General features: G+C 38.0%; 4 protein-coding genes across 12 annotated transcripts; all 4 read left to right on the top strand.

Annotated features, from left to right (window-relative positions):
- The first annotated feature begins 6,523 nt into the window (after window positions 1-6,523).
- LOC146332656 (SKI family transcriptional corepressor 1 homolog-B-like) lies at window positions 6,524-19,119 on the top strand. Of its 6 annotated transcripts, none has more exons than XM_084744685.1 (9): window positions 6,524-6,839; window positions 8,209-9,997; window positions 11,048-11,123; window positions 11,225-11,290; window positions 11,482-11,544; window positions 13,433-13,507; window positions 14,706-14,780; window positions 15,386-15,451; window positions 17,886-19,119. In XM_084744685.1, exons 2-9 carry the CDS (start codon window positions 8,219-8,221, stop codon window positions 17,978-17,980), a joined length of 2,295 nt encoding a protein of 764 aa, XP_084600811.1. In that variant the 5' UTR covers window positions 6,524-6,839; window positions 8,209-8,218; the 3' UTR covers window positions 17,981-19,119. The 6 variants fall into 6 exon arrangements, with proteins under 6 accessions (XP_084600811.1, XP_084601132.1, XP_084601052.1 ...); XM_084744600.1 differs by having other exon boundaries at window positions 6,526-6,839; window positions 17,883-19,119; XM_084744851.1 differs by lacking the exon at window positions 15,386-15,451 and having other exon boundaries at window positions 6,530-6,839.
- An 11,018-nt stretch (window positions 19,120-30,137) lies between these two features.
- Window positions 30,138-102,049, top strand: LOC146332655 (E3 SUMO-protein ligase PIAS1-like). Of its 4 annotated transcripts, XR_014772451.1 has the most exons (14): window positions 30,138-30,169; window positions 63,185-63,680; window positions 86,392-86,476; window positions 86,589-86,727; window positions 86,911-87,045; window positions 88,774-88,879; window positions 90,639-90,712; window positions 90,996-91,156; window positions 92,817-92,953; window positions 93,341-93,575; window positions 95,674-95,813; window positions 97,774-97,831; window positions 98,081-98,121; window positions 100,272-100,370. XR_014772451.1 is itself a non-coding variant. In XM_084744297.1 (13 exons), the coding sequence occupies exons 1-13, from the start codon at window positions 30,146-30,148 to the stop codon at window positions 100,635-100,637; spliced, it is 2,139 nt and encodes a 712-aa protein (XP_084600423.1). In that variant the 5' UTR covers window positions 30,138-30,145; the 3' UTR covers window positions 100,638-102,049. The 4 variants fall into 4 exon arrangements, 3 of the variants coding, with proteins under 3 accessions (XP_084600423.1, XP_084600612.1, XP_084600502.1); XM_084744297.1 differs by lacking the exon at window positions 97,774-97,831 and having other exon boundaries at window positions 100,272-102,049; XM_084744376.1 differs by lacking the exons at window positions 30,138-30,169; window positions 97,774-97,831 and adding an exon at window positions 32,204-32,894 and having other exon boundaries at window positions 100,272-102,049.
- Window positions 102,050-109,259: 7,210 nt separating this feature from the next.
- Window positions 109,260-111,552, top strand: rxfp3.3a1 (relaxin family peptide receptor 3.3a1). Its single transcript, XM_084723740.1, has one exon. It carries the CDS (start codon window positions 110,106-110,108, stop codon window positions 111,087-111,089), a length of 984 nt encoding a protein of 327 aa, XP_084579866.1. The 5' UTR covers window positions 109,260-110,105; the 3' UTR covers window positions 111,090-111,552.
- Window positions 111,553-118,294: 6,742 nt separating this feature from the next.
- LOC146332653 (mortality factor 4-like protein 1) lies at window positions 118,295-130,953 on the top strand. The gene is made up of 12 exons (XM_084744196.1): window positions 118,295-118,483; window positions 118,965-119,011; window positions 119,137-119,204; window positions 119,434-119,520; window positions 120,379-120,459; window positions 121,350-121,375; window positions 122,024-122,112; window positions 123,746-123,847; window positions 124,524-124,612; window positions 125,458-125,630; window positions 127,796-127,880; window positions 130,429-130,953. Exons 1-12 carry the CDS (start codon window positions 118,444-118,446, stop codon window positions 130,511-130,513), a joined length of 972 nt encoding a protein of 323 aa, XP_084600322.1. The 5' UTR covers window positions 118,295-118,443; the 3' UTR covers window positions 130,514-130,953.
- Window positions 130,954-144,179: the final 13,226 nt, after the last annotated feature.

Genomic DNA, 144,179 nt, shown 5'->3' with positions numbered 1-144,179 from the left:
GGTATCTCTTGGTGACATGTACGTGCAGCAGCTCACCTCAGCTGTAAAAAGCTGAACAGAGTATTGTCATTATTTTGAGTTTGTTTGGTTCCTCTAGAAGTCAGAGAGGGTGACTTTGTCTCCACCAGAGCAGACATCTGGACAGATAACAACAAAAGTGAGTAACTTAACTAATTACTTTTGAAACCAACTAATAAATGAAGTAGTTGTATTGCTTTTTAAAGGAGCAATAAGTAAAAAATAACTTATTACACTTCCTGACTTGCCCAACACTGGTTACAACTCATTCTAGTAGTGGGGTAGGTTTTAACAATATAACTTTTTGTATTTGACATTAAGTCACGTAGTCTGTAATTATGTAGCAGACGTCCAGGTTAGTTTTATTTGCAGTAGACAAATATGGGTTCTGTGTATCAAAGTGTGAGATATTTGGCATGAACAACCACTGATTTACTGATGCTCAAACAAAAAGTGTTACCACTGTCCCCTGCCTCCCCTACAGATAATTGGTTGTGGTAATGCATGCATATTTGTAAGTGCTTTGCGTAAGTTGAAGAGTTGCACCAGAATAATATCAGATAAACAATAAAAATATTATTAAAAAATGTTAAAACAACTGTGGAGAAAAGTATAGCAATATATCACAAAATACTATAATATGATAATTAAAGTATTGCTGGGGAGTATCACACCTGTCATGTTTTGTAAATTTAAGGGTAAGTCATACTTTGAAATAACTTTCATCAAAAACAGGATTTTCCTAAAATTGTACAGGCCTCATGTAATCATACCTGTATTTTGTTATTTTTTCATATTTTGCTGTATTTTGGACGCTTTGCCAAACTAAAGCCTCAGTATTTGACGTCCTGGGAATGAGAGTCACAAATCGACTATCTTTCTGATGGTTTATGAACAGCAAAAACAGTCTACACACTAGACAATGCTCCCATGAACATTTATCCCTTTACTACAAGCATAATCTATTCTGTGGACTCTATTTTTCCTTCTTTTTGTCGTGTACTTTGGTGCGGCACTAGGTGTGTTTGTATTGTGTGCTTTTGTAAACTTTCTGCTGACAGATCCTGCATGTCCCACCTTTAAAGAAAAAACCGTTATGCAGAATGATTGCACGGACACTCTTCGGTCTCGCGACAAAACATGCAAAGCTACACTTTGTCAACTGCAAATCAAACGCTTATGAAATGTTTAATAAAGCAATCGTCGAATCCGCTGCCGTGTTAAATAATCCATCAGGTCTGGTTCACCTGGTGAGTTGGGACTCTTAATGACTTAAACCTGAAGCGCATTAATGTTTCAGGTTAAAGGTTTGTTTAAACAATTGAGCGCATATCAATGAGGCCCGGGTAATTTGTATCCAACAGTAATAATAAAGAGCTGCTCGCCTAAAATTACCGCTGAAATGTCTAATTAAAAACTCCTCGCTGCTGATCCAGCAGCCACGTCAGGCTCACGTTTCCCCGGAATAAGCAGCGACAATGGCTGCATTCAAGTCGGCGGTCTAAATAATTAAAAAGAGAGGAATAATTACAGTATAAAATTGTAATTATTGGCGGGGGCTGCAGGGGAAACCTCTCCACGCTGAAAGAGGAGAGGACGCGCTCAGGATCAGGTTCAGCATCAATATTGCAGGGAGGTAAAACTGGCGAGCTCAGCTGCACACTGCCTCGTCATACACACTCCTCATACACTCTTCATACACACAGCCTCATCATTCACACCTTCATACACTCTTCATACACACAGCCTCATCATACACACTCCTCATACACTCTTCATACACACAGCCTCATCATACACACCGTCATACACTCTTCATACACACAGCCTCATCATACACACCGTCATACACTCTTCATACACACAGCCTCATCATACACACTCCTCATACACTCTTCATACACACTGCCTCATCATACACACTCCTCATACACTCTTCATACACACTGCCTCGTCATACACACTCTTTATACACTCTTCATACACACAGCCTCGTCATACACACTCCTCATACACTCTTCATACACACAGCCTCATCATACACACCGTCATACACTCTTCATACACACAGCCTCATCATACACACCGTCATACACTCTTCATACACACAGCCTCATCATACACACTCCTCATACACTCTTCATACACACTGCCTCATCATACACACCTTCATACACTCTTCATACACACAGCCTCATCATACACACCGTCATACACTCTTCATACACACAGCCTCATCATACACACTCCTCATACACTCTTCATACACACTGCCTCATCATACACACTCCTCATACACTCTTCATACACACAGCCTCGTCATACACACTCCTCATACACTCTTCATACACACAGCCTCATCATACACACTCCTCATACACTCTTCATACACACAGCCTCATCATACACACCTTCATACACTCTTCATACACACAGCCTCATCATACACACTCCTCATACACTCTTCATACACACTGCCTCATCATACACACTCCTCATACACTCTTCATACACACAGCCTCATCATACACACCTTCATACACTCTTCATACACACAGCCTCATCATACACACTCCTCATACACTCTTCATACACACAGCCTCATCATACACACTCCTCATACACTCTTCATACACACAGCCTCATCATACACACCTTCATACACTCTTCATACACACAGCCTCATCATACACACTCCTCATACACTCTTCATACACACTGCCTCATCATACACACTTCATACACACTGCCTCATCATACACACTCCTCATACGCTCTTCATACACACATCCTCATCATACACACCTTCATACGCTCTTCATACACACAGCCTCATCATACACACCTTCATACACTCTTTTACACACTCTTCATCAGATAAGATAAACTTTATTAATCCCCAGAGGGAAACTTAGGTGGCAAAAGAATGAAACACACTTATGGAACAGTTAAAGAATAGAAGCACAGACAAAGATAGTAAGAATAATACAATAAATTAGAATAGAATGATAAAAAAAAAAATAATACTGTAAACTGTAATAAACTGTAATACACAGTTTATACACTATCCTCACACACTCTCACATCAGCCTGATTATATGAAGTGTATTCTGGTTGGTTTATCTGCTGTGGAGTCACTTTATTGTTGATAGTCCACAAAAAAGACATAACCATTTGTTTATATTTGTTTGTTTATGTATTTATTAGCAGCATCATCCCTTTATTGTTCTACAGATTATGTAAAGGTGAGGCACACCAGCTCTGTATCAGTCTGAGGACAGGGCTGGTCTGAGACTTTCTGGGGACCACTGGGAAATTCTTGCTCATTGGCCCCCTTAAACCCTCCCCGTCCCACGTCAAACGATTCAGGCTACTGTAACATCCAGTTACTCCTTCTTCAACAAACTGGTGTTTTTCTCTAAGTTTTCATCATTGTTAGCAAATCCCCCAACTTCAAATTCATCAGTGCTTTAGACGTAGTGCCATAGACGTATAATAAAACAGGACAATCCCACTTAGCTTTACTTCCGATTTTTCCATTCATGCAGCGAAAAAATCCCCCGGCTGCCCAAAAGGCATTTTCTCCATAAGCCACCATTATAAAAGAGACACAGTTCAAATATGAATTTTTAATCCATAGAGATTTTATATTTGTAAGACTTTCCTAGACGCGAGAAAAGTCTATGACATTATCAAAATGTAAAGTCTGTGCACCAAGAGGGAACTAGTGTGTAGGACTGGCAGGATAAACACGTCTGCACATATTCAGTGGGCCATATAGTCCAGAAATAAACCCTGAAGCTACAGAAGCAAGCAATTCTTATTGGACTGAATGGGTGCAGTTCTAAATACATCCATCCTGTGGTACTCACCTCCAAGCCTATTGGTTCCTTCCGAAGATGAAAATCTTTAGAACATGGGTTGTTTGTCAAGGGTCTGTTTGTTTTTGTCAAAAAAAATAAAATGTACCTGAATACACATCAATATGATTTCAACATATTACTAGCAAAAAAATATATCTGCATAGTTGTAAAAAATAAATAAATAAATAAATAAATTACATAGCATTATCAAAGGCTAGCTAACTGTGTGGCATTTAAAATAATATGTCAAAATAATGTGTTACTATGACTTTAGCGTCTCAGTCATTATTTTGAGAAAGTTTCTTGTTATAATGAGGATTTTGTTTTTTCACCAGACTGGCAGAAATGTCATTCAAAACATGGAGGCCTAACAGAATCAGTTACATCAGACTTTGGATACACAGACAATACTTTTTCAAACAAAGTTAGTCTTTCCATCAATTGTGACCAAGATATGTATTACTGTTAAAAATAAATCTGTCATTGCTCGCTGTTATCTTTTGCATCTTCTTATTATCTGACATACACTGACACGGATATATATCTGCAAAAAGCTGATATCAGGCTGGTTGATTTATCGCTCTAAGTTTAGTGAAGTCACAGGATGAGGAAGAAGATTTCTTTTTGGGTTTATTTCATGGAGAATATTGGCCGATTAAGAACTTGAATTTAAATTTTTTGACGTTTTCAGCTTTAATGCAACCTAATGAGATACAAAAGTCATCGGGGGAAAAACTGCAGGAAGAAGTGTGGGTGTCCTGTGTGAACGTGTGTCTGTTCATCACTCTATACTTACAGAAAAAATGCCTCACTGCTTTTGCCTTTTTCCTCCCTCCATTCATTATATCACCGGTTTCCTTTTCTTCATTTCCAAATGCTGACTTTGTCTCTGTCGACACTTTTTGGACAGAGAGACATCAGCTTGGTTAAGCGATCAGCCGTGGATCTGGTTATCAATAATTAATTGAGTTCTTCAAGGCAGCCAGTTGGCTTTACTGTGGCCATTTACATCACTGATATTTAAAATAAAATATATTTGTATCTGTTCAAACAACATCATCTGTCTCTGTATGTATGTATTCACTTCACGTCAAATCTGGTAAATCTGGTTTTCTAATTATTAATTGGCAATTCAATTGCTATGCGCACAAAACATAAAAATGATTTCATATTTGCATATAGTTAAATATGAAATATATTTCCACATCTTCATACTGTACTTCTCATCTCTCTCTCTCTTTATTTTTAACTAAACTAAGTTTTATGAACAGTCTGTAGCCTGACCCCACCTCCCCTTTAACTGGGGGGATTTTGAAAAATCAGAAAGCAAAAAAAAAAAACTGTTAATAAATCAAAAGATTCTGCTTTGTTTAGAAATAGAAACTCTACAGTAAAGAAATAAAAGTTATTCATCTTGGTCCATTAAATCAGTGTTTTATTAAGGTGGATGTGACTTTTTTTTTTTAACTCCGTCAAGATAATCATGGAGCTGACTTTTTCCAAATAATATTAAGCAACTTCAAACAGAGGCGATATCTGTTTCCATCGCATTATTTGTGATTCCAGGATTCCAGGATTCATGTACACTGTTAGGAGAGACTTAATGTTCTCTGCAATTAGGTGGGAAAAAATATGTGCATATATTGATATCGGCAATCAGTCAAAGTGAGTTGCTAATTATCGGCATATCGGCAAAAATCCAATATCGTGCCTCACTAATAGGAACTCTCTCCATATGTGTATGTGTGTGTTAGACAGTCTGGCCTGAGGCGTCATCCTCATCATCATCATCATCATCCTCATCATCATCAGCTCATTTCAGATTCACTCCATTTTCAGTCTGAACATTTAACGCCTCCAAACGCTTTTACGCCTACAAATCCACTCCAATCTTTTCTTTTCTTTCTTTCTTTCTTTTCTTTTTACTTTCTTGTCCTTCATTTCTTCCTTCCTTACTTCTCTTTCATCGCTCGGGCCTCGGATTGATTTGTGTGGCCGGTGTGGAAGCCTAACAGATGGTCGTGTAACTTGATAAATGAGCCCGGGCCTTTTGTCGGTCCTGCTGCCCTCCAAAGTGCCACTCCGCGCTGCCTCTGTTTGTCAGCTCGCTCCTGCTCCTGCTCCTACTGCTGCGGTGGAAATAATACAATGATGTGAAGGATTATAACTCAACCGATGCTTAAAACACAGTTAGGACAGTAGCGGTGTCCAATGTGTGGTCCCCAGGAGGGTTGCTGACGGGGTCCATGGGGGTCACAATTAAAATTAGTAAAAATCTGTCATAATTCCAGTCTGTTTTTGTAAAATTTTGCAGATATTTCTAAGTGTTATGTTGTTGTTTTTTTCTTAATTATATCTAATAATAACACATATTCATAAAGGTCAGGAATGTTTCTCCATTTGGGGTCAGCAGGGGCCTAATTGTGCGTGATATTTGTCTGTTTCTAATAATGTTTGTGCGTTAAAGCTGCAAAATTGTGAGAACTGTGAGTTATTGAAACTGGTGTGTGTCTGTGTGTGTCTGTGTGTGTGTGTGTGTGTGTGTGTGTGTGTGTGTGTGTGTGTGTGTGTGTAGTGATAGAGAGGGGGAGAGAGAGAGAGAGAGAGAGAGAGAGAGAGAGAGCTTTTACACACCAGCATGACAGGAGAGAGAGAGTGTGTGTGCGAGGGGGAGGAGGGGAGACAGAGAGAGAGGTGCCATGTGCTTCCTGTCTCCACGCCATTCACCTCCCCGGGATCCAGCGGGATGGAGGTCCTGTCTGCTGCTACTGCCTGCTGCACTGAAATAAACTGAAATAAAGACTCCAGCTCAGAGTTTCTACTTTCAGATCATCTTATCCGAGGCGTCGTCTCATCTCTGGACTCACAGGGCCTGAATTTTCATCCTTTTTTATTCATATTGATTATCATTTTCCAGCCCAAACCCTGTTGGAGTGAGTCGTCTTTTGGGGAGAGAAGGTATGTTTTTATTTATTATTACTGACAATCTATCAAAAAAAAAAAAAAAAAGTCGTGATAATTTGCTTCTTTCTTTCTTTTTTCTTTTTCTTTTTTTTCTTTTTTCTTTTTTCTTTTTTTTTTTTTTTTTGCATTTTATTTAAGCACGGGAATTTGTGTTTTATCTCACCAAGTTTTGGTTAATTAGTCACTTTAATAAAATAGTTAAATTATTTTCTTTTGCGCAAATATCACTAAAGCTGCTGTAGGTTGGTTTACGTGTATTTCAGGCCTCCGTAAAAAGTAAATATGCGCAGGTGAACGTGAGATAGGCCTCCTTCAACCTAATTTCTAGGCTAATCCGCGCAGAAGCTTTAATTATATATAGGGCTAGTCTTTTATTAACAATGCGAAGAAGAAGACGCACTCTTTGGATCTGTGTAATTACCAGGAAAGCAGCTTACTGTTGTTCTTTTCCTCTCTGCTAAGCGCATTGGCGCAGCTCAGGCTGTATCTTCCTTCTGTCCTTATCCGCGCATAAGGATCTTATGTGACTCTTAAGTAGTTGGCCCATAAGTGCTGAGCCGATTTCAAGATAAGAGCAGCAGCAGCAGTGAGATCCATCCACCTCCACCTCCGTGCAGGAGCCAGGATCACCTGAGGAGGAGAGGAAGAGGAGGAGGAGGAGGAGGAGGAGGAGGAGGAGGAGGAGTAGCAGGAGGAGGAGGAGAGGAGGCCGAATAAATGAGGAGGAATGAAAATAATTAACAAGACGCCTGACTGATTTCACTTTTATATATAAAAGTCTGATGCTAGGTATAATTTGCTATCTTTTATTATTATTATTATTATTATTATTATTATTATTATTATTATTATTATCATGTTTTTGTTACTCTAATGTACCATAAATATCAGCATTAATAGGCCTTCTGCTGCAGCAACTTAATAACAACAACACTGGTAACAGTCGATTAATAATAAAATATATAATAGTCATAATAATAATAGTTAATAGTAAACAAAAAATAATTATTTTATCATATTAGTAATAGTAATTAGTAATTAAATTTTACTTTTCTCACACTTTTTTTTAAATTAATTCATGCTGTCCTCAAACCAGTAGTCATATTGTTGGTATCTTTATCATTGTATTATCTACTTTTTCTCCCCATATTTACTATTCCTTTCCCCAATTACTTTTATATATCCGCTGCTGTCAAACTGAAATTTGTAAAATAAATAATTATGAATATATATTTTTTTCTCTTTCATGTCTTTAGGTTTTTGCTTGTTTGTCTTTTTATACCATTTTGTTTTTGACACAGGTTAAAGAATTTTAATATTGTGGTTCTGCAGACTGTTCACTCCAGTTTGTTCTGTTTTACAGGCTTCCAGGGATGGAGTCGATGCCCGGGCAGCTTCGAGACGCGGGACGGGACGCCAGCTCTTCCCCCAGCTCCAAGCAGGACGCACAGAGCTTCTCCAGCCCCTCCAGCTCGCTCAAACCGAACCAAGTGAGCGAGACCTCCCTGTACGGGGTGCCCATCGTATGTCTGGTCATCGACGGGAAGGAGAGGCTGTGCCTGGCGCAGATTTCTAACACGCTGCTTAAGAACTACAGCTACAACGAGATCCACAACCGCCGCGTCGCTCTGGGTATCACCTGCGTGCAGTGCACCCCCGTCCAGCTGGAGCTGCTGCGGCGCGCCGGGGCCATGCCCATCTCCTCCCGGCGCTGCGGTATGATCACCAAGCGGGAGGCCGAGAGGCTCTGCAAGTCGTTCCTGGGAGCGCACTCTCCTCCAAAACTCCCAGAAAACTTCGCGTTTGACGTGTTTCACGAGTGTGCGTGGGGCTGCAGGGGCAGCTTCATCCCCGCCAGGTACAACAGCTCCAGAGCGAAGTGCATCAAGTGCAGCTTCTGCAACATGTACTTCTCCCCCAACAAGTTCATCTTCCACTCGCACCGAACCACCGAGTCCAAGTACCTGCAGCCGGACGCAGCCAACTTCAACTCGTGGAGGCGCCACCTGAAACTGACGGACAAAAAGTCTGAGGACATTAACCACGCGTGGGAGGACGTGAAGGCCATGTTCAACGGCGGGAGCAGAAAGAGGACTCTGCCCATGAACGGGTCGGGGATGTCTTCCTCCGCCATGAAGTCGCAGGCTTCCTCCAGCCTGGCTCAGACCACCTCCCCGGAGATCCCGCACAAAACTTTACGCTGCGAGGAGGATCATGGGAGTAATAACGTGAGTCTGAGCGGGGCGCGGACCTACCCAGTCATCCCGGTTCCCAGCAAGAGCTTTGGCATGCTCCAGAAAATCCCCCCACCCCTGTTCCCGCATCACCCATACGGCTTCCCCAGCTACGGTCTGTGTCAGAAGAAGAGCGACGGGGTGCCCGATGGAAACAAAAATGTCTCCGGTGTCTTCTGGCCCGGCGCTAAGGACACCCTCTACCCCGCCTTCCCAATGTTCTGGCCCACAGCTGGAGGTCTCCCCATGCCCCCTTACCCTGGTTCTCCACCCAAACCTCCCCCTGAGCTGCCGGGAGTCCGGCAGGCCGAGCTGGACTTATCGGACCAAAGCGAGCGTGGCGCAAACACACCCAAAGACACCACCAACCTCCACCCGCACCATCACCACCAGCAGCAGCAGGATGCGGGAGAGCGCTGCTCCAGTTCCCTGTCCTCCTCCACCAGGAACGACGAGGACAAGTCCGGGGACGAGACCTCCTCCCAGAGGAAGATCAGCTACATCTCGGCCTTCAGACCTGTGGTCAAAGACGCAGAGACCATCGCCAAACTCTACGGCAGCCGTGACGGCTACGGTGCGCGTCCTACAGGCTACCTGTCCCCGGATTTTATCAGCGAGAGCTCCAGTTACAGATCCGTCTCACCAGACAGGGACAGCGTGGTGGACGACGACGACGACGACCCGGACGTGGACGTAGAGTCTAACCGAGGACAAGACGAGGAGGAGATCTCTCCGGGAGGAGACCACCGTGACTCCCCTGTAGTGGACCGGGTGTCCTCCGGTGCTGAGGAGAGCCAGGAGCAGCCGGACGCCTGCTCCAGCCCCGGAGCAGCTGCAGCATCACCGGAGGACTCTGTGCTCACTGCGGGGTCATCAGACGAGGACAGACGGATGCGTAATGGCTCTCCTCTTCATGAAGTAAGATTAGATTAAATGAAAGTTTAATGATCCCTGCGGGGGCAGCGGAATTGTCGCAGTAGTGGAGAAAAAGAGTTTATAGAAGAGAGGAGGCCGATAAAAATGTAATCAAGATCAATTGACCTGGTTATTTAAAAGAAAAACACAGAAATAGATATTTGATAAGCATGTTTTTAAAGAGTAAGAATAAGAATAAATCCAGTCCAAATGTACGCACATTTAAAAAACACAGCTGACCAAAGTCAAATATAGAAAAAACATTAAAACAACACAATTAAACAAGATAAACATTTAAAAAAGGTTAATATGGCAGCTTACGTGGTGTTTGGAGAAATTGTAATTCAGCTGCCCTGCCGAAGTACATTTTAGCAAGACAGACTCTAAAATTTATGAATTTATTTTTATTTATTTATTCTTTATTTAACCAGAGAGGACCCACTGAAATACAACGGCTCTTCTGTCACAGAGTCCTGCTCAAGATGGGCAGCAAAAAAAAAGTTTCATATAAAACTACAGACTTAGATATAAAAATCTACATCACAAAAAAACAAACCAAAGTACGAGGAACAGACATAAAACAAGCCAAAGAAGACGAAACACAATACATAACATGCATTAAACACATCATAGCACAATAAACAGGTGAAAATATACATAACACATACGAAAAAAAAAAAAACATGTACCAGGGACTAAAAAGAATCAAATAAAGGCAGAAGAATTTACTCCACAAAAAGATCAATAAGCAGCCATCTTAATTTCTACTTATGTACAATCCAGTCTGACGTTTTACTCAGGGTAATCAAAGTATAAAACCCTAATTTATCCTTTGATTTATTCTTATTAAAATGTTTCTGTGTTTGTGTTCAATTATGAGACATTAGTGCTTTTGAATGTGTTTTGGTTTCTTTGAGGAATCAGTTCAAAATCTCTACAACAAATCGCAGGGCTTTGAAGAAAAAAAAGGCCTCAATTATGTGGAAAAATTGCAGTAAATGACATTTAATTGGTCTGCGTTATTAAACACGAGTGTCTGCTTCTGTTTTACAGGTGTACGCGCATGAAAAGGATGGACACGTGATCCTGAACGAGTCGTTTGGATCGAAACAATCGAGCAGATCCAACGGTTTGTCATTACTTTAAAAATATCACATAGTTAATAAAGTAATGCCAATTTTTGTTGGGCGGTTTTAATTAAAAAAATGTGTGTCTGTTGTTTATGTTTAGGTGTCCATCACGTGTCAGAAATACAGCGTAACGCAACATCCCAGCAGGAGCAAAAGGACAGACAAGGTTTTTAATTATTCTGTTTTTTTTCCTGCATTTTATTATTTTTAAGTTAAAAGTCTACCATTCTTTTTACTTATAGCTGCTATACTGCATTTCCTCAAAAGCCTTTCTTAATAATATAGTTATATACTGCAGATAAGTGGTTTATTTGTTGTTTAAATAATTAAACAGTGTGTTTTATTGTTTTTGTGCAGCCGATGGAGCTTTACGCATCGATATCAGCGTGCATGAAAGAGATCTGGAGAACATGGCCAAAGGTAAGAGGCTGTTTTCACGATCAAAAGGGAACAAAAGAGAGAAAAAAAAAGGCGCAGCAGGTGAAATTAATTTAATTATCATCAGCAATTATTCCTGTAATTTGGATTGTCTACATGTAGCCTATGGACAACCAACAAATATTTACGGCTGACAGGCCTGGTCACCACATTTAATTAAGACGGATATTTATTCTTAGTTTTAAATGTAAAAAAAAAAAAAAAAGAAGAAGAAGAAGAAGAAGAAGATTTAATTAAATATAGGCAATAATTTACTAATCAGTTTTAATTTCTGAATTAATAAACCAAAATTTAACTCGCTCGTTTGTTCAGGGTTGTTTAATTATAAAAATAAAAGAAGTGTATCATATTAATATTAAATTCCAGCTCATTTTAAATGCAGCTAAATGCCCTCGGCCTGCTAAAGATGACGTGCCAAAATCTAAATGTGAATTTACATTTTTGTGGGGCCTAAAGTGTTTCCATAGTTGTTAAACCACTTAATCACGAGATGTGGGAGTTTTGACTTATTATTGTAAGAGGGAAATCGTTTAGAGGCTATTAATATTTTAACGAACAGAGCCATAACCCCGAGGCACGGCAGCTAATTATTTTACAACGCTTGGAAAAACCCTGGGACTCCATTATTATCGTCTCAGGCTCCAGGCAACGCATGGCAATTATTACTGTGGCAGCAGCAGCAGCAGCAGCAGCGAGAGCAGAGCAGAGCAGAGCAGAGCGCTCAGATGGGTCTTACCGAGGATGGAGACGCACCTGAAGTCGGTGTACTGAGCTGACATCAATCTTCATGCACAGAAAACCCAAATATATCATATTAAGTGGAGTCAAATTGAATAGGGTAGAGGAGAGAATTAATTTTCTCATGATTTTTTGAGGATATTTGCGTTGAGTTTGGTGGTTATTTGCATTTTGGTGCGTGATTTGTCATTGCACCACATCCCTGATTGTTATGCAGAAGAACTGTGGGTGTCAGATTGTGTGTTTTTCAGTGTTTTGGGGTAAATAATGGCTTTTCTTCTAGTATTTTATTTTAGAATTCTTTGAGCCACATTCATGTCTCTTTATATTTAATTCCTTTAATATTTAGACCCACTTATATGCTGCTAAGCTGAATGGTTTGCTGCCAAATCAAAGTTTGTTGTGTTTAACTTCCAATAGGGGTGTAACAATATATCAGATTTTACGATATCACAATTAAAAGCATGTCTCAATACTATAAAGGACAATGACAATGTCTACTGCAATGCCATTATTTTATTTAAAGGCAAAAGCAGTCAGACACTTTTCTTTAAAGCCATAATATGCAACATTTTCCTAAAAATAAAACATAACCCTTTTCAATAGTCACTTATGAGCCATGCATCAGAAGTGTGTGGTGATGGCTGCCCTCTGCCTGTATTTCTTATCATTTTGCTGTGCACGGGACATTTTTACCAACCCAGAACGTCCTGGGAATGAGACACAACAACAAACAATTTTTCTGGTGCATTTACCAACAGTTTGGTCAAATCCTGCTGATTCTAGCTTTAATTATTTTTATTCTATTGTATAAAAGGACAGCTACTGACTGCTGCATTGTTTTTGATTTGAAGCAGAAGCACTTTAAATTAAAAGGGAAAAAATACAAGCAAGAAATGCTATACACATCAGATTTATTATTTAATAAAGGTCTCTTTTCTTTGTTTTAATATAGCAATAAATATTGTATCAGACTTTTTTTTATCGTGGTGTAATTAGTGAACCTTGAGTTTTTGGGCTTTTTATATCCTTAACATGCAATGACAATAAAAGCATCTAGTCTAATGTCTTTGCTGAGAATGACAATAATTTGGTGTTAAAACTGACAGAGTTTTGGCTTTTGGCTTTGCAGAGGAGTTACAGAAGCAGCTTGTGGAGCAAGTTGAGCTGAGGAAAAAGCTGGAGAGAGAATTTCAGCATTTAAAAGGTAGGACAGAAGTGAGTTTGAATGTATTTTGTGAGTCAAAGAAAGCCACAGGGGGATGATGGCATGATGTGTTTGTTTGGATGAGGGCTGTAACTAAGATTATTTTCATTACTGATTTATCTAATTTTCTACAATTAATTGTTTGGTCTACAAAATGTCAAAAAATGTGACTAATGCTCAGATTCCAAGGTGACAGCATTAAATGTCTTGTTTTGTCAGTCCAAAACCAAAAGATGTTTGGTCTAATATGATATAAAACAGAGAAAAGCAGGAAACATATATTTGAGAGGGTGGAAACAGCATTTTCTGCCTTTTGTGTACAAAAAATTACTTTAAAAATTAATCTGTTACCAAAATGCCGATTCCCATCATATCGCTCGAATAATCAATTAGTCGACTAATGGTTGCAGCTCTAATCTCGGCTCTTCCAAGCCTCACTGAACACCAACAAGGGCTGCAACTAAAGATTCATTTGATGATTATTTTCATGATTAATCTGTTTATTATTTAATCTACAAAATGCCCAAAAGATGGAGAAAATGCTCTTCACAGTTTCCCAGAGTACAAAATGATGTTTTCAAATCAGTTCTTTTGTTCAACCAACAATCCAAAAACTCAAAGACTCTTCGTTTACGATCACAAATAAAAAAGAAAAGCACATTTAAAACCAGCAAATGTTTTACATTTTTGCTTGAAAAATGACTGAAATGATCGATCCATTATCAAAATAGTTGGCAGCTAATTTTCTTTTGGTCAACTAATTGATTAATTGACTAATCGTTGCAGATGCAGAGCATTTAACATTTAATTTTTTTCATTATATGATAATTTTAAAATGACATAACCTAAGCTGGATTTTTGGAAAGAAACCTTTTCTGGGGCAGATTTTATTTGCAGAGTTTCAAGACAAAGTAATTGTTTTTGTTGTGTAATGTAAGTGATTATATTCCTGTCTGGTGACTTATTTGGGCCTGACACTTGAAACATTCACAAACAAATTATTTCAATCAACTAATCGATTAATCGACATATTGTTGCAGCACTAGTTTGGGTTTTAACCCCTGTGCTTGCAGCCTGAAGATGTTAGAGGAGAACGGCGGGTAATTTTTGTCCTTTGAGCTCAGGAATGTGTCTTTAAATTTGCCTCCACAATGTCAGAGAGTTTCCATCTGATGATGTGGCCTTCGGTACTCTTCAGATAATTTTCAGGATCAAATGAAGCGTGAGCTGTCCTACAGAGAGGAAATGGTCCAGCAGCTGCAGATTGTTCGAGGTTGGTCTCTCTCTCTGTACTTCTCTGTGCCTCCATAGATTATGACTGTAAAGCGGATGTAGATCAATGCTCTTTAAGTTTATGGGAAAAAAATCTGAGCCACAGTAAAAGAAAACGTTTAAATAACATCAATCAATCTGAACCAAGTAGACTCTGAACCAAAAAAAGAAAGGAAAAGTGACACTTGCATATTGAAATATTGGCGATTTGTGTGCAGCCTTTTTCCTGTAAACTCCATCTTTTTTTCTCCTGCAGTTAAAGAGTAAATTATTAGATATCAAAAGGTGAAACTGAAACCACGTTGTTTTGTTTGCAAAGGTTATTTTCTCCTAAATCATGCTCTGGAAAATTGAATAGACAGACCATTATGTAGTGCTGTATCGGTTACATGCAGTAGACAGCAACTAATGCCACCCGTTAAAGGATTGGTTTAATGTTACAGTAGTTTAAATACAGGGTTCAAGTACACAGAGGGGTCACTCTAAATACCATAGGGGCAAATGGCATACATTACACTCATCCACTTCAGATGCTACACTCACATTTTCTTTTTTTTCCTTTTTTTTTTACCAATTTTTTTTTATTCATTTTATTTTTTTGGATAGACACTTTGTGCAGCGAGTTGGACCAAGAGAGAAAGGCTCGTTATGCAATACAGCAGAAGCTAAAAGGTAATTTTATCTGGTCCAAAAAAGGAACATGAATACATACATGTCATTTTTTTTGCCTACAAACATAAATATGCAAGTGCTACTTTTTTATTAAACACCTCGTGTGATCAGTGTGATCAGTTTTTACAGTAAGACACCATTAAAGGATAGGTTTGCACATTTTCAAGTCTTTCTTAAAACAAAATGCTTTTAGTCGCTTTAGTTTCTTTTCCTGTACGTCCTGGCGGTAAAGCGATAGTTTCCAAAGGCAATTTCAGTGTACGTGATGAGAAACTCCACAGCCGCTGCTGCAAAACATTATTTCAGTTCAGTCAATTTGAGGCTTCAGCAATCTGAATTAGTCAAATGAAGTGTTGGTTACAGTCTTTTTCACTTAAAATTTCCTCTTTTTGTTACAAACGCTCCACCAAGTCAAGTGGAGTGAAGTCAATTTTCTCTGGGCACTTTTCACACAGAGTGGGTCCAGACTGTTCTCTTGATAATATTATTTACAGAGATCCAACAATTCTCAGCAAGAGCAAGCGCTAAGGCAACAGAGGCGAGGAAAAACTCCCTTTAAACAGACGGAAACCTCGAGCAGAACCAGCCTCCATGGCAGGCAGACACAGACCACCACTCAGTGAGGAAAACACCCGAATGGAAACGTTGAAAATTCAAAAAGAAAACACTGAAATATCTCAAGAAAGTTTGGCCGAGGTGGAAACGTTGATTTATCGATGAATCAAGATGTGACAGAGCGCAATAGAAACAGACTCTTGAAAAGTTTTCCTCCGTTTGTTTGACTGGCGCTCTTTTAGATTACGTCATCTTGTTGCATCCTCCTCCTCTGCAGTGGTTTAATGGCACCTGACTGGATAATTAGCATCACCAGCTGTTTATCTCAGGGAACCGACTCCTGATAATTGGTAGTGGATTGAAATTTTCTTCCATGTGGGGGAGGTTGCTTTTGAAATGTAATAGGTTACGGATTGCTACTTGTGTCATCAAAGTAATGTAACTTATTAAATTTTATTACCTTTTGATTACTTTTCTAACAAATGTTTAGAGCAATGTGCATTGATTTGATGATGCAGATGAGAGGCGGTACAAATGCAAACAAGATTTATTTAAAAACAGCATCCACACTACAAATCCATGTCACTCACTGCTCCGACATGTGACCCAGTGAGTAAAGCCTGTCTCGATGTAGAGACAGAACCTTCATGATATTACACTCAAATCTGTCCTAACAGCTTTGATGACCCACAGTTTCCAGAAATAAGACAAAACATGTCGTTCCTGCGCAGCAAAAAGATGCAAAGCAAGAGAATGAATGTGATATTCAACATAAAGGCTTTTCACCTAAAAGAATTTATTTGCATGTAACTCCTTTGTAATTACCAACATTTCAATTAGTAACTGTCATTTAATTACACATTTTTTCTCAGTAACTGAGAAAGTTACTTTTATTTTAGAGCTCAATTATGTTAATGTCATTACATGTAACTAGTTACTCCCCAAAATTGAATTTCCTTCACCAATTTTCTGAAAACTGTTAAAATTTGCACAACATTTGGACGGAAACCTGGCTCATGAAAACACAAATGGCAAATTTGTTTGTGTATTGTATGTTTGTATTGTATAAGCTTCAGCTAAATTTAGAGCTAAAACTGTGTTAGCCGTGCATTGAATCTCTCAAGTCATTTTTCAATTTCCATGGCGTGTTATCGACAGGAGGAGACCAGAATGCCTCTTGATTCAAACTGGACACACATGTGACGCAGTGCTGAGTGGCACATGCAAGTTTGGATGATGCCGGCCTGGTCACAGATGTTCTCAAATTACAGCTAAACAGCACTTAAGTGTGTTTCTGAAATTATCTGAGGCAGGAGACTGGCACTGCAGAGACAGAATCTCGATTCATATTTGATCAGCACTGCCTGCTTTGACAGTTTGATCTGGTTTTCATGAGACTTGAAGCGCTGCACTCGAAACATGTGAAGACATGTGACTTTTCAAATCTAGACTGGTGATGCTCTCCTGTCAGTCATCATATCAAATCCACCCTGTACAAATAAACAGTTGTGATCGGCCTGCAGAGAGCGAGGATGTGTAAAAATCTCACTGAACAGGAGGGAGTCCAGAGCAGATGAAACATGAGCCAGATTTGTCTCATTCCCAGGCTCTGATGATGCATTTTGTCCCCCATCACTTACATTTAAATAAGACCAAATCTCTTTATTGACAGTAGGAACATTTACAACAACTACAAATGGCCTCAGTGTGCATATTTGCATGCGTGTAATATTTCAAGAAAGACTTGAAAAAACATGTGAACCCATCCTTTAACAACAACATTAGATAAATAACCTGTAACTCACACCTGAGCAATGATTTGTGAGTGTTTTCTGTTTGTCTGCATGTTCTCATTGTTGGACTCGTTCCTCCCCAGAAGCTCATGACGCCCTTCACCATTTCTCCTGTAAGATGCTCACCCCTCGTCAGTGCACCGGAGCCTGCACCTTCAAACCCCCGCTGCTGCCACCATAGTGCCCGGCACGCCTCTGCACCTGACCCACAGCACAGCCAAAAAACATACACACGCACACACACACATGCACACACACACACACACACACACAGGTCCGCCTGGAGAGCTCTCATGTGTTCACCTCCCACCTGTAACCCAAGGATTACCAACCAACCTGCTGTACAGACACATTTCTGATTTTAGCACTCGAGTGAGGACTCGGAGGAGGTTTTGGCAGCGACCTCCCCCCACAAAAACTGAACTCTGGAATGAAAGAGATCAGGATTTATTTCATTTTATGTTGAATCAAAGGATTGTCGATCTGAAGCTGCAAAGCTCAAACCAAGGAGGAATCAAAGTCGTCTGCTCTTTAGCTACTCTGAGAAGAAAAAAACAATATACATAAACATATATATATCACGTGACGATGTGCAATGGCTTGTATAATTGTGATATTATGTTCGAAATGTATCTCATTATTTAGCTTTTGTTGCTTGTTTGAATATCTTGAGTTTTTACATATATTTGTTATTTATTTATTTATCTGTCTTTGGTTTAATTTATTGTTTAGATGATTTGTAACACTGTATATGTTGTTATTAAGCACTTTAAATGGGCATAATTTCTGAATTTGACCATGCCGTCCTATACCAAATTCTTTTTATCAAAAAATATGAGGATCTTTATGTTTAAAATAGAGCACATTATTATTACGAGCACTTACTTCAACAGGTTTGACATCAAACGATAAAAGATTTTCTTTCACTTTTGAGTTTGAAGTGATTAAAAAAAAAAAAAAAACAGTCTTGAGCCATTTATAGATGTACAGTTTAGACTATTTTAACACAAATCTGATCCCATAATCCTCTCTGTTTCAGGGTTTTTTCTATCATCACATGTGAGTCACAACAGACAAAAACCAAAACTTTTTCCTATCATCTGATGATCTGATTTTATAAAAAAACAAAAGAATACTGTATGAAATATGTGTAATCTGCCATTCACACAGCTGCAGTTCATTTTCTCTCATTTGGTTTGTAAAAAAAAAAAAAAAAAACACAGCGAGAGCAGTTTTAAAAGAAACAAAATCCTTGTTTCTGACACAATCTACCCATTTATGTATGTACCCATGTCAATATGAATAAAATGTGAAAGCCGCTCTCTGCTTCATGTCCTGTTTCTCTGGTGCGAGCCTGACACCTGCTGGCCTCCACGCAGAACGACTCCTCCTCAGATGGATCATATTTCCTCTTATTGTATTTGAGTTCAACATGATCTCTTTCATTAGCCTGCTACATCAGTGCATGACATGTCCAGTCAACTTATAATGTTTGACGTTGAGTCAGGGGAGCAGGCTGATCTAATAGTGAAATCTAATTCTTCTGATGGGAGGCCTAATAGATATTGATTACGCGGCTCTCGCTCCCTGGATGCTTCATACTGAGACAGATACTCGCATAATGTCACCGACACACAATGAATGTTAATTCTCTGTGAACGTAATTGCCCTCCATGGCAAAGCCGGTTCCCTTTGAATACTAACAAGGCCTGAAAGGCTGAACACAGCCGAACTACTGAGGGAATGATTGGCTGCTTCACTGTAACTTTATTTAGCTGTTTAACAATAAGAAAATCCTGATAGAGGCTGATATTTGGTGACAGGCACGGATGGATCATGTGACAATGAGGCCCTGGACTCAGATATACATCAGACCCCCGTCACACACTCCTCATGGATGACACACAGATTCAAAGGGAAATGAGTTTTTGCATCTCATAGTTGTTGTTTTACATCCATGTGAGTGTTTTTGTCTCTATTTGATCATTTTGTTTCTCTCTTTGGTCATTGTGCGTCTCTCTGGTAATTTTGCTTCTCTTTTTAGTCTTTTATCATCTTTTCGCCTTTTCATAGTCGCCATCCTGTCGATGTTTAGTGTCTATATGGAGTAATTTTGTCTGTCTATGTGGTCCTCTTTTGCCTCTTTGTGATTGATTTGCATCTCTGAGGTCGGTTTAGTGTCTTTGGGGTTGTTTTGTGCCTCTGTAGTCATGTTAACTCTCTTTGTGGTCATTTTGTGTTTCTTTGTTGTTGTTTTGAGTGTCTTTGTGATCATTTTGCCTCTCTGAGATAGATTTTTATCTCTATTTGGTAATTTTACATCTCTTTGTTTTGTGTCTCTTTGTAGTTATTTTGACTCTCTTTGTTCCTGTGCTTGTGTTGCACCACTGTGGTTATTTTGTGCCTTATTTTAGTCACTTGCACTGCTCTGTAGATGGTTTGTGTCTCTTTGTTGTCATTTTGTCTCTCTTTGTGGTTGTTCTGTCTCTTTGTTGTTGTTTTGCATCTTTCTGTGAGCATTTTTGTGTGTATTTGTTCACTTTGCGCAACATTGTAGATGTTTTGCCTTTTTGCACTCGTTTTGCATCTCATTTTGGTCATTTTATATCTCTGTGTTAATTTTGCCTCTCTTCATAGTCTTCAAGCATCTTTTTGTGGTTATTTTGCGTCTCTTCATGGTTGTTTTCCTCGTCTTTTTCATCACTTTGCACTGCTCTGTATATGTTTTGCATCTTTTTCTTTTAGTTTCTCTTTGTGGTTGTTTTGTGCCTCATGTTAGTTGTTTTTCATGTCTTTGTTGGTCCAGATGCCCCACGACACCTCGGCCTCAGGCGTCTCTGTCCAGTAGGCCCTCTCATGTAATCCATCCATAGAAACTTGTAGGGAAAAAATCTCCTTAACAAGGTGATTTCAGGTTTTTCAGGTTATGCCAAAGCCCTCCAAAGTTTAACTAAACTGAGTCTGTTGAGCATTTGAGGACAGAAGGCCTGAAAGCTGCTGACTACTGGCATGATAAATTATTTCATGATAATTTCATAATTATGCAACTTTAAAAATTTAAAGTAGGACTTAAGGCACTAATTCAAAATGTGCCCTTTGTTCCAACAATGCTCTGTGGTGCATGTATATGATGCACTGGTAATAAACTACACGATTTACACATTACCACAACTTAATGATAGAACATTTAGGAAAAACAAACTGCAAACTAAAGAAATAATTGAAAATTAACAAGCAAAAAAATATGTATTAAAAAAAAAACGGTGACAAAGACAATGTCACAAAGGTTTACACTGGGGAAGATGCTGCAACTCAATAAGCAGGACAGCAGAGGATGCTTACAAGACTTTTGCGTCAGTGTGATAAAATACCTGTTTGCCGTACATTTATTTTGCCAGAATAAGCAGTAGTGGAGGAAGGAAATGTACATAGAAAAAAGTTTTTCTTTTAATTGAAAGGAGGGATGTACTGGAAACAAAATATACTTTTTATGCAGAATGATCCCTGTGTGATAGTGAATTATAATCTCTGGATCATTATTATTGATGCATTAACATGTAAGCAGCAGCCGGTCGTTGTAGCTGGTCGACGTGGAGTTATTTTTAACTGTTACAGTGTTTATGTAATTAAATCTACAACAATGCGTCTTATTTTATAAATTGATTGTTTTGAATGCAAATCCATAATCTGAAAAGTAACTCGTAATGTTATCTTCAGAAAAAATATACTTGAGTAAAATGTGCTATATTTTTGTATGAAATAGTGGCGTTGACGTGTAAAGTAGCAGAAAATGGAAACACACAAGTTAAGTACAAGTATATGTCGGATACAGCACTCTTGGTTAATTTCCACCACTGGGATCATTCACTTTTCATCCATATATTTTATCCATAAACAATTCTCTGTCTCATTTGTACCATGACACGCAACTGTATGTATTTTGATGAATATTATGGTAATATACTGATAGATTGCTTTCCCAATATAAAATTACATATACAGTAGTGTAACAGAGGATTTTATCCATATCACTCTCTCTTAGTATTGTTTTACATGTTCTGAGCAGCTCAGTTTCAGCTCTTAGTTCTCCTGCAGCTCTCAGAAAAAAAAATGCCACATTGTCCACATTAAGTGCATGTACACAAGCTGACATTAAATCCAGTAATATCAAACATTTAAAAAGAAGAATAATGTTTTATCTCCCCGTTGGACATATTGTCTCACAGTATTTGCAGTCTGGACTACTGATTCATTATTTGCTTGTATAAACATGTGTGGTCAGCGAACACCTGTCCCATCACTGGCCATCAACAATACAGCAGATGGCAGCGATACATAATGATATAATGAAACCTCTGTGATTCTCTCTGTACGAAACAAGCAGCAGAACTAGTTTGTCAATAGATTCTTTGTACGAAGCTCGAGGGAAGGAGCGTTTTTCTCATAATGGGTTTGGGCCTGAGGCCTAATGTGTTTGGTGTTATAGTGAATTTTTGTTCAATGTGGAAGCATAAAACCGTCATTACACTAAGCAAAGATGACATTGCTCAGGAACAAATAGGCTGTAGAGGCTGAGGGGGATCTGGACCTGAGAGTTAACTTCATGTTATTTTGGATTCAGCTTCATTTGAAATGATAGGGCGCCACCTACTGGTTCCACCACACTGAATCCTTTACCTGACTGAGTTTCTCCTGTTACAGTCAACTTTTACAAGTTTGTGTCTGATTTAGAGAATGTATTTCTGACTGCACATAAAACTGATTGTATAGAAAGGCAGTGGCATCAAATTACTATAAATATACTGCAAGAATATGCTATAAAATGACAAACATCTTCGCTTTTTCAAGGTTTATCGAATTTTAGAAATTTCCCCAAACTGTTCCACCTCTACTCAATCATCCAACAACGAATAGAAAGCCTTTATATTTTCATAACAAGATTTTATGAAGATTTTTTGTGTTCAGTTAAATGTTAATCAATATTTATTGTACATTTCACCTCCAAACATAAACACTTAAATAGTGTTTCAAAGCATTATAATGTTGGGACAAATATTCTGGTGAAAAAGTATTGAATCTGTCATTTTTTTGTTTGCAAGAAAGTTGTCAAATTGAAATATATTCAGTCTTAAAATGTTGGAATTGGCAAGTAATACCCACCATTTTAGTTTTCTAATTATAAATGTAATGCTCAAATTTCCAGAAATAATATACCAAGGACACAACCTTAGTGTCTTCAGTTTTAGTTACAGCCCTGATTTTGTTCTGCAATGAAAAAAGAGAATTGTAGGACAAACTTAAAAAAAATTTCAATTGGTAACTCAAAGTTTGCAATGACAGAAAAGTTTTTTCAAAATTACCAAGTTAGATGAAAGAAATTGCTTTAAATCATATGTACTTAATAATCTGATTGTTTTCAAATAAAATGTTTGCATTAATGCAACTTTAATTCAAGGTGAGTCAATTTAAAAATTTCCAATTCCCCAACTCACTTGTTTGCTTTAAAAGTTAAATTCTGCTAATAGTACAAGTTCAGGACAAAATGTCATTTTAGTTTGTTTAATATAATCAATATAACTGCTAACATTTGCCTGACTTAACAATAGTCTATTTGACTCAAAGAGCTCAGGAAAACTTAAAAATAAACACTATTCAGGTGGACCATAAATCTAAAATAATGCCTTATTTGATCAGAAAATATAGTTTTGTCTTGCATTAGACTTTCCGTCCCCCCGAGGTGAATATGCAAGTTAAGGGAACAGGGTGTAATTAATAAAATACATTTTTTTTTACAGCGTGCATTCTGCTGTATTTTTGGTTCATAAAAATGTCACAGTCTGTCTCCCTGTCCTTCCTCTCCAGCCATATTTCTGTTCCCCTACAGGCCGCTTCACTGCCTTTTTCCTTCCCTCCACCAGGTGCCCTTGGACTTTCCCTCCCACTCGTTGTCACACCTGCTCCCTCTTCCCTCATGTGCTCTGCAACTGCCTGGCCTTCCTCGCCCTCCTCCTCACCTGCATCTCATTTCCTAAACAGCTACTGTCTGCATATACCAGTTCACCTCATTTAGTTCTCTGTCTGTTTGCTGAAGTTGCGTTGCTGCTCATGGTCTGTGTTGAGGCCTGTATCCTGCTATTTGTACCTGAACCTGCCTACCTGTCTCTGTCTGTATGCTTGTTTGTCTTCACTTGCTATCTGTACATGCACACTAATTTCCCACTATCATTCAGAATTTGACACAGGTCATTTAAACAGCATATTTGTTGTTCGGTGGATATTCTGAATTAGGCCTGAGTGTATTCTGATTATGAGAGTGAGCTGCTCTGGTATTACTCTGTTTTTTGGGGGAGCATTCTTTGGACATGTAAACAGCAAATTCAGAATATGCATCTCAGTTTGGGTTTTTTACTGCACTTTGTGACACACTCTTGCCTCTTGTCCATTTACAGTCAGCTCCACACTGCACACAAAACCAACTCGCCAACAGTCTGCAACTCTGATATCAGCAGGTTGTAGTCTCAAGTTATGTCATACAGCGATATTAAACTGTCTTGACTCAATTATTGAGTGTCTGAGGGATTAAATAACATGATCATGATCCCATAGACATCCAGCAATTTAGAAAAACTAAGCAGGTAAACTAAGGGGGGTGTCTTTTTCCAAGCTTTGTCTGACAGGAGGCCCACAGTCTCCCTTTAGTTTCCCTGGATCCTACACTTCCCATGATGCATTATAGTCATAGCGTCTTTTTCAGATCCCATCAGTTTGGCGCACATGCTTCCTATTAAAAAATTATAGCCTACAATCTCAAACTCGGGGTTATTTTCTCAGATTTTGGCAGGCTATCTTCAGAGTCAAAAAAGCGACATTACACAACTGTTTCCACAGACTGAGCAGGCCTGACCTTGATGTGTAAAATATAAGTTACTCTATAGAAAGAAAGAAAAACCCCTATGGAGCCAATAAAATCAAGTCATTGCTCCTCAGGGCCATAATGTGTGAGCTGACGGGATGTTTTTGATCATCTTGTTTTCCAAGTTTTGATAAGAAGCGCTCATTTATCGAGTCAGAATCCCCACTGAACTCAGGTTTTCTTTAGTGTTCATTGTCAGATTCAAGACCAGTGTTGTATTACGTTTAATGTCATGTTTTAATATCATGTACAATATTACTTTAAGTTCTCCTGTGTGACAGTATTTTTCTATTATGACTAATACTTTTCATTATTATCATGTACAGATCTGTTCAGTTCTTGTGCTATCTTTACATTTATTATCTGGTGCAATATAACTTTTCATTACTACTTTTTTTATTTAGCTTATTTTTCTACTAAACTTATCACACTTCTATTATTATTCTATTAAGCACTGTTTGCTGTCTGTTCCTGTGCATTTGCTCCTTATACACTTTACATTTTATATTTATATTTCACTTATTTGATGCTGTATTGATGTTACTGTAATTCTGGAGCAATCTGGCACAAGAATTTCCTACAGGATTAATACAGTTCTAGCTCATCCTCTTATTTTATCTTACAACTTTCATGCACAAATGCCTCTGTTTTACAGCCAACTTATTTATGAAAATAGTGCAAAAAAAAAAAAAAAGAGAAAATGGCAAGGTTGTTATGATCAACTTCAAAATTTGAGTCATCATGATTTTATAAGCTGCTTTTCTCCTCTATTTGTAAGGTTGCGAAAAGATGAAACAATTATAATTCAAGTTAAGAGCAGAGTCAGCTGATATTAAATCACATGAAAATATTCAAGACAATAAAACATGGCTGCCGTTTCTGAGAAATTCTCCTTTGATCTCAAAGAAGGGTCAAAGGTCAGCAGTTATGAGGCTGGTGGTGATTCTCATCTTTAGGACTCTCAGACAGATCTGATAACACCTGACTTTGGAATTTGAAGCTTGTCATAAATGTCTAATACTCCTGTACGCCACCCTTCTGCTCAAATCATTACTTTTCAGAGAAAAAGCCTTCATGTGAGAGGCGCAATATTAATTATTACCTCCACAGCCCTGACAGGACCAGACGGGTATGCATGAGTGATACCAATAAAGACAGACCACGACAGGACAACATATTAGAGTTTGCCGAAGAAATGTGCCCAAAATTAGAATATTTCATACAAAATGTTTAAAATTGCATCCTTGAAATATTATTTCCAAAAATGCTTAAAGGGAAAATTCAGCAGTTTTACTGTGGATGTCCAGCCGGTGTTGAGGGTAAATGTAGTCAACTGAAGCAATAAATTCCTCAGTGCTGCTACACTGACCAACAAAACTGGGTTCTCCTGCTCACAGCTGTGCAACTGTTGCATGTACCAGGCTGCATTGCATGCAAGCTTGTGCTGCCCACGCCCAGGTAACCGCGTATCAACTCCCTAGCCTGTAGCTATTACTCTCTTAGCCAAAACATAGCATTAGGTGACAAAAATACCCATCTAGCACACCCCCTGGCTACTTAGAGGTGGAGACTAGAAATCCAAGCCTTCCTTGCATCCAGAACAACAGATTTTGCAGCAGGAGAACTCAGCTTTCCTGATCAATAAAGCACAGACAAAGGAATTTATTGCTTAAATTGACTACATTTACCATCAGCAGACACACATCCACATCAAAACAGGTGAATTTTCCCTTTAAGGTTCAGTGGAACACTTATTCTAAATACTTAATTGTATCATGAAAAAGTTTATCTATGATCTGTGAATACTCGTTCAGTTTTTAGACGACATACAGTGATTTTAAGACTCTATTGACAGGGAACATGCAGAATAGGAGGGACCTCAAATAAATGAGAGAAATGAACTAATAAACATCTGGATCCAATATTTGTTTTAGAGTCTTTGGCATATTTGTGAGGGTATGTCACTCAGTACAGCAATCAAATTCACAATAACATAACTGGTTCTGGTCTTCTATCATGGTTTATGAGACAAAGTGATAAATGTGATAAATGATTGTCTCATGGCAACATACTCGCTTAAGTAGATCACATCTTTTTCCCAGTGCTTAAAATCCAGCTTCGAGTGTTTTAGAATTCACTTTGGTCTTAAGATCTGGGAAGGTCTTACTGTTCCCTTAAAACGGGGTTGTTCACGTCTGTAATACAGAACACATAAAGGGATTTGGTGAAGCTGGTCTATTAAAGGGTCAGTTTACCCAAAATACTTTTTTATTTAAGGTCTAACGGGATTCAGCCATACAGATAGTTCTGGGTTTTTTTCCTCCAGCTTCTAAAATGTCGCCTAATGCAATGGAGATGATTAAAATTTTATTTGCTGAGATCACAGCAATAAAAAGATACAATGTAACAGCAATCTCTCTTTCTGGGAACATTCCTGTTTTATCTCCCTGTTGGACAAACTGTTACTCTGGATAAGAAGGCAGTGTCATCAGTTTTCATACAAACTGTTTTTCCAGGAGAAAATACCGTCAGAGTAACCTAACTTTTTCTGAAAAGAGATGTTGCTGCTGATATGTTAAGTTCTTTGTCCTAAATTAAAAATAGTAGGCTACTTAGTTGACCACAACTCTGTGACCCTCCCCAGCTCTGTGAGAATGAATCATTATTATTCTTTTGGTGAGGATGACTGCCGACGCCTACTCTGTTAGGTTGTAAAAGGAAAAATTGTGAAGAAGGGTAAAAGTTCTAGAATGGTAACAATGATGGACAGTAAAGTTTTGGAATGAATCACTGTTTTTGTGTGTTTGTGTACAGGCTGGGGCTGCTCAGATTTTCTCAGAGGCTCCAAGGAAAAATGTTGGTAACCACTGTTTCATATTACAGGTAGTTAGCTTACAGGCTGGATGGAAGAACAGATTAGTCTTCAGTCATTAGTTAGTCTTATTTAGTCTTTTAATATTTAACCCACACAGCAAACTAGATTTGTCCTCAACTTGGCACTTCTGGTCTTTTGTCACCGCTGGTACAGGAAATATGAGCTGAGCATGTTCAGATGTGTCACTAATGGCATCTTTTTTAAAATGGTGAACAAGATCTGCACGTTTATTTTATATATATATATATATATATATATATATATATATATATATATATATATATATATATATATATACATATATATATTTGAGATAGAATAGAGATTAGACTATTTTGTCCACTTTGTTACAGCCAGAGATGATTTACAATTTTTGACTAGCAGTGCTGACATTTTTATATTAAAAACCCGGTGAAACAGAATCACTTCGATACTAATGAACGAGCTTGAAATTTTCAACAGTTAATGTTTAAACAGCTTCAGTATTAGAAAGTCAGAAGCGTTACCCTCTGACTTTGTGTAGCTTCTAACTTATCCTCGACAATAAATTTTAGTGTAGAGTCTGAACAAATGTTCAGGATTGTCAAAAAGGCACGAAAAGTTTATATTCACTTCACACAAACACGCATCCCCTGTGAGAGTGACAAAATCTTTTAACATTAAGTCAACAAGTTTTGATTTTTGAGTTAATTTTCACTAAAATGTAGCCTGATTGGTTCAAGATCAATTAACAACACACACACACTGTGCATTTAGCATATTGATCTATTTTGATTGTTGAATGAACAAAAAAAATAATTGTAAGCACATGTACTCAATATTACGTTCATGTGACATGAATTTCTTTTTCAATAAAACAAATAATTTGTGCACACTTAACATAACAAAAACACATTATTACAACACAAGTTGTAGTGTTATGCTGAACACAAAAATGTTTTGCTTACCTAACATAAAACTGCAGCAATTTAATGAGTTTTTACAAAGAGTGCAGGTGCAGCAGATTTCCAAGCATGCATCATGAGAATTAAAAGCCTGAACCAACTCAAAATAATTTTCAGTACTCATTAAACGTTTTGTGTGCAAGCAGTTTACAATAACCTTTTAAGTTGTATGAATTGTGCTTTTGTAATGGATGCAAACATGTTTTAGACACTGAGCTTAGTTGTGTGGAGAACACTGGAGTTTAAGGAGCACATAAGGTTATGGTCAACAATTTATGGGATACTAAGTTAAGATGTAAGATATAAAAAACACCCTTGAATTTCAAAAGTCAGCTAATTGTTTAACAAAAAGGCCCACTTATTTTCTGGAGCTTTAAATTGCATCTCATAATCTTCATCAGGTGAATGAAGTTTACTCATCTGTCCAAGCAAACTCTGTTTCCATCTTATGTGACTTTATACTTCTACTTCTCTTCATCTGAGGCAAACATTGCAGTTTTACTTCATTACATTATTAATTTAGATTAATAATACAAAATATAATCAACTGATCAATTCTAATATACTATAATAGATTTGTTACCCAGCACTTTATAAATTTATTAAAATAGGCTCCACATTTACCAGCTGCAATATTAAAGTGATTAACACATGAATGCATCAGTAATTATGGTCCAGTAATATATAAATGATTCTGATAAGCTATAGCTATAAGCTGATAAGCTTGTGGTATAGTGAGCAATAGCAATCATCATATGTGACAATTTGCCCCAATATCCATTATCCAACTGCAGCACAGAAGACGGCAACTTTGCTCACTGCTAAAGTTAGTGGTTGCTGTGTAACATGTAAATAATGGGTATTGATATGCAGCTTAGAGGTGGTAAGTACATTCCTATAAATTATTTGACCACGAAGTGGTTAAAATATACAGGAGAGTACATAACAAGCCTTTAACTAGAAAAAAAATTATCACAATGATGATGATGCATATTTTTTTTTTTTTTTGTAGGAATATACAAGCAGAAGGAAGAAACATAACCCTGTGGAAATAGTTTAAAATAATTAAGAACAAAAGACCAACAATGGCAATACATCATTCAACATAATGCTAATAGTAGTAACGTGTGTCTAAATATATATCTGATTTACACCTGCAAAAATGAGTGTGAAAGCCTTTGCTTTTATACATGTTTTTTTTTTTTTTTTGGAAAAATATGATGTGACAGCTTGTCATAATACACATTCTGTATTTAACCATTTATAACTTCATATTATAGTGAGAGGTTAAATCTAAAGATTATACATTTGTGTATAAGAACTTATTATTTGATTTAAATTGTAAATGAGTGACTGTGATGTACAGACAAAGAAGTTAAATTGAAAGAAAAAAGTGTGACAAGATGCCCTGGTACCCTCAGAGTACTTCTTCCACCTCTGGTTATTATTTTCTATTCTATACTGAAACTTTCTACAACATTCCACAGCTGTTTTTCCTCTCATCATTTGTGTTCCTGAACGCACCCCGGTCCCTGTGTGCGCGCGTTCACGCAGCCCTTTGCGCGTCCCAGTCATGTGACAACCCCTTACCACGCCTGCGCAAACAAATACAAGATGGCGGAGAGTGCGGAACTGAAGGTAAGGCGCAGCCTGAAATCATTACAAATTTACTCGGTTACCGAGCGTTAGATGGTGAAGTGACACAGTGGGTCAGTGATTTAAGTCTGTGGGGACTGAGATGTTGTCAGATTTGGGGTTTATCGCTCAAACTCAACAGCAACTTTATTGAATCCGAGAGCGCCAAAGCTTGCGCGAGCATGTTTATGTTGATATTGAGCCGCGCTGGTTTGTCTGAACGGACCGTTTTCTTCAGCACACTGTCAGCTTCTGGCAGGGCGGTATTCACTTTATAACCAGCCTCCCTGTGTTGTTTTAACGTGAAGACAGCCGTCAACTTCGCGACATGATGACCGTGTCTGTGTGGTTTGTTGTAAGGTTTTTTTGTGGGGGAAAAAAAATAACGTTTGCTGGCGAATGTTTGCCGCGCCGACGGCAGCCTCCAGACTGTCAGCGGTCTGAATGTGACAGCGGCTTCATGCGTGTTGGTTCATGTTTTAAAACACGCCGCATGGACGGTTTGTTTTGCACATATTAATCATTACAAAGTTGATATCGACACCTCACGCCGTGTCCGAGCGGAGACCGAGTCTGTCTGCAGCTGAAGTAACGTTACCTGGCCTGTTCATTTATACCTGTGACTCACTTTACCTGTTGATACATGCGTAATAAACATGTAACGGTGCACTCTCTGGCAGCCCATTAACTGTTTTATCAGCAAACTCTCTGTCTGGCCAATTCTGAGATATTCATCGTTTATACACCTGGTCTTTACATTACAGTGTTTGCCTTGGCGGCCACGCCGAAACACTGTTTTAATTTAACTTTGTAAAGCACAGTTGGAGCATATCTCGCAGTTATTGATTGAGGAGTCGTGGTCTATTTTTAGTCTTTTCCCCAGTGTGTTTCCACTGCCTACCCGGGATCTGTGGATCTATATGTGCTCCTTTGTGCCAGCTGCTGCTCAACAGACTGTAATGAACAGGTTTTTACTGTAGCTAAAACCCCCTGCCTCCTCTGAAAAGCCAGATGTGGTCTCACTATATAGCCTCCTACTGCCCGTATATTACAGTCTCTCCCTGATTAATGATAGTCAGAGGCACTTACAGCTTCTCAAACTTCCCCCTTTGCTTGCTTTTTCTCATTTTCATAGCGCAAGTTGAACACCTGAGGCTGGAGCTGATGATTATTTTAATCATCAATTGATCAGGAAATTATTTTTCTACATACATAAATTGTCAGAAATTAGTGAGAAATGCAATGTACAAATCTACAAATATTTTGACATACAGTTTAAAAATAGCTGCAGCAAATAGTTGATTAATTGATTGATTTATTAACATTGCTTCAGTAATTTTTCATGCAAAAAATGTCAAACATTTATGCATTTGACTGTCTTAGATGTAAGGATTTGTTGTTTTACTTTGTCGTTTATGTCTTTGGGTTTTGGACTGTTGGTTGGACAAAAGATGCAAACTGGAGGCGTCACTTTGTACTCTGAAAAATTGTAAGAATTGTGATTCTTCGCCTTCTTTTTGACATTTTAAAGACTAAATGATTAATTATGAAATTATCAACAGATTAAAGGGTATAAAAATAGCCTAGTCATTAGTTATAGCCCTGATCAGAGTCCCAAATTGACAGTTGAGAAGCTGGAATCCTTTCATTCTCATTTTTGTGTCGCTTAAACAATTAATTGATTATCAAAGTGGTTTCTAATTGATTTTCTGTCAGTGGATTAATCACCTAATAGTTGCATCTGTAGTTGTGGGTTTTTGGACTGTAGGACAAATTCAAAATATGTAGTCTTTTGAGTTGTGGCTCTGTGATGAGCATGTTTTTATAGATTAATTGATTGAATAATGAATAATAATAATGATCAATAGCTTAAGTAACAGTCGATTGGGAATAGATGTGATTTTCTTGGGATGCTCCTCTTGTTGAAAAATGGATGTTGATTTCTTCTCTGCACAAACATTAAGCAAGTCATTAGGCTGGTCTGCTTTTAGTCTGTGTGCATGAAGTGTTCACCTCACACCCTGCTGTTGACTGTACAGTAATGATGAACCACTGATGATATTTACACAAACTCCCACTTTAAGGAAACCTTTTAGATGCATATGCCATTTATTGCAATATTATTCTCACAGCATCGTACAACCACTGTAGAAGTTACTTGGCCAGGATCTGACAAATAGCCTGAGGACTTTGTGTTGAATTCAGACAAGCGAGGTTTGGTCTATCAGTGATTTACTGGTGATTGATTTGGCTCTTGCTAACCTGCGTTAAGTGTTACTATAGGCATCAATCACTTGTGAATTCCTGTTGACAGAATTGTCTGAATTAAATTAATGAAGGTAGCACACAAACCAACAGAGACATTATCTGAACATTTTTTGACCCAGAAATACAATTTTCAAAATCTGTGAAAGCTATGAGTTTGTGACAAAAAAAACATGTAATGCTCAGCCTTGTTGCTAATTGAGTTGGTTTAATGATTTTTCTCTCTTATGAGTATCTGAAATGTTCTTTTGCTTTCTGTCTGCAAAATATTTATATATATATTTTTATTAAACCTCAGCTGTGAGTGCTACATGAAGGCAGACCTCTTTGAAATGCTGATTTGGACTATTCGTCTCACACAAATTTAATGAAATCAACAGCAACGTCTCTGAAATGACACTCCTCTTGGCTGTGGGTGGAAATATCTCCAAACTGAGCTCAACATAACTCAGATTTCAGATGAGTAAGTGACCTGTTAAACCTTTTCTGTTGAAACTCAGCATTTTACACCAAAATATTTCACCAGAATGTGCAGAGATGAGACCATTAAACAAATCTCCCAGCCTGAGTAATTCCCTGTAAACGAACACAACAAACCTATGGACTGAAAACATTTGTGTATGTTATTACCATTGTGTGAAGTTTTTCGGTCGGTCGTGACCAGACAGGATGTCATGGCCACTTCTGTGGGTGTCATTAGTTTGTTTACACCACTAGGATGGGCAGTTTTTGGCCATAGATGCCACTTTTTATTTGACAGTAAAGACTCTCTCTCTCCAGTGTTGGTATTTTCCGCTTGCTCAGAGCATCAATCAAATAATGCACTAATATTACCCCTAAAATAACTCACTGCTTCTCGCTTTCCACCCTGGCTTTGAGCACATTTAATGTTTTAAAGTTTTCTTGTTGCAGAACGTCTCACATATCCAGAGCCCTTTGTCTATCTTGCTGATGAAACATTGGACACACTTGAAGACATGACATAGACGTGGGACAACACATTAGAAAATAATGAATAAGGATTGTTCATGATATGTTTAACGCAGCTGACTTATTTTGTCTTTATTTATTTATCTTTATCTTTATAAAACACTTTTTTTTTACAAGCAGATCTTGTAAAAAGAGAATTTTGTCACTGAAAGAGCAAATGTCTGGACTTGGTTGAATTCAGGTTGCCACAAAACCCCAATTTAAACCTTCACACAAACTATTTTTAGATATCTAGAGTAGGACAAGGACATGTTTTAAGACTATGAGCCTGTCACCTTTTTCAGGCAGCAGTTGAGACCTCTGACAGTTGACAGTGTTGATGGATGCAAGCAAAAATGTTTAAAGTCATAACTGATCAGGTGTGGTTTACATCCATTCTTCAGCTCCACGATCCTCGCCGTCAGATTTTTGTACTGCGATACATTGTGCCACGATGGTTACAGCAGTAATACTGATGCAACAACAAGGGATTGACTGCTTATAAAACAGATATGTTCATGTTGCAATGTTACAGTAATCATAATGATCTATGCCCCCTCCTGTGTCTTTTGTTATGTGAATAAATCTACTCATTAGGCTGGGGGGGGGGGATAAATAAATAAAAATGAGCCACAGTAACAGTGGTACATCATGGCCTTTTACTGCTGTTTCACACCTGAGATAAACACGTGTGTTATTTTAATGACTACACCATGTGTCGTTATTGTCGGCCACCATAGGAGTAGAGAGCACTGAACTGACTGTGATGTTATGCACCGGCCCTGGCCTTTTGCTATCTTTGGCTGCAAACATACAGCTTTGAAAGTGTGTGGCGGGAGTCATCAGACCACCAGAAACAGAGAGCTCAGAATCTGTGGATACAGAGAATATTAATGACAAGAGAAGTTAAAAAAGAGTTTTACAAAAACATTAGTGCTCTGTACTGTATTTAAATGTAGCCTGTATTTGCTGTGTAAGATACACGGATGCCACAAATGATTATTTTCACTTTCTTCTTGATAGATAGTTGTATCTATTATTAACTGTCCAGAAATTGTGAAAAATGCCTATCGCATGTTTTCATATCCCAAGGTGATGCTTTCAAATTGTTTGTGCAACCAATATCAAAACCCAAAGATGTTTACAAATGGGTATGAAAATCAAACAAAAGCAGCAAATTCTCTCGCATGGGAAGCTGGAACCAGGAAATGATTGTTGTTTTGGTATGAAAGTTACAGTTGTAGTTGCTGTTTACTTATCTGTATCTGCTCTTGTAACGCAATAGTTTGGCCCTACCTTCTTTATTGTTTTGATTTCAGTAAAAGGCCAACTGATCTAATCTAGCACATATTCCATAAACATCTGCACTTCTTTTTAGTAGAGTTTCAGCTTTACAGAGTTCCTCTGGGCTGTACCTGACTCAGAATTTTGACAGTCAAATCAGATTTGGCTGTTGAATATGAATACTTAACCATTTTCTCCTTTTTTTCATATAGACTATCAATCAGTGCTTTATTGATGAATGAGGTTTGGCAGGATGATAAGAGTGACAGCGACTGTAATATACTCACATACTGTAATATAGTAAACAAGCCAAGTAAAAACCTGGTTTATATTTTCAAATGGACATGTTCTGAGCTAATGTGTGTTAACTATGCTAGTGATAGACTCGAAATATGCAACTTTTCTCGCAGACACTAGATCAAACAAAAGCCAGAGACTACAGCGTATTAAGCTGCTGTGAGCTGCAAATTTATCACTTCTAAGCAGAGGACAGAAGATAACGTTACCTCAGAGCCTCACCGGGCAATGCCTCTCTTCGTTCAGCAGCTGCCTGTGTCTCACTCACTGCTGTTTGTTCGTGGTGTCCACAAATTCAGGCCTTCAGACTCACCCTTGGTCAGACTGTGGAACTATCTGTACCAGCTGTAGACATCTTCACTGACAGGACAGGATGACCAAACATAGTGGACCCAGACAGAAAGCGAGGAGCGCTCGTTCTGCAGCTACTTCTTGGGAACAAAATGCCCCCTGCAGTACACTGCACCCCAGGGCTGGGTTTGTGGACGATATGATGGCTGACAGTCATTTATCACTGACCCCTCTACCATTGTAACGTCGTGATTTAAAATCCCTCTGTATTTGAGGTGTCTGCTCAGAGTTGCCGCAAGACAGGAGTTGTTGGCGAAGTTCTGTTTTTGACATGTGGGAGAGAAAATAAAAAGAAGCTGTCTCTGCTGGTAACTGCAATGTCTCCATGTCCTGTTTATTATTTTCTTACCAAACCTGCCCAAGATGCTCAATTATGTTCGTAGCAGCAGTGTTTCTCTTTTTTGTGTGCCGCTGTTAGTGTGTTTCCAACAGCAATGATATCATTATCCAGCGCATCTTATGGCAGTTAGGTAGGAATCGCCCAACCTTTCTGCACATTTACTGTGGGGTCTCTGATTGATCATGCAAATCTTAACTGTCAGGGGGGCCCCTAATTTTCATTATTAAATTATTAATCTGACGATTATTTGGTCTGTAAAATGTCAGAAAATTGTGAAAAATAGTCACAGTCACAGTTTAGTAAAATCTTCAAATTGCTTGTTTTATCCAACAGATAGTTCAAAACCCTAAGATATTTGGTTTACTAAAGAACCAAATACCAAATCTTCACAATTCAAAGGCTAGGGATTTTTTCTAGAAAAATTACATTAAGTGATTAACTGATTGTCAGAGTAGTAGCTGATTAAATTTCTGTCAGTAGACTAATCGATAATTCAACTAATAATTTCAGGATTGATAAATACTGGTTTGCACTGCTGCACCTTTTGTTCATGATTGCTTCAGGCTGTATATTATTCTAGCTCACACGGTGAGTTGGTGCATAAATCTGCGGTGCAGTCATCTTAGACAAAACCTGTGCTTGTGAAAGCCTCTGATGTTGCCAGGCCCCCAAATGCGTCCTGTTGCATCGCATTTTGTTTCACAGGAGTCCCGATCCGCCTCAGCTTCTTTGAACTGTCTTCTCTCTTCTGTGGAGCTGCTGCAGCAGCAACCTGGCAATACAAATAACTGTCTGTGCGCTGCCGGCTTATAGGTGGAGACAGTCTATTTGTAGAGCCTGTGGCTAGGTTAATCCCTAATGATACAGGTCCTCTTCTCTGCTCCCCGACATCCTTTCAACACCTGCCTATTTCTCTTATTGTCAGTGTCATTATCGCTGCAGTTAATTATCAGTTTAAAGAGAATTAGACGCTCACGTGGAAATCATCTGAGTGAATGATAATGGTTCTCATCGGCTGGTGTATTTAAAGCTTACATGCATGTGCAGATGTTGGTGTGTATTTCGAGCTTGTAGCAGGTGATTGAGGGTCAGATTTTGTGGTGTTTCACAGCATCATCTCAGACACAAAAGTATTTAAAATTCAGATTGGTGATATTTAAGATGTATAGCAGTGAACTGCAGAATGTATAAAGCTCACAGTGTGAAACCCGAAGCAGATGTTGCATGTCTCGTCTCTTACAGAGATGTCAGAGGTGTTTAGCGTTGAACCAACTGGAACAAACTGTTGTAGAGTTTATTGCCTTTTTCCTTGTTCTCAGCATTTAGTGAAGTTTATCAGTGAGGCTGCCAGATAAAGATAACAAACATGCTTTCTCACTTCAGACTGCACGGCACATGTTCTGTACATTCGGCCCACTCAGAGCAGCGTTTAAGCTCTGTTATTGTCCGATATTTTGCCCCTGAGAGCAGCCATCGACTTCTGTTAGGCTTCAACGAGATGGAGCGTTTCTTAACTCCTGTGGTGATTTTGTTACACAGTCCTGTTGCCGTGGAAACATGTCACATTTGAGATGGACATGGGTAGGTAGCAGTTTGGAGCTCAATTGTGTGTGTCCAACTGGAAAAGAAAGACAGGCATTTCACTGGCCACCCTCCTGGCAGATTTTATTCTAGGTTTTTAAATATTGGAATATCAGAGAGATTTTGGTGTGAATCAAGAGGGATAAATGAATAAAACATGTCTTTTGAAAAAGTCTGTCATCAATGAATATTTCTTTATTCTGCTGCAGGCTGCAGTCTGGTGTGTTTGTCAGACCCTCGCCTTGAAGTTCATAAATCTCTCCACCCGAGGCACGCAGCTTTGTGCAACTTGCGTGCCGAGTTTAGTTTTGCTGTCACTTTTGTAATTTGTGGCTCATAATTCACTTATGATTTGCAGCAGTGTGTCATAGGTTTTTGTGTCGGACATACATCAGGATTAGCTGCCGTTTTTCAATAAATCTTTAAGCCCAAGTTTTATGTCCCACTAACTTGGTGCAGCATGTTAGATGTCATGTTGCCTGTTACCCCTGACAGCACCTACACCACAGGTTACCCAAACAGAGACAAAAGTTCTAACTGAATTTGGGACGGCTTGCCTCATAAATTTGCAAGTTAATGAGGAAAAAAAGTTTCTCTTGAAATGTCTGCTGTCACACACAGACTTCATATTTATAGTTGCTGTATGAAGATAAGTATGTAAACATGGGAATATTTTCTGATTTACAAATGAAGCAACTAAAAAGCCCGACTTGCCTTGCTGCTTATAATTAATAATGTTATGGTTGGTGTGACTGGACATTCGTTTACTCAAGTGGATCTTGATAGAGTAAATATACAATGTGACAGTAACTTGAGTTTGTATGACGCATGTATTCTGGGGAATTTGCCTAAAATGCTGGTTTATGTATCGGCTGGAGCTGCAGCTATTCCATCGTTGGACTTTCAATCCACAAAAATCCACCAGCCCCCTTTATGGGAATGTGGGCCCTGTGGGTAACCTGAATCCTAATATGTGCCGAGACTAGAGGGTTAGGATAGAGGATAGCTTATCCTGATCGATTTTCAATTTAGAATTGAAATTGTGACGCCCCTACCTGATAACACATAGTTTGTTAACCCCTAAACAGGAAGCTGGAGTGTCCCATACACCATTTTTTGATCCAACGTATGATGCCTAAATTTGGAAAATTCCCTAACACCCAGGATGACAAAGTCTATGGTAGGTATTCTGTATTTGCTTATGCTTTACAAAGGGTTTAACCTGAGCCAGACCATTAAACAATGATAGCAATCATATGACATCATACACGGTTAGTATACAGCAATTAAAAAAATCATAATTTTTAACAGTACTGGCCAATATGCAAAAATTCTGGTATCAGAGTTGATACTGGGAAGGAAAAATGACATTGGAACACCTGTAAAGGAAACAACAAGCATCAAAGAGAAGTTCTGTATTATTTTTAGAAGCACACACAGCACTAATGTACCACCATCAGATATAGAAGTTTTTTTTTCTTGCATTAGAAGATAAATGAAAATTGCATTTCATATCAGGCTAAGAAAGCCACTCGTGCCATTGTGTTTGTCTTTCTTGGCAACGGTTTCCTCCGTTATGTGTGTTTGACATCATATCATGACACCTACAGCCCCACAGCTTTTGTCTCAGGTAATTAAGCGATTGTAATTCTCTGGGAGAATTAAGTCAGCTGATTTATATGTTTCTGTTTAGTCCTGAACAGTCAGCTTGAAGGGTTAATGGCTAATAATAGAAGTAAGCACATGTTGTAGCCTCTCCAGTGACCTGTAACCTGAGGGACGGCAGCTCAAGACACTGATTCTTCAAATACTCTTCATTCTTCAGGAAGTAGCCCACTGTGAGTGGAAAATCCCTCTGCATTAAAAAAAACAAAACATTTGTATGCTATGTTTGAAGGGTGACTTGAAATGAAAATGTTGTGATGATCCACTTACCTGTGGAATAATGGCTTCAGTGGTTGAGTCTATATTCGGTATATTTGAGTGTTTATTATGCAATAAACACATTTTTGGGTAGTAATCAGCTCTGTGTGATACCAGCCTGTTTCTGTAGGGAGCCAAACTAAAAATGTCCATTAAAATGAATCCAGTAACTTCTTCGAGACAGTACTTGTTTTTTTTTACACAATAATCCCTGAAATAATGATTAATTGATTTTCTCAGATTGTCATTTTCATTTTATGATCTTTGAATAATTGATTATATTAATAGTTACATAGATAATAGTTCATCTTGTGCGGTGAGAGTGAGGGATGGCTGCACATTTAAAGAAACTGTAGCAACACCCAACCCTAACTGACAGTGTTGCTACCAGTGTTACTTGTCATGCCATAATTAGGGCTGCAACTAACAATTATTTTCAGTGTCAATGAATCGACCAGTTATGTCAGAAATTAATGAAAAGTTTTGATCGGTGTTTCCCAAAGTCCAAGTTGACGTCCACAAATGTTTTGTTTGGCCCAAAACCCAAAGATATTCAACTTGCTGTTATAAAGGAGTAAAGAAAACAGAAAATATTAATTTTTAAGAAGCTGGAATCAGAGATATTATATTCCATTTCTCCCATTAGAGCCCCCTAAATCATTCACGCTTGTAGCGCTGTGTATTGGCAAGAATGTGGCAATACGATGTGAATCACTATACAGGGGTTATGATTCAATATATTGCAATACTGTAAGCAACATGATAAATTGCAATTTTTTAAATATAATGTTAGGAAAACTGTCATGGTAGCAGACCTCTATATGTATAGTTTAAAAAGTTTATTATTTTATACAGTCAGAACAGGGAAAGTAGGTAACAGCACTGTTTTCCCTCACAGCAAAAGTAACAATACTAGATCAAAACCTGGTATATGGCTGGACTGTGTACAGTATGAAGTGCTAGAGGGCTTTTAAGATACAGGAAGTTGCATCTATGGTCTGCACAGGAGGCAGGCAGACCTTACCTTACGCAGTGTCCCCATCATGAGGGTGCATACACCAAAAGTGCCTCTTGTGTCAAGTTTCATCTGCTTGGGACAAATTTCAGAACTGTTTGGGCCTTTTCATTTTCAAAGAGCAACGACCAGTGGGGAAACTCCGAGAATGGACTGACCAATGGAGTAACTTCATCACTCAGTCAGTCAGTCACAGACTTTGTCATCTCGCCCCCACATTTTCCGCAGGTTTCAAAAATGAGTCAGGAAAGGGTTAACGAATGTCACACTGGTCTCACCCCTGTGACCTCTGTCAGCACAGTAGAATCTATGTCATTTAGGCATGGTGGTTAATTATTTTGTGGTGTCAGTGTCGTAGTTATCGCGTACTTGGTCGCTAACTTTAACTGGAACTTTTTTGACGTTGTTAGAAGATGGACTGTGAACTTGAATCAACTACCTTCATTCCTTTGCAGTTCAAAGCATTATCCAAAATGTACCATCATGGAAAAAGACTATTAGTGTCAATCAGTGTTACCTCGGAGGCAAAGTATTTCCAGAAATGACTTTTTCAGTTTTCAATAGAGATGGCAAAGCTATTCCAGGCTGCAGCAGCAAGATGTCTTACTTAGGTATTGGGCTTTTAAATGTGAAAAAACTCAAGCAACAAAAAATGGATTGACTTGAATATTAAGTACAAATTCATATATGACAAACACATCAAGTTAACTTTATTTAGATATCCCAGAATCACTAATCACAATTTGCCTCCAGGAGCTATGAGGCAAATTAAGATGACAGTAACAACATGAATACACAATACAGTAAAGCTGCTATTTCAAGAATAGTATGTACAAATGAATGAACTGGGTTTTGATTATTTGTCTGACACAGTTAGACTGCAGTTCATAAGGGATTAAAACATCTTAAATTTATCTCAGAAGCAGACTTAGGCAAGTGATGTCTTTTTAGCCATCTTCATCTTACAATAGACAACAAAAAAAATGACAGGCTATAATTTTAAGTTAACATCACAGGCAAAGCTGCTTAACAAAGTACTGATGTGTGATTTATCATGAGCATATTTGTTCCCTCTTTTTATGTTTAGATTTAGAAAAAAATAAATTCATTTGATTTCAGTAAAAATAAATTGCTGTAGGTTTTTCTTCTCCGTTGTAGTAGTAGCTGCAAGGAGATGTGAGACAGAGTATAAATTGACAGGGTATAAATTGAATTGTGAGATTTCATTCAGCACAGACCAGCCTGGTGTCTCCACCTAGGCTGCCTTCTTTCTCTGAATGAAGCTCAGGATTAGACCACAATAACGCAATTGCCGTTCCCAGGTGGTCCTGAGCCCAACATCAGATAGGACACTAATGATAGAAACGCATCTGTGCTCTCAACTCTACCAGCAACATGTTTGCAGCACAGCCTGCAGTCTCAGGCTACTGTCTCTACAATTTCCCTTCATCTCGCTGTCTGCAGACCTCCGCCAACTCCGCAGGATTAAAAGGGTGCAGAGGGCGAGTGCAACTCATTGGTCTTCCTACTCTCCTTCATTTTCACGCCAAACCAGTGCAAAGGGATTTTTGTGTCTAATGTCTTTATTTTCAGCCTTTTAGCTTCCTTCCTCCCTTCTTTCTTAAACACAGAGGTGAGGTCAGTGATAATCTAACAGGTGTTTTCCTCTGCTAACTTTTCCATCACAGCTTTTCCTGTCAGCCATTTTTGTCCACATACATGACAGAAAATCTGTGCTGTTCAGTTGCTACCAGCAGCATGTACCTGCGCAGTTTTGGCTGCGGATTACAAACCCCCGCTGTCATCACAGCTTTGTGCCGTTCAGCAATGAAGAGTATGGTTTCAGATTCACTATCTGCCTGTAGCAAGCTGGGACTAGACCTCTGTAGCCTCAGGTGTGGTGGCACAGCATTTAACGCACTAATGATTAAAGGAGAAATCATTCTGAACTCAGTCCAGCTGGGTTGCATGAACTGATCCCGCTTGTGGAAGGAATGGCCCGATCCATATTTTAGTCCCAAACTCCATCTTTTGTTTGATCCACAATGCGCACTGTGATTTTGATACCACAGACGCAGGAGGGAGAGAAAACAACAGGCGGAGAGTTAAGCCTGAGTCAGAGTAGCTGGAAGGCTAAGAGGTGGGGGGATGGGAGGACAGAGAGGGGAGGAGGATCGGGAGGGAGCTGGCACTCAGTACAGAGACCTCTAGCCGAGAGTGGGAGCTTTATATAATGGCCAGGTAGTGTGCAAGCTCCCCCTCCATCCGCCTACACAACCTCCGCACACCCACACACAAACACACACATCCTGCAGAACCTTTGCAGAAACTGCTTGGCACAACATTATTAGCCTCACCATCTCCCAGTCTCCTGGGACTCAAAAGAACTGCATTACTGTTCACCTCCTCAAAACCAAGTAAAGTGCAGCAGATTTTTTTTAGCTCTGCTAACAAACGTGGGGCTCAGAGGGAAATGATGGCGGCTGCTTAAAGCCGCTACTTTGGTCTGGTTAGATTTGCACTGCCTCTAGGGGGCACTAGTGGAGGTTTTAGGCTTTTATTGTAACTCATGGCACAGGTAATACCCGCGTTGGCAGTTGATCTGAATGGATCAGTACTTGTAAGCAAGGCTTTGTTTGTGATGCAGCCTCCAACCTGGGTTGAACTAAGGTTGGATACTGTCAGAGACTGTCAGGGCATTTCTGTTTGGGACAGAAGTTTAATTTAATAATATTAACATTCAAACGTCTGTTAATCAAATGCATTACAAGGAGGGTGCACATGTGAGTGCTTCAGCTTACACTTTTTTGCTTACTGATTTTCTAAGAGGCCAAATTACCTGTTTCTAATAGGGGTGTTCAATGGGCCCAGTTCAGTCTGCTATGGCAGCACTGTGCCAAGCCAAGCTGTGATGACATGCATATCCACCACAGCCTGAAAGAGGTTACAGCCATGCCGAGCTGTTGTTGTTTTCGGGGTAGGTAGTTGGGCAGGTGATGGTTTCACCTCCTTGTCTCTCCAGCTGTGTGGCAGAGTTTATGACATTTTGTATGACTGCCAATATTGCACTAATATTCCAGACGTCTATCCATACATGACAACTGCAGGGCATATATTTTAAATAGCCACATAAGGTGTATTGCTATTTGTTTTTAAGTACTGGACTGTACTTAAGTCACCCACATGCGTGTATGTGCACACTTAAATTGTTGCTCATTTCAGCTCATATGACCACTGTTCCTATGGTGGCAAGTTTACATACATTAGTCAGCTATATTTGACCATGTGATCAAATGTCAGACTGACTTTATAGTTCCATTATGTTGAGAATATTACTCAGCAGTCAGTCCACATGAGCTCTCTCTATTTCTCTCTGCTGTGACTGTGAATCTGCAGCACACTTTTCTTACGTAGTTTTTCTTTTTTAATACAGTATGTTTTTTTTCTCTAGATATTTTATATGGTGTATTTGACATACTTCCCACCAGATATTTTGGGCGTTGATCTGGCTACATGTAATTAGGGCTGTACAATTCATCGAAATGTTATTGAAATCACAATACAGCTTTCTGCAATTTGAAAATCACAGGAGGTGCAGTATTTGTTAAAGGCAAAAAATGTGTCAGAAAACTTAAATTAATGAATGTCGTGAGGCAGAGATGTCGTGTCCGAAAAATCAGATAGACTTGCAGAAGCATCTTCATTTGGTACAGATTCCTGCAAAAATGTAAAATTGGAAACATTTTAAGTCTTTTGTGTTTGTTGAATAACAATCATTGTTCATGATAAAACCTATGAATAGGGCTCAAACCTCAATACTTTTTTGGTAGGACGTTGTGGCTCAGGAGGTATAAGTCAGTCATCCTGTGATCACATGCTTAGTGGTTCAATCCCCAGCTCCTCCTTTTCAAATGTTGAATGTCCTTGAACCCCAAATTGCTCTCAATGGCCATGCCAGCACGTTGCATGGTCGCTCACCACCATTCTTGTGTGTGAGTGTGTGTGTGTCAGTGTGTGTGTGAAAATGGGTAAATGCATATACATTTCCCACTTGAGCCAACTGAAATGTTTGTGCAAGCACAAAGTATTGAAAACTATCAAGTACAAGTGTAAGCTGGCATCAGAAAAGACGTTCAGACAGTTTGTGGTTCTAATTTTAGACTATTTTATTCTGGTAAATCCCTTGTGCAGCCGCTTGTGCCGAGTCAACAATATTTGGGAAGTCTGGTTTCTGTTTTAAATGAAGTTTTTATTTTATTTAACATGTTCACATCCCAGAAATGAAGAGACCACACATTTAACACAGGTATCATATCTGCACTAGTATCTGAAAATGTAACATGATACCATCACTACCCATGAACCTGCAAATACACAGGATTTTGTCATCCTGGTTTTGCATTCAAAAAATATCTTTTACAGACAAACAACTTACTACTTACAGTCATATTAGCTGGTGGTTCCTAATCCCCAGAGAATGTCTTATGGCGTTATAGCTGGACTGTTTGTTATAGGATTGATTGCAATTTGAGCCCTAATAACCATCGACATGAGTAAGTACAAGCAGTGATGGAAACACAGAGGTTTCAGTGCAGCCTTTGATGCAAATTTCTGAAGGTTTTGAGTGCAAAATCTTGATATTGCTCAAGGTTACAAGTTAGAGTCAGAATCAAGGTGTGGTCTCATGACTCCTGTTTCACCGCATTACTTCTCAGTGTCGTCATGACGGGAGAAAATATTTATGTTATTACTGTGTCGCCTCAGGCAATGGAAAAAAAAGTATAGCCTAAATTTGTCGTCTTATGCAGGCTAAATTTGTAACAGGCCACTTCAATCTTGCAACCAAGGGTTTTTGCTAAGCATAGATGGAGTTAATCATCATTTAAAAAATCTTTTTGGTCTGTGTCAGCCCTGGGAAAAGGACGGTTTTGATCTGGTTGTGTTTTGTGCAGATTTATCGTCATGCACATGCAGAAAGTGTCATTGTGAGCTTGTCATATGATGGTCATGTGACTGAACGGTGCATTTGAGGTTTTGCACACCAGCCATTTGGCCTGCACATGCGATCACTGTGAGCTTAATGATCACTCGCGTGGTGTGTGCGTCCTGATGCTTTGTGTGTGTGTGTGAGAACATATTCCCTCTCTCATGCTAACTCTTTGTGTGCCAGAGCTGTGGCATGTATGCTCAGTCTTTGAGGCTGCGCTCTGCGTGTGAGCTCGGTTGAACTGAAGCACCTTGCATGATAACTGTGAAATATTTGGTGTGCTTGTGTGTGTTCGTTGTACGTGTGAATTTTCTGGTAGCAAGTAATTTCCCCTTTTGAAGTTGGCATGGGTGTTAACTTATTGTGTGTGATTTAATATAAATGTACATAAATAATATACATTTTAAATATGTATCTTTAATATTTCTTTAATTGGTCGTCATAAAGGCCAGCGCTGATTCGAACTGCAGCTATTATTCACTTGAGACTATTTTCATTGTTGATTATTTTCTCGATTAATCAATCAGTTGTGTGGTCTATAATTTGTCAGAAAATGGTGCAAAAATGTCAGTCAGTGTTTCCCAAAGCCAAAGATGACGTCCTCCAATGTCTTGTTTCGTAAGCAACCCAAAAGATATTAAGTTTATTGTCATAAATGAGTATATAGACCAGTAAATATTCATATTTTAGAAGCTGGAACCAGAGAATTTTGATTTTTTTTCTTAAAAAGTTGCTTAGACTGATTAATCAGTTATCAAAATAGTTGACAGTTAATTTAATAACCGATTGGTAATCAATTAATTGATTAATCAGTGCAGCTCTAAGTCAATTGATTGATAAGTTGTGAAAATAAATTAATTTGTAAACCTTTTTGATGATCAATTAATTCATTTTTAGTCATTATTTAAGAAAAAGTGCCTTTGGTTCCACATGTAAATATTTTCTTGTTTTCTTAGTCTTCTATGATAGTAAACTTCATTATCTTTGGGTTTTGGACAGTTGGTTGCACAAAATGAGACATCTGAATTGTCAGCTTGGGATTTGGAGAATCGTGATGGCCATTTTTCACTGTTTGGTGACATTTTATTTAAGACAATCAACCCAGATCATGAAAATAAGTGGTAGTTGCAGCCCTAGTATTGATACATCTGTGTTAAGCTAAAATTAGTTGATTATATTTGCCGAGCCTGTGTTTTGTTTGGACTCTAGCCAGTAACCTTTCCAGGTGAGGCAGAAACATAAAAAAAAGCTAATATCATCAACATCAACAATAAAATGACAAGTAAAGACACAACTGCAAAAAACAACAGAGAGAAGATGACAGCAGAGAAATAGTGAGAACTACAGTCCCTAAAATAACAAGGGAAATAAAAGATGAATTGTGGAAAATGAATCAAAACAGAGGTGAGAGTGTGTGGAGCTGGTAACCTGTACTGATCAGGACTCTCTCAGAAACTAGAGCTCATAGCCAGCCAGTCTGCAGTTTCGGAGGCCTGTGTTTCTCCTGACAGATAAAACAGTCCATTCAGGGCGGCTCGGCCACTGGCCAGTTCCAACCTGTCTCTCCTCATCAAAGGGGCCTCGGCTCTGCCTGTGTCCTTTCATTATAACTTACTTTCTCTCTCTCTCTCTGAGGTCGCTCATTTTAAATGTCTCAATAGCTTCTGTATTTTTGTTCATTTTGTCAGACAATGTAGTGATCAAATAAGGATTTTGTTTGCAGCACAGTGGCTTGGTAATAACTAAGAAGAGAAACATAAATATGTGTAGAAACAAAATGAGAAAAACAATATAGTGAATTTTGCCCTGCATACACAGTGTATGTAATCACAGATAGTGGGTTGGGCTGAATGGAGGTTACTCTTGGTCTCTCGCTCTTTAATTACAAAAAACAATCAACCAAAATATATATGGAGAAATGCTCACTAACAGATTTTTAATAAATCTGTGAATGAAATTGGAGAAAAAAAAACTTGTGTGCACAGAAAACATCTGAGATCTTCTTCTTCAACTCATAAAAAATGGGAGCAAAAACAAAAGTGTGAAGTTTAAACTTTTGCTAAGAGTAGTTTTCCTGATTATGTGTTAAGGCAAAGTCACTAAAGTGCATAATTAATGCTTTATGGATATTGGTGCACAGAGCAAAGCTTTGGTGAGCAGGCATATGGAGAATGGAGATGAAGGGTTTAGTCAGACTTCACAGTACAGCTTGTCAGGATAGGCAGATGGAAAAGGGATCGTATATGAGTTGCTTTAAATTAAGGAGCACGGTCACTTGTGCTGATTAACAGTGATCATCATCACTGTGCGCTGACATGTCACTCCACCGGAAACATCTCCTGTAATGTAATGTCAATATTAAGGAATGTAATGTAATCCACGGAAAAAAAATAATTGGTGATCATCTCTGCAGTTGTTAAAGTTGATAGTTGATCTGATCACCAATCGACACAAAGCCTACCGAGCATGCAAGGGTTGGTTTGCATGTTTCAGTAAGCTGTGTGTGTGAATGGGTGATTTAATAACATCTAAGCCTCTGACAGATGCAGTAGTGTCACTCTGAGCCGCCCGGTCTCTCTGATAACACACAGGCATGGGAACGAGCTATCTTTATTCTACAGCTCTGTGTTTTAAAACGTTACCGTAATAGATTCAAGAAGTGGGAGGGGGCCTTATTTCAGGCATCCTGGTAGTAAAAGTCCTGCTAATTTTGTCTGCATAGATTATGTTAGATGGTATTTGGAGCATTTCCAAAGCAGGCATGAAACATACAGCCAGCAAGTGGATGAAGCGCGAAAAATTGTCCAGATACACTATGATCGATATTGAAGCAGCCTCACTTGTGATTTCTCGAAGTTATTTAAACATAACTACGGATTTTTCTGAAGTCAGCCTTGTTTCTATATAGTTGGTCAGTTTACATACTTGTATTTCCCAACAGCCCCCTGATTTCCTTCCATACCTCATCTTTTTTGAGGATATCCTTATAAAAAAGGGTCTTTCCTCGTTAATATTGACTGCTGACTGGAGGGGAAATGGAAACATCAAGGATGTCAGCATTGATGTTGACCGATGAAAATAGACTGGAGGTGAAGCAAGTGTGTGAAACTTCAGACAAATATAACGAGGTCAAGCATTTTTTCTAGCAAGCGACACATGGCTCAGCCTGGTTAGGACATCTTCATTGGGAAGAACCGAAACAATCTGATGTTCGCTCGTTCAAACTACTTCCAGTTCGAAGTGATGTTAGAAGTGATGTTAGAGTTTATCTGGTTCCCTCATGTAAAAAGTAAAAGCTTCTTGGCTGTATACATAATACCTTTAACTGCTGCTCCCAAGATACATTTTGCACAGAAAAATAAAAACCTTCCCTGATTCCAGTTTCTCAGATGTGAAGATGTGCTGCTTTTTTCATTTTTTTCCATAATTTTAAACCAGCTATCCATGTGCTGTTGGTCAGACCAAACAAGGCATCTGAAGACCTCACCTTGGGCTCTGGGAAACAGTGATGGGTATTTCTCACAATATTCTACTAGTTTGGTCAGTTTAGTTTCACATCTTGGCTCAGTTTTGGATGATTTTGGCAACTACAGCGTGGTCCCAACTGCAAGGACAAAACATTTTGAATTTGCTACAGCTCCAATTTGTGCCTCTGACTGGGTTCTTCTCCATAGCAACAGTGGACGAGGCTCATGGGTGTCTTATTTACAGTAATGTTGTCACCAGCGATGCCAAACTGATGGTAAAAACTGTAGATATATATTTAAATAATCCAAGAGACTTTTGTTTTTTAATGTTGAGAAACATTATATTGCATTATTAAAAGAAAACTGGAATGGGAATTTAAAGTGATAAAAACTATTACTCCTCCTCCTGCCTGTGTTTTCACTGGAGCTGTGGAGAATTTCATTTGGTTTGGAGGCTCAGCTGCTCCCTCTCTCTCTCTCTCTATCTCTCCCCATCCCCCTTCCCTTTATCCCTCCATCAGTCATTCTCACCAGCTCTGAGTCTGGACACAGCAAATTATTACCCCACACCCCACTCTCCAGTCTGACAAGAATCTACCAAACACACTGAGGAAAGATGAAACTGTAGTTACCATCTAGCTCAAAGTGAACACTAAGAGCACGTTCACACCTTAAGGTACGGGTCCTGAATCGGACCTATGCAACAATTATACATTATTCCAATTTTAACTGGTCCGGTTTGCCTTCAAAAAGGTTAAACTACACGGTCTAGAAATTGTAAGCAAGTCATTTTGTTTGATTATTGGTCATACAGTTTGTGGGGAAAAAAGACAGAAAATGGCCTAATTTCTATCTGGATATTGTACATCATGGACCACCATTAAAAATTGGGTCAGATAAAGTATCGTCTGATATTGGCCTATCACAGCTTTATTGGTATATATTGTATGGGCGTATATTAGCCGATAAATATCAGATTTATTAATATATGATTTGACAGATTATGTCAAAGCATTTGATTTGAATTTTTAGGAAAAATGCTCTGTAAATGCCAAAATATATTTCTAAAGTTTTTTGATGTGGCCTAGGACAGCTATACTAGTCTATATCAGTACTGGCATATATGTTGTTAGATACTTTTTTACAAAACATAATGCAGATTGTTTACATTTTTGTAGTCTTATAGGCAGTATTTTATATATATTTGATCTGTTGTCTTGATTCAACCTGTTTGATTTGTGTTTTTTATTGATAATTATTCCGAATTATTAAAAAATACCAGTGAAACGTTGCTGTTTTTTACTGTTTTAACTTCCTAAAATCAGTTTCAGCTGGACTGCATTTCAGGACCCCGCACACAAACGTCTTGTAAGACAGCGGGTACTAAATAATTTAATAATGTAGGCATTTCTCACTTTTTTCATGAGTCCAGGTTTGTTTCCTGCCATGTTATTCACACCAGACATGAACTGGCAGACCAGAGAGCTGTTGTTTGGTCACACCAACCCAAATGAACCACACCAAGGGGGTAAACGCTCCAGTTAATTATTTTAAAAAGGTGTTCAATAGTGCCTAAACTGCAATTGTTTTTAAAAGATATTCATCCAGACTGAAATACTGTTAGATATCGTCTTCCTCCTTCTCTTTTGGTCAGCAAACAACAAAACTGTGCATGACAGACACCTGATGCGGAGTGGGAGAGACTCAGTCTGTTTACTTTGCTGAGCCACAGCTCATTAAACTTCCATTCTCTCCCCTTCTTCTTCTTGTAATCACCTTTAGTGGTTTTGGACCAGTTTCAAAAATTGTTTTCCCCATTAGTCACTTAGACACAAACATGTAGGAGACTAGGGTTTAGGCTGAAATATACTGAAGTTACTCTTTAAGATTTACCTGGCTTAGGATGGACGTAGTCTTGAACAGGGAAATATAATTTTCCAAAAAAGGATAAGATTGGACCAACAGACTATCAGAAATATGTTCTATGTGTTTCTTCGTCTGTGCTAAAGTAAGCCTGGATCAGTAATAGACGTTTGTGCAGCAACACACACAGTAACGTCACAGTCACCACAGTGCTGATCACAGCCACACACACGCTCAGACACATGCTGGCATGACTTCAACATTACTGACGGATTCCAAGAGCAGGGTAAAGAGAATAGAGACAAGGAAATGGAGAAGCTGATGGTGTCGCCAAACAACGGTAAACTTTATAGCTCATGTTAGCCAACAGTAAACTTCTGCTCACAGGCTGACAGTTAAAAGTCTAACCTCCAGTTTTGAAAAATAAATTAACTGTGTTGATGTGTCACCTCGGGCATTTTCTGTCTCCGGTTTGGTTACATCTTCTTCCACGGGATCACAAGAAATCACGTTTGCTACAAGATCTTGCAAGATCGTGCTCCCCTCTGGTACATAATCTTAATATAATAATATAATGAGGCCCATTATAGCTTTTAGAAAGACTGAAAATAAGAATTGGCCAATAAAATTTCTATCTAGTAGCATTTTCTGTGAAGAATCAACAGAGATGGAAATGAATCTGTTAAAGCTGCTTAACATCAGAGTCAGTTTTTCGCTTGTGACCAGGTGTCTTTGCCTGAAAATGTTTTCTCCAAATTTTGGGCCAGTTTGGGCGCGGAGTCAGCTACAGATGTTTTGGAAAAATGAAGCAACATGTCTCAACAAGCACAAGAGAGAAACAGCATGAGACAGAACGACTATACTTAGTCCAAAAATCAGAGCGAACACATGGCTTTTATGAATGACTAATCTGGCAGCTATATGTAAGCACGGGGTTGACCAGAGACACAATGATGTGAAGTTCATGTTCCTTTTTAATGTGTCTTTTGTCTTTTGTGAGAGATGACGCTTTGCAAGGACCGCTGCATGTTTTCATGTTTACTGCTCTGCCGGTAGAGTTGAACAGGGCTTTTATTTCCATCCCGTTCCATCTGTTCGTCCCTCTGTCTGTTAACAAGATTTGCTCGAAACTTTTTGTAAAGGTTAGTTGTGTTGACTTTTGTTAAAAATACAACATTTGGAGCTGTCATACCTTCACAGCTGCATAGCGGTGGTGGAGGCACCTGCCCCACTGACATGTCATTTCTGCAGCAGGTGCCTGGTTGGTAGAACTAATAACATGTCTGTTATTCACACACGCACTCAGAGAGTTTGATAGATTCAATGAAAAACAGAAAAATACAATGTAAAAAAACAAATTATACTAGACTAAAACCAAAGAATTAAGTAATTTTTTGAAAAACCAAACCAAACAGATGAGATCTTACACAGGTCACGGATGTCAGAAAAGTGGAATAAAGACCAGAATCAGGGCAGACAGCCTATAGCCCACCCAAAACTGGACTTTAGGATGGTTCTGATATCATTATTGGGTTATTATTGAGTTTTAAGAAAAATGATAATATATGAGCCTGTAGTAATTTTATTATTAATTAACCCATAATGGGTGCCGTGGTGACTCAGTTGGTAGAGCATGTGCAGCTTTGAGTCTTCTGTAGCGACTGTGGGTTTTGCTCCCACCTGCAGCCCTTTGCTTCATGTCTGTCCCTCGCTCTTTCTCCCCCTTTCCTGTCTTCACTGCAGCTGTCCTATCAATTAATGGCATTAAAGGCTAAAAAGGTTGGTGGGACCAGTTCTAAACCATTATACCACTGCAGAAGAAAAGGGTGCAACAAGACGAAGTACTTAAAAGAGCGCCAGTGAAACCTCAAACTGAAAAAAACATGATGGAAATATTACATTTCTGTTTGTTTCATGAATCAGTGTCAGGAAGGTTGCATCAGATCTGTGTGGAGCGATCCTGGATGTATCATAGAACCATGGGAGTGATGACGAGATTGTTGGAGTTGAAACAGCTGATCAGTCACGTGACTTCAGTGTTTCCAGCTTCCACTGAGCACGTTTACTCTTTAGATAAAGGCAAAATCATCTCAAGTGAGTGTAAAAAGGAAAACAAATTTTGCTGTTTCCAATAACTTTTTACTCCAAAATAGGGCTGCAATTAACCATTACTGTCATTATCGATTCATTATCAATGTTGGTTATTTTCTCGATTAATCAGTTGGTTGTTTGGGCCATAAAATTATGTAAATGATTGAAAAATGTTTGTCACTGTTTCCCAAAGCCGAGGATGACAGCCTCACATGTCTTGTTTTGTCCAAAGAAATTCAGTTTACTGTCACAGAGGAGTAAAAAGAGAAAATGTTCACATTTGAGAAGCTGAAATCTGAGAATTTGAACTTTTTTTTTTTACTTAAAAATGACTCAAAACAATTATCAAAATAGTTCCCGATTAATTTAATAATTGATCAGTAAATGGTTGCAGCTCTACCTCAAAATGCGCCTAAAATAAGTTTAATGGAAACACAGGTAATGTAGCTCTTGTTTTGGTGTCTGATAGCATTTTGTAGAATCTGAATCCTTTTGAATCCCTTGTGAATCAGTGTTGGTTGTTTGTGTGGCAAGTGACAAATTAAAGGTTAAGATCTGATCACGAATTGCAATGTCAGTTTGAATCCAGTGAGGGACCTTTGATGCAGTTCTGATATTCATGCTAGTGTTGACAAGTGCTCGCCTGCAGTCTGACCGGCTGCTTCAGGGCCTGTAGCAGTCATAAAGCACCTGGATGGTGCCTGAGCCAACACGAAGTACAAACTTCGGAGGGACTTTTTGGGAGACAGATAATACTGCTCAAAAACCAAAACTGAAACTTTGTCCCTGTGGTGGACAAACAGATAAAATCCCTGAGTTGCTTAAAAGCTTAATGGAAAATTTCCTGCATTGAAAATGACACAAAAAGAGGTGGCATGTTGTTAAAATAGTTTGTCTCTTTGTGTGTTTTTCCTCATTTAAATAACAAATAACAGTCTGCATTGAATGAAGAATATCTTTCTTTTGGACTTTCTTTTGGTTCTGATGTGTTGTTTTTTTTCTAAATGAATTTTGGTGCAGTTGTTTACTTGCCAGAGGAAATTTCATCATTCTGGGTTTTTGTGGGTTTCAGTTTTAGTTTAATGTTTTGGTCAAAATGTTGTTTTAGGGGCATTTCCATTCTGACAACACAGTGAATCTTTTGTTTGGCACTAAAATTGTCACATTTAGATACATGGTTTATTGGCACAAAATGTCACAGGCCAGTAAATTTATGACAATAGCTTCCTCTTTAAAAACCCATACTGGTCTGCATGCTGTGTGTGTTTGTGTGTGTGTGTGTGTGTGTGTGAGGACTCCCCTGTTACCACCAGCTATTCTCTTTGTGTTGCATCCTCTCTGCCTCTTTCACCCTCCTTTCCTTTGTTGCAGCTTCCCTTTGCACCTACATGTCAAGTTGTTTCAGTAAAACAATACAACAGAGCACATTCTCTCGCAAACATGCTGTGTTCAAGCCTGGCTCTCCACTGCAGTCAGATCAGCAGTGGTGCGATGCTGATTTTTGTCTTTCAGAATTAAGCAAAAGGGCAACTTTGAAGTAATTAAGCTAAAATGATTTTCACTTTTATGTCTGGAGGAGATCAGTAAGTAACATCTGCCTCATACTGCCTATGAGACACCATAATGCCAAAATTCCTCTTTGATATTACTTTAAAGCATTTCATTGTTTTTTAATGGCTTTGATCAGTGTCATGAATAAAAAAGACATTGATTCAGGCAGAGGTTAGTTTTTTTCATCAGGCCGTTGCTTCAGTATGAAGTGCAGTAGGAGCAGGAGGATGCAGTATTTTACCCAAATTTACAAGCAAATAATGCTTTGTTTATGTCTAATTTAAGGTAGGCAACTATTTTGATGTTTTGAGTAATTGCCTCAGTCCTTTTCAAACAGAGTGTCAAATATTTGTTTCGATTTAATCTTCTTAAATGTGAGGATTTGCTGCTATTCTTTGTTTTAAACGAGTAAACTGAACTCAGTTAAAGGGACAGCTCATCCCAAAATTAAAAAATGCATATTTTTCCTCTGGCAAATTATTCATCTAGATTGTTTTGGTGTGAGTTTCTAAGTTTTGGTGATATCAGCTGTAGAGATGTAGGCCTTCTCTTGAATATAATGGATATAATATTGATATAAAATCCAATTTTCAATGTCACAGGGTGCCCCTGTGTGGGGACTTCAGTGTGTCAAGTTGTTGTCAGAGAGAAGAAAGAGTGAGAAAGTGCAGTATCTAAAAAAAAAAAGTGAAAAATGGGTATGAAAGCATTTCAAATAGTACCAATATCTATTGATATATTGATATTTTTGACAGCACTAATTGGGACTTAATGGCACTTGGCTTGTGATGCTCAAAGTGCCAAAAAAACATTTGAAAAACTCAGCAGCAAAATAAATAAAAGATGCCCATTGTTTTGTTATTTAAAAGCTTTTATTTTGAATCAGTAAAACCGGGCAAAGCAAACATGAAGCAGTTGGGAAACACTGATTGATATAGCAACTGTGAATGCAGCATGATGTGAATGTATAGGTTTAGGGCTGCACGATTTGGTAAAAAAAAAAAAAAAAAAAAAAAAAAAGTCAGTTTAAATATTTATTTAGGTCTGTACCAAACATCTTTCATCTGGAGAACAAGATTACAAGATTTCTGATTATTATGCTGTTTTCTCATACATTTTAAACATTTTTGGTCATATTGGCTATTGCAATTACTTGTGCAACTCTAACAGGTTGATAGGAGCTAGTGAATTGTCGTCTTTTAGAAATTAAATCGCAACAAGGTCTGTGAATTATCTTGAGTAACCAGGTTGTGATTTATGGAAAGAGACACTGGTGTTGAATTTTGTCAAATTTGTTGTTTTGGCGTCACAAGCATCTCGAGCTGAATGGTATTTAGTTCCGTGATGTTGGAAAGAAGGCAGTCATCTCTGCAGCAAACATCGCCAAAACTTGGTGATACCGCACCAAAAAACAATCTAGTTGGATAAAGAGCACCACAGGTAAGAGGAAAAATATGCATTTTCGATTTTGGGGTGAACTGCCCCATGAATAATTAATTCATCGTCTGAATCATTTACAAGCAAAAGTGTCAAACATTTGCTCGTTTCACCTTCTTAAATGTGTGGATCTTCAGCTCGTCTTTAATCGGATATGCTTTTGAACTGTTAAGCTGCAAGTATACTCTGTCAACAACTGCTCGTCGGGTGGGTGAATAGCTTCAGAAACCTCCTCCCCTCCTGTTGACTGAGAAGATGGAGGAGTTTAGGGGGCCACCTGTCCTGGGAAGGAGGATGATTGACTGATGGAGAGGAGGACAGAAAAAAGAAAGGAGAGGACAGGAGACACAGAGAGAGAGAGAGAGAGAGAGAGAGAGAGCTATGAGCTGTTCATCCATCTCTCCTCCAACACCACCACCACCACCGCCCGCTCCCTCCACTGTTTTCTCTCCTCTATTTGTTTTCCCTCTTTTTTTTTTTTTTGGAAGCCAGAGGAATGTTACACATCCGCAGTGTGGTGGAAGAGTGTGTGCGTGTGTGTGTGCACGCGTATGTGTGTGTTTATGTGAACCAGTGCTTGTGTGTATCTCCCTCTCTTTTGTGTGTGTTTGCTTTGTAGAGAGAGTGGGTGGGGGGGCTTGGCGTGTGTTAAGGTGTGTGTGCCTGCGTGTGTGTCTGTGTGTGTGTTTGTGTGTGGAATGGTGGGCAGCCAGTGTCTTCATTTTTTCACACAACCCTTCTCTCTACCACATGCATATTTCATGGAACTGGTCATTTATGTCGCCAGCAGGAGAGTTTCTTGGCCGAACCAATATGCTGTGTGAGTGTGTGAGTGTGTGTGTGTTGTTGTATACGTGTGTTATTGTGTGCGTGTGTGACTCTGTGTGCTGTCCAAGTTTAGGGTTTTTGAACAGAATATTATTGAATTATTAAAGTAATTATTCTGTTAAAAATATCTCTAAATGTTGAAGATTCAGAGATGAGACAGCTGCTGCCTTCACGCTGCACCTGTGATTGATCCTCCCCGTCCTGCTGTAAGAGCCGACTGTGTTTGACTGATGTGTTTTTGTAGCTGCAGTGTGGTTCAGACCAACGGCATCACAATTACATTCACAAATGGGGGTCTGCTACCTAATTTTTTCCCCCTCCATGAATGTGCCTTCACCGTATGTCGTGTAGTGACAAAGGACAAGGACAGGTCCATGTCCTGACTGAACATTGTGTCTGGATGTTGTATACATGGTACTTTGTTAGTGTGTGTGTGTGTGTGTGTGTGTGTGTGTGTGTGTGTGTGTGTGTGTGTGGCTCTGCATATGTGCCAGCAGTACACAAGATGCAGTGTTTGGTCTGTAAACAGCAGACTCTGCCTGTTACTTTGAGCAGTGTGGAGTTTGGTTGGGGCCCAGGTTGCCTGAAATGGTCCCCTCTCCATGCAAGAGCAACAACCTAAGCTGAGTCTTCCTTGTGAGCAGAGCTGAAGTCTTTTAATCGATTAGTAGCGTCAATATTGATTCATAACATTTCAAATGTGTATATTTGCTGATATTCTTTTATTCTTCTGTGATAGTAAACAGATCACCTTTGAGTTTTGGACTGTTGGTTAGTCAAATTAATAACCTGATCTCTGTGAACTTGTGATGGACATATTTTCTATACTCACATATTATAGACAAAATGATAAATAGCTCCATCAAGAAAATAATCATTATTGAACATAATCAATACTTGTAACCCTCCTTGTGAGGTTTTGCTACTCGGGCTGAACAGTTACTCAAAATCTTTTATCAAAATCACAATATGGCCAACTCCAATTTTTAAAACACAAGACAGAACATATTTGATGTCCAGGTCTACACATTATCATCTACAGACTTAATAAAACATCTTTGCTAGAGGTCCCTGCAAAAGTTATGCCGTAATCATTATATTGAGTTAAAAATTCATCATTCAGTCGAATATCACAAATGCAATATCAGTCAAAACAGTCACAGTAAGATTTTTTCTTTTCAAAATTGTTCAGCCCCTATTATAGATCAAACAATTAATAGATTGATCTTGAAAATAAGAACATGGTCAATAGTTGCAGCCATGCTTTCTGAGAGTTTGGTGCACAGTTATTTTTTGTGCTTCCAATGTATTTTACAAAAGTTTATGTTTGTTTAAAAAGGGCTACAGTTGGACCAAACTCATCATTTCATTGTGTTATTTGGTAAGGCTGGGATGATACACTCACCTCCTGATTCAATACTGTCACGATACTTGGGTACCGATTTGACATGTATTCTGATTCTTAAGTATTGAATATAGAAAATAATATATAAGCTGTTAGGCCAGACTTAATAGAGCCCCTGAAAACCTGCAAACATTCCCTCACATATGAAATCTAATTATGAAACTGTGAATTTTGAGATGGAGTTTTGACACTTTGAGGTTGCTGTAGCTCTTCACTGTGGAGTGTTAGTAGCAGATTGAGTTAAAATGTGAAGTCTGAAGCTATTGGTTCAAGGAGCATATGAAACAGCCCTATATATATATATATGAAAGTTTAAGCACACATGCAATTTCATGTTGTGCATGTTCAATAAAATGGATCTGTTTGTTAACAAAATATTTCTGCAATCACAATGCAAATTTCCATTAGTGTGTTAATGGGGATTCTTATTGTGTGTTAGCATTGTGCTAACGGGTTAAGCACTAGTTATTTATATTTAGGGAAAAAAAACGATTCAGGAATTATATAAAAAGAAAATAAGGAAACACAATAATTAAGAGACTGTTTTTTGGTCAGCAAGTGAAGTATGTTGACAGCTGTGGAAGAATCTGTGCAGATATTTTTATTGTCCCCTTTTTTGCTGCAGGGCTTCTATGGACAGCTAAAGATATAACAGAGAAGGGGGAGAGAGAGTGGGGGACGACATGCAGCAAAGGGCCACATGCTAGAAAGGAACCCACAGCCGCTGCAGAGGACTCACGGCCTCAGTACATGAGATACACGCTCTATTAAGGCGCCTCATTGTTGTCCTTATTGTGATGTGATGTCACATCTGCTTGTCCAATCATGATGGACAGAATTGCCACCAGTACCTGAAATTTGCCCTCAGTAGGCCTGTTACTTCCTCAGCAGAGCCAAGATTTAGTTATAGTAGTAAATTTTGGTACAATACCAAACTATAGAAACAAGTTTAGTATAAAACCACAATATTTACAATACATCTTTCAATACCATAGCAAAAGGATCAATTGGATCTTTTTTTGTCTTTTTTTTTAATTAAAAACCTACATGCAGTGCAGTCCAGTTTAGCAGTGTTGAAAGCCAAATTTCAGACAGGATAATAAAGACCGAACTGAGCTGAGGTCTTGAGCACTTTTTTCTTTACAGCGTTGCTACTTTCACTAGTATCACATTATAAATATGTATTAACAGTGATAGTGTCATTTTAAACACACAGTTACGCAAAAGTAGCAATAGTTCAATATTTTTGACAACCACAACAGGAACTCGGCCCCAAAAAACATCAAACACAAATGCAGAATCTGAAAATGTACGTTACATTACAGTAGGTCTGTCAAAATTGGTCAATAATGACATATTCCACCTAAAAAACTCACATATGATCAAACCGTTCGAATATCTGTTTCTGCATGTTCATCATATAAAGAGAACAAACCAATAGAAGAGATAGAACTACTTGCGTAGACATATTTATTTCAGCATAAATGTATTTAAAAAGAGAAGATTTAAATACCTACAAATTAAATGTAAAACAATGCCCTATACTGTAAAACTTCATTTAAAGACCAGAGACCTCTCTTGGCTCAGGTGAGAACTTGCAAGGCAGGCAGCCGAATCTAATAGGCCTATTAATTGTCAATTTCGAGTGTTTGGTTTAGACTTTTATTGTACAATTCGATTATATAATTGAATTTAGAATCTTTGTTGACAGCCCTACATTACATTTTGTTAAGTTCCTGCAGTGGAAACGGGATAAAAGACTACCAAGACTGTCACATTTTTTTCTTATCTTTGATCACCACAGAACGGCATCTTCTGTCTGAAATATGCCTTTGTTGTTTTCTGAAGCTTAAGACATTTGGCTGATCAAGTGTCAGTAAGAGTTTCTCACTAGATAAAGAAAAGATTCTGTTTTCTTTTTATCTGAGCATGCTTGTTCGTCTCTCCCATCATCCAGAACCTATTTATGGATCTCTAATTTCACTATTTAGTGAATTATTACCCAACATTTTACCAGAAAATGTCTCTGAAAATGTTATATTTAAAGTTTTGTGCTGTTGTTTGAAGCACATATTGGTTTGCTGCACTTGCAAGCATCAGAAGCTTAACATGCAAAAGCCAAACAGGTTTTTACAGTAAACTGCAACACTTCAGGCGTTTCAGTTCCTTTAAAAAATACCATTAATACGTCAGTTTTAATGACAGTACAGTTCTGTGGTTGGGCCAGAGCGAGAGGGTTGAGTCACACCTAGGGCACTGATGTTGAAATTGAAAGTAGTTCTGGTAATGTGAGAAGTTTTGGTTATTTGTTGCATTTTAGATTATAGTTGTAGCAAAGTAGGACAGCAGCAGAATAGGTTTCAGTTCTGTCCTCTTTGCAAGTAAGTAGTTTCATGGCTGGCATGGTTGCATTTATGTGTAAAAGGGATCATGGCAGAGTGCTTCAAGAAAGTAAAAGAAAACCAAATGAGTGAGGTAAGGGCTATTTCTTTCCGAAATGAGGCGTCCTGAGGTTGATATGCATTTTCGTATCATTATACATTAACTTAAGGATGAACAATAATAAAAGTAAAGAGCTGTTGCTAAAAGAAACAAGTTAGACTGTCTGGGATGAGTGTTAAATATAAGATTATTAAATCAGTTCCTGCAATGAAAAAGTGGCATCGGTGCATTTTAGTGTTTTTGTTTTTCGAGACTAAAATGTCGCTGCTGCGGTTAGGTCACAAAGCATGGCCCACAGCAGTCATATATGTCATTTTAAATGTCAATTGAATGCAAAACCTCAGTGTTACCCAAGAGGAATGTGCCTCATTATAAGGAACAAAAATAAAATCTTGAAGGCCTAAAGGTTTATGGACACTACAGCACGCATACTCTGTATATAACAGTAATAACTATGTGTATATAATTGATTAGGAAACGCACGATGGGCACTAACAGCTCTGTGTGCTTTGTCATTTAAACAGCGGTTGTGTTTGTGTGAGGCTGTTTTTTTTTTTTTATCCCTGCTCTGTCATTAAAGAAGATGAAGGGAGGAGGTTTGTCCAAGACATTCTTGCAAGTCTACCCACTAGGTGTGTGTGTGTTTGTGTGTGTATATTACAATAAGGACAGAGTCATTTCCATCGTTCACAGAATGCGTCCTTAATGCTGTTAAGATTTACTTTCTTTAAAGTCTGTCTCATAGCTGTAATTTGCCATATAGACATTGTTAATGGATGTTTGTGATGGATGCTAGTTAATGAGCTGAGGTTTCATTTAAACTGTTTGTCATCCACCTCCACCTTAAGATAAAGAGCTTGTGTATTAGTCTTTTGTTTGCTCAGCTCTCCATCATTGTTACCTCATCTTTTTTTTGATGCAAGGAAGTTAAACTTCCTTTGGCTTTACCCTGAATGATGCTTAAATTCTGGTGAAATTTGAGAAGAAAAAAAAAACTCTGAAAATACTTTTCCTGATCTCAGGTTTTTGCCTCAAGGCCAGCTGGGTGTTTTTTTTAAACTGGTGTTTTTTTGTGGTGAGGTTTTGAGCACATTAAAACTCAGGCACTGTCCTGCTTCAGATTCAAACACTTATATTCACATCTGTGATCTGCTCAGTGTCCTCATTCATCTAGAGCATTTTATATTTTTATTTATTGCACATGCAGTAACTGTGTGCTCTTCTGTTTCTCTGTTTGAATCTGTTTGTGATCTCCTGAGCTGAGTAATGCAATTTCAGCATTTGTTGCAGCAGCTTCATATGATGAGTGATTATGGCATTTATATTTAAACAGCTGCAGGAAGTGCAGTCACCGCAAGTATAACTCACTTTGGTTTTCATTGCTAGGTTTTACCTGAAGTTAGACCACATATGCATTTTGACACTTGTTCTAGATAGATAGAAAGCTGCTAGTGCTTACTGTAGTTTGGGCCAACTTGAAGCCAAATCTGAAGTCATTGCAGGCAACACTTTCTCCCAAGCTCCTGCTGCAGCTACTCAATCCCACCACCCCCTGGGAGGTTCTGCCTCAGCCTCAAGTTGAGCCAGCACTGTAGAGCAATGAAATGCTTTTCTATCAGGGGAAAGACTCACCAGTGTGTGTGTTTGTGTGTGTATTTTTTTAAACACCTGTGAGGCAAATTGCAGGCAAAGGACATGGCATCATGTTGATGCAAATTGTCCAGTTACACATTTCAAACTTAATCCGTCCATTTATTTGCGCACCCGGTCAGGTTGACAGTGGCAGAATTACAGCAACCAAATGTCTTCTTCCACAGTAACTTCCCCCAGCATGACCCCAGGGAATCCCTAAGTGTCCCAAGGTGAACTGAGAGTAACGTAGCATTTTACGCAAGGTGGCTTGCGTGTTGCATTGAGCATGTAACTTACATATTCTGGTCTGACTGACAGTTGATTTCTGATGTAGCCACCGTAGAGTGCCTAAGTCACGCGCCTTCTGGTGGACCACCATGGGACCTAACATGAGAGAAAATATGAACGATAGTCAATGGCGAGAGACAAATTATTTTTTGACCTGGTTTGAATTGTGCCACAAATCACACATATCATTTTTGTCAATTTAACAGATACTTTTTCAAGTCTCTTTAGTCGCAGTTTGACGTAAAACTGTAAAAGTATCAGTATTCATATTTTTTCCAAATTTAGGTCCCATGGGTCACACTGGGAGGGGCATGATGTAGGCACTCTGTGCACAAGGAAGTTGTTCATTTCCTGTTGCAGAGTTTGTTTCTGTTGTTTTCTGTTTTTTTATGCTAGTTGCATTGATCTCTGTGCTTCTGTTTCTGTGGGAATCAAACTGAGCGTGATGTGGTCTGAATGTCGCTCACATTGCGTCAGAGGACATTTGCATAAACTTGAGCCTTTCCCAACTTTCCCTTGTAGCTCTGCTGGGTTCCTTTTAAATCTTTGTAGCTCAGCGGGAGCACTGGGCTGCAACTCCAAGTCCCTGCAGGTTCCAGTATTTGAGTCCGATCCAAGAAGTCCAGTTTATGTTTATGTTAATTTAAGGTTCCCCATGAGAAACCCGTGGATGTGCCTTTTCCTGGGGTCCTGAACCCAAAAATATGGGACAGTTTGAGTAACAGATCCAAGGCTAATCGGACACAAAACACTGCAGAGTGGTTCATAAAATTATGAGGCTTATTTGACCCCAAGACACTAGAGCTGTCAGAATTTTAAACTGCAATACAATACTTGTATAAAAAAAGTACTTAAGTCATAAATGAAATCTGCTGTTAATTATTTGCTTAAATAACTGTTGATTGCAGGTTGGTACTTCAGTACAGTCATGAGAAATTAGTATTGCCATTGCATCTAAAAAGTTAATTCTCACTGTCTCCCTCATCTCCTAATCTATCGCAGCAAATGGTGATGAGCCTGCGGGTGTCGGAGCTGCAGGTGCTGCTGGGCTACGCTGGGCGCAACAAGCACGGACGCAAGCACGAGCTGCTGACCAAGGCGCTGCATCTGCTGAAGGCCGGCTGCAGCCCCGCTGTGCACATGAAGATCAAAGAGCTCTACCGACGACGCTTCCCTGCCAAAATGGTGTCCCACTCAGAGCTGGCCATGCCTGGACCACACCACCCGGCCACAGCTGGAATGGTGGGAGGAGGGGGTGCCGCACTGCCTGCTGGCCTGACACAGCTGGCGTATGAGGGTCATGCCGGTCACGGTGGAGCCCCGTCGCCCGCTGCCTTACTGCCCCTTTCGCTGCTCGGCCCCGGGAAACACGAGCTGACCGGGCTGACACACCACCTGTCCACCTCAGCCACGCTGCACCCGGTCCACCCAGATGTCAAGCTCCAGAGGCTGCCATTCTACGACATGCTGGACGAGCTCATCAAGCCAACCAGTCTAGGTAAGGGGAGGTGTGTGTGTGTGTGTACAGTGTGAGAGTTGATCCAATGTAATAGTATGATATTACCATGATAAGAAGTCCCTGATATAATATATTTATCACATATTAAAAACAAAAATAATAAGTAATAAATATTAATATATTATTTATATTAATAAAGAATAAATCTGTTATATATGGCATTGTTTATTCATATAAAATTTGCTTTTCCTTTTAACTTAAAGTGTGTCTGACTTCCTGTTCAATAAATGAAATAAAAGTAGTCAGCCATGACCCAATTATGTGCAAAAACTAGCATGAATTGTCATTTTTGTTTGCAATTGCAGAACACAAAAAATGCAGCAGTCAGTAGCAGCCCTTTTATAAAGTATAAATATAAAAGACTGTGATTAACCATGTAAGATCATGGTATGTAATCACACTCAGCTATGGTTTTGAGAGAATTTTTTTTAGTGCAATATCGCAATATTCAGTAGGTTGTTACTTCCCCACTTATAACTGTAGCAGATCCGGATATCACCAGCATATTACTTTGAATGAAAATGCAACAATATCTTTGAATTGCGAATATACATGCCATCACGGATAACCAAATATTAAGCTTGCCTGAACATGTATTAGTTATGCAGGGATGTAATTATCAGAAAAGTAAACAGACCCTTTCTTTGTAAGGAAACCAAACCGTTGTGGCTGCAGTCATCATTGTTTTCCAGAGGACTGACTCAACAATCCTAAATATAAAGCCTGGCTGGCTAAGGATCCAAATGGATCGAAGCAAACTTTGTTGGATTTAAAACTGTTCACTTACATAATAACATTCAGCTCTTTTTACTCAGTTGTCTAATATGGACTGAAAAGAATCTACAGAGAAGTCTAGAAATTTGACTATGGAAAGTTTGGACAAATAAAAAATGTGTACGAACCCTGAATTTAATCAGTATGCATGCACTGTATTGTCACTGTATACTGTATCATCACACTGCAAGGTAGAATGAATTAGTTTAAAATTTGAATGGACTGTCAAATTTGAGACTGGGGTGTCTGTCAGATTACCTGGTAGCTAGAAATTCATGCTGGGTAATAATTCATTGAGTCAAACCTGGTTATCCTTTTTCAGCACAGTAACACTATTTTTTTATTTACAGTTTGGCATCAAAAAGGGAAGCATATGGCATTTGTTTTTTGTAACGTTGCAAAACCAGAATTCACACTGCTTAATATACCATTTCTGTGTCCAGAAATGTAAAAATATGCCATAATTGAAAGGTTATGGAGCATCCTGTTGGCCTAGTGGTTAAGACACAAACCGCATACAGTAACTGCAACTGACCAGAGAACTTTAGTGCACATCATCCTTCTCTCTCTCTCTCTCCACATTTCCCGTTTGTATTTTCTCTGTTAGACAATGACAGCCAGTGAAAATGCCAAAAAAATATTCTGCAAGGTTGTGGATATTTATATCAGTATATTATTCCCATAATAATCATGGCAGCAGACACAGAAAACATTGACATTTGTGTTTCCCTCTGTTGTGGAGAGGCTTCCTGCCAGTGCTGGTGATGTGCTGCCTGCTAATGTGTTGACAGGGCACAGAAATGTTACTGCAAAAATATCATTTTCAGATTTCCCACGAGTTTTTTCAGAGCAGACAGGCCACAGTTGGTTCCTAAGAGGTGTAAGCGAAAATATTAATTGGGTGCCTCTTATCCACCCCTCATCCAAAAATTGGAATAAATACAGAATAATTTTCTTTCTGAGATTCTCTTGTACTTCATCAAAGACCTAAGAGAGCTTGCATTTAGTCACATATAAAGATAAATTATATAGATTTTTGTGCATCTGAAGGTAATGTTGACTAACATTCAACCACATGATGACTTTCATATGCATTGCATGTGAATCATGGCTCTTACTTTGATATGTATATTGTTACATATGGACTGCTATGCTGGAATGTGTATGGGATGTGCTGCACAGTGCTGCCACATGATGAATTTCATTATATTTTCATTGTACCAATATATATTTCTCGCTGTGAGACCAATTTTACATCAGTGTGGAGCTGCTGAATATAAATGAATCACTGCATGTAGACCATCAACAACGTTATGTTGACAGTACTGCAATTATCTACACAAAGTCACGTGTCTCCTCGGATAGGCTACTATATTAAGTGAGCAATGAGTGCAGAGGCATTTATGAGCGCTGTAGCTGAGCCGTCACTCTGCAGCACTGCTGAAAAAACAGTTCTGCACTGGCTCTGCACAGCACGTCAAATCTGAACATCACGACACATACTGTAGCCGTAGTGAGTCCAAAATAAGAGAAGATCTTCATTTTACAATTAATTATGTGTCTCTCGTTTTGCACAGCACCTGATTCTATAAACAAAAAAGGTTTATACACCAAAACATTTTTATGCTAACGGTGAATTCTATACACAAAAACTGATGACAACTATGTGTATTTTGAACTAGGAAGGTAAAACAGTTAATTGTACTGTCAGATAGGTTTCTAATCTTTGTCTTTCTCTTCACCTTTAACCATTCTTAGGTATTATTTATTAAATTTCGCTCATTTGCTCCATCAGGACTGAATTAGAGCGGTTTGATCAGATTTTATTGACAATGGCACGATAAATAAACAACCCACCAACTGTCATCAAATTTTGATTCAGATATTGCAAAATCCTGATTGGTGCACAGCTTTCCACAGACAGTTGGATACAGATCGAGGCAGCAGTGGATCAGAAACTCCTGTGTTCTGAGAGGTAAAATTATTGATTTCGCCAATTTGGCTTATAGAACAGCTGTTTTCTGTTGGAAAAGGCTGTCTGGCGGTAAGGTAAAGTGGCCAAAATATTCTAAATATAATGTGTACTTAAACTGATATTGATTTTTTTTAAGTGGCTAAAACTCATTTTGCTGCTGACCCTGTCTACAGCAGCACATTGCTTAGCTTCCGTACCGGTCGTCCTCTCTGTTTATCCAAACTGGTGGTGTCTTGATTTAATCTATTGTGGATAATACACTGACTAACTGGATAAGTACCTCATATAAACCCATTTCAAATAATCAGAACCGTCCCCTTAAACTTAAACTAAAAGAAGCTGATTGGGTTTTTTTAATAAGTCATAAAATACAGAATCTTCTCTCATCTAATTTCATGAAAACCCAGCATTTAAACACAATGTCTCATATCCATTCTGCCCTTTAATTCACTTCTTATAAGACTTTTAATCTTGGTTTTATCTTGGTCAGACTTTTTTGTTATATTAGGTGTGCATCCAACACCCAGCCTGCATTTAGCATAATAACACTCTTTGGGCTCTGGGATATATTGCAAGTGTATGGAAATGTCTAGATTTTCCTACATTAGCATTTTAATGGAGTAAGAGACCATCTCGTGATTAATTTGCCTGCAGATGCATGTACAAACACAGCGCCTGCAGCTCTGTCATCACACCATCTTTCTCCTCTTCCCTCTCCCTTTCTCACTCTATCCATTTCCTGCACCTGTTCCATCCTTCCCTGCCTCCCCTCTCTCTCCCCTCTCAGTCTTCCAGCCTCACTCTGTCTCCGTGGCCATCCTCGGCTAAAATTTGCATGCAAAGTGATGAAATCACACAGGCATACACCTGTGCCCGCAGAACACACCCTCCCCTCATTTGAATCTGAATCGCACATTCACATCATTCTCTCTCTCTCTCTCTCTCTCTCTCACACACACACACACACACCGATACATGCACACTCACACACGTCTGCACATACAGTACTTTGAAAACACAAACGTACTTTCCAATAAATAATGCATGTTGATCGTATTGTTCTCACAGAAGCAGAGAGAATGAAAGGATGAGTGAGAGGAGGAAAAACCCAGAGGAAGATGGTGCACATTGTTTCACAAAGCTGAAAAATTGAATTTGCTTCAGAAATGAAACTCAGCTGCAGCTTGGAGGTGATGACCCTCTTTATCCTCATAATAATGGAGGGCAGTAATGAAACCACTTGATTAATTGTAATTCCCCACTCAGGGGCAGACTGGGAGATTTTTTCTCTCTTGTTTTAAGACAGCCGTAGTCTTCTCACTCCCCAATCACACTCTTTCACATATTCTCCTTTCTCTGCTTGTTTACTTCTCTGATCTTCTGCTCAGTCCCTCTCTCCTTCTACTTCTCCCCCATTGTTGGTGCCTCCTTGCCTCCTATTTCTCTCTCCCTCACTCTCATTTTTTTCCTGACTCCCTTCCCCCACTAGCTTTCTTGCTCTTCAGTTTTACAAAAAAAAAATTTTTTTGGACGGCTGGAGAAAGCTGATTTGTCGCCTGTGTCTGTGCTAAACCAGGACTCTCACAGGGTTTTTATAAGAGCGCATGTGCATGACAGACTTCAGACACTGCAGTGAAAGGAAACGTTATTACTTGTGTGGTACGTCCTTGCATCTAAGATTGAAATACATAATTCTGAGTGAGTCTCTTTCCACAGCTGAATGGCAGGGTCTTTAGAATATTCACAAACATTTGAAATTGAAATTTGTGTTGGTCTGTAAGTAATAACACAAATAATTTGGCGTGAAGGAAAAGGAGACATGAAAAAAAGGAAATGTTGAAGCATATTGGCAGCTTTAAGACTTTTTATAGATTGAAATATAGTGTAGACTGATGCTAAAGGTTATTGCACCAAAATCTTTATGATGTTAAACAGTAGCATCAGATACAATTTTCTAATAAAATCCAGATTTTTCCTCCTGTCTCTTGTCCTATTTATTCGTCTAGATTGTTTTGGTGTGATGTGCTGAGTTTTGGAAATAACCCAGTCCACGAGTATATGGACAATAGGCTTGGGCATTGTTAAGGTATTACTGCATACCGGGTGATTTAGAAATCCTGACGGTATGAGCTTTAATACTGTCATAAATACAGATGCTCCTCTTTCTTTTAAACTGATAGGGAGATGCTGCATTGTAATGTGTGATGCCCGCAACCAGGGGTCAGTCTGTAAGCTTAATAAAATAATGTTACAGGACTAAATACTGACTCTGTCCCTGTGTAGGACTACTTGGATTTAGCCCCAATGATAAAGGTAAGCTAGCAAACGCTGCTACAATTAGCGTATTGTAGAGAGTGTGTAACTTTAGCGAGTGTGAAAGAGGACGAGTGGCAGACTGATTACTGACCATAGAGTATATCTTGTGAAGTCGTCAGGTCTGGCAGTAAATGTGTGGTGTAGGTTTTGAGTTTGTCAGTGAATAAAATATGAATAATGAATAAAAGCTGCAGCTTCTCAGGACCAAAGCAGAGCTTCTGTGTTTGAGTGTTGTTGTGTCACAGCTGTAAGAATAGCGTTGCAATGACGATTAGCTCCACCTATGTTAAGAGAGTACTACAATAAAGTGAAGTACAGATGAGTTGAGATGTTTCTGCACGCAAACAAGGTATCACATTATGAAAAAATGGATACCGCCCAAGCCATTGCATTCTTCTTTTGTGTGGTTATACAGTTGGCTAGTGTAGTTCGGTAGAAAGAAAATAGTTCCTACTTCTTCACTACGGAGTCTGTGGATTATCTTCAGTAACTGGGTCATGATTTCTGGAATGAGACATTGCTTTTGCATTTTTAATTTTTGGTTGAACTGTTCCTTTAAGTTATTTTTAAGGGTTATTTTTACAAAGTGTGCAGCACATTTTCAGTTCCTACCTGAAACTGTTCCTCAAATTCACAACTTCAACATTAGTTCAGAACTTTTGTTCCTTCATGCATATTCCTCTAATGTTGGCTTCTTTTGAAACAGCTTTTGGATGCTTTCAGGCAGTAATTTATTTATACGCAATCTGTACTATTTTAAGACTAAGACCAAGTCAGTAAATTGTAGAGCATTTAATTTAATGAGCAGTGGGTTTGTTGGTTCTTGATAAGTAGTTTTGTCTGCAGATTTCCAGACTCTCTTATAAAAAAAAACTGTATACGTATTTGTTTTCTTTTGCAGTTCCCAACACTTCACAGTCAAAACTGTATGGGAATGTACTCTTAACAGAATAATATGAGGTTGCTTGATTCAAGAAAGCCTCGCACATCATTGCACATATGCTCAGTAAGAAGAAAACTGACAGAGCCAGTCTTCTCGCTGCGACATCAGTCCAAATGCTCCAAACTCTTCAAGCAGCCGCAGCATATATCACCATCATACACTTAAAATATGACAGCCTTGGCTCACAAATATGAGAAAAGTAATGTTTCTGTCCAGCTGCATTTATGTTCAGGTTTGCAGTAACCGGGGAATTGCAATGCATGTGAACGTGTTTCAGACTTCCTGTCTTAACCTGATTTCTCGCAGTTACCTGGTTTCATGTGTGCATGTAAACGTAGTCATTATCTCTCTCACACCATCCTCCCTCCCCTCCCTCCCTCTCTGTCATTATCTCCCCCTCCCTCCTTTCCTCCCTCCCGTGCAGCCTTGCGCTCTCTGCTGAGTCTTATCAGTTTGTGGGATAAAGGTTAGTCAGCCCACAGTTTAGCCCTGCCAGTCTAAACTGGTCAACAGTCTGGGCTGCACCAGCTACTGCTTCATTACCATGGCGACCTAACTGGTTGAACTCCAGTCTCATCTCCATCATTATCCGTCCGCCACAGAGAACTATGCCTCTGTACTCATTATGGATATCATTGTGGTGCACATGCATTATACATGATTTAATCACCATATCTTCGGGAAAAGGATGCAAGCCCATTTTGCGTTTGATGAGCGTTTCGTGCATAATGGCTTGTTACATGGGAAGATTGCTGTGATATTCGTACAATGGAAGAAAATCATGTGGTAAAAAATGTCAGTCTAATCAAGTGTTTGGAACATCATTTCCCCCAAAGATGAGTCAGTCCATGATTTTATTTGTGTATTGAATCTTTTTGAAAACGTCTGGGTTTCATTGTTGCGATTTTTCTTTACTGCCTATTGAGGCCAGTAGGTCACAGTCATATCTGCCTTCAGTATATTTTTAAAGGCCAAGGGAGAGAAAAAAATAAAATCTATCTTCAGCTCTACAATACAGTTTGCTTTTGGTGCCAGGGCATGAATCATGTCAGCATGGTGCCATCTGCCTGTCAGTTACACTGTGAACTTCATAACTTATTTAAGGGATAGTTTGGCTTTTCTGGAGTGTGGCTGTACTTATGAATAGTCAGTTCTTTACAGACAGTAGGTCGGTCGGCACGCTCTCAGTTTGGAGAAGCAGAGAGGAAAACCAATGTATGAAGCTATTAATAAAAGGATTTTAGCCAGCTAAAAAAATCAATATCTGTTAAAGTGTACTCTATATTTAGAACAATGTCACAGCTTTAGCTTGTCGTTAGACAGCCTTTTCTGACAGGAAACTGCCATTATATCTGCCAAATATCGCTCTCTGCAAACCAGCCGGACTCCTTTGGCAAAACATTTTACCTTGCAGAACACGGGAGCCGTTGGTCTACAGCTGCCTTGATCAGTTAGTTTGTTTTTGTTATTGTGTTGTTCAAAGTCACACAATAGCACAAACAAGATAACCATTCGAGTCAGCAGTAGACCATCAGCTCCTGTGTTCTGTAAGGTAAAATGAGTTTTTTTTGCCAAAGGAGTCTAGTTGCTATCGAGAGAGATATTTGGTTGATATAACAGCAGCTTCCTGTTAGAAAAGGTGGTCTAACAGCAAAGTAAAGTGGTGAAAATATTCTAAATAATGAATACACTTAAACCTCATAAATCCCCACTTCAGAAATTCTGAACTATCTCTGTAATCTGATGATTATTTTGCTTTCACATTGTTTGATTTATCCAGCTAATAGTCTAAAATCAAGAATATTCTATTTACTAAATATGGCAAAGGAAAGCACTGAATACTCATATTGTTAGAGTCAGGAATCAGGATATTCGACTCTTTTATTTGAAATAAGACTGAAACGATTGATCAGCTATTAAAATAGCTGCAGATTGATTTTCTGTCCACCAAGTAATCCACTCGTAGTTGTTGAGTCCCTCATTCATAAGAAGTAAAACTTTCTTGAAAGATTCTGTTGCTCAAATCTTTGATATAAAGTTCACATTAACACCACCTACATCTTATGCAAATGTAAAATACTAGATGTTTCCTGTAAAATATTTCTAATTATCACAGTCATTAGCCAAATTAATGGTGTTATTTGCATAACTAGTGATGTTGCATATATCATGTTGATTATAGTTGGACATTAGACAGCTCAAGTGCCTCTTGAGCTGCCACAAAATGATTGAATGAATTGATTATGAATTAATTTGATATTCAGTGTTTTTAGCAACTCCAAAAACTGAACTTATCCTTGTTGCATGAACTGTATTTAGAAGTGGTCCTTCATCATTTTTATGTATACCCAGCAGTAACATGACATGATGCATAAACAAAGAGAAGTTTATTTGTCCCTGTGTTTTTCCAGCTGTAAGCTACTTTTTTTTAACATGCAGGTTGGGTCTTGCCAGCTGTTTCTGTGAGGGTTTGGTTTGTGGTAATATTCAGTGAGGGAGACAGATGCAGTAAGTGTTTAGATTCACGTAAGGACACATTTACATAAAATATGGGAAAGTTATATAATCAAGTTTTTGATATAAGACAATAAATTGCTAATCATACTGAGCTCTGATACAAACACACATGCAGAGGTATTTCAGCACATTTTTCTAGCCCCATGTGCAAGACCAAAGTCCACAAAACATTTAGGCTAAAAATTAATTCTGCATCGCTGTATTGTACATTCAGGCAACCACAACAACACACAGCACATTAAGTCCACAAAGCCCCTATGTCATAGTATTAATGAACAAGCAGCTTATGATACCGTCTAAATCTACGTGGACTTTGACTCTTACCAAGACAGTTCAGCACGTCCTCTTCCTCTCTCCTAAGTAACTGTCATGTTGAACACATTGTAAGAGTAAACTGTGTAGGCGAGTGCCTTAAAATCTCATATTGTGGCCAAGGCTTTTCAGGTACCTCAGCTTTTTCTAGTGTTTTTTAGTCCATCTTTTCTAATATTTCTTAATGTCAGACTTTGACTGCCCGTCTCTGACTCGATAAAGGTTGCTGGTCTGGATAAACACCAGGGACTAAGATGGAAATAAGTCCAGGACTATATTCTGTCCAAGACAGGGTCCCCGCAGGGTCTTAAAAGTATTAAAGTATTATCAGAAGATACCTTAAAAATATTGAATTTCATTTACAAAGGTTAATTTTAACTTAAACTTAATTTAATTTAACCTGACATGGATGTTACGACTGTACAGGTGCTGCTTACTTCAGTGTCCTGCTCAGCCGATACAATGAGCAATAATTACCTGCTTCTCATGCCTGATATTAATGAGATAACCAGTAATTTCACATTTTTGTATTGTAAAAATAATTCATATAACCTGTAGTTTATCCACACTTTAGGGCAAGAAAGGCTCGGATGTTAGTGAGATGAAAGAAAGATGATTGAATATTCCACAGATCTGACTGAAACAAATCTAAGCGACATCACCGTGACAACAATAACAAGCAACAGTTCTGACTAAGCACGTCCATTTAGTTTTTCTAGTCAAGTGCATGAAAATCTGTCAAGTTAGATATTAGTATATCTGATAGTAATCGGCTGATATATGCCAATAATTTGCCACTAAGTTATCAGCCTTGATGTTTATCGTATGTCCCTAGCTTTATGCTCTTGACCATGGAGCGTGCATGAGCGAATCAGTCAGGTGTCAGGAAAGAAAACAAAACGTCTTTCGCCTTGCTACTATCAAGCTCGCCACGTCAGAATGGGAAACTATCATTTTAACTCTTGGCCGCAGAATCGAAAAAAATATGAGTGGGTTAAGACTATTCCAGGCAAAGACAGCGAGTCCTAATGCTGTTTTTGTGACATACATCTTTGTGATAATGGAGCTTAAAGCTTTGGACTCCCATATGAAGAACGCAAAACACATCGCATGTGCTACAGCGCACCAGCAGCAGGTGCTTATAACATAGATCTGTGCACAGCAAAGGTCTTCACCAGTGGTAGCATGTAAAACCCGCAGCTTCTGCTAGCAGCACTAAAGAAATCACATGCAAATATTGAAATAAAATATTTTAGTATTCGATACTGATTTTCAATTACGTCCTTAATACTTTTGCCAGTATTGTGGTGACGTTAGCAATGAATTTCACTCCACGTGGTATTAAAAAGGTCTTAAAAAGTCCTAAATTTAACTTGGAGAACCCTGCTACACAAAGTATGATGTTTTGTATTTTATAAATCTATTATAATGTTATCAATAATTCAAACCAGCAAGGAAAATGGTGAAGAGAAGCAGACAGGCTTCCACTGGAGTCAGGCATTTGTTTTTAATTAACTTGATTATATTTTACTAAGAACCCTCTCTGTTTCCTGATCTGTTCCTCAGCACTGTATTAATTTACTGGTGCTGCTGTTTCACATTGAGACACTTGCAGTGGCTCAAAAGCAGCAACTTTTTCACTTCCCACGAAAGATTTTATTAACCTTGAGCAATGAATCACTGAGTGTAAGCAGCGTTTGAGATCCGGCCATTATGTGAGATTTTATTGTAATTTCAATAAATAGATCTAATCAACAGTGTCATTTGTTCCCCGCTGAGGAGTAACTTAGCAACAGTAAACAACAGGCCAGCACTGATGAATATGCACCTTTGTTTTCATCATTTGATTTTATTGCAAGTCACAAAGTCGAAAAACTAACACCAGCGAGATGACAGAATGACATCGTCATGACAGCAGTTATCCACATTGCACGAGCGTCCTTGAGCAGGAACACCTAATCTGTACAAATCAGTTGTTCTGTTCATCTTGTTTTGCCCTTGGATTGGCAAGCAAATATATGTCTCCTCACGGAATCAGTAAAGATAATATATCACACTCATTATCAGCTATACACTACACGTCACGGTAGGAATTTTCCCAAACATCTATAGAACAGAAACCCATAAATCACCTCTTCACCCAACACCAAAACACAACCCGAGATTTACTCGCTCGTCCTCCTCTGCACGATCCTGAGCAAAATTCTTTATCTCACTGTAAATAACTCAGCCTTCTCACAACAAATGAACATCAACAAAGGAGCCCGGGCCGCTCCAAACTATAAACACGCTGCACAAAATGGCTTCCCTCTCTCAGAGCTATAAAACCAGCATTATTTTCCTCTTAAGTTGGTGCATCATAATCCCCGCAAGTTGCCTGATTAGACAAACCCAAACCCTGATTGTAACTCCTAACAATCGTTGCTCTTTAAGCTGATCACAAGCACAAGTTCTTTCCACTGTTGCTCTTATTTTGTTTCGTGATAAACTGACTTAGGCATGGTGTATATTGCATGAAGCCAAGCTCTAAAGACGTTGTGAAACGCCCGTTCTTGTATATACGTTGATGGGGGTAGCAGGGCCAGCTGCCAGACGGAGAAAATGTAATGCCAGCCTTCACAGTCCTGTAAGCACACTGGAATGCCTTAATGAGCCCTGTCAATATATAACCGTGCAACACCCTTACGCTGATAATAAAGGATAATCGTGGCTGTTAGGGAGAGAGGAAGTAACTCTTCTGGAAAGTTTTTCAATTGTCACTGAGTGTGTGAGTGTGGGTGTAACATCCAGATTTGACCTTTTGTTGTGGATCCTTCTAGCATTGTAGTTTTGAATTTGAGTGACGCTGAATGGATTTCTTTTTGTCTTTGTTCTGCCTGTGAATGTTGCTCTATGTTGTGTTTGTGTGTGTGCGCGCGTGTGCGTGCCTGTGTGCCTGCGGTGTACCAAACAGAGAAAAAGTAGCAAAGCCACTAACAAGTTAATAAACTCCAGCTGGGCTTTGTTGTGCTCAAGACGGGCTATAGAGCCGAGCACATTCTCCGCAGCTTAGCTCACACATCTTCTCTTCAAACTAGAGAAACTAGACCCAGAACCAAGAATTTTCTAGGTTTTTACTGACTGCAGGGTCGAAATCAGCATTGTTAGAATATTCCTCCTCTTCGTACTAGTATGCATTGGTCGCCACAAGCAGGCTTATTGATAGTTTCCACTGTGAAATACTAAAATACAGTTTGTGCAGCTGGATTTCAGCTTAGCTGGAGGACAAAATGTAGAAATATTTCACTGTAATGTAACAAGTGCTTTGAGACCAGATGTGACCAAACTGGAACATAAATCTAGTTCAAACTTAAATGTGCAGGGTACAAAGTCTCTGTTAAATCTCACAGGGTTGTTTTTTTTTTTTACTATGTACTGAGAATGTCCGTTAGAATAAATGACAAGAAATGTGACCAGCAACAGTAGTCTTTGATTGCCTTCATTTATCATGAGTGTCATTATTTTATTTTTACATATTTGTTCCCATGTTGTCTCTTGTGCTCACTGAGACAGGTGAAGTTAGTGGTCAGGCCTTTTCTTAAGTGTGTGAAATATTAAAGGTGTGCAGATGTGCCTCATTTTCCACTTTGTCCCAGTTAGTTTAGCTAAAACATCTGCAACAGACCTGCGATAAATCACACCTTCTTGCAGGTTATGATGTTCTTCATTCAGGTTATGATGTTCCATCTTTGTAAAGAAAAAAGAAAAGCTTTAGAGAGGTGTTTATTCAACTTTGTGATAAACCTTAGCTGCTAGTTTGTGATGCTGTTTAAGTTGTATTGTGTCATATTGACAGGTGTTTCTATGTTCATCACATTTACATCAGTGAGGATAGTAGGGTTGCACCAAATGTCTGTTTTGTTTTTTTTTAACATTCAGAGCTTCTACTGAGGTTTTCAAATGAAAAACATCTGTCATCATCATTTGTCAAGACAGACAAAAAAAAATCTGTTTGAATATAGTGATTCATCGGATTAAATTAGTCTATTTTTATTAAGTCAGCATTCTTTAATGAATATAGCCTGTCAGTTTTGTCAAAATAAATGTAATTTCAGCTGCTTTTTTGCTACCAGGCTGCTCCAGGAATAGAGGTGCCTGCCTCCTTTTGTGTGGCAAATGGGAGAGCAAACAAATACATTTTTGACTGCAGTGAAAATATTGTTTTTGAAAGGCTAAACACCAACAAATATGGATTGAAGCAGAATATAAAAAAATTGGAAATGATTACATCCATCTTCTTTCAATAAATTTTGACTTTAACTTTTGGACTTTACAGCGCTCTGTTATTTGAAATATTTGGATCACACGAGTCAGAAACAATCCTGTGCAGGTAATCTTAGTGTAGCCTAATATTTATCTGCAACTGTGCAGAAAAAAGGGTTTAAACAGAAGGAATAGACATCTGAAAAAAGCTGCACAGCATTTGAATGTTGGTTTAGAATCCAAATGTGTTTTGAACAAAGCTTCGAAACTTTTAACTCTTCGGCGTGGCCCCAAGGGTAACGTACATATTTCAAATTCTTCTCAGTATAACCCTTTGCAGTTCAGCAGCACTACAAACTAGGGCTGCAACTAGTGATTGTTTTTATTAATTATAAACCTGATGATTATTTCCTCTAACTGAGATGGAGAAAATGTTAGAAATAGCTCTCAGTATAGTTTTCTATACCATACTTAATATAACATGGCATCTGACTGTATGTTTTGGGTTCGTCTTGGTTTATTTGCTCTTCACTGTAAATAGCTACCAATTGGAGGTCATTTTCCCATCTGTCACTCTTCCCACCATCTGTCTTTCCAGCACATACATTTTACATTATAAAACAAAGTCAAATGCGGTATAGCAGCTGGTACAGCAGAGGTCTCAAACCGTATACCATGAAGGACTGAGAATCTGAAGATTTTCATGCCGTACAATCATCAGACCAGGGCTGTTTCCCATCATGCACTCTTAGGTCCATGAGAACACGTTTACACATAATTCCTGTCAGTCAAATCGTGGTTTCAAAACAGTCATTGATTTTAAAGCTTGATGTCAAGCACAAGCTGCAGAGGAACGGGAGGGAAAAGTTTTTGCCCTCTTAAATATTCACTTTATACTTTTACAAGAAGTCACCTGAACCTTGTTGTCCTCTCGTCTGACGACTGCACGTTAAACCAGAGAGTGAAGGTCTTATCAGCTGCGATGTTTAGTCAGAACAAACTCTTGATACCTCATGATGCATGGCTGCAGATTTGCTCTGATAGATGCTCTTATTTGTTTATTGTAATTAGGCACGAGTCTCAAAAATTAATGTCCCTTTGATTTATTAATGTTCATATCCTAATAAGCGCCACTAAGCAGAAATAAGATTACATGCAGTGGCAGAAATGTGCTTAATAACAGTAATTACAGTTCTGCTCATAGCGGCATAAATTTTGTGTCCTCTTTCAGTGAAGTTAAATAGAGACATCATTTATTGAAATTACACTCTGTGATGGAGTCAACTTCATTCTTTATAATGACTTAATTCCTCAAATAGTGCAGTTCTGACTCAGCTACAAGTGATAAACTCAAATTTAGAAAACTGCCTGTCAGACTCGTGTTTGACCCGGTTTGTATTTTCACATTTGATATTTTATAAGAGCACAGCTTCTATCAGGTCAAGGCTGTTTTTTTTTGTAACATAAAAACCCTGCATTAATATCATGATGAATACTGTGTAACACCTGATTTAAAAAAAAATATGAATCTGTATTTACTTAGCTTTTCTCAATCTCTCTGCTCTGCAAAGCTTATGACTCAGATTAGGCAGAAAACATTAAATGATAACAGTTTAAATACAAAATAATCAAGTGGAAAGCAGAAATATTTTTGCTTTGTGCCAAACTTAAAAAAAAAACTGATGGGGAAAATACAAGAACAAGTTTTTATTCTCCTGACCTTTGGTCACTAAATGTTAGTTTGGTAAATTTAGCGGAAAATCATTTTGTTAAAACACAATAATTTTAATTAGTTGAACTAATCAGGCCTATTCTTTTTTTTTTTTCCATTTTCTTTTTATTTTTGAAATACATCATTACATCTTTAAGTACATTCATGCCATTAGGTATGTAAGTACCAAGGGAAAAGAGGTATTTGTTTATATAATACATGTTTGTACACGTCATGTATATGTGGTACCTTTTCTTAGTCCAGGATAGCAAACCAAAAAAGCTATAACAGAACATTATGTATCAAAATATACACTTTAGTTTGTTTAGTTTGACTTAAACTCATAAACCTATTCCCTTGCATTTTCGATGTATGAACATAGAAACATAACTATATACATCCAGAGAGGAAACAGTAAATTAAAATATACAAATAAAAGGAAAATAAATAAATGAAAGTGTAACAGTTTGGCTTTACATCGTTACAGGTTGCAATTACATATTTTGACACCTCATAAAAATACTATAAATGACAAAATAATGAGAGTTGTTAAAGTTCCTTCAAGCTGTTATCTCAATAAAATCTGGTCTCAAAGGTTTGACATAATGCACCCATTTTCCCCAATGTCGTAAGAAAACGTCCATCTTTAGGTTAACAGAGAAAGTAACCCTTTCCATCTTGTAAATTTCTGTTGTTACATCTATCCAGTTATTTATGGTAGGTCCAGAATGCAACATCCATCTTTTGGTCAGGGCTTTTTTCCCTGCTGCCAGCAGCACACCCATTAAATATCTATCCATACCTTTCATGTCCGGGGGAACATATCCCAAGTACAAGGTCTTGAAATCTGAAGGTATACAGGTATTGAAGATGGTTTGTATAGCCTTATGTATTTCTTTCCAGTAATTCTGTATGTTTTGACATCCCCAAAATATATGATAATGATTTGCATCTTGACAACCACAATTCCTCCAACACTGTGCATTACCATTATCATAGTGTGCCTTCAGTGAGGGGGTAACAAAAAAACGAATTACATTTTTCCAGCAGAATTCTTTCCATATATGTGATTTCGTACTTTTCCATTGGAATTGACATATATCTTGCCATTCTTTGTCCATTACTGTCAGATCTCCTTCTTTCTCCCATCTATTCTTTATGTATTTTGTTGAATGAGCATTAACATTAAGGAGACTCCTATATACTTGGGAGATGATCCCTCTCTTAATGTCTGATTTATATGCACTTATAAATAGTTGTATAAGGGGCTTGCTGGTTTCTCTGATATTTTTGCTTTTGATTTTTTGATTGTAGTAGTTTCTTAACTGGAGATATCTATAAAAATCTTGCTTTTCTAGTGAGAAGGAATCTCTTAATTTTTGAAAACACATAATTTCATTTTTCTGTATAATGCCACATATAGATGTTATACCTTTTTTAATCCAAAACCTGAATCTATCATCTAATTTATTTGGTGTAAAGTCGGAATCGTATGCACACCAACTCAAGATTTTAATATCCTCCTGCAATTTATATTCCTTTATTACTGCTTTCCATATCTTCAGAGTCGCCTTCATCCATGGGTTTTTCATTTTATCTATGTGTCTTTGTAAGTTTTTATCTGCTAACACAGCCTGTATATGGACACCAGGTATCATTGTGCATTCAATGTCCTTCCATTGTGCCTCATAGGAGGGATTACACCAGCACAGTAATGCTCTAATTTGCGCTGAGATGTAATAGTTTTTCAACAATGGCAAGCCCCAGCCTCCATCTTTTTTTGGGAGCTGTAAGGTTTTATACTGTACTCGAGGTCGTCTTCCCTGCCATATGAATCTCGATATCATTTTGTCCCATTCTGTGAAATGATTCTGAGTAATTGTGATTGGAAGGGTTTGGAAGAGATATAAAAATCTTGGTAGGATATTAATTTTAATCGTTTCAATTCTTGAATTTAAACTTAGAAAAGGAATGAGATTCCATCTTGCAAGGTCTTCTTTGATTTTACAGTAAAGGGGGTCATAGTTTTTCTCAAATATTCTTGATAAGTCTTTGGGCAAAATTACACCCAGATATTTAAAAGATTCTGTTCTCCATTTCAATGGGTATGCGTTCTTCAATTTTTCAGATGGACATAAGTTATAGGTAAGAATTTCAGTTTTGTCTATATTTAATTTGTAACCCGATAGCGGGCCAATATTTTTTAAGAAGTTTATCACCTCTGGTAAGGATATTTCAGGGTTTTTTAAATATAAAAGTACATCATCCGCGTAGCACGCTATTTTGTGTTCCACTCCATTTATTCCAATACCACCAATTTTGTCATTCTGCCTAATATGTTGGGCCAAAGGTTCTAAAAATAGAGCAAAGAGGAGCGGAGACCAGGCGCAGCCTTGTCTCACTCCTCTTTCTAAAATGATGGGTTTGGATAGGTTGCCATTAATCTTGATTCTTGCTGTTGGGTTGGTGTAAATGGCTTTAATGCTGTTTATTATCAATTCGTTGAAACCAAATTTGTTTAAGACACTATAAAGATATTGCCAACTGACTGAATCAAACGCTTTTTCTGCGTCTAAACTAAGTATTATTGCCTTTTCCTTATATTGTTGTATGTGGTCCATAATATGTAAGGTGCGTCTTATAATCAGGCCTATTCTAAATGTAATTTTTTCTGTTACCAGTTTTCTGTGTACTTATGTGTCAATGGAGTGATTTTCTTGTTTTTAATTTAATTTGTTGAAACTCATTAGGAAGTTCAGAAGTTTGATGTTTTACGTCACACCGACATAAAACATCAAATGCTTTTTCTTGTGTGTGGTTTTATAGTTTTCGACATTGATACTGTTTCAGCACAGATACTGTTAAGGATGCTCTGATTGATTAGCCATCAAGTATTATCATCTGATATTCGTTGTCAGTGATTTAATCTATTTTTTTGTGTCACAGACGGGGCGTTGCTTCTGTCCTCAGCCATCAGTGTCAGTCTGGCTCACACACACACACACAGGGAAGGGGACTTAATGCTGCATTCAGGTGCACCCTGTAAACTCAGATCTATACTGAAATGGCCATAAAGGTTTTTTAAACTGAGAAAGTTTGTATTTTCCTTTTTACACATATCATTACTTTTTTCTTATTTTATTACAGCATTTTTAATAATTAGGTGCTGAAACCATAACAATATCCCAAACATTTCTTTTTAAAATTGTTTAAAAATTGGTAGCAGTCTCAACAGTATTCTACACAGCAGGTCCCCGAGGACATCTGTGATCATTTTAAAACACTTATATTTAATATATAATGTTGTTAAGAATGGGTAAATAAATCAATAATGTTACACAATAAATACTGTGATCAGTGATCGATATTGGCTGATACTGCTTCTGGAGATATGTGATTGATCATCAGCCCCAAAAATTCTCATCAAAACACCTTTAGATACTATAATGATATTTTTAAGATACCTTATATCAAACAATGTAATGTTTTTCGACAAAAACTTTTTAGATATTAAATTAATGTTAAATTAATAGTTTGACATTTGGGGAAATATCCTTGTTTGCTTTCTTGCTGCAGGTGAAATGATAAAATTGATGTCACTCTTGTGTCTCTCATGCCTGTATCATAAGATTTTGTTTCCTTTGGACAGAGGCCACGCCAGCTGTTTCCCCCTGTGTCCAGTCTTTAACCTAAGCTAAGCTAAACACTTGCTGGCTGGAGCTTAATATTCAACTGTCAAATATGAGTGTATTATTGATTTTCTCAACTAACTCTCAGCAAGAGAGTAAAAAGCACATTTCCCAAAATGTCTAACTATTCTTTAAGATGTTGTCTTAACATAAGCAGTCAGACAAGAACTTTGATTAAATTAAATACAATATAATGATTTGATTAATGATTTAAATCAGGCCCTGATCATGAAAAGGTAAAGACAAGTATGAATCAGAGCATTTGTGTTAAAAGTATTAAGAAAGCAGAGAGCAGACGGTGAGGAAGTTGTCAGTGAAAAAAGGACCGATCTGCTTGCCAGTGTATCAGGTTTTTTGGTTCTTAAGTCTGTAACATCTGTGCCTTGACAAATGAAGTGATTAGGGCAGTTAAATTCAGAATAAAGTGATTAAATTCCTTCATTCATTCATTCTTTACTAAAAAAAACAGGTTATTAATTATTATAACAGTGATAATAACCTTGTTTTTTCAGCACTTTTCTCAAAATAACGTTTACAAAGTGCTTTCCATACAATAAAAAGAAAAAATAATAGTACAAGCTCAAAGGTAATATATAAAGTAAACGGGATATAAAACTCACTACACACCAACAAATAGAGATACTATTTAGAGCAGATCTTAATTTTACAAACAACTGTGTGCCAAACACTTGTTAAAAGTAGGACTGAAGTGTAAGACAAGTAAAATGCAATAAAAATCAAAGGCTCTTAAGTGATTTTAAACTTACATTATTATCAATACTTATAGATATTGACTGAGATTTTTCTGTGGTAAATCTTACAGCTGCATCGTCCAGTCCTCGTTTCAGTAATTGGCAATTTTTGATACTCGAGACAACTCGCTCAGTAACAGAAGAGTCTGATAGTTTTAGCATCACAATGTGTCAGACAAATAAAAACACCATAAAGTTCATGTCAGACACTGTTTGTGCGTCTTGAATCACCAGAGTGAAAGAAGCCACCATGGGAGCTTGAGTGTATGTTGGGGTAAAAGTAAGTTTGTGTGTGTGAGAGACAGAGAGAGAGAGAGGAAGACATCAATCAAAGCTCATTTCAAGCCTTCTCATATCTCTCCTAACCACACACACTGAAACACCAGAAACAAATCCACTGCCAGAGAGGGAGAGAGAGAGAGTGAGTTATAGAGCGATGGAAAGATGAGGGGGGGAGAGTGAGAGAGGACAGAGTGAGACAGAGTGAGAGAGCACTTTCTATTTATAGCCTGTGTGCCCGGAGAGAAGAGGAGAGGAGAGGAGGAAGACTGTTGTTCGAAAGCACACTTGGTGCCTATGATTTTGTTCTGCAGTACACAAGCTGCCGCTCAAAAGATGCAAGAGCGGAAACATACAATAAATACATGCTATACAAATTATATACCATGTGGGTGGTGAGCAGGGTCATTACTGAGAAAATTAATGGCTGTTTGAAAGGCTGATGAGAAGAGGAACATGATTGGTCCAGTAATGATCAGCAGGCGCCGCAGACTTCGTCCCCTTCAGTGCCCTGCGTGGAAAGAAAATTACCTCTATGTGCTTTATCCTGCTGAGTGTGTGTGTGTGCATGATCATGCATGCACACAGAGTCTGTCCATGTGATTGAAGCTGTCACTCACCGACAGCTCTACATTATTTTAGGTAATTAATGCAACAATCATGATTCATGATAGGTAATTCTGTAACCCATCTTCCCCCTCACTTACACAGCCTTCAGGCCAGAAGATTCCCGCTGAGATTCACCAATTATGTTTCACAAAATATGTCCTGCACGCACAAAGAGAATACTTCAGTGTTTTAACAGTGGTTTCACTGGGCTGTAATCCTTACTCACCGGCGTACGGAGCACTCTGGTGGTGAAGATTTTAGTTGGTTTCACCTTTGCAACAAAACGGTTTCCTGCAGATGCCCGGTTCAGTCATTTTATTGAGCTGTTTGTCACACACATCATGGTTAGTGAAAACTCACTCTATAAATAGTTGTACATTTGGCAGTAAAGTGACATGCTATGAATTATTATGATGCGTTTGCATTTATGTAGATTATATGTGAAACTGTTCTGTACTGTACATCTGGATTGTCTTTAGGTCCTCAGCAGATTCCAAACTGTCAACATGCTTTGCTTTTTTCTGCTGTCTAGCTAATTTGTAGCATGCTAGCACTACAGCAAAGTTGCCGTTAACTTTTGGGTTCACCCCCCTTCACTTTAATGATCAGGTGACAAGCAAGACAAAAGAACTTGGCTTTGGTTTTTAAGAGTTATAGCATTTATTCACAAACAAATAGCCTAAACTGTACACACACTGCAACTATAACATTACTTCTAATTTAATGCACACCGTCACACTTGCACACAACCTAAAAGTTATTCTGTGCAAGAGTTTACTACATGAATAACACGTTTTAATTTAAAAAACACTGTGAAAATACATTTCTCAAAGCTCTCAATTCACTGGTGGCCCTGACATTTGAATGTTGAAATATTTATTGTTTTTATAGTTTAAATCAACACTAAAATTCCTACTTAAATTATTCTGCTAAAATGAAGAAACAATCAAAGGTACCGAAACTCAACAACAACAAAAGGTCAAAGGAGAGACTTGTTATAGATAATATAGTAAACAGTACTGTATGAACTTATAAAGCTGTTGAATTTGGAGGTTCATTATTGGCCTTGCTATGTTTTTTGTCAAAAGAATAAACTGTTGTTCATCTAGAAATAGTTCCAGCATGTAGCTTACCCTAAAACAACAACAACAACAAAACATTTTTACATGTATGTTTGTGTACAGACTTAACAAACAACACACAGAATGTTCATAAGTGAGTAAAAGCAGTTTATTACCTTTGAGCGGAGCTTCATTAGCCGTTGATTCCAGTCTAAGCTAAGCTTATTGCCTCCCACCTCAAGCTTCATAATGAACACAGTAGGGGTGTCAGAAATTTCAATTTTAAATCAAAAATTTACCAGATTTTGCTTTCAGTTTCAGTAATTTAAATCAAAGCCAGGATCAGACTGGTGAAATCATTAAACCTTTTGTTATTATAGCTTTTGTGTGTTACATTCCAAAAAAAACACTTATCCAGTTACATCACACTTGATACCATGTAGCTAACATTTTTAAATCTGAAAATGTAAATTACAGTTGTCATGATCTTTCAATCTTTATAAAATCACAATTCTTCAGCCTGTCAATTGCTTTGCTATCGGTGCTGAAAAATAAATATTTGACTCAAAAATTGACTCAAACTGCGACCTTGAAATTGAAAGTAAAATCAAATTGTGGATTGTGAGAATTCGGACACTCCTAGGACAGACACAAGAGTGGTATCGATCTTTTCATCGGACTGTCGAGAGAGAGAAAGTGAAAGAAGCACATTTCCCAAAATGCTGAACTATTCCTGTCAGTACAAATATAAAACACAGTCAGGTTAAAGCCCTCGTAGCTCCTTCTTCCAAACCACCTTCTAACATACACACGCAAACTTTTCTTGCCTTTGCAAATCTGCTGTCTCTTTAATGACGGCTGGGTTAGTAGCACCAGTTATTTCCAGCACCTCTCGGTGGGCCTATAAATAGAGCACACACACTCACACATTTTCTTCTTCTTCTTCACCTCTGTGTGAGGTGATCTGGTTTTGACGTCCAGGTGTTCTTTAGCTTTTGCTAATTTCAGGCCCACAGGGTCTATCCAGTAATACTCTTTATGCAGGAGACACCCACTGTTATGTTGCTCTGCACACACTAATTCACCTTTTCCTTCTTTTTTTTATCATCTGTTGATTAAAATTAAAACTTTTCAGGGCGCCCCTGTAGCTCAGTTGGTAGGGCGTGCGCACCATGTGTTGAGGCTATCAGTCCTCTGCAGTGGCTGCTGGTTTGATTCCCGCCTGCGGCACATTTGCTGCATGTCTTCCCCTCTCTCTCTCTCTCTCTCTCTCTCTCTCTCTCTCCCCCTTTCCTGTCATATCTTCAGCTGTTCTATTTAAATAAAGGCAAAAAGCCAAAAAATAATCTAAACTTTTCTTATTTTTCTTATTTGGTCTTCCTTATTTCATTGTCTTGGAGTTGCAGATTTTTTCAATGATAGGCCAACATTTTTCATGGTTAAAATCTTGGTTCATGTGTGTAATTTACATGGTTATTAAAATTCCTCCTCTTTGTTCCTGTCTCTGCAGCATCAGACAACAGCCAGCGATTTCAGGAGACGTGTTTCGCCTTTGCATTAACGCCACAGCAAGTCCAGCAGATCAGCAGCTCGATGTAAGATGAACAGCCCTCTGCCAGTGCAGGATGCTGAATCGTTCATGAATAATTCATAAATGTACATGTTTTCTACAGATGTGTGGTGATAAATTTGTCTCTTTGCTCAAAGGGACATCTCGGGGACCAAATGTGACTTCTCAGTTCAAGTTCAGTTGCGGTTTTGCCTGTCGGAGACGAGCTGTCCTCAGGAAGACCATTTCCCACCAAATCTGTGTGTGAAAGTCAACGGGAAGCCATGTAACCTGCCGGTGAGGAGCTCTGCGTTAACCACGTGAACAACCAGGCGAACACGGCTTCTTTATTCTGCCGCTCACCAACGAACAGTGACAGGCTTTTTATTTGATTAGTGTTAGAATTTAACTTCATAATATTCAGCACAAAAAGGCCAATTTTCTCTTTTTCTCCTTCTAATATTCATGTCTGTCTTCTAGGGTTATCTTCCTCCAACCAAAAACGGCGTAGAGCCCAAGCGGCCCAGCCGGCCCATCAACATTACCTCACTGGTCAGATTGTCCACCACGGTCCCAAATACCATTGTGGTGTCGTGGACCGCTGAGATCGGAAGGGTAAGGAAGGAAGGAGGAAGTGTCACAGTTTTTTTTTACAAGGGGAGATTTGAAGAATAAGTGATTAAGTTATTTATTAAGTAAACTTACTTTCTTTATCTCACATTTTTGTGCTGGAATGAGTTTTAACCATTAGTGAGGTGGCTGTTACATTTCTTGAAGCCAATTGTATTTCACAAATGTGTGATTTCTTCGCTCCTGCATTGGACGTCATTGAAGTTTGACAGTGCTGTGAACCTCCTATGTTCTTGTTGTTACTTATCAGAACGCTGCATTTAAATAAACGTCAGTTCAGTCAGTTAGAGAAAAATCAAACGGTCTAAGTAATAGACTGATGCAAGGTTAAGTTGTGAAAATATTCTAAATATAGCATGCACTTAGAGTGACACAGATTTTTTCTTTAGGTTAAGTTCAAGTAAAAATTACTTTGGTGGTAAAGTCTTCTCAAATTCAAAAAGGTTTTCTTGCCTTTTCTGTTTCCTGTCCTTCTAAACTGAAGATGTTTGTGTTTTGAGATGGTTATGGTGACAGAATAAATAAATTCGGAGATGGTGCTTCAGGGTTTGTTGATTTATGAAAGGTTTTTGTTGTTGGAGAGTTCATTAAAACCCTTGTTAATCCTGATTGATATGCCAATTTATGCAACAAGTTGCTGCAAAATCAAATTGGATCAGGTGCTGTCTGTGGAGAATCATCAAATGTTGCTCTTGAGTTATTGTGTTCACACGGAGGAAATGGACACACAGATGCCACCATGACAAAAAAAAAGGTTTTACAAAGGCAAGACAGCACAGAAAACAGACTAATTTGAACTAAATGTAGACTTAAAGGGGGGTTTCATTATTGCTTGTTTGTGTTTTTGAGGTTTTTGTATCAATCTGTAGCTTCCCAGTAGTTTTGCTTATGCATTTAAATATCAACATTCATACATTTAGGTCGAAGTGTGTATGTTTTTACATCAAAATGCTATTTTCTTAAGTCCTTTTAAAAACATTTTCACATGTGACGTACCTAGGTTGATGATGATGATGATGTTGCTTCATGTAAACCCCTTAGGCTGGGGAAGAGTCTACGTTCACTCTTTTTGCTAACGGCTCAGTTTCCATTTGAAAAGTCCTGAAATGAACTCAGATGGAGTGAATCACCTGCATGTGTGTGGGCTGCAGTTTGAAGTCCAGGAAGTTGTATTTCTGGCCACCGCTGTATTGAGCTCTTACAGCCACAAATCTTAAATGGTGGAGCAGAGGAAGAAAGGATAAAACCACAACTCCGGTGAAACTCTGTCCATACACCCTAATGCACCCTGAATGAAGGCTGATTAGCACACTCACTGACGACATCAGCCTTTGATGAAACATTTTAAACCAAATAAATGTGCTGGTTTCTTCTCACATGCTGACTTGTGTTGGGTTGGGTGGAGCTTGACATTCTGCAGACAGTCAGTAGAGGACAGTACAGGAACCACCTCACAGATGAAGCGCAACACTAGCCGCAAATGTCAGCGTCCATGGCACAAGTCATTCCTTCCCTTTGTTCTTCCTTACACATGACTGAGCAGACATTTGTCTCAGAGCAGTAGGATCGACCTTGAGTAACGCGGTTGAAGGACGTTCTCTGTAACTGGCCCAGAACTCTGACTCTGGCAAGCCAAACGATGTCTCTATGAGGGACATAACGTACCACTTTGCATGTTATCACATCACCGTGTGTATTCATGTGTGTCCGCAGAGTTATTCCATGGCGGTGTACCTGGTGAAGCAGCAGTCGTCCACGGTGCTGTTACAGAGACTACGGTCAAAAGGGATCAGAAACCCCGACCACTCCAGAGCGCTCAGTAAGGACCATCATCCTCTTTTCTTTTTTTAACAGATCAGATACGCCGGATCGTTATCAGGCCTGATGTTGACCTTTTTAAGCTGAGAATGATCCACATTATAAAATACAGTTTCATTACAAAATTTAGTTTCATCATTAATGTAACTTACTTTATTTTAGTCACAACAGGCCACCAGCTTAGTTTTTAGCACCACACCAATCTCTGGCTTCATGTTAATTATTAGTTTCACTCAGTGATGTACAGGATTTGTAAAAAGTCATGAAAGTTTGTCAAATTGTACATTCAATAGTTATGTTGTACACAGAGAAAAATGTTTCATTTTTAACATGAATCTGGTGTTTCGTCCGATCACTTATGTGAACCAAAAATCGTAATGTTTGAAATGGAACGATCCTGTTCGTCATATTGTTTGTCTGCTGGCGTCAAAAGTAATGAGCAATGAATAGTCACAATCAAAACATACAATCAAAGTTAATGTTAACAGCTGGTAAGATAAACAAAGTGGCAGTAAACATTGATTGTTGTGAGTATAAAGTAGCTCTGTAAACTTTATTTTTCCTGATAAGATTTATAGTAACAATTCAGAGTTGATGGTAAAAGCTTCAAGAGTTTGGAAAGTTTTGGTTCAGGCACCTTGAAAGTGTTTGAATTTTACCATTAAAAAGATGTTAACAGATTTTAAAGCACTGTTACTGGATCAGGAATCTCTATCAGTAGATGTCCTGAGCTGAGGTATTTTATTGACTGTAAAGATAAGTTATCTGTGTGTTTATGGTGAGTATAAATCCTACTCAGATATTAGCCGTCCAAGTAAGGTTCAGTAAGGACAGTGTTGTGAAATACATCTGATAACTCATCTCTTTCATGAGTAAAATTGAAGAAGCTGGTGCTGAATTACATTTTTTGCTCCATACTTTCTTATCATAGGTAGAAATAAATCTTATTTTCTATGGAAGTAACGATACCAAAACCTAAAACTGATATGATATTTATTACAATATTAAACAAAACAAAGAAAAATCATGAACAGAATTTTTGTTGGTGGAAAATGTGTTTTTCCTTCTGACTTAAAGTGCTTCTTCTTTCTTTCTTTGATAAAATAAAATAAAAGGAGCCAGCCATCACCTAAGCATGTGCAAAAAATTGGCGGAAATTGTCTTTGGCAACAAATGTTTGAATTATATTTGTAAAACGAAAACAATGCAGCAGTCAGTAGCAGACCTTTTATGAAATAAAATTAAATAAAAACAATAAATAAATAAATAGAATGATCAACTATGTAATATCATGAAATATCATGGTATAACGTGTCACAGTCATTACTGCATTGAGACATTTCCTCAACACATATTCACTGTTCTTCCTGGTTAATAATGTTCACCCACTCAGATTTTTTGCCATTTCAGATGAGGAAGCACTGTATTATAATGAAAAAGATGTTATTTATGTATCTGTATATGTTTTATATACTGTATGGAAAAATTAAATAAGAAGATTGAAGTGCAGAGTCTCGATCATCCACAGCTCGAGGAGCTCTTGACAACATTTCCACAACGCTGCTTCATTCATGACCTTGGAACAAGTACAGAAGTTGCTGTAGTCTGAAATGAGAAACAGAACAAATTTGCAGGAAGAAGTCCTCTGTTTGATTCCTATTCACGTGTGTGTGTGTGTGTGTGTGTGTGTGTGTGTGTGTGTGTGTGTGTGTGTGTGTGTGTGTGTGTGTGTGTGTGTGTGTTTTTCTTCTCTCCTACAGTCAAAGAGAAACTAACTGCAGATCCAGACAGTGAAATTGCCACGACGAGCCTTCGAGTGTCGCTGCTCTGCCCGGTAAACATGCTTCCTGCTCCTCATAAATACGGCAGTGTTTAGAGATTCAGTCATGCCTGGACGTGTCTGTCCATTCTTGTCTTATTTCTTGTTTCTGTATGTGTCTGAACATGCCTATATGCCCTTAACTTCAAGTCGTGTATGTGAGCCACCTGTCAAATTTTCTTCTCAACCCCTATCATGCACCTTTTCCATGTGGGTTTGGCATGTTTTTGACATTTATGCATCCCCGCTGCGTGCGTCCTCTCCATGCCCTGACTACATGTGTGTGCACACTGTGCAGCTGGGGAAGATGCGGCTGATGATCCCATGCCGGGCGCTGACATGCTCCCACCTGCAGTGCTTTGACGCCACACTCTACATCCAGATGAACGAGAAGAAGCCCACCTGGGTGTGTCCCGTCTGTGACAAGAAGGCCCCCTATGAACACCTCATCATTGACGGGTAAGTCACCCAACCCCCCGTCGCCCCGTCCTACAGATGACCGAAACAAAACATCAAAATTTAAAAAGAACATATTGTTTTTACACTTCAAAACAAACATCTATAATGTGTTAATTAGTAAACTTTAGAGGTTCTGATAGGTGGATTTTGTTACCTTTGGACAAAACCAGATGAGCTGCTTCACCGTTTCTTTATGTGAATCATAAAGAAAGCAAATGAGCTTATTTCTCAAAATGTCAAACTATACCTTTAACTTTGTTGAAAAATGTTGTCTTCCAACCAGAAATGTGGAAAAAATCAATGAAATTAGCTTTTGAGAATAAAATTTCACTGTTGACTATGGAAATAATAGCTTGACAAAAAAAAAAAAAAAAAAAAAACTCAATGTCTGCTCATTCATCCACAGTCTTTCATCTGTGTCTTCTCCTTAAGGGGATCTCCATGATTTTTTTTTCCTTTTTTCAGTCAAAAACAGATGCAATACTCCCTGATCCAAACAGATACCTGTGTATCTGTGTATCAGATACCTGTGCTGACTTTTCACAGCAATTAAGAAAATCTTATAAAACTTTTTTCTCATAAAGTCACATTGCAGTAAAAGCTGTCAATTTGGTCATGATTGTCTCCACTGGGGCTGCAACTAACAACTATTTTCATTATCAATTAATTTCTAGATTAATCAGTAAATTATTAAAATATCAGAAAATGTGGAAAAATGTCCATACAAGTTTCTCACGTTTCCAAGGTTATGCATTTAAATGTCCAAAACCCCACATTATTCAGGTTAATGTGATATAAACAGAGAAAATAAGGGCATCTCACTCATTTTCTGCCTTTTTTGCATAAAAAATTACTCGTACAGTAGATTGATCATCAAAATAGCTGCCTTTTTTTCTGTTGATCAACCGATGAGTTATTCAACTAACCATTGCAGCTTTAGTCTCCATAGAGGTCAGGTTTTTGTATTCTGAAAGGAAATACAGCCACTGGCTGTAACCGATACGTTGTGATTTTTATACACTCTGAAAATCCAGAGCTTCACAGAAACACATGCACAACTTATTTAAAACTCATCATGTGCAGCTTTTTGAATGACAGAAAATTTATTATATCACGAGCGTCCTGGAGGATTGAAGATGTAGCTTGCTCCTTTGGGAAGGACAGCAGCTATAGTTAGTGAAATATTTTTATGCCTGTAATGTGATAGAATATTCATTTAAGATTACAAAGATTGTTTTTGAGAAAAGAAAGAGCACACAATATGTTAAAACAACCTAAAGTTACTTCCAGTGGGGCTTAAAGAATATTTTTTCCATAAAATATTTAATGTGTGAACAAAATAAAATGTAGGATACATGGCTACTAAAATGCAAGGTTCAGTGAGGAGAAGAGAAAAAAAAAAATCTGAATTCAGTGGACGCAGATTTGGATGGATGTTTAATATCAAAAGAGATTGAGTCTTAAACTCACTGAAGTGTTTTATGTTGAGAGACCTTTACAGCAAAGCCTGTTCAGAGGAGATTTTTTTTTGTCCTTTAGAATTCCTTGAAAGTGGAAGGTCTTTTCCACTGTGCCTTTGTTTAGAAAATCCCACTTTCTGTGTGTGTTTGTGTACATTGTGTTGGACGGGTTTGTGTGTGACGTGTATGTTTGTTTTCAGGCTTTTTGTGGAGATCCTCAACAGCTGCATGGACTGTGATGAGATCCAGTTCAAGGAGGACGGCAGCTGGGCCCCGATGAGGTCTAAGAAGGAAGTGCAGGAGGTGTCGTCTGCTTCCTATAACAACGGGCTGGACGGTGAGACATATCATGTATATAAAATGTCAAGGCGGAGTGGGGGGACGGTAGGGTAAGACACAGAGAGGTTGCTTCTATACGAAGGCAGCGAGAGAAGGCTGGAAGTAATTAAATTAGGATTAAAGAGACGTGGTGAGAAGGGAGGGAACATGCATCCCCTCCCCTCTTTGTTTATGCATTGTCAGGTTTCATTTGGTAAGGCATCAATCACAGTGGCACTGAGTAAACTGCCTGTCTCCATAGCAACAAAGTGTATCTCACATGAGGGCAGAGAAAATGTGTATATAATGCACAGTGTTCACTGCTTTGTTTTTTACTTTGCAGTTTCAAAAAAATCACAAACATGAGCACACAAACACAAACTAAAGTGTCCCTGCGTCACTCCAGGTTCATGTCGGACGTCTGCGGGCTCAGACCAGCGGAGCTCCTCGTCGTCCAGCCACGGCGGCGGCAGCGACGGCAGCAACGGCAAGAAGGTGGAGGTGATCGACTTGACACTGGACAGCTCCTCAGACGACGAAGGGCAGGACACGCCGCCTCCGCCGCCGCCGCCGCTGCCTCCTCCTCCCAAAAGAGCGTGTCCCTCCATGTCCCCGACCTCGCCGCCCGTCATCAACAAAGGGTCAGACTGTGATTTCATCTCCGCACACAGTTTGTGTCTCATTAAATGTGGAAATGAGGCTCATTTTAGCTGCTCACATGGGTAGTTAATGAATCTAGATGTTAAATGATTCATGAGTTTTTGCACTTGAACTCTCAAGTATCTTTTACCATTTCACATCAACAGCACTCACAGTAGGAAGCCAAGAGTGCTGACCGAGAACACTCCATGGATCTATACATCTAATTTAAACTTTCAAAACTGCTTTTTGAAAGTTAAATTGGCTGTATGGGTCTAGAACTGGTGGACGTTTCAAAAGAAAAACACTAAAGCTGCTTGTTTTTCTGCACATAAGCAGACCAGAGGATTAAAGTTCAGCCAGTCATTATTCCTCATGTATATAAAATATCAAGATAGAATTAGATGTTTGGCAAATCTCTCTGGGTTGGAAAGGACTGGTTAATGTTCTACTAACAAACAAACCTTACAGAGTGTAGGTAAAAGTCCCATTCATTTTTCCTGTAGACAATGATCAATGACTCACAGTTGGAGCTCTTCTTACATCTTGAATTGGCACGAAACTCTCCTGGTTAAATCATCAGTCCAAAATATTAACAACTACTTTAGAAAATATCTGTTTCATTGATGAAAAAAGCAGAAGTAGGTGAAAGCTTCTCTCCTTAAAAATTCTGTGGGAGAATTTAAGTATGACTCGTTTCAGCTAGAAATTTCTAGTCACCAACTTTAAAATTCTGTGCTGCTGACAGTTGTGATGTCGTGCTTAAGACTGTAGTTAAGAAAAATTATTTACATTTTTTAGAATATTTGAAGTCGAGATTAAATGCAAAAATGCCTTTTTAACCCTTTTAGATCACATCCACAGTCATATTGCACCCCCCAAAAATAGAAAAGAAATTTCTTTGTTTTCCAATCATGTTTCCTCCTGGACAACAAATGTGACGTGTGAACCAACCATTTTCAACCAATAACATTCTGACATCCAACCATCAATCTTTTAGTGGCACAGAACTAAGATTCATTTGTTAACTAGCTTGGGACACACCCACTTTTCGACATTCCAGTCAAATTCCTCCCAACGTTATGTCCCATCTGCCTCCTGTTTCAGTCAGAAAAACAAGTTACTCTTGAAATGCTGCTTCATCTGGACTTAAATTTGGGGGCCAACTTTGCAATGCAACAACTGTGGTGCCACATTTAACACTGAACCTTTTTTAATTGGCTTCTGTTCTGATTCATGCCTCTGTTTCTCCTCCTGTGCAACAGCAACTGATGATCATGGGTACTGTAGTATTTAGAGACGCCCTTCATGCCAAAATAACGGATAAAACATTTGTCAGGAGCAGATTTGTTAAGAGGTATTTTTGTAGGCCAACCCGGATGTTAGCATTGCTCTGGTTTCCTCGACAAAAAGCCAATGGGATTTTTCCACAGGTGTTGAAATTACTGCAGAAAATAAGATCTATGGCAAATAAAAGTTTATGGTACTATACACCAGGAGTAGAAAGATAACATCAAGTTATAAAGGAACTACACCACGGTTGCATGACTTCAACGTCACCAACAACCTCTGCAGTCATACAGTGTTTACCGATGTATTTATGTTGTAGAAGAGAACATGTAAATCTCTTCAGCTCCTGTTAAACACAGACCATATTTCAGACTTCTATGCAAAAACAGATTCAAAAAACCCACTGACTTTGACAAGAGGGAATAGAAAGTGCCAATATGCAAACTCATTTCCGAGTTTTCAGACTCATTCCTGCAGCACTCTGTTGAAAAAGATGGAGAAAAAATGGGAGCACAGAATGGAGCGACCTTTCCTGCTTAGAAACTCGACTGAAGATTTGAATCCAGCTCTCTGAAACTTTTAACAGCTACATTTTCTGTCAAATTAAAATTCATTACATGTAGAAACTGCTGCAGCATAATTTTGACTTTAATGAATCCTGTGGCTGTTATTGTTCAGAGGTTTGTGTTTCGAGGTCGGCGGAGGAGACTTGCTGGATAAATATGGCATGAAATAACAGCCTAATTACAAATTAAGGGGCCTCTTTTACTTCTCTATCTCTAAACCTCTTCCTCTGGTATCTGTCTTCAGAGTGTTGAACCTGCACCACCAGGCCTCTCCTGTGAGCCGAACTCCCAGCATGCCTGCCGTGGACACCAGCTACATCCCTCCTGTCCCCCCACTCATCCAGGACTACAGACCCTACTACCACGCCCCCAACGACCTATCAGGTAATGACAAACACATGCAGACTCACAATGACTTGGGAACTTTCATGGGCACGAGTTCATTTTTCAAAACAACAAATTAGAAGTGACGTCACATTCAACCACATGACACACGCGGGGCCACAACTAGTAATTATTTTCATTATCGATTAATCCATTAATTATTTTTTCAATTAATCGATCTGTTGTTTGATCCATAAACTTTTAGGAACTATTGAAAAATGTTGATCAGTGTTTCCCAAAGCACAAAATGTTGATCTCAAATGAATTGTTTTGTCCACAATCCAAAGATATTTAGTTTACTGTCATAAAGGACAAATGAAGCCAGACAATATTCTCATTTGAGAAGCTGAAATCAGATAACCTGGATGTTTTTATGAAAAAAATTACTCAAACAATTAATCTGTTATCAAACTAATTAATTGTTGCAGCTCTTGATACATGATACAAAATCCCATCTTTACACTCGTGGTATGCATTTGAAATTCTACTGATTTAAAATACTGTTTAAATATTAAATAATAATATGTAAAATGATGACATTTTTATTCAGTGTAATTATGCAGCCATAAAAAAAAATCATTACAATAGTGCCATAAAGCAGATCAACAAAATTGGATGTAGCGTTATGACTGGGTTCAAAGAGGCACACCATGGCAACGTTGAACAAAGATACTGAATTTAATCAAATTAAATCATATTAACACAAATTAAAGGGCCACATTGAATACCTACATTATGAAGTGTGTAAATCTGTAAAATCAGTAGTGTGGGAAGGTAGTGGGTGCGGGTGATGTAAGATGCGGAACAAAATATAAGGACAACTAAAATAATGTAAGCCGAGATGGAGGCACCTGGGGAGAAGCAGAGAGAGACGTTTGACTGCGGTCAGAATGGACACATATACATGGACGCTGTAGTGATTGCTTTTTCCTGGAGTAAGTTAGAAAAAAATCAAAACCCCATGTAGATCATAAACCCTTTAATATTACACCACTTATTGAGATCGGCTGAGATATAAATGTTGTAGTGCTTTGAGTCTTATTCTCATTTAGTTCTTTCTAAAAATGCCATTAAAAAGTGCATCTCGTTGATAATACCGTCAGACCCGTCTAGCAGTATTATATGCCTCCACTTAGGTGAAGGTTGCCCTTAATTTTTCTCTGAGGATGCGTCAGAAATTAATAAGATTTCTTCAGGATGTTTAAAGCGAAAAACCCTTTGATCTCTTAGCTACTTGAGCAGAGTATTGAAAGGAATCTAGCAATGCAGTACACAGTACAGGGGTTATGATTCAATATATTGTGTTGCTGTAAGCCAGGCGATATATTGCTGGGTTTTTTTAATCCAATTTTAGGAAAACTTTTGTTGTTTAAAGAACACACCACCATGTAATTAAAGTCTGAGTTTAAAAAAAACTTATTTTATGCAATTGGAGCAATGAAGATAGATATAGAGCAGTCAGGGGTTTAAACACAACACAAAATGAACCACTGCCATGAATCTTTGCATGTGTCACGATATCACAATACAGTGTTTCTGAGAACTGATACAGAATTTTAAAAAAAGAGACATATTATCCTGATTTTCAAGTTTATCAATGTTTTCCTCTTCTTTTCTTCTTTTAGCTACTTAAATATTCCATTATGTGTTGTGAGAAGGTTTTCCTCACACAATTTTAAGGGACCCCTGACAGTTAAAAGTGAATGAAAAAGACAGTGGCTGAATTTATGATGACTAAAGAAGAGGAGGAGATACTAAGACACATTTTTCAGGACAGAGAAAACTGAACTGATCTCAGACTGAACACTATGAGCGATGCACAACTTGTTAGAAGCTTAGTAGCTTCAAATTTACTTTATTTTATATGTTTGTGCTTTCCATATTCTTCCAGGAGAACAACATTTTCATCTTCTGTCAATCTGGCTTTTTTCTTTTTGTTTTCTTTTTTTTTTTTGTCCAGTTTGGAGAAACTAGCTGACTGACAATAATGCTGTCAAGTAACATTAAAGGATGATGATGTGAGTGAAGCGTAACCATGGTAACTAAAATCCACATGTGCTGTATTATGGCAGTAACTGCCGCGAAAGCCTTAGTCTAAACACTCAGGAAAGGAAACAACCTAAGAGGCTTAATGCAACGCTCCTAAGTGAACCCTTTAGCTTCGGAAAGTGTTTTGCACAAATTTTTAAATTTATGTATTTTGTATTTGCATCTGTGAGACTAATTTCTGTTCGTATTCACTGACTCTTCCTGTACTTGTTTTCCAGAGTTGAACTTCTTCTCTTTTCTTCAAGGCGACAATCATCAGGTATGTACAACAGTGTATCAAGTTATTTGCAGATGCTGAATTTACCAGCTTTTATTTTCAGAGCCTGGCTGTGGCCACGGTTCATTTTAAAACAATATGACGTCTCTGACTCTGTATGTAATCAAAAAGTCTAAAAAGGCCGTGCGTTTACTGCTCCTGGATAACCAGCTTGCTCACAGCAGTAAAGAGGTGAAAACTCCCTCATGCAGAGTCATACTTATAACAATTTAAAAAAAACTGATTTGAAAATTGATAAAAAAATGTCACACAGCTGCTGGAACACAATGTACCTGTTTCGATGTCTACTAGTGAGCACTGAATGTCCTCCTTCCTGTCGGCGTCTGTCTCTATGAGCTATTTAAGGACACGAGAGTCGTTTGACAAAGGTTTGCTGTCACCCCACAGTTACTGCTGGGTTGAATTCAGACAAACATGAACACACACTTCTCTTGATTTCTGATATCCTCATCTTTCTTCCTGAAATTAACATTTTAACAGGTTGGTTCTTCCAAATTGCAAAAAAAAAAAAGTATTTTCTCAGTTACCTTGAACAGTGCAGCATATAGCTGCTCAGATGGTTTTGGTTTTGAGATTTCTGCAGAGGGTGAATTTCATATGTGGTTCACACACAGTACAAAAATTGCATTTAAAAAATTCAACAGCAGTTACATTTCTAGACTCAATACCCCTGGTACTCCACTGACCTCACTGTGGACAGTTTTTCATTGGAGCTACTTTCTCCTGCAGAAAAACTTAATGTGACTGCTTGAGGCAGAGCTTTCTGTGCATTAACAGGAACATCGCGTCTGGAAAGATGCTGCTATTGAATTTTTTAAATGTCATTTTTTTTAAGCCACGAGCAGAGCACCAATAAATAGTGGAGGCAGAAATCAAAACCCAGAAAAACAAAACCTTAAGTACCTGCACAGCTGGATACCACAAGAGATTAAAGATTAATAAAGTATATATTTTTTTGTTTGTTTGTTTTTCATGAGTGAATTAATGCACTATGTCCACGGTGACTGGTTGACCTGTCTGTGTCAGTGAATGTAAAATATATTATTCATCAATAAGCAGGAGCACAAAGTGAGATAAAAGTCTGTCTAAAAACATTAACAGATGTATTGATTATGTCTGTCACAGCTGTTGTGTTGTTGATCTATTGTTCAATATATGGATATGACCTCAATATTTTTGCTCACCTCATTATTGCGTGTTGTTTTATTTTATTTGTTTTGTTTATTTAGGATATTTTAATATTTTTTACATTCATATTTAATATCTGAATAAATTAAACCTTAATCAGTCTTTAAAAAGGGTGAACTTGCATTATTATTATTATGCTATTATTTTATTACTTTATCAGTGGCATAAGAAAGTCTAAAATTATTTCTGGGACAATATATTGTCAACAGAAGTAGTTAACACAGGCCTAGTGTTAATCATTAAACACTGTCCGCATGTTGACTGTTTGATCATTTATTTCCAGCTAACTGAGCAAATCTTTGGAGTAATTCTACATGTAGCATCAGTTTTATTCAGTAACTCGGTGATAGCCATGAGATTAGATTTATTTGTTTAATTATAGCAGTTGGTTTGGTTTGACGAATAACATTATTCCACTATCGAAGTAGTGTTAGAGTCGTCAAGTGAAAACCATCATTATCTGTGTTAGATTGTTTTATTAGTGAGCTGAGTAGATTCTCATTAACTCTGCCACCATCATAATATGCTTTTAAAAGTTCATTAATAATGTTTTTTTTTTTTTTTTTTTACAAAACTCCAGTGCAGTCAGGCTCGTTACCTGCAGACCTGAGTGACATAACTGTGCCGCTTGTTTTCTGACACAGTTTAGAGATTTAAAAAGCACGCTAAAGCATTTTACAAATTACATTTGTTTCATATATATAAATCCTTTAAGAATAAATGTTCACCAAAAAATGCAGTTAGAGTGTTAGTAATATTTTTTTTTTTTTAAGTTTTTTTGATTTGTCCCCAGGATTGGTGCTGTAGATGCTGTTAAACATTACATTGGACAGTTGTGAAGCAGTTCTTGATGTGTGCTGCATCTGTCAAATAAACAACCTCTAAACCTCTAAATGTCACCTGGCTGACACTTCCTGTTCTCTCGTGTCTCTCCCACGGTTCAGCATTACAACATGGTGATGGCAGCTGCAGCGGCGGCTTCGGCCTCAGACGACCACGAGCTGCTTCTCAACCGCTTCCTGCCCTACAGCACCTCCTCCTCCTCTTCCTCCCAGCTGTTCCTCGACCAATCGGGGGCCTCCTCGGCCACCTCGCTGACCGCGCCGACCAACGGGGCGAGCAACTCGGGCAGCGCCAGCAGCCTGGTCTCGTCCAGCAGCCTCCGCGACACCCACTCCACACACTCTTCATCACACTCGGGCTCACACTCCTCACACACACACCCCGGGGTGGTGGCCAGCCGGAGCAGCACTGAAGCGGCGGTGGCAGCTATTTACGGCGGGATACCCGACGTTATATCGTTGGACTGACTCGAGAGGAGTCGAGAGGACGCTTTGGGTCCAGCTACGATCCAGTGACAGACCTTTTGACCGCAGGGTGAAGTTTCGGCCCTGAGTCATCAAACTTTGTGGAGTCAAAAAGACGAGACTGCCTCAAGAAGAGCACTAATATAATGATGGTTCCCTTCATTTGACTGACCTGACGGAGTCATCACTTAAAGGGTCAGCTGTGGACATCGTGGGACAGAAACCTGTCCAGCATGTGAACCCGCGTTACTGCTATAACTGGTACCAACCTGGCACAAACAGCAAAGACGCTACCTGAGCAAAAACATAAAGGAGGAAGGCTCTTTTTTACAAAATTGAGGAGTGGCACCATGTACAGAGAACAAAATATATTTTCCTCTTTTACTTTTGTATGTTAAATCGGGACATTTTCAGTCTAGTGAGCTGCTTCAATCGCTGTTTTTAAGAGGAGGACTAGAGGGTTTTTTTTTTTCTCACAAAAGCTTATACATATGCCTGTTGCCATGTGGTTATCTTTTTCTCCTCTTTTCGCTCTATCCTGCTGCAATTTTTCCCATTTTCATTTCCTCGGTATAACCCTCAATCCTCTCCCTTTTTATCTCTTGCTCAAGCTCATTTTTAAATTCATGGTGTATTATTTCTCTATGCGATGACAAGAACTTTTCAGACACTGAATTTATTCATGTACTAATAATTTTATTATGCTTTTAAGTTATGTATGATATTTAAACAGTTATAAATATATATATGCATTCCCTTTGACCTTCAGGTTAATGCTGTGGGGAGTGTGCAGGCGGAAATTAGCCATTTCTGGTTTTTCATTTTCACTCCTTGATTTCCAACTCGTTACAAAGACTCTGCCGGCATACAGCATTTAGAAATGGAGACTTTTAGACTATTTATACTTGCCAATTTAAGAGTTTTGAGCTGGAAGAGTTTCTTTTGTTTTTATTTTTTTGCGCAATGCCAAAAATAACATACGGTACCTATGAAAATTCTCACATTAATCAGAGTGCAGTTGAATCTGTGTGTGCCACAGTGTTTTCAGTCAAGTGTCCACTTCTTGGGTTTCAGCTGGTGGTTAGTCAGACACTCGAACTGTGTCCTTTTGTCTCGTGTCTTCTCAGTTTCATGGTTTTGTGCTTGACCGTTGAAAAGGCGTTTACAGTGAAAGTCAAGCTGTTGTAGCAGCGTCGAGCCTTTTTAAAGAGACACCACGGCATGTGACCGAGTTTAAACCAGTGCCTGTTTGTGTGCGTGCTTCACAGCATGCTCGGGGTGGAGTTTTTTTTTCAAACTCAAAAGAATGTCTTAAATGGTCACACATGAACCTCTGTCGAAGGTTTGTGACTGATATCTCTGAAGGTCTTGGCGTTATCTTGGGAGTTATCTTTGGGAAAGTGCTTGTGGAAGAAGAGTGTAAGCAGACAGTTTAGTGCCACAGTGAAAGAGCTCAGTCTGCCAACTTAGACTGGGCGCAAAGCCAGCTGGTTTAAAAATACATGACCTGTCTGTAACTTAAAAACTGCGAGCTGGTCGCTGTACGATGTGGAAGTGTCAAAACGAACGAGCCGGAGGTTTCGGAATGCCTCGACGTTGCCGCCATTCAGCTGAAGTTTGCTCATGAATGTATTGTACAATTATAAGAGTGGACATGCATTTGGTCTTCATTTCCATTTCACTCGTTAAAGGGATAGTTCGGATTATTTGAAGTGGGGTTGTATGAGGTAGTTATCTATAGTCAGCGTGTTACCTACAGTAGGTGAAGGTCGGCACGGCCACAGTTTGGAGAAGCAGCAGGTGTACTGGTGTAGGAATCGAGGCAATGTACTGCTGAACAGGGTCACTAGCTACCTAAAACCTTCAGTGCCACTCTAAGAAGTGTTCGCTATATTTAGAACATTTTCACCACTTTACCTTTTCATTTACAGCCTTTCACGATGGGAAACTGTCACTATTAATGCCAAATATCACTCTCTCCAAAGCCACCAGACTCCATTGGCAAAATCAGTCATTTAACCTCACAGAGTAGTTTTAAGTGCACACTGTATTTAGAAAATTTCACCATTTTTCGACATCCTTTATACAGCAGGAAACTGCTATATCCAAATATCACTCTGTGTTGCTGAATGGTGGAAAAAGTACTGAAAATTTGGATTCAAGTACAAGAACGGGTACATTACTGAAATATTATGCAATTATAAGTAAAAATACTGATGTTAGAAACAAAATATTCCTTTCAAAAAACTACCACTACTGCCACTACTAGAGTATTACTTGCCTTTTAACCGTTTAATTATTAATAACCAAAAATGACTCCCAACTCCTGTGCTCTTCTGTTAATTAGTTACAGTCACCTCTCCAAACCTGCATCAGCTGTAGTGATTTTTATTAATTTTTTTGTCCATGTGTGATGGTTTTCATTCGCCCATCTGCGCTCAAATAACCTTATTGGCTACAAAAATGCAGCTTAAAGGTTTGAATATTAATTCAAATTGTACTCAGTACTCAATTACGATCTTTGAAAGTAACTAAATAGATTATATAGTGTAATGAGTTTACTTGAGTGAGAGTAAAAGAACAGACTTAAGAAAATTTACTCATAAAAGTACAAGTACCCGACAAAACTACTTAATTGCACAGTAATTTAAGTATTTGTAATTAGTTATTTTAGCCCCTGCTCTCACTCAACCAAAGTCCTCTTGTAAAAGCAGTGATTTTACGTCGTAGAACACTTAAGTTGCTGGACCACCTCTGCCTCAGTCTGTTAGTTTGGTTTGTGTTATTGTGTGACTTTGGTGCTTTAAAGAGTTAGTTTGAATTGACTGAAGTAACAACGACACAAACTAACTGAGAGATGGCATCAGCGTTAGACCAGCAGCTCATGTGTTCAGCAAGTTAAAATGACATTTTGCAAAAAGAGTCTGGTTGAGTGAGACAGAATGAAGTTTTGATTATATAAAAGGCTGATTGCCGGGTAGAGCAGTGAAAATATTCTAAATATAGCAAACCATTGAACTGATATTGTTTTTTTTTGGTGGGGTGGCTAAAATATATTTTGCTGCTGACCCTCTCTTCAGCATTACATTGTTTAACTTCACCAGTTCTCATCTCTGCTTCTCCAAATTTAGGGGCGAGTCAACCACCATCCACTGTAGCTAATACACTGACTATGCATAAATGCTTAATACAACCCTCCTTCGAATGATCCGAACTATCCCTTTAACGGACGTCGTGTCAAACAGCAGACCTGGGTCCCCTCCTTCAGCCTGTGCGTCCTTGAAACTTTCCCAGAGTCCCATCTTATCAGCCCCCCCCCCCCCCCCCCCCGAGGTTCCACTTCCAGACGTCCGAGACGGGCAGCTCAGTTCAAAGCCTCATTATCCCCACCGCCGCGAGATAATCGCTTCTGACAGCGTACCCCATCACCTGACGTCCCCTCTCCTGTCCTGTCCTGTCCCGTCCCTCAGCAACTAACTGGGAGACTTAAACAACCTGAAATGACCCCTCACCCTTGTTCTGTCTTTGAATCTTTAACTTTATTCCCTGTTCTTCTCATGGGAACCAACCCCCGGCTCTCAGACTGACTGCCGGGACAAGTCTTGTGTATTTCCTGTGTTGTGCAGTATTTTATTTATTTTTTATTCTTATTTCTATATATTATATTTTTACAAATTGTTTGATTCCCGTGGGTGAGCGTGTGAGAGTCACTGTCACTCGGAATTTGTTGTGATATGGTTTTATTTAATATGCATTTTATTATTCTTTCTATTCTATTACTTCTCAAAAAAGGTACCATTTAGTTATTCATCATGGAAATACCTGTGTGTATTTTCTTGGGAGCTGACATTCACTTTTAATAAGGGCTCAAAACACATGCTTAATTAATACAAGCAGGACTCATGATGATTTAATAGGTGAATTAATTCTGGATGTGTTATGAAATCGTGTTGCTCACCATTAAGAAGTGATGATTAGTTAACATTTAAAGCTGTGGTAGGCGCGCTATTTTTGGTGTCATTGAGCAAAAATGCCACAAAAACCTTTCAGTTTATTTAAACTAGACTTCTCCTCTCAACATTAATGCTCAGCCTTAAGCCATGTTGTCCAAACTGAAGAATCTCAACAACTGTTCAAGAGATTACCATAAAGTTTCGTACAGACATTCATGAACTCCGGGATGTGAATTTTACTGACTTTAGTGATTCTCTGACTTTTCCTCTAGTGCCACAGTCAGGTCAAAATTTCATTTTGTCCAATACTTTATGGGTAAATACCTGCAAGAATAATCACATAAACACATCATGTAACTACAACTATACTTTGCAATAAGTAATTAGCAAACCTTTATTAAACATCTTCAACTAACTTTTTATTGTTCAGTACATCTAACAGTAAGTTCAAGCAACATAAATCAAAAAGCAGTTAAAAAAAACGGGGAGAAAGAAAATAAACAAAACTAATATACTGAACAATAAAAAAAACTGAACAATATCACATTCTCAGATGTTAGCATGCTGACATGCTAAAATAAGACGGTGAACATTATACCTGCTTAACACCTGCATGTTAGCATCCTGATGTTAGCATTAAGTTCAAAGTTTCAGCCTCAGTACGTCCTCACAGAGCTGCTAGCGTGACTTCAGACTCTTGTGTTGTCTCACTTCATTAAAACATGAAGTGCTGACGTAACAATGTTTGTCCCATGTTTTACCTGCTGGTTTTCTTTTCCCTCCTACACTCAACTTCTTTCAACAAGAAAAATATATTAGTGCAATTTAAAAAGAGACAAGCTTGCAAATGTGACACAAGAAAAAAACACTGCTTCACAGCAACATGCAGATGTTTGCGTCTGACCAGAGGTGGAAGACGTACTCAGTTCTTTTTCTTAAGTAAAAGTAGAAATACTCAGTTACAAATAGAGGTCCTGCATTCAAAATGTTCCTTAAGTAAGCATTACCATAAAATGTACTTAAAGCACCAAAGTGAAAAAATGAAAAAGAATGAAAAGGGAAAAAAAACTGTACCTAGTTATACTCATTACACACATTGCATGGATCTGAAACATACGTTATCTTGTATCCAAAGAAAACCATGTGTCCAAATTTGGTGATTTAGAATTTTCTGAATACTTTTGTGAGTGGAGAAAAACGTCCTCCTTCTGAGGCTAAACAAACCACTTAAAGACCCCTTGAATTAACTAAAAATACTTGGTCACAGGGCAGAAAACAGGGTTTTTCTTTGCCGCTGAAAAGTAGAAGTTTTAGAGACGCAGTCACAGAACAGCGATGATTTGTGACTGCATTCCAGCTAATTTGTTTTCTTTATGAATTAATGTATAAAGTAATTGATGATCCTAATGACATAAAACCACAGTGACTTGATCATTTCTTAATAATGAGCAACAGAAACTCCTGACACCTCATATCTCTTGTATTAGTTACGCATCACTTGGTTATTGCGTGTGTTTTTGTACCTTTATGAAGTGTAACCCCGACTTGCTATACTGATGAAGATCCTTTAGTTTCCATCATGTTAGCTTGAATATTGATCACCAGTATTTGGATACTTGATAAGATGATCATAGTTAATTTATTTGAACGACGACTTCTTTCCTCACTTTTGTCATGAGACGATGCAGCAGATTAACATGACGTGAGAGAGCAGACCGTGTTGAATGTGTTTCTGTTGAAGTGCTCTACATACAGCACTGGGAGTCTATATGGGATTACTTAAAAGTCAGATTCCATTTTGTTTCATGATGTTAAAGTGTCCACAGCTCCATCGTGTGGTGCACAATTGTTAGTTTCCTGCGGGGGAAGCAGTTTTCTTTTTCTCACTCGCTAACAGATTACATGCAGGAATGGAGAAGCACAGGGCTGTTTCCCATCTCAATCCCTCCCCAGTCTCAGTCACAAACAGGTTTGGAGGACATTTACAGCATTTTTTGCAGCAGTTTGTGTGTTTGCTGGTTTGAACTCTTGTGTGGGAACTGGGCCTAAACCAGCGTCTGCACAGAATAAAGTGAATGGAATGAGGCCACTATTATCAGTAGTTAACTCTTGACTGTGTTTTCAAAAATTTCCACAGGCAACCTTGACGAAGAAGCTCAACCCTTTGGTTGTCATGATGTCTCAACCTTAGATAAAAGGGAAAAAAAGTCAACAATGTGTATATTACGTCTGTATGGTAACCTGAAAACTGAAAGTTCAGATCCAAACGTGGGTGTTTGATGTCCGTTTGTATGCTTTTTGTGTGTCGATCCAGAGCAAGAGAATAAATTAATTTATATATTTTTTAGAAAATGAAAGCTGTACTATTATTAAAAAAAGATAAAAAAATAAAAGGACTGTGGCCAATAAAAGAGTCTTACACAACTGAAAGAATCTCAAAGTCAGACTCGAGTCGACATCTGCACTCACTGCCTTAAAACATTCACAGGTTCTGTTTCACGGCTCCAATCCGAGAAAAATCATAAAAAGGCTTTTCAAGGAGGGCGAGGAGAAGACAGTGTACAGTAGATCCTTGTCAGTTTGTACAAATATACTAAGTGAAAAAAAATATTTATTACCTGCATTGGAAGAAATTGTTTACTTATTGAATGTTACCTGTTTATGTAGAAAAGTTTAGATGTAATAAAATGCATTCTGTTACTTCTCTGTGTGTTGTCACTTATTTTCTAGGTTTTTTTTATCATAGAACTTTTTCTCAGCGGCCATGTTGTAGGTTCAACTCAGGTGTTGCCAATGAGACTAAGTAAGGTCCTGTTCCATTTCGTGTAGCAGAGCCTTTCCAGTGAGCCACGAGAGCAGCACCCTGACTCTGTTTGACCTGAATGGAACTGAACCTTAATTAGTATCACTGGTAACACCTGAGTTTACTCTGCAGTATGGCTGCTGTGAAAACTGTCCAGTGCTAACATGTTTAACTCTTTCTAAACTCTTAACACAGCAACAGACCAAAGTTTCCTTCATTCAAAATGTAAAAGAAAAACTTTGTCTTCATACACTGATTCTATCAAAACATGGCATTGTTTGTTATTTAACTCAATTTCCTTCTACTATAAAGCCACTTCGCATAATTTGGTCGAGTTTTGAATATGTACATTAAGAGTTTAGCAAAAAAAATTAAAAATAAAATTCTAAACGTAAAAGTTGGCCAGCCTACTCAACAGAGAAGATCTAATTCCTCCTCCTCTGAAAGAAATTGTTTTTTTGGCTGAATTAACAACCAATAAATAGTAGATTTAAAATGGACAACACAGTAAGGAAAACCAGACTGCCTGACAGCAACTGGCAGATTGTTTTAACAGATTAATTGGACTGATAGGAAGAGGAGACGCATCATAAAGTTGGTTTGAGTCTGTCCTTTAACTTATTTTGCTTGATTCGTTAAACCTCATCAAGTTTAACTTTAAAGTTGATTCAAAATCTGATTTTAAATTGAATTTTATATTTTGATGCAACAAATTAAATGTAACATAGGTTTAGAGTAAAAACTAAAGTTTTAAAGATAATCTTTCTTAATTTTAACATCATTTTTAAGTTTGGAGCAACATCATTTAGAGTTAAACCACGATTTAATCAGATCAGATCAGAAATTAATATATAGCAAGTATAGTAGAAAAGCATAGTAAGATAATTTTTCCAGTAAGACTTTATTAGCAACATGAACCCTAACCCAAAAAAAAACCAAAAAAAACACAGGTCCTGTTCTAATTCATACTTTGTTTTCTGTCCACATTGAATTGAATCAATTTTCTTTATATGTCCATCTGATTGGAAAAACTTCAACACGTGTTTATGTCTCCAATTGAGACTAGAATCAGCTGTTGGTCTATTTCACACAATTATTATTATTATTATTATTAGTATATATATATATTAAAACTTTTCTCATCAAACAATAACCTGCATTCAATCCTTTTGGTACCCAGATCTGGAAAATATTTCACCTCTATAGAGGTCACCTCTTAAACTTAAGATTTACATTTTGAACTTGTACCCTTCAAACTTAAAACTAAGGAAGGAGGAATATGTACTGATACACGCATGCATCTTACAAGACAAATCATTTATTGCTCTTCATTGGGAGAAAACAAACAATTATCAAATAATGGATTAACAAAATTGCATCATGTATTAGATAAGATAAAATATAGATATATCAAGAAATAGGCATAATGTGTTTAGAGGAAATCTGGACACCTTTTATTACATTCCTCGAAAAAACAAGCATTAGAGATGCCCTAACATCATTCAATAGTCTTATATTTTCTTATAAAATGACATACTTAATCATGTCTGAGACAAAAATGGCACTGAGAGTAAAGATCATATATTGTTATATGTTTTTGTTTGCATATTTATTTTGGCACTGTTGTGCTGTTGTTCTTCTTTGTGTGTCTATGTCATGCAGACATTATTGCTAGTATTGTTTTTGTGTTGTTGGTAGGTGTCTGGGGAAGTGGGTGGAAGGAGAGGGGGCATTTGTTTGCTGTTGTCATTTGAACTGATAAAGGAAAAGTAATAGTGTTTACAGAAAAGCTTATCAGCTGTTTCAGTGTAGCTCTTGAGCTGCTGTTGTTCCTGGAGGGGAGGCTTTATATCGTATTCAAGGCATTGAATTTTCATTCCTTGCATGATGTGCACAAAAAAATCTCTAAATAACACAAGAAAAATCCATAATCTTGGTACTGGGAAAGTTTGTATGTAAAAAAAAAATCCAGTATTTTAGAAACCAGTTTATTAACTGCATTTTCTTGAAAACAGCATGAATTGTGTTGATGTCATGGTTTACAGCTGATGGATGTTGTGCTGATTGTGTTTAGAGTTTTGAAAATGTGACTGCAGTTTGCACGAAAGTATCATGGCGACTGTTTTACAAAAATGCAAAAGATATGTTTGTCTCCTCTGGAGGAACGTTTTACCAGCCTGCTATACTCAGAACTGACCACTTGGTGGCGGCAGAGAGAGTGGTTTTGATCAACTCATCCTTCACTGTGATGGTACAAAACCAATTACGCACGCTTTGTCAGCTCCAGCCGGTGCCTCCCTTGCTGTGACACAAGCTGCACTTCAACATGCACATCTGTAATTATTAATTAGATGTTTATTATCTGGATTTAAAGGCTATGTGGAAGCCTGGAGCACAGAGAAGGGTGCTTTACGCACAGACTGTTGACGCATCAAACCTGATATCAGCTAATAAACACCTCAACCCCACCGCTCCTCACGTGCTGTCAGAGCTCCGAGCTGTGATGTTTGATGATTCTGCGTCTTGGAGAGGAGGGGAGGGGAGGGGAGGGGAGGTGACAGGAGGGAGGAAAGCATTCAGACAGAGCAGTAGAGGTGGCATCATGTCACTGATGTGCCACTGCTGGATCCAGCTGTGTTTGGGTGTTTTATCGAACTCAAATGTTGACTTTTCACTGATAAAATTATCTTTAAGTGTCTATTAGCTGCTGGCGTGATGGATGAAGACAATGAGAGCGCTTGTCTGAACAGGTCTCTGGCGGAGGACTGTTTCAGCAACCTGGAGGACATCGACGTGACGGCGGACGGGAGCCCGATCCTGAGGTTCCTCATCTGTCTGGTTTACTCTGTGGTGTGCGCTGCGGGTCTGATGGGCAACCTGCTGGTGCTCTTCTTCATCAGAGTCAAACAGGAGAGGAAAAAGTCCAGAGTGAACTTCTTCGTGCTCAACTTGGCGGTGACGGACCTGCAGTTTGTCCTCACTCTGCCGTTCTGGGCTGTGGACACCGCGCTGGACTTCAGCTGGCCGTTTGGAGACGCCATGTGTAAGATCATACTCTCGGTCACGGTGATGAACATGTACGCCAGTGTGTTTTTCCTGACTGCCATGAGTGTGACCCGCTACTGCTCGGTGGCCTCAGCTCTGAAGAACAGGACCAAGCAGAAGTCCTGCTCCACCAAGTGGATCTGCGCCATCATTTGGACTCTGGCGACGCTGGCGACCGCGCCGACGTCGATTTTCTCCACCGTGAGCAACGTAACCGGAGAGAAACTGTGTCTCCTGAGGTTTCCTGGAGGACAGTACTGGTTAGCAGTTTATCACATACAGAAAATACTCGTGGGGTTCGTGTTTCCCATGTCCATCGTGTCCATCAGCTACATCATGCTGCTGCGCTTCATCCGCAACCGGAGCATGAAGACAAGCAACCCCAAACGGAGATCACAGGTCACCAAATCCATCACCATCGTCGTGTTGTCCTTCTTCCTCTGCTGGATGCCGAACCACGCCATCACCCTGTGGAGCGTGCTGGTCAAACTGAACGCTGCCAACTGGGACAAAGCGTACTACATAGTGCACACATATGTGTTCCCTCTGACCGTGTGCCTGGCGCACACCAACAGCTGCCTGAACCCGATTATCTACTGCCTCATGAGGAAGGAGTTCCGAAACAAACTGAAGGATCTGATACACAGAGGATAGAGCTGTTGGTGCTTTGCGAATGAACTTGGCAAACAGTGACCAAGACGCACTGAGTGTGAACGACAAAAACATATGAAGGGAGAAAGAAGAGCTGTCATAAAACACAGTGAGGACACCAAACATCATGTCAAGACCGTTTACCCGATTCTGTTCATGAACCATCACCCCATGGAGCGTACTGGTCAAACTGAACACTCCAAACCGGGAAAAGCGTACCACATAGTGCACACATGCATCTTCCCACTGACTGTGTGACTGACGCACACTAACAGCTGGCTGAACACGACTGAGGGATCTGATACACAGAGTATAGAGGGTTTGGGGGCTTTAATAATTATCTGTCAGAGCGCGCAACGCATTGACTAATGGTAACCAGGACACACCGAGTGCGCACGGCAAAAAATAGCATCAAGTGGCAGAGGAGAGCTGTCAGAAAACACAATGAGGACAAGAAACATCATGTCAGGACTGTTAACTCTATTCTACTCATGGACCATCACCCCTTTGGAGCGTGCTGGTCATATCAAACGCTGCAAACTGGGACAAAGCGTACCACATAGTACACACATACGTTTTCCTCCTGGCCGCGTATTTGGCGCACACCAACAGCTGCCCGGTTCAGGAACAAGCTGATGGAGCTGACTGACGAAGGAACGTGAACGCGAATGATCGCGCAGCGTGTTGAACGACAGTGACCATGACGCACTAAGTGCATGAAGGGAAAGAGAAGAACTGTCAGAAAGCATAATGAGGACATGTCAGGGCTGTTCACTCGATTCTGCTCGTAGAAAATGTGACTTTCATCAGCGCTTCTTGTTTTTAAATGCGTGCGCAATAAAGTGCTCATTTCTATTTTAAAAAAAAGCCAAAAACACTGCAGCTAATGTTGTGCAAAATATTACACTTATGACCACTGTGGCATTGCTTGTTATAACCATTAGGGGTGTCGCATTTCTAGTCTGCAGTCTGATGACTACGTGCGTAATTGCGCATGAAAATGAACCACGCACTAGTGCTTTCGTGTTATTATCGAACAGGTGAAGTAGCTGAGCGCTTCTGTGAATGTCTGAGCTGATCATGTAAAAAAATTTACCATATGTATGTTTATAAGATGCAAACATGACCTCATCACGTGCTGAATAAAAGAAAGAAAATGTATAGATCATATTTTTAAAGACATTAATAACTTATTGGCACAAAAGACAACAAACTGTATAAAATATGATTGTTGTAAATACGCAAAAACTGTGTCCTTTATGTGTGATAATAAAATCTACTCAAGTTGTCACTGCTGGGTCAGTTTTCCTCATGATTATTATCTGATTTTGCACAAGTCAAACTGTGAAAGGTGATTACGTTTGATTTGAATTTTTTTGTAATGTTCATCAATGTGACTGAACAGTTGTTAGTTCAACTTAATATCTTTAAGTTATTGATCATTTTTTCTCGTGTACAACTGAATTAATATCAAGTTTATTTGACTAGAAAAGGTTATGTAGTGGCATTACTTCTGGATGTCATAAAGGACCTGTAGGCACAGTAACTTTGGTCTGACGCGAATGACAGGAGATGTAATGTAGTTTAAAAAAAAAACTTTACTGAAGAAAAAGTTCAATATTACATTTTGTCACATGGTAAAAAAAAACTATATGCTCTTGTGCCTCGTGCAGCTCTCTGCTCCTCTGTACAGCAGGGCACATGTCACTCGATAACTTAAAGAGAGTATATGAAGTTTTCTGCCATTATACATAAATTGGGTTTTTAAGATCTTACTCAAAGGCTATACCATATACGATGAATAGAAATAACAAACTATGAATTTTGCATGATTTTAAAATGAACTTTATCTTATTCTCACATTGTGATGCTTACAGTTTATTTTGAATCATTACAAAACTACCTCATCTTGTCTTTTCAAATTCCATTGAATTAAAATTTTAAGGCAGCCTCGACACAAACGTTTTTAAGCTCAAATAAAGGTATAACACGGAGGCGTCACCAGCTGCAGGCGATCATCAACATACAGAGCTGAGGATGAAACAGACTTAATGGATTTTTATGCTCAGAGCGAGAGCTGCTGTACGTCATCACTCATCAGACCAGTGTGCTATGAACACTACATGAGCCACATGCACAAAGGCCCAACTGAAAGAGCTGCAGCACAACTGGCTGTCATCATGTGAAAACATTCATGTCAGAAACACAGAGGCTCTATTTCATGTTATTATAGGATGAGCACCGGCTGCTGCTGTGGAATGAACTGAATGGAATGTAAGGTGATGAATTTGTAGTTTATGTACAGAAGATTGTTGTTAAATTTAGATTCACTAACATGGATAGATATTTGTTGTGGAGAATGCACTGATTTAATTTAGGTTTTTTAGGCTCTTTTGCGCATAATAAATTCCTTCTATGCCTGCATAAAGGCTGTGAAATATCAAATATTATATACCATTGCTTTTACTTAACTGATAATTACTGTTCACATTAAGATTTGACATTAAAAGCCCATGATAAACTTACAAAATACAAACGCCAACTTTTTTGGCCTGTAAACTCTTACAAAGTTGTGTCTAGTTGGGACCTCTGTAGATGAGATGTTGACAGTTCAATCAAAGGGGCGTTTCTCCTTTAAACTTTTTGGTGTTTTTCATTCATTCATTTATTCATTCATTCATTCACTAAATTGAAGCACTAAGGTCAAAATATGAGAGGTCAAATTATCATTTTTTCCCTAAAAGCCTTAACCAGGGTTGAGGACTGATATTTGAGAATGAGTACTTTTACTTTTGATACTTTGAGTACATTTTTCTGATAATACTTTAATATTGAAGTAAGATATGAAGAGCATTTTAAGATTATTGTGTTGGTACATTTGGACAATGTGTATTATGGGTAATTGCCCACACCATGACGTAATAGCGTGTTGTTAAAAGCACTAATTAGGCCTATTGTTGGGACATTGAAATTGTGTCTCGGCTCACTGCATAAAAATGGACTGAGATGATCACTCTAACAGCCCACTAATCAAGCCCATTTCCACTAGTCATACAAATATAAATAAAACTGTTCTTGCATGACAGTAGATTGTGACTATTTATTGCCAGTATGTCCTTTTATTGAATTGCACTGCTACAACCATAATAAACCTAAAACAGGGGTGAAAGACAAGAAACGTGATTTGAAAAAAAAAAAAAAAAGAAAAAGAAAAGAGCTTCAAACAGCTTCAAAGTTATGCCTGCAGTGTTAAAACACTTTCTGTTTGTTCTTGTATTAATTTATGACACTTAACGTGACAACTTTGTCATGTTTGCTGACATTTATTTGTTAATTATTAGATAAAAAAGCGGTGCTATTTAAAGCCCCATCAGCTAATTGGCAAATAATTAATAAAACATTCAAACCCTTGAAATCCATGATAATTAAAATAATTGCTACATTAAATTCAAGTCAAGTCCTGCATGTTAAATCCTATGTAATTATAACTAATTGTTTTCAATATAGCTCTGTGCCTTGTAGGAGCATGCTCTCATATCTTGGTATATGTGAATAAGTTCCTGTCAGCGTGTCTGTAATTGTTGAATCTGATATTTAGGAGCAATATTTATTTTGAAGAGCCATTTCATCACTTAGTGGCTTAGCTTAGTGGCTCTTACCATTTCTGTCACCACAGATGAGTCAGCCGTTGTACATCACGTAGATGTGGCTCATCCGGAAACTCAGGGAACACTCAGTCCTTCAGTGAACACCAGTGCAACTTAATGATGCTGATGATAAATGTTCTGTGACACTGAGCCCATATGTCAAGTCAATTTTGGGGTAAAATGGAGGAATATAATCTCAATAAAAATGGAAATTCTGGAGAGAGACATTATAACTAAAATTTGTATGTAATATTAAAGTTCCAGTGTGTAAGATTCAACGCTATTTATTGGTAGAATGGGGCAAAAATTGACTGTAATATTCATAAGTATGTTTTCATTAGTGTATCACCTGTTGTTTTACTTTAGAATGAGAATGAGGTGTTTATATCTACAGAGGGTGCAGGTCTTCTTTCACAGACGCCATGTTGAATCGCCATGTTTCTACGGTAGCCCAGAGCAAATAAACCAAACACTGGCTGTCGAGAGGGCCTTCCACTTTACCTGTGGGCACCAAAGGTTCTCCTTCACACTTGGAAGGGGAGAGTGAGGTGAGCAGCATTCAGTTGGTTGCAATCTGCAAGCTCACCACTAGATGGCACTAAATCCTACACTCTGGTCCTTTAACCACTTGTGTTTTATTCCAAATCTAATCCTCTTAATGGGGAAATTTCACAACCAGAGAAAAACTATATCAGTTTTATTTTCACCAAATGGGAATATTTTCTGGTTCCTTCAGTCCTCTGTGACAGTAAACTGAACATCTTGGGTTGTGGACAAAACAAGACATTTAAGTTAGTTAATAAGCTGCAGCCCAACAGCGTAGATTCTGTAAGAATAGCCAGTCTTAAATGCACATCCACCTATTGTTTATTTGATTAATAACTTACTATTATTTTTAAATATTAGTTGAGATTTATCTCTTTTCATTACTTTATTTATTTACTCTGTACAAACTTATATGATTTTTTTTTTTTTTTTGCACATTACTGTTTCATGTGTCTAAATGCTGGAAAATACTCATATGTCTGTTGATATTGTCGAATTTCAAAACTTGATGCAATGTAAAAATGTGCCAAATCTGTAGAATACATTACTTACAGTAAAAAATTGCTTGAAAGGAGCAGAAAAAAGTAATAAATGCAACAATTTTGCAGGGTTTTTTTTGAGTAAAACATGAGTGAGTCATCAGCAGAGGGTTGTGGGTTTCTCATATGCTTTATTTGACAGTTGTACCAATTTAAGAAATGCCTTCAAGATATTTGCTCTGCTCCCCTCACATATTTCTGACATTGCTTAATGATTATTTCCTTTTCTCATGCGGTCTCTCATCAATAAACTGTACAGGATAATTCCATCAAGTGTATATTTTCCATTTTAATTTGACAGCAACAGATAAACATTATTTAAAGGGCTGAAAAATGTTTTCAACGGTCTTGGAAGAGAACGCCATTATGATGATGTAGTCTGTCTGTGGGAATGTTTGGGGACAGTTACAGCTGGTCAGGACTGGTTGGTTGCAGCTGGTGGGTTTTTTTCAATATCTTGTACAATATCAAGTACAAATGCAGGCTGGGGGAGTAACAGATTACATGTAATGGATTACTTAATCTGGATAATCCAATTAATCGAATACATTTTTAAAGTAACCCTGCAAACCCTGATGACAGGAGATGGAGTTTTTATCTCCTAGTTAATTCAATCTTCTTTGTATTCCACGTCATTCCTGATTGTCTTTTCTTCATTTATCTTAAAATAGCAAAATATGTAAAAGAAGAGAAAATGACATTAGAGCTCAGATCTTATCTTTGTGAAGCACACTGAATTGCCCCCATATATGAAATGTGCTATGAAAAACAGTTTAAGCTGTTGTTGTATAAAGGAGAGATTTTCAAGCACCAGTTTGTTTCTGCTCCTCTGACCTGCCAAGAAGCTCATGAAAGCTGAGTGATATAAAATAATGTAACGATCAAATTCACATGACAATGTGACACTGAGTTCAGAGTTCATGGGAAACTTGTGACCTGAAGAAATATGGTCACTGGCCAGAAACGGCTGAGAAACTCTGAAGCAGTCACTCCAAAAAAATGTCATCTGCTTCCAGTCTGTTGCCCAGCAACCGAGCCAAGTTTAATAGATTTTTAAAGGTTATTGTGGATTTTGGAAACCTTTGGAAGAAGGTGACCTTACACTCACACACAACTTCATATTGAAACTATTTTTGTCTTTGCTAAGACACATCAAGGGTCATGAATTATGCATGGAAGGATTGTCATACCAGAGCGATTGTTTTTGCTAATTAGCTGCTATTTTTGAGACCAGTGGGACCAGATGAACAGTAAAGGTGGATGGATAACTGAGCGTGGCATCCAGACGATTGGTCCGGGCAATGGAGGTCAGCTGAGGCAAGTACAATGTAGGAGTGAGGACGGGTCAAGCAAGTAGCTGCTCTTTGCTTGAGTGGGAGTAGAATTTAAAGGCAGTTAAAGGGTACGTTAAGTCAGGGCTAGAGAATGATATTGTCTGTTTTAGGAATCCGTAGATTTAAAATGGACAGTCTGATACCCAATGATAAGTCAAAACATCATTTAACATGAAGATGGACGTCCATAGGGATGCTCACCCAGCTTTTCTGCACATTTCACCTTCATTTGTTTCAGTGTAACTGCCACCATCAGTGGATTTGTTGATATTATACACAATAGCAGTCATGTGGATATTTTTCTCCATTGAATACTTTTACTGTGAATATTTCAAGTACATTTTCCTGATTATACTTACTTTTACAGGAGTACCAGTTTAAATGCAGGACTTTTGCTTGTAGCGTTCTTTTTTACACAGTGCTATTCCTTTTACTGTGAGCAGGGGTGGAAGTAACTTATTATAAATACTCAAGTTACTGTAAGTACGTAGTGTTTGTGTATGTATATTCATGTCTGTATACTTTTATTTGAGTATGCATTACACTATATAATCTTACTTTTAAAATCATAATTGAGTATTTAAATTAATATCTAAACCTTTCATCTGCATTTTTGTAACCAGTGAGGTAATCTGATCCCAAACAGGCCAATGAAAACCAGGACATTTGGATGAAAAACTAAACACTGCAGCAACACAGGTTTGCAGTAAGGACATTAAAGATTAAACATCAATAGATTAATCACCATTGAGAATTTAACCAGTTAAAACTGTAGTCATGGATATATAATTAATCAGTCTTTAGTTTAGAAATGACAGTAACTGCATGTCATTTGAAATTGTTTTGTTTTTCTGGTAGAGCCTAAGAAAAAAAAAAAGACAAAAACAAAATAGAAATACTTTGAACTTTTGCCTAAGTATTTTTCTAACACCATTTATTTTACTTGTAATTGAGTAATAATTTACTAATGTAATGATACCTCTAATTGAGTACAGATTTTCAGTACTCTTTCCGCCACTTACTGTGAGTAAAGGACATGAATACTTCGTGCACCACTGCCAGTTAGGTCTTTGCCTGACAAATGTTTGTTTTTACGAGCTTCAGGAGGAGCACCTGAACGCCGCAGAGCTCCGGTCTCTTCATGGTGGTCAGGTGACCCAGCAGCAGGCAGGCCATTCTCGGCTTCTCCTTCGCTTTGGCTCCAATGTCGGAGGTGTTTGCTCCTGGAAGAAATGGACTCTGGCAATGCACGAATTTGATCATTCAGAGATCCGATCAGCTGAGTCTGTGAATGGCGCCAAAACAGGACCCTAAACCTAAATTTCAAGAAGGTCGGTGCAGAAAATAACGCGGACGGACGGTTAACGGCTGCAAGGGGGCGGGTTTGTTGTTGTTGATGCTGCTGCTGTAGCTAGACAATGGTGGTCTCCAGGGAGGGAGACAGAGCCACAGAGCCTTTATTACTGCTCATATGTGTTGAAAATTAATTGAAAACCCGCCCCAAATTAACATGTAGCAAAACTAATGACCTCAAATAAAGCTGAAGGTGGAAAACAGACGTTAACGTTAGGCTAACGGCTAGCTAGCTTGCTATTTGTGCTGCATATGAGCTAAAACTGTATTTATTTGACAGTCACTGACACACAAAAGAGTCGTTTAAACCACGTTAGTCCAAATTATGTTAGTTTAAAAACTAGCTGAGGACCTTCGTGGCAGTCTAACGAGTTATTACACCTAAAAATAATGTGGTTGTTTTGTGTGGCAGGGTGTATCTCCTCATCTCGGTACTGACATTTGTTTTTCTTCTGGCAGGTGAAAGAGTCCTGTGCTTTCATGGGCCACTGCTCTATGAGGCAAAGGTTTGTTTCAATAACGACTAACTAGCGTGATTATACTGCATGTGTGTTATTAGTAGATTATTAACAGCAACACAAATGTTAGCCAGTGATTGATGCAGATCTGTGTGTGTGTTCTTGTCTTACAGTGTGTAAAGATCAACATAAAGGATAAGCAGATTAAATACTTCATTCATTACAGCGGATGGAACAAAAAGTGAGCAGCCCGGTTTAATTTTAATTTCAAACTTTAATTTCCTGTCTGAGTTTCTCTTTCTGTTCTTACCTTCCTCTGCTGTGCCTTCAGTTTGTGTGTGTGTGTGTGTGTGTGTGTGTGTGTGTGTGTGTGTGTGTGTTTATGTGTGAATGGGTGGCCTGATAAAATCACTAGGGACTTTTTTTTTATTGTCACTGTTATGGACATTGATATGCTGCTTGTTTTACAGCTGGGATGAATGGGTTCCTGAAAGCAGAGTTCTCAAATATGTGGACAGCAACCTTGCGAAACAAAAAGAGCTTCAAAAGGCCAATCAGTAAGTTTTCCTGTTTGTCCAGACATGATGATGGATCGAGACAACAAGGAAGTATTTTGTTACTAGGGATGCACAGTATTGGATTATTGCTGATATATTCTAACTCATTTTGACCAATGTGGATACTGCAATCTGCCCTTTTTTTCACCTAATTCCAGACAACACAGTCTCTCCTGTAGTGGATATTATTACTACTATTACTATTACTGCTCCTTTCTTGATGGTCCACCAAAGCTTTTCAAAATGTACACATTCACTGGCAAAATTAAGAGAACTACTGCTGACATTTTTCTTCTTGATGGTGCCAGTTTCTCTTTTTTTCTCTTTTTTCATGAATTCTTCATGATGATTGGAATAACAGCTTTAAGATAGGCAACTAAATTTGTAGTGTTGAAGGAATGTGGTTTGGCTCCTCCTCACATGACCGACACTGAGAAATCATTGCAAATACAACTTTGCTCTCTATTTCAGACACTTCAGAAAACCTCCATACAGCAGACAATACTTGTGTTGCGTGCACATATTTCAGTGTCATCTTATTGGCCTGTCATATCAGCAGAAATGTTCTTTTTGCGCCAATACTGTAATTTAATTTTAAAGCCTTTATGAGCTGATATAGATGACATGCCAAGATTATCACAAATCCCTAGTTAAATCTTTTGACATTTTTCACACATAGCTTCAACGTTAACTGATGACAGAACATAATTTTCACTTTGTCAGTTACACTGTGATCATGATTTTATTATTGATTGCTTTATGAGTTGATACATATACACTTTATGGACAAATATAAGTAAAAACATTTTAAGTTGATTCATTAAATGATCCTCACTGTGTTTTTTTTTTTCTTACCAGGGACCATTATGTTGAGGGAAAGATGAGGGGTTTAGCACCAAGTAAGAAGATTGCTGCTGTGCAGCAGAAAAATGTTGATCTGTAAGTATCAACCTTGTCCTCCCACCACTAACAATTCAAAAAAACTGTAAACACATCACATAAATTGACATAATCTCACCCTGACAAAATACAGTCAGTGGCCTCTTTTATTAGGTACACCTGTACAGTCTAATGCAATTCAATACAGCAGCCCAGCCATAAATTTTCAATTTCAATTTTTCAATGTTCTGTTTTTGTTGACATTGTTGGAATACATTTAATCATATGTTTACAACTGAACAAAAGGAAAGAACTGACATGCTCACCTCAAGTGCCTTTTGTACTTAAAGGGTGCGATCCATAAAAGATGAATGTGTATATTTATATAAATGTTTTCCAGTATGAGGAGATGGCACATAAACAATTGCATTCATCAGTGTTAGGTTGTATAATTGGTTTGGTGACTTGTCTGATTATTGTAAAAACGTACTATGATATTTCCTCTGACATTTGTATAGTCTTCTTACTATTTATTGAGTTAATATCTGGTTGTTGATGTTATTATTTCTGTGATGAGTATCAGCTGAAACCCATTTGCATACATGAGGGAGCAGAATATTAGAAACTCAATATAATGTGTAACACCACCACCATCACTACAACCTCAGTGATAAAACACTGAGTTTAATTAACACCTCTATGACTGCATCAAAAAATGTGTTTTAGGCATCATAAACGTAGATGTGACAGAACAATTGCATTGGATTGCATTAGATTGTACAGATGTAACTTATAAAGTGACCACTGAGTGTTTATTGAATTAAATGGAGTAATGTAAGCATTTAGCCACTGAATATAGTCACTGTGGAGGGTGACATCACAGGGTACATGTATAATCTCTTATCATCACTTATAATACCTTTTTTTTTTTTTTTTTTTTTGCATTCCAGGAAAGTGAAAAAGGCAAAACAGAAGAGTAAGTAAAATGTTTCTACATGTTAACAGCATATTTAGTTCAAGTGAATACTCTTTATATAACCCAGAATCACACATTTGTCAGTAACCTTTAAATATTACAACAAAGTGCTCATGGGCCATTTTAGTGAGAAATAACAAAGATATCCCATCATCTTATAATTTGTGACATTTTGGGCTCGTTCATGATGAGCCTTGTGAGTGCTCTCATAGTGTTTTTTCTGACAGTGCAGAAAAGGAGCTTCTTTCTGATTATGTTACTATCCATATCTTAAAAACATGTAAAAACAGCCTTTTTTCATATGGTGATATATCAGGAAATATGTTTATAAATAAAGTCTATTATATTACATGTATTTTCAGATTAACCACTTGCTAACTTGCAGTGCGTACTCCATCGGGTTAAGTAATATCAAGGCACTCTGACAATCACCAGGAAAAAAAGTGTTAAGAGTGCCTAGTAGAAAAGTGCTGCTTTAAATGTTTGGCAGATAAAAATACATATCAGAGTTGTTTACCTGCTCATCCATTATGCCTAAAAGCACTGTCTTCTTTCGGGAATTGTATTGTTATTTACAACCTGCCAGACTTTTTATTAAAACCTTCAATATCTACAGAATTTATAAGCTGGAATTGGTGTTTTGTTTAGCCCCAGGGCCGGGTGAAGGTACCAGCAGCGGAGAAACACCCCAGGGACCACGGAAGAAGAGGGCTCGGGTCGATCCCACCGTGGAGAGTGTATGTATCATCAGTTCTTAGTAACACAATGTAGACACACAAAAAACACCCACTTGATTATATAGTTTTATCAGTTTATAACACGACATTTTGTTTACGTAAAAAGCTGGGAAACATTTGCCAGCTTTGTTTTAAGAAGACTTTTTTTGACTGAGAAATAAAGCACATGTTAATTTAGATGAAAATGGGACCATCACTGGAGTTTACAATTCAAAGACATATAGAATAATATGCAAATTATATCATCACCTAATGTTTCAGAAGATGAATTGGTGCGTATTTGGAAAACACAGTAGTCGCCATCATCCTCATGTACTTGGAGAGAACACTGTTGGAAGAATGAAATTAGATTCTTTATTATACCAAAAATTAAGAGCAAATGTTTGTCTGTTGCCCACCACGTTAGAGGTGGTGTGGGGAAATAAATGTAGACCTTCACTGTGTATTTTTGTCCTGATATTGTACCGTTTTCTGGGCTATGATGCTTAGGTCATGAAAAGCACTATACTTGGTTAATGTGACAGGAGATAATGTGTTAAGAGAAGACGTCGTCGACGTGGTCGTCATCACTAAGAGATGGAATAAGACAGAACCACCAACACAAGATGAATGGCTGAAAATTGCAAAAGAAATATATTAGGGATGCCATGATTTAAATATTGAAAATTTATCAACTTATGCTTTCAATTTGAGTAATAGCATCTAAAGGCAGAAGCGATGATTGTCACAGTCTTTTTTTTTTCTCTCCACCCTCTGCTTACCCACAACACCTCAAAAAAAATTCTGACCTTAAAATCAATAGTTAAATTGAATCAAGGATTTGGAGAGTCTTGACACCCCTAAAATATATGAAATGAAACACTTGACTCACACAACAGGAGCTCAAGAGAAATGGTGTTGAGAGAAGTGGACAATGTTTACATGTCAAGGACTGAACCATTGAATGTGCTACAGGAAAAGATTTGTGTGAACACAGCAGGCTTTTAATTTTTTTTTTTTTCTCATTTGTATATATGTGACTTGTATGCAATGGAAAAGCAAAAAAAATGAAGTATTAATAAAAAGCCATTTTGATCACCAAGCTTTTGTACAGTCATATACTAAAGCCACAAATAATTAATTTGACCCAAGAGATCCTCTCTAAACACTGACCTCCCTCCCTGGACAATATTGAGATGTCACAGTAAAAATGCCCTTACAGTGTCTAAATGACTGTGAAATTTAAAATGAAAGGCTGTAAAAACAAGACGCTGTTCTTTCTGATTTCATCCGGCTCACAAAGTTGTTAGAGGACTCGGTTATTCATGCATGAATGTTCCCCACTGTTCCCTGTGGGCCACAGTAGGTGATTGCTGTGACTCTTTGATAACAGAGTTCTTTCAGTTGTGCTGACCGATGAGAAAAATGGTTTACTTCGCCTCAGGAAGTGAGAAACAGCAGAAAATTTTGGCACCATGCAGCCAGCACTAGATGTTATTATGACCTGTGCACAAATCAAAAGATAACAGACAGCACTTATGTCAACAGGAAAGCAGTGCTGTGATAAGTGTTGCTCCCAAACATCCAGTGAAATAATCAACAACAACAACAAAAAATTACTGAAAATTAAGAAGTTATGCATGTTTGTGTTCAGGAGGAGATGTTCACTAACCGCGTGGAGGTGAAGGTGAAGATCCCTGAGGAGCTGAAACCCTGGCTGGTGGACGACTGGGACCTCATCACCCGACAAAAACAGGTGAAAAGACACACACAAAACTTATACTTTATCCAAACTATACCAATCTATCAATCTAATCATCGTAATCTTTTGGTTTACATCTTAATAAGATTACCTCTGACTTATTTTGGAATAAGAACCAATCCTGCATCCATAAGGAATTTTTACAAAAACCTAGATAAGTGGGTGATATGGCTTTACCATATCGCAATGTATGTCAGCCTTTCATCACATATCTTCCTGAGCAGCTGTGATGTTGTACTATTGTTTGTTTTCAGCCTTTGCTGTGGAGTTTGTTTACTCTGAGCTCCGAGTTTGCACACCCCCTCAAACCACACGACTTGTCTATTATTTTTATGTTTGTCTTGTTTGTTTTTGTTGGTCTGTCTTTCTTTGTATTGGGGCACCTTATTCCATTGCTTTATATTGTATTATATTTGTCTGTTTGTTACTTTAATTGAAAAAAAGTTTTCTCCAGTACTGTTGTATACATGTTTCTTTTTCAGTTGTGCAAACTAATAAATAAAGTGGCAGGGAAAAAAACAAATACAAACCATAACAAGTTCCTGTGTTTGCTGTCGATTTACAATTTACGACTGCTAACCTGTGGAGGTTAGAAAGTTGGCTCCACAGTAAAAAATGTCTATATATTGAAAATTCACATCATCACACTTTTGCTCTCTGTTGCTTACAGTTATTTCATCTGCCTGCTAAGAAGAATGTAGAGACGGTCTTGGAAGACTATGCAAACTATAAGAAGTCAAAAGGAAACTCAGACAATAAGTAAGAATAAACAACACCATAACTTCCTTCAAATCATGTAAAAATCTGTGAAATGTTGGTATCCTGTGTCCACCTCATCATGCCACCTGTCACTTAAAGGAACATTTCACCCCAAAATCAAAAACAGATCTTTTCCCTGTGGCCTGTAGTGCTATGTACCCATCTGTACTGTTTTGGTGTGGGTGGGTGTGGGGTCCAATCTCTGATCTACTGAAACTAGATGGCACCTCATCTTGGCGTGCTCAAAGCACCAAAAAATACATTTATAAAACTCAACAGCTTGTCTCATTCCAGAAATCACGATGCAGTTAGTCAAGATAATCCACTGACCTTGTGAGCAGTTTCATGTAGGAATTTCTTTCTGCAGCAAAATCTACTGGAACTATTTTCTTTTTAATAGGAAGAAAACAGTTTGTATGTGAAACTGAACAAGGTCTGTTGATTACCGTGAGTAACTGGGTCATGATTTTTGAAAAGAGGCACAGTTGTTTACTTTTTGTTTAAGTGCTTTGAGCACAACAAGACAAGCGCCATTATATTGGAGAGAAGGTGAGAGAAGGTGAGAGAAGGTAGACATAACTATGCCTGAAATCTCCAAAACTCAGCAACACACACCAACACAGTTTAGATAGATAAACAGCATTACAGGCCAGGAGAATTTTCTTTTAAAAAAGATTATTTTGTAGTTTGAGGTGAACTGTCCCAAACCTACTTATATGGAATGACTCAAGATCATGACCACATAGTATGAAGCACAAACAGAACATACAATTATAACATACAATAGAAACAAAGCGATAACACACATCATGGCTAAAGAACAACACATTATCTTCCCTCCACAGGGAGTATGCAGTAAATGAAGTGGTGGCGGGGATTCGGGAGTACTTCAATGTCATGCTGGGCACTCAGCTCCTTTACAAGTTCGAGAGGCCACAGTACGCTGAAATCCTGGCAGAACACCCAGACATGCCGATGTCTCAGGTGTATGGAGCTCCACACTTGCTGCGCCTATTTGGTAGGAACCCTGAACACCCTGAACCTTTGCTTTGAACTCAGTGACTGGATGGAGTTTGAACATTGAACAGAAACTGAAGTGCCTAACTTTACTGTTTTAAGTGCAATTAAATGATTTAATTTGATTCCGAGAACATTCTTCTCACACAGGTATAATGGCTGTGGGAGTAAATTCACCATTGCAGTGTGTTTTTTGTTCTGTGTCTTCGTTAAAGAAGTATGAAGTATTCTCTATAGAATCTTGAACACTGAAGCTAAAGTAACACATCACTGTTCATAACCACTCACTTCTTTTTCTTTGTTGAATGACATGCTTGAAGGGATAATTCAGGCTGTTTGAAGTGGGGTTGTATGAGGTACTTATCCATAGTAATTTTAGCTCCAGGAGCACAGGAGTTGCTGGTCTACCACCGCCTGGGTTGATTTCTTTATTTGTGTTATTGTATGACTTAAGTGAATCTGAACTAACCTATTAAAACCGTGCCAGTGCTCCTCTCTGCATCTTCAAACTGGGGTGTGCCAGTCGACATCTACACATTGATAATAATAAATACATTGACTGTGGATAAGTATGTCAAACAACCCCACTTCAAATAATTCGAACTGTTCCTTTAAGAAAATTGAGTTCACTCTTAAAACTTGTGAAATTATGGGGAACTGTCTGTGCCAAATAATCTTTTTGTCCAAGATAACTCCCGCTGTGGAAGCAACAAATAAATCCTAAATTTAATTAATCTAAGTTTTGATACTAATATTGTTGTGGCATTGGAGATAACACGTCTGCAAATAAAAATAAATAAATAAAACAACAAAATAAACAAACAAAAAAATAAAACTACAACAACTAACTTGTATGGCAACACTTAGGGCTGCCCATATATCAGGTTTTCACACATGATTATTGTGGCTAAAATTATAATATGATGATATTTTGAGGGAAAAAAGAAGAAGAGAAATAATGCTATAAATGCAATGGCTTGTGAAAATGTAATCAGATAATCTGATAAACAAAAGAAATTGTTTAAGAGCATAATGGATGTTTAAGAGATATAGACATGATATTAACATGTATACTATTAACATTATATCCAGATTTTATTTTTTAAATATCATGGTTAACATCAACACCTGTATCACGACACTCCTAGCTGCACTGTACATTAAACAGTGTAAATAATTCACAAGCTGTTTTCTCTGTAGAATTAAGATTCCATTTTACTTAACTGTGACATTATTCAGGTGAAATTATTGATCATTGTAATCATTTTGATTTTTTTACTAAGTTCAAATTGAACATCACACACTAAGACGACTCAGCTGGGTTCTTCAGATGGTGATTTGATCTGATTTGATTACTGATGTTAATGAACACCTCTGATTTCACAGATACACAGGGGTCTAACAATAATCGAGCATAACGTACAGCTGTGTCAGCCAGGCATAATTAGATTCAACATTTTAAACTTACACATACAAAACCTATAAATAGCCTTGCTTGTAATAACAGCCCCTTACATCTTCTGTATATGAAGTGACAAATTAATTGTGGGTGTTGACATTAATGTGGGCCACTTTTCAATATATACTGTGAAATTCAAAAACACCACTCACCCAGTATCAGACTTAGACGAGGTGCTAGAGCTATAGACCATCAAACTGAACTTTAAAAAGCATCTGCACACTCAAATCTGTGGAAACATCTTTCTTAAATATTTTTTAATAAGGTCAGAGACTTTCTTCAAGAAGGTCTCTAACTGAAAGCTTGCTAATTTGTCCTAATTGTCCTACTATTCACATTAATATGGCTGTGGTTAAAACGGTCCATTGAATTTCCAGAAAATATAACATACAATATAAAGATACACGTTTCTATTGCAATGTAAAAATGCAGAACATTTTTTCCATATTGTCCATCCTCATCACTGTTTTTTTAAGCAAAAACCTCCTGTATCCCTAAAACTATCAGAGCGCCTCAGTTTTTTGAAGTAGTTATGTCATATAGAAAACTTTAAGTTCTGTATCAGTTGTGTTTCCAAATAACTGGTCTCACAGACTTTCCTTTTCCGAGGCATCTTTATATTGACACAGTATCTAAAAAGAAGTCAGCTCACCAGCCTGCTGTCTCCTCCTTCGTTGTTCCTCATACATGTCGTTCTCCCCTGACAGTTCGTATTGGAGCCATGCTGGCCTACACTCCACTGGACGAGAAGAGTCTGGCTTTGCTGCTCAGTTACCTCCAAGATTTCCTCAAGTAAGGTTTAACTCCCACCACAAGAGACCCCCTGTCATGTTTGGTTGATTCTCAAATGTCATGTTACTTCCACATTCATATTAGTGCAGCCAGGCTTGTTCCAAATCCTCAAAACATCAGCCATGAAATCGATTTTCTGCTCTGGAAAATATTTTTGCTGAGACTGACTGTTCACTTAACAGCATTTTATGACAGATAGATCGAACGTTTGGGTTGAATGCAGATTTAAAATGGTTTCAAAGAAGATTCGTGAGTGGTGTGTGATTCTTTTTGATAAATGATGTAAAATACAAATACATCTCTGTATGTATCTGAACAGCACTGCAGACAGTATTTTTACTCACTGAAGTAAATTACCTCTCAAGTAGTTGAATGGTGACATACAGTGGTGGAAGAACTGTTCACATCCTTTATTTAGAAGTACCAGTACCACACTAAAAATAACAAAAATACTCTCTTACAGGTAAAAGTCCTGCATTCAATCAATCAAATAAATAAAATTGTATAAGTAGTATCACAGTAAAACTATATGTTTTAAAAATGGTGGCTGAAATAAAATCCTACAAATACATGACCAGTCAGAAATGTTCAACAGTACATGCCCCACGCCAAAGTTCCTGTAAATTTGGCAGGCACTATCCACCAAAAAAGGGACTTTTTGGGGATACAGTAATGTCCTTGGATCTGGATTTCAAACCTGGTCCCTATGGTGGAAACATTTCTTCCTGTAAAAGTTCCCAGTCCCTGGAAGAAAGTTCCTGCAGTGGAAACGAATCTATATTTAAGTAGTTTTATTCATTGTTTATGAAACACTAATGAGGGCTGTCTGAAGTGCAGTGAAAAACCTTATAATTTGTGGTTTCTTTTTTTATACATACGTACATACATACATTACATATATACATACATTACTGAGCCAACACCTTAAGCCAGCTTCATGATATTTTCTGAATTGCCTTAACCTATAAAATGTAAAGTATATTAATGAAGAAGACACGGGAGTTCAGCCTTGAGATTTAATGTTACCCCTCCTTTACCTACCACCCACCACAGTAATTATTTCCTTGAAAAACATTTAATTCTATATTATTGAATATGCAACACTTAAGTACATATCAACTGACATGACTCAGGCTTTTAGACGAGTCCTGCTATTAACTTATCTGTAGGCGCTGCCTTGCGGTTGTGTAAGTATCCTTTACATGAGTAAAACTAATAGGCTTTGTCTGTCTGTTGTGTAATTGTCCCCTCCCTTGTGGACTACTATGTGTGAGTCCTGCAAACTGATTCTGAATTACCTGTGAATAATGTTCTCTTACATTGCCGCATCTAACAGTATGTTTATCCAGACAAACCTTGCTTGAAGGGATAGGTCACATGTTTTGAAGTGGGGTTATATGATGTACTAATTCATTTAATGAAGCAAACACTTGAGCCTGAGATAAAGTGTCACCCCTCCTTCACCTAGCACAGTATAGTCATTCCCTTTATTTTCTACAGGTTTGTTATTCCATGTAAAAGCATGGTTAGAATTTCAGGGGAGCTAAGGGGAACTCAGCTCCCCTGAGAAGGACACAGGCTCCACTGAAAGTCAACTTTGGGACATTTGGAGGAGCTCTAAAACATGATGTTCTTGAAATAAATTAGTAACAGTAAAATATGCTGTGGGTCTGTATATTGCGTGGTTATTCACTCATAACATTCTAATTTCTGAAGATTTATCTTCATTAATTAACATAATACTATGTGCCACCGGGGCAGCCTCTCTGTCCATGGTTCTGACATGTAGCGGAGGAGATTGATAAACAGGCTGACAGACAGAAAACATGTCACTTACTTTGGTTCCTGCTTGCTTGGCCCTAAACCTATTTCCACCAGGTTATAACAATCTTCTGACAGAAGATGAACGACAGGCAAGTAAAGAGACAGTCAATGAGGAGAGAGTGTGTGAGAGAGAGAGATGTAAGTGGCAAAAAGGCTGTTTCTACAAGCCTATTATACTTAATGTAAAATCCTTTGATGTAAAACCATTGTGAAACAGAAAAACGTTGCCCCTGCTGATTTTGTTTAGCTCTGATTAATAAATGTAGTCTTTGATTTTGAAACTGTAGCGTTATATTTTTGTTATTTAGCCTCTATGAAATGTTATTGACAGTATTAACTGTCTGTAGTAGTAGTAGTGTAAGTTTTTTTTTTTTTTGCAGTAACCCTGAAATTGATCTTGCTCATTTATATGTATGCACAGGCATGTGACATGTTTTAGAACTGGTGCGCACCAGAAAATATGGCTCCCCAAAAGCCACTGTGTAATTCAAACCCTGTATAAAACTATAAAAGTTTTACATAAGTAAAAGTGGCATTACCATACTGGACATTTATTGCATTACAGGTAAAAGCCCTGAATTCATCATTTTACTCAAGTACAGAAGTATCAGTAGAATGTATTGTAGATACTCATGGTAATAGCAAGGCAGTCATGACAACAACACATGGACAAATTTGTTTATCTTTAAGCAATAACCATCTCCGTCAATTCTGTTTTCTTTAGGTACCTGGTGAAGAATTCATCCACCCTCTTCAGTGCCACTGACTATGAGGTTGCGCCCCCTGAGTATCACCGCAAGGCCGTGTGAGAGCGTTCAGCACGCCAAGCTCCTATTGAGGCACGTCATTGCCGTCTCCCAGGCCACATGTAAAATAACCATTATGACCCTTTTTGAGTGCAGACTTGGATGAGATTTTTCACTTGAATTGATTCACTTCCTTCACAAAGGTCTCAGGAGCTTGTCACAGTTAAAAAAGCTAAAAAAAGAAACCCTTTTTAGCTGAATATCTCTCTTTCTTCTCTAACCTCTTTGAAAAGACAAGAAAAGAAAAGTTTTCTGTTGACAAGTTACTGTTTCCAAGAGCAGCTCTTTGGTGTTTTGTGCATTCCATCTGATAGATATTTGTTACTGTTGCATGTGTGTATTTATTAGTGCTTCTTCTGCCACATGAGGTGCAATTTAATGCTGGATCACATGGTCAGCACTCAGCAGTTAATGTTTTTGTATCTGTATCTTGTGTATTTGTATCAATTTGTAAAAAAAAAAACAAACAAACAAACAAACAAAAACATGTTTTTACACAATCTCTACATTGTTTACTGTGTTCTTTTATTAATTATTTGGCGTCATCACCGTTCTTTCAAGATGCATTTTGCAAAGTGTTACTCACTGATGACATAAGATGAAATAATGGAGGAAAGGCTCCCAGTGGAATCAGGGCACAACATCAGACATCAGAGACTAACTCTGTAGAATTAGATTTAATATTCATTCCACAAGCCAGCAAACACAAACATCTGTCTTAAATATATGTGATCACCAGAGTTGGCAAACGTATACACGTTGTTTACTCAAGTGGAAGTACAGATACTAAAGTTAAAAAAAAGACTAGAAGTACTGATTCAACCTCTTTACTAAAGTGTAAGTGAAAAAGTACAGCATCTGAAATGTACTCAAAGCATAAAAGTAATAAGCAGTTCACTGAGGGACATTTCTACCAGTTGTTTCTGTGCAAAACTAACTAAACCTCACTTTTTTTTTCTCCATGGCTGAGGTTCTTCTGCCTGTTTCATCTTGTTGCATCTTTTACATTGTTTTCCATCTTGTTGTGTTATTTTCGTAGCTTTTGGTCTAATGTCTGTTTTATCTTGTGTCACGTCAGACATTTTTCATCTTTTTCATCTTGTTGCGTCACCATATGTCTTGTCTTTTTCATCTTGCTACATCATTTTCATCTTCTTACGCATTTTACATAATTTTTTGTCTTGTTAGGTCTTTTTCGTCATTTTAGGTCATTTTCAATTTTGTTAAATCTTTTCTTGATGCATCGTTTTGCTTGTGTTATGTCATTTTTCGTCCTGTAAGGTCTTTTTACATTTTTTTTCATCCTGCTACATTGTTTTCATCTCATGTCTGTTTGCATGATATGCACTGGTGGATACATCCAGGAATTGTATTTCCTGTGTGTTATCGTCTCATCCATTTAAGTTGAAGTCGCCCTTAATGTTGAGAAGACGGTCTGTAATGATGCAAAATTTTAAAAAAAAAATCAATAATTCCCCTCAAATGCATTAAAAACTAAAACAACAAGCCTGTTTTGGTTAAGATGGTGTTACAGTACAGTTACTTGAAATACAGTAATGCAGTATTAGTACTTCGTTACTTCCCACCTCTGGTGTTCAGTTCATAAAAAATACAAGCAATAAAATTAAAAATAAATCCATGCTAGAAATCCTGCTCCTAATGTACAGAAGGTTTAAATTCTCAGAAAGACAAGTGTTTGTAATTTGAAGTCATTCTGCAGAAGATCCCTAGTAGAGGATGCACCACTTTTTTTCTTTTATCCAGGTCAGTATTATATTTAACAAGAATGTGTCTTTGTCCTTTCCCCTTTCCCCAGTTTGTTACAGTTTGTTTGGTAATACACATACAACAACACAACATCAACTGTGGTGATTGAGGCAAAGTATTGATTTCTTACGATGGTGAAAATAAGTATCCGGGTCTTTTACATACATAAAAGTTACACTACCACAATGAAAATGTATTATTCCATTAGTAAAAGCCTTGAATTCATTTTTTTCTCAAGGAGTGGACTTAAAGTGGCCCTTTGTGGCTGTTATATCATTATGTGTTATATAACCACATAATCATTCATTCTTTCACGTCTAAGTAGCATTTTACTGTTGGTTGATCGCGTGCTAATTTTAACCACTTCTCCACAATTTATAATATATTGTGTGAGATGATCACATGTTTTTTTTTTTAAAGTGAATGTGTGGTTTTGTGTTTGTATAATATTAGCAGAGATGAAAGAAGACCTCAGATTTCATATTTAAATAACCATAGTACATTTTCATTAGTGTATAATCACCTGAAAATAATTTTGGTTTTTTTTCTACCTTTAAATGAGACATTTATATCTACAGAGGTTGTGGTTACTCTCGTCTTCTTCTTTTACTCTTCCATGGAGGCTGCCATGTTGAACTGCCATTTACAGTAGCCTTCAATAGACAAACCAAACACTGGTTTTAGAGAGGGCCTTTCACATTTTTTGTCGCCACCATAGATTCTCCTTCATGCTTGGAAGGGGAGGGCGAGATGAGCAGTACTACTTTTTTACAGGCACTGCTGGCAAAATCGGACCCCTTATATTTTGAAAAATCTGAAAAACAGAGAAATAAAAAAGAGATGAGTAACTGAAACATTTTATTGTCTTCAAATAACCATCTATAACAGGTGTTTTGCCCTTAGACATGTTAATAACCTGTACCTACACCCTGCACCTTCCTTCACAGTCATAGCTGGAAAACTTGGGTATGACCAAAGTCTACTGCTTTCCTCGCCTTTTCCTCGCTTCATCTCTACTGTTTTTCCTTGTTGCCTTTCTTGTATCTGCCATTGATTTCTGAAATGTACATATTTTTTTGTGATTTAGGCTATTTTTTTTATTAAATTCAATTTAATATTAATTTAAAATATTCTATACATATTACAGGGGTCCACATCCTGGTGCTTCCGAACAAAGAAAATAACAAAAAATAAGCAGTTATTTGTTTAAAAATATAAAATTTAAGTTTAAATCCACCATGTTCTTCTTAACCATGTTCAAAAAGGGATGATGTAAGTTACAAAAAACAAGATTTGACTTTAATTTTCCATTTGTTTTGACAAAAATTTTAATTACTATTAATTACCTTTGTCAAAACAAGGCAATTTTCCCCTCTGTTTTGGTCAGGTCAGAATGCTAGTCTATGCCCTTCCAGCAGGGCGTAAGCACTTGTTTTGGGATATTTTGCGTGTTCCTTGAAAAGATATTCATCATAAAGCTTAACTGTTCTAATATGCCAGGTGGGTAATAGTACTTTTACTTAAATAAAGTATCTGAATACTTCGTCCACAGCACCCTCTGGTCTGTACAGTGTCTGATTTAGAGTCACTTCAGAGTCTCCAGGTCAGTCAGTCTTTGCGCCTGGAGCCGAGACAAGACGGCACGGCGACGGCAGCGGTGTCTCTATGGTAACGCTGTTGCCATGGAGACGAAGACAAAAACGAGGCGTATCAGCAGGTGGCACGTCGTTAGATATTTCCTCTAAAGTACAGAACGTCACACAATAGAAAACAGCAGGAGGCCGGCAGCAGCGGGGAAAAACAACATCCGTCCGAAGGTTTTTAAATGATTGATCCAGACGTTTGATAGACTGGAGCATAATGTTAAATATCTGGTGACAGTCGTTTAGTAGTAAGTTTGAACTCTAACGTTACGTCACATGATTAGAGCCCAGAGGGGGGCAGCATTTCCCCCCTTTCCTTTCTATTGATTCTCCCAGAATCTCAAAGTCCACCTGTTGTTTTAACTGTTGATTTGTATTTAAAGTTTATGCCACTGAAGGCCCCGCGTGTCCTACAGTTCAACTAATATATTCATATTAACAGGATATGTAAACAGGAATATGTGGCCTAAAAGTACTAAAAAAAAAATCCCTATTTGGATGCCCGTTTCCACCAAGAAAAAAAAATCATATCTAAATAATATATAAAAAGTCTAAATTCTAAGATATCATTCATGATTATTAAAAAAACATAATCATAGATGAAAAGTCTAAATTGTGAGATAAAAGTCAAAATTCTGGAATAAAAAGTCAAAATTATAAGATAAAAAGTCAAAATTATGAGATAAAGGTCATAATTATGAGATAAAAAGTCAATGTTTATCTAATAATTTTGACTTTTTTTTATTTCATAATTATAATTTATCATGGAGATTTGTTTTTTTTTCCCTTTCTATGGCAGAAATGGCTTCCAAATACCTGTGACTGTACTATTAGGCTATATGGCTCTATTAGTACAGTTCAGACCACCACCACAGCCAGCACTGTTACACGTGTTAATATAAAAGCAAGATTTTACTGTTGGTAGTTGGTTGAGGTGGTTTTACATTTTTGTACTGGACTGAAACTAATGATTACTTTCATTAAGGATCAGCCTAATCTCCTGATTATTTTCTCTACTGAAAAAACAGAGCAATACCAGCACAAGTTCTCATAGCCCAGAAGCAACACCTTCACAATAATTGTTTTGTACAGCCAGCAGTGTGAAATTAAAAATAACTGAAAATAAATTAAAATTATTAAACTAATTAAAATAAAAATAAATAAATATTATTACATGTGAAGCTGGAACCATCAATGTTTTTCCATGAAAATGACTGAAACAGTTATCAAAATAGCTAATTGCCAAACAATTTTCCGTCACTCTACTTATCAGTAAATAGACTTAGTGGAAGGACGCAAAGCATAAAACAAATGTCAGTACACTGAAAACTACGAGGTGCAGTCTGGGTTTCTCACAGTGGTCCAGATATGTAGCTGAATATGTTTTCCGAACATTACAATTAAACATTTATTTTAACTTAAAGTTTCTTTGTTAAACAGAATCAGTATAACACTGAATCAATCAGTCAGTCTAAACTCTAGTTTGTTAGGATTTGATTTGTTCATTTGACTCTCTGTTAAGTGTTTTGAGATGGGCTTGTGACAAAAGGCTATAATAAATAAGTCTAAATTAAACTTAGAGATAAGTCTGAAATAGTCTTTGGTATAAATATTTGAATTATTTCTAAAGAACATCTTACATCAGTGGATGGAGAAACAATTTCTGTACTGTCTTAAGCATGAGCTAGTGGACATATACTGTATATTATCACATGTATTATCCGATTCTAGCATTATTAAATTCTGTATTGTTCTATACTTATGTAAACTGGAAGGATGTGAAGTTTCCAGGACCGATCACAGACCACTGTGTGTCAAAGAACTGAACATGTGTCCTGTCCATGTGTCTTTGAGCAAATCACGTTGGTCTAAGTCAACATGATTGTTCTGAAAATAGATGTATACTATGTACCGTCAACAGCACAGTTAAAGTCTCAGTATTTTGAACCTACACTTCAAGTTATTTTCTCAAAGTTGAATATGCTTCATCTAATATGTTTAATGAAGATAATAAATAAATGTTTGTTCAAGGAAGTAGATAAGTGTAAGATATTTTACATGTTTATTTATAGTAGTAAATGTAGATAAATCAGACATTATTTCCAAGTAATGAATGACTTGTTATACTGTTTGTATAGTTAAGTAAATAAGTTTAATCACTGGTATTTATAAAGTTAGATGCAGATAGATATGACTGTTTATACTGGGTAGTAAATGCAGATAGGAAGGACAGTTAATTTATTTTTGGGGTTTACTTGAGGTTGGAGACAGACTCCATTCTACTCGTTTATTCCAAATATGTTGAATAAATAATTCAGCTGCTTCACTGAGCTAAAAGCAGCAATAACTCTGTAAAACATATCACTGAATGTCCTGATTTTAACATTGACAGTTAAAGTACAAGTATATAAATATTAAAGTAAGTTGTCCCTTATCAAGTTAGTAAATATTTATATAAGAAATTATGCTGTATGTCATGACAGTTAACTTCTCCTCCAATCAAAAAATTGTTTTTCCTCTTGTTCCCACAATTGAATGTTTGAGTTTCCCTGTAGAGAATAATGTGTATGCAGAGGTTGATGCTGGGAAACTGTTTTCACATGTTTATATATCTGTTGTCCAGCACTTCGGCTTATATTTACAGATTCTGGATTTTAATGGAGAAGAGGTAGATGGTTTTTGTGAGATAACTGCAAATTGTAATTGTATTTGGTATTTGTAATTCATGTTATTTCTACTTTTAATTGAGTAAAGGATTTGAGTAAATCTATACCCACTGGTGGTCAAAGTAGTGCTTATTAAAACTACTTTATATTATCTCGGCCAGTTTACACTAAATTAAATCATGTGTTATGAGTTCATATGTTTTGTATGTAAAGTAACCACAGTGGTGGGATATTATGTAGGAATGTTTCCTCCTGAAATAAGGACTAGACCAGTGTTGTAAAGTAAGTATGTACATCCGTACTTAAGTAATTTGGACTTACTTACAAAAGCATTTCCCCTTTAAGCTACTTTATACTTTGACACCACAACATTTCAGGGGTAAATATTGTACTTTTTTACTTCACGTTACTTTTTATGTTAAAAAAAAACAAACATGTTACCTGCTTACATTTTCCAGTACTAATCTACACAGTACAAAACATCTAAAATTGGTTCCACATTGATAATGAAAACAGAATAATAATAATAATGATAATATAACACTGTGAAAGGAGCCATTCTGCATGAGTAGTTTTACTTTTGATACTTTCTGTACATTTTGTTGATAATACTTCTGATAATGTTTAAGTAACACTTTGAATTCCGGACTTTTACTTGTAATGGAATGTTTTTAGAATGGAATGTCTTAAGTTTTAGTCTTTATCAGTTTGGTCAAGTTTGTCAACACAGCAAACATTAGGAGGCACATGTTTATTCAGGCTGGGATGTCTACATGACTTTGAGTCAGTTGTGATTGTATTGGAATATGGATTCTGAACTTTCTAAATCTTGACCCTGCCAAAATCCTCATGCTATAATTAAAAAAAATCCTAAATAGTGAAAGTAATAAAAACTAAATTAAATACGAACATTTTAAACAATAAACATGCAAACCTACTCTGGTTTCTAATTGAAAGTAAAGTGAATTGAAAATAAAAATCTAAACGCAAAATTACTTATGAGTTAATATGTTTTGTCTGTAAAGTAGGCTTACCATCAGACCTAACTGTAAGGGTAAAAATGAGGAATGTTTCTTCCTGCTAGACTAAGTGTTATTTAGTGTAAGGTTCATAGCTGCAATGCTACCACAGTACAGTAAGTTAGGTGTTCCATTACACAATAACAGACAGGTAACTAGGTAACAAACAGCTTGGATATTTATTAATATAATGTTCATTGCAGGTGTTTATTCAAGGTAGCGAACAGTTATAGGTATAAACAGTTTTTATTTGTTGTAAATAACAGTTTTTATACCGTGTTGTTCATAGATTAATTGGCACTTCTTCCAGGTGGTTCGGTCTTCAGGTAACTCTGACGTCATGCCAGGTTTTTCCTGCCCTGTCCCAGGATGTCTCCAACTTCTCCCAACGACACTTCACAAGGAAGTCCCGTCCACCAATGTTGCTGATTGGATCAAAAGTAAACCGACCGCGCATGCTTCATTTTGATTGGCTGAACGGGTTGTCAATCAAAGCGCGAGCAGAGTTTGCGGTTAGGCGTCAGGTGAAACTCGTTCTGTGAGGAAAAGGGGACAGATAAAACTTACTTCGTGTGAACTTTTTGTAAAGTTTTTGAACTATTTATGATTTTATCCACCACAGGAGACTTTTAACCCGAGGAACCAGCACGTTACAAGATGAAGAGCCTGAAGTATCGATTGAAAAAGCACGAAGTTACCATCACAGTAAGTTCAATGCTGTTGTTTTTTCCTGAGTTTTGCTAGTTTTCCCGTCTCTAACCGTTGGATTAGCCGTGTGTTAATCAACGATGCTAATGCTATGCGTTGTGTCTTAACACTGGGGTGGTTATTGTCAGTAAACCTGACCTCACGTCCTCAAAAACCACGTTAACCTCGGTCATGTTCCCACGGCGGTGGTGGTGGTGGTGGTGTGGTTGGAAAATTCACCGCCAGCAAGTTTAAGCACCTGCCGATCTGGGAGAGCGGTGGATGTAGCTCCAGCCTGACATACTTTTATTACACTGCTGCATTCAGGTTCACTTTTTTATGACTGGCCTAAATCTATTGCAGCTGACTGTGTTGTTGTTATTCACAAAGCGCGGTCAGGAAGAAAGCTCAGCAAATCAGTGCACCAGCTTCACAGTGCCTGGCCTCCTGGTTGTGATCTCCGGGGACAACCGAGGTCTCTAAATTGCGGTTTTTGTTGTTGTTGTGTTTTTTTTTTTAGTTTAAAATTTGTCTTTTTCTTGAATGCAGCAGCTCACAAACAGATGTGAGATGTGAAGTCTCCTGTAGAGCGAAGGCTCAGTCCAAATACACTCTAGTTACCAGTTTATTAGGTGCATCTAGTTAAACCTAATGTGTGCTAATACCGCAGAATATTAAATGAAGTTATTATGATCTTTCTATGTTGAAAAACTTTAGAATCATTTTAAGGCTTTAGTATGTAGAGCGATATGCCAGCCTTTATTGGCAAAATCACAGCTATATCAGTATGTATCGGTGTCAGTGTATACATTGTTTGATATGTGCTGATATCTTTTTATTTTTTAGTTTTATAGGCAGCATTTTTGTATATTTGATCCTTTTTCTTGATTCATATGTATACATAGCTCTGTCTAGCACTGCAACTAACAATTGTTTATATTGTTGATTAATCGGTAGTTTATTTTCTCAGTTAACTAACCGTGTCCATGATTATCAGAGAATAGCGAAAAATGTTGATCAGTGGTTTCACGAGCCCAAGATGATATCCTCAAATGTTTTGTTTTACCCGCAGACCAAAGATATTCAGTTTACTGTCATAGAGGAGTAAAGAAGCCAGAAAATATTCACATTTGAGAGGATGAAATGAGAGAACTTTGATTTATTTTTGTCTAAAAAATTACTCAAACAGGTTAATCGATTATCAAAATAGTTGGCGATTCATTTAATAATGAATTAATGATCTTTTAATCGATTACTTGTTGCAGCTGTAGCTCTGTCTGAGTTTTTGTTTTGTTTTGTTTTGTTTATAGTTGTTTCTCTTTATTAAAAATGCCAGTGAAACTTTACTGTTTCAGTACCCTTGGTAATATAAAGAATATTGGCTAATATATCTATCTTTTTCTTTCTTCCTAACATCGGTATCAGCATCGGCATCAGTCCAACAAATTCAGTATTGCCAGGCTCTAGTAGTTTGTAGTGCTGTTGAACTGTATTGTGTTATACTGAAAGAAAAATTAAGAACATTTCTCAGTGTAACACAACTCCACCACAAACAAGGATTTCAATTAATGATTATTTTCATTGTTGAGTGCTAATATCCCCAATGTTTTCTCTATTATTAATTTTGAACATAAAATTCAACAATAGTAAAAAGCAATATGAAACCCAGAGATATAGAACTGCAGTAATTAGTTGATCAAAAGAGAAGTTATCACAAACTATTTTAATAATGGATTATTCATGTTTGTTGTTTTCATAAAGCAAGTGTTTGTTTGGATTGGTTGCTTGTCTTTGTTATGTATAATAGCAAATGAAGAGTCTTTGGGTTTTACACTGTTGGTTGGACAAAAGAAGCAATATTGTGATAAGTGTTTTTCACATTTTATGGACTAAACAATTATTAATTTACTTCTGAAAATAACCAGCAGATTAATCAGTAAGTCTGTCCCAGTGCTGAAGGTGTTTTCTTCATGTCCCTTTTCATTAAATTCATGAAATCCAAAGATATTTAGTTTACTATCGTCTATGACAAAGAAAAGCAGCAAATACTAACATTTGAGATGCTGAAACCTAACAATGTAAGGCATCTGTGCTTGAAAAATGACTAAATTAATATATCTGTTATCACAAGACTGCTTGATTGATTTTTTGCCTCTTGACTATTCATCAGATAATCTTTTCAGTTCAACTGAAAACCTCAGCCTCAGATGACCACAATGTTGAATCAATACCTCTCTTTCAACAACAACTGAATCTTATAACCTTCATTAAGGTCAGATTTATTGCAAGGCTGTTGTATTAGACTACATTCGTTCTATTCTGGTGTAATTGATTAACTGGCATCTGAATGTATATACTTACCTGAAAGAAATACAGCAATCTTGGAACAAAATGGAGAAAGCTTGTACAAAAATATTACATGAAAACCTCACATTTCTATAGAATTTGTTGCAGTTAGCCCTCAAGGCTTCAAAGCACCGTGGAGACACCATAACTTCCCCCAGGAATGTTACAGTGATTTTGCTCTCAGGTCTGCATGTGTTACAGCCAAGAGTACTGAATGAATAATAGTGAAGTATAGAATATCCATCAGACTTTTCAACTATGGTGAGTAAACCCCATCATAGACCCTAATGTTGAATTAAATCCATACAATCTCAGCTATAGCCTCTGAACTTCACTTAATAGAGAGTCATTACAATTCTGCACAGTTCAACATGCAGTGGGTGTTTGGCAGTGCACTCTGTTTTCAGCTCCCAGCAATTACCATGAGAAAGGCACAAAGCCAGAGGAGCTGTGTGTGGTAAACTATCTGGGTCTTTTAAAGGGAGAAAAAAAGCCTTTCAGGAATGAAATGGTATTGTATCTCTATTGATAGTTGTGTCACCCCTTCGGTCAGAAGCAGAGACAATCATTTAAAATTCAAGCATTTTTTTTTTTTTTTTCTGCCCTGCAGCATTTTTGCACCATTTGTTCCTCAGGAAACATTCAAGGTAGGGTATGTTGAGGAAACAGACGTGACATTTACACAGGTCTGAGTGATGATTTCATAACATTCCCATTGCATTCCTCTGTTCAGGCAGATACCAAAGAAAAATCTGACAGATGGCATTACCTCTACAAATATCACTGTAGGTCTAAGCTCATTTAAATAGCTGATGTTAAATGTTTTGAAGACATAGTGCACACCTCAGTTCTAGTTCGTGTGTTGCCAGATTTAAGGGCATAGTTATCATTCTTTGAATATCAGATCATCACCACCTGTTTCTGTTCCGTCCTGAAACCTTTGATGTTCATAAAACAGCATAAATTATATCAGTCAACACGGCATTAGATTGACAGCATCAAGCTTATTGCACATGTTTTAGATACACGCTTCCCTCGTTGGTGCACAATGCTAGGGAGGTGAACTCCCTCACTCTTTCCTGGTAGGGTGAGTAATAATTAAGAAAAATGCATCTGCATTTTCTGAATGGGAGAGGCAAGGGGGAATTTGAAGGAATCATGCTTTTAATATGCAAAGAAACAGTAACTGGCCAGAGAAAACAAATCAGCAGAGGAAACTGTATCCTCTTTCACTCCTTGCACAGTCTGAATTTATTATCTTTATCTTATCTCCTCAAGTAGGAATTTATGGACTTGAAAACAATCTGTGGCTTTTTTGTTGAAGACATTAAGACTCTACACAGCATTGTCTTCATGTAACACTTGATCTGTTTTATTGCGTTCTGTCATTATTCTCCAGTCAGCTTATCAAGTATTGGCAAACACTTATTTTAGCAAAACAGTGCTAACTAAGCTATTGAACCATTTAAGGTAGGTGGAAAACAAAGCTTAAATCTTGTTGACCGGGTTTCAAAATGCCAAAGCGTACCAGCTGTAGATTAAAGGCAGGATGAGGTCTGTAGTCTTAGATCATGTTTGTTCCAATTAGGGCTCCAGTTTCTGTTAATTTCCTGTGTAGAAAACATTTTTCCGTTTCTCTGTTGCCATGTGTAATTGCCATACAGTTTGAAAGGAAAAAACAAAGACATTTTTAAGTTGACAGGGAAACATATATATGTGTGTGTGTGTGTGTGTGTGTGTGTGTGTGTGTGTGTGTGTGTGTGTGTGTGTGTGTGTGTGTGTGTGTATAACTTGGGCTGCAACTAATGGTTATTTTAAATCCACAATATGTAAGTTCTGTAGCTAGGATCTTTCTCACATTAAAGGGACAGTTCACCCCAAATTCAAAAATACATAGTTTTCGTCTGGCCTATAGTGCTCTCTATCCATCTAGGGTTTTTTTTTCTTTGGTGTGAGTTTCAGAGTTCAGGAGATAATGGTCATAGAGATGCCTTGCACTTTCATATAGATACAATTTTCTTTCTTCAGTAGAATTTACTAAAACTACTTTCATTTCTACTAGAAAGAAAGTAGTTCCTAAGTAGTTAATATATTTTGGCATTGAATACATATAATCCTTCTGCTGTTTAAAATTAAATTGGCTTACGGCAAGCAGATCCATATCAACATAAAAAGAGAGGAGAAAAGAAAGTAAAAGAATGTGATAACAGAATGATAAAATGTCCTGAGCAAGATTAAGATCAAATGTTTGAATCTGGTTGGACTGATATTCTCCAAACACAGGTGCTGGCCACAAACCCAGTACCCAAGTATGTTGAAAACATTTTGATCTGCAGCAAAAGTTGGCAGCTATTCAAAATTGTATCTACAGAGACAGGAGCGCTTCGGGGGTTAAATAAGACAAACTGGATTTCCTGGTTAGATTTAAGATTAGTCTGAGCTGTCGCACACAGTCACAGCTTGTTGTCTCAGCAAACATCTGCTCTGTCAGTTGGGGTGCTCCACTGTTTTGTGTGTAGGATCAAAATACACTAACAATTTTATTGGGCTGAATACTGTAGTGTCAGTGAAGGAGATACTGTACCTGTCAATCATTTATTCTGCAGCATGAGGCCCTTCTGAGGCAGATTCATCCATATCCTTGCCAGACCACAATGAGAAGCAATGGTCTGGCTTGTACGGTATTTCAGAATATTTTTCCCAAGATCGAACTCTAAAGAGCTTTCATTATATGCTACTCGCTGGAATTTGAATAGGTAGTCCTGTTGTGAAATGTTCTGCATTGATTCCCTGTGTAGTATTGATTTGCCATGTTTGTGGGAGTGTATTTTGGATGTCGGATCTCAGTTAATATACACTGATTTATTTGAAATTTGGCCTGGGGTCAGGGAACAGGTTGGTGCACTATTGGTGCGGCTTTGGATCCAGAAGTGGATTCACAAGTTTTTGAAAGGCTTTCTTAACACTGCAAGATAGTGACCTCTGTTTCATAAGGCAGAAAGTAGTTTATGAAGAGCCAGAATCTAAGACACTGCTGGAATGTGTTGCAGATATGTCCAGTGGGTGTTAAGTATACCTGATGCTTTGTCCTCTTTTAAGCTATACTGTAAACAACACCATCTGCTCGAGAAACTAGAATGAATATGAAAAATGTTTTAACAAGTAGGTTTTGTTTGTAATTTGCACATGGACAAAGACACACATGCTCACATCTTGCCCCTTGGCTTTATGCTCTTCCGCTGATCAACAGTTGGCACCAGTCACATGCAAATACGTGCAGCAATTACGGTTGGACGATGTGTTACAATTTTCTATCGTCAGCCTGTTTCCGAGTGATTTTTGACCCCCTCCCACCTTCTCTCATCCTCCTGAGTCTCCACTGGGACGTGTGCAAGTACCAAGTTCACTGTATTATGTACTCTATGTATGCTTAATAAAATAAACTAACAATCTGTCAAGAAATTAAACACTGCTCCTACCCACACCCTCTGTAGATATAAACTGCTCATTCTAACAAAAACACAACTAATTCTTATTTTCA

Source organism: Lutjanus erythropterus, chromosome 1 (genome assembly GCF_056507025.1).
Source record: "Lutjanus erythropterus isolate fLutEry1 chromosome 1, fLutEry1.hap2, whole genome shotgun sequence".
Classification (NCBI taxonomy): Eukaryota; Metazoa; Chordata; class Actinopteri; order Lutjaniformes; family Lutjanidae; genus Lutjanus; species Lutjanus erythropterus.
This window is presented reverse-complemented; position numbering and strand designations above follow the sequence as displayed.

Excerpts from the sequence above, each read along its gene's own strand:
- LOC146332656 (XM_084744600.1), top strand. The coding sequence starts at position 8,219 with ATGGAGTCGATGCCCGGGCAGCTTCGAGACGCGGGACGGGACGCCAGC. Across the intron at positions 11,291-11,481 it reads GGAGCAAAAGGACAGACAAG|CCGATGGAGCTTTACGCATC; the intron begins GTTTTTAATTAT and ends GTTTTTGTGCAG. Across the intron at positions 13,508-14,705 it reads AGAATTTCAGCATTTAAAAG|ATAATTTTCAGGATCAAATG; the intron begins GTAGGACAGAAG and ends GGTACTCTTCAG.
- LOC146332655 (XM_084744297.1), top strand. The coding sequence starts at position 30,146 with ATGGCGGAGAGTGCGGAACTGAAG. Across the intron at positions 63,681-86,391 it reads CATCAAGCCAACCAGTCTAG|CATCAGACAACAGCCAGCGA; the intron begins GTAAGGGGAGGT and ends CTGTCTCTGCAG. Across the intron at positions 92,954-93,340 it reads CTATAACAACGGGCTGGACG|GTTCATGTCGGACGTCTGCG; the intron begins GTGAGACATATC and ends GCGTCACTCCAG.
- rxfp3.3a1 (XM_084723740.1), top strand. The coding sequence starts at position 110,106 with ATGGATGAAGACAATGAGAGCGCTTGTCTGAACAGGTCTCTGGCGGAG.
- LOC146332653 (XM_084744196.1), top strand. The coding sequence starts at position 118,444 with ATGGCGCCAAAACAGGACCCTAAACCTAAATTTCAAGAAG. Across the intron at positions 118,484-118,964 it reads TAAACCTAAATTTCAAGAAG|GTGAAAGAGTCCTGTGCTTT; the intron begins GTCGGTGCAGAA and ends TTCTTCTGGCAG. Across the intron at positions 119,012-119,136 it reads CACTGCTCTATGAGGCAAAG|TGTGTAAAGATCAACATAAA; the intron begins GTTTGTTTCAAT and ends CTTGTCTTACAG.